The sequence below is a fragment of the Crocodylus siamensis genome, chromosome 3, assembly GCF_052110815.1.
Source record: "Crocodylus siamensis isolate JL-2025a chromosome 3, ASM5211081v1, whole genome shotgun sequence".
NCBI lineage: Eukaryota > Metazoa > Chordata > Crocodylia > Crocodylidae > Crocodylus > Crocodylus siamensis.
In genome coordinates this window covers 254,033,368-254,177,029 of record NC_143397.1, presented here as the reverse complement: position 1 = coordinate 254,177,029, position 143,662 = coordinate 254,033,368, and the positions used below count along the sequence as shown (strand labels likewise).

General features: G+C 46.8%; 1 protein-coding gene across 2 annotated transcripts; it reads left to right on the top strand.

The window, feature by feature from the left end:
- Positions 1 to 44,882: 44,882 nt before the first annotated feature.
- On the top strand, positions 44,883 to 133,296 carry SLC45A4 (solute carrier family 45 member 4). 2 transcript variants are annotated; one of them, XM_090040725.1, is made up of 8 exons: positions 44,883 to 45,014; positions 85,905 to 86,486; positions 116,291 to 116,479; positions 120,421 to 120,600; positions 123,161 to 124,236; positions 124,324 to 124,423; positions 125,630 to 125,841; positions 126,864 to 133,296. In XM_090040725.1, exons 2-8 carry the CDS (start codon positions 86,252 to 86,254, stop codon positions 127,224 to 127,226), a joined length of 2,355 nt encoding a protein of 784 aa, XP_089896851.1. In that variant the 5' UTR covers positions 44,883 to 45,014; positions 85,905 to 86,251; the 3' UTR covers positions 127,227 to 133,296. The 2 variants fall into 2 exon arrangements, with proteins under 2 accessions (XP_089896851.1, XP_089896852.1); XM_090040726.1 differs by lacking the exon at positions 120,421 to 120,600.
- The last annotated feature ends 10,366 nt before the right edge of the window (positions 133,297 to 143,662 follow it).

The following is a 143,662-nucleotide window of genomic DNA, read 5'->3' as shown; positions in this document are numbered from 1 at the left end:
GGATAATCATCACCATGCAAATCAACAGTGCCCTTCTCTTTGCTCCTTCCCCTAGCATCCTGGATGTCTGCGTAAGCTTATTCCCTTCATAAGCAATATACATTACAACACAACTTTCTTACATGCCAGTACACCATGTGCTTTTATTGCAGGCCGTCATGTGTCCAGCACTTACATTCCTTCATCTTTGTGTTTGTAAACCAGGTTCCTTTTTGTCTCGCAGGAGAACAGAGAGATGATGGGAGATTTTTCTCTCCAGATAAGCCAGCTCTGCATTTCTCCTTGCTACAGCTCTTATAGTATCCTGCCTAATTAAGTTGCACACCATTAAATTTAATATTAGCTAACCACAGTAACTATGGTATCTTCCCCCCTCCCGCAGGAGCAGAATCAAATGCTGTGTCAAATGCTGACCCTTTAATGAGACCTACGGGGTATGTCGGTCTCCAGTGACTTTAATGCAGTGTCGAGGTGCCCAAGTAATCTAGCTTAAAGCTTGTGCCAGTCATAGTCCAGCCATGGCAGCATGCAGTTCAACAAAGGCTGGTTTTCCCACTCCAAGTAAAATGGGTTACTCCACTCTATCCCCACCTCCCCCACACCAATTGTGTATACGGAGGGAGAAAATACAGCGGCCAAATGAAGTAAAATGTAAGGCATGTTATAATAAGAAAAATGCATTCAAGCCTGAATCTCAGAAAACTGAACTCAGGATGAGGGCAGACATAAGTTATACCCATTTTCAATGATACTGGTACAAGCTGTTCCTATATAACTATGAGGTTTACCTGCTCCTGTGCCAGTGTAAGTGGAGTGAAAGCAAGATAGCTTTCAGATTGATCATTACAGCAATTCAGCTCATTTATACTGGCATAGCAGCAGACTGATGCAATGGTTAAACCACGGCTGATGTGTTTTCCCAAACCATATTGGGTACTGGGGACGGCCTAATCGGCGACCTAGTGATCGATGGGAAGCTGGGTGACAGCGACCACGAGCTGATCACCTTCACCATCCGCCGTAAAGCTGGCAAGTCAGACAGCAACACCGAAGTCCTTGACTTCAGAAAAGCCGACTTTGACAAGCTCAAGAGGCTAGTCAGTCAGGCCCTCAGGGACCGTGACCCCAGGGAGATGGGAGTTCAAGAAGAGTGGTTGCTTCTCAAGGAAGCGATCCTCAGTGCACAAGCTAAATCTATTCCAACATGGAGGAAAGGCATCAAGAGGGAACAGCAGCCCCCCTGGCTCTCCAGGGACCTAGCAGACCTCCTGCGGCTGAAAAGGAAAGCCTACAAAAGATGGAGGACGGGATTCACCTCCAAGGAGGATTATTCTGTGCTGGTCCGGTCCTGCAGGGAGCAAACCAGGAAAGCCAAGGCTGCAACTGAACTCCAACTAGCTTCAGGCATCAAGGACAACAAAAAGTCCTTTTTCAGATATGTGGGGAGCCAAAGGAAAAGCAAGGGCAACGGTGGACCCCTGCTAAACCAGATGCGGCAACTGACAACTGACGCCCAGGAAAAAGCCAACCTATTAAATGGGTACTTTGCGTCAGTCTTTCATCAGTCACACGGGACGCCCATGCCTGCTATGGGACAGGGAGATCCGGGTGATGGGGATCCCCTACCCTCCATCAATGCTGACCTTGTGAAGGAACACCTTGAGAAGCTGGATACCTTCAAGTCAGCCGGCCCTGACAGTCTCACCCCAGGGCACTCAAGGAGCTGGCGAGCGTCATAGCCCAGCCCCTGGCACGGGTCTTCGAGAGCTCCTAGCGCTCTGGTGTAGTGCCCGAAGACTGGAAGAAGGCCAATGTGGTGCCGATCTTCAAGAAAGGGAGGAGAGTGGATCCAGCTAACTACAGGCCCATTAGCCTGACTTCTATCCTGGGGAAGATCTTAGAAAAGTTTATTAAGGAGGCCATCCTTGATGGACTGGCCCAGGCTAACATCCTAAGGGATAGCCAGCACGGGTTTGTTGCGGGTAGGTCTTGTTTGACCAATCTCATTTCCTTCTATGACCGGGTGACCTATCACCTGGACAAGGGAGAAGAGATTGATGTCATATATCTTGACTTCAAAAAAGCTTTTGATCTGGTATCCCATGATCACCTCTTGGCCAAACTGCCCAGTTGTGGCCTTGGCTCCACCACGATCCGCTGGCTGGGAAATTGGCTTCGTGGTCGGACCCAGAGGGTTGTGATTGATGGCAGTCACTCATCATGGTGCCCTGTGACCAGTGGGGTCCCTCAAGGCTCTGTCCTGGGACCCATCCTGTTCAACATCTTCATTAACGATGTGGACATTGGAGTCAGGAGTGGACTGGCCAAGTTTGCCGATGACACCAAACTTTGGGGCAAAGCATCCACGCCAGAGGACAGGTGGGTGATCCAGGCTGACCTGGACAAGCTCAGCAAATGGGCGGACGAGAACCTGATGGTGTTTAACACCGAAAAATGCAAGGTTCTCCACCTTGGGAGGAAAAACCTGCAGCATCCTTATAGGCTCGGTAGTGCTACATTGGATAGCACTACAGAAGAAAGAGACTTGGGGGTCATCATTGACCACAAGATGAACATGAGCCTGCAGTGTGATGCTGCGGCTAGCAAAGCGACCAAAACACTGGCTTGCATCCATAGATGCTTCCCAAGCAAATCCCGGGACGTCATTCTCCCCTTGTACTCGGCCTCGGTGAGGCCGCAGCTGGAGTACTGCGTCCAGTTTTGGGCTCCACAGTTCAAAAGGGATGTGGAAAAGCTTGAGAGAGTCCAGAGGAGAGCCACGCGCATGATCAGAGGTCAGGAAAACAGATATTACGATGACAGGCTGAGAGCCATGGGACTCTTTAGCCTGGAAAAGTCCAGGCTCAGGTGTGATCTGATGGCCACCTATAAGTTTATCAGGGGTGACCACCAGGATCTGGGGGAACGTTTGTTCACCAGAGCGCCCCAAGGGATGACGAGGTCGAACGGTCACAAACTCCTGCAAGACCGTTTCAGGCTGGACATAAGGAAGAATTTCTTTACTGTCCGAGCCCCCAAGGTCTGGAACAGTCTGCCAGCGGAGGTGGTTCAAGCACCTACATTGAACACCTTCAAGAGTAAATTGGATGCTTATCTTGCTGGGATCCTCTGACCCCAGCTGACTTCCTGCCCCTTGGGCAGGGGGCTGGACTCGATGATCTCCCGAGGTCCCTTCCAGCCCTGGTGTCTATAAAATCTATGAAATATTTCTCCACCTCTACTTTTAGAGTAATTTAAAGGTAAATCTGTCAACAATATTTGGTTGTATGCAAATCCTCAAATAAATGTACCCATAAATGTACACACTTTTAAAAACAATTCTTTACTTGTAGGAAAATTGCACAAGCAAATGGACCCAAGTCATTTAAAGTTTTACAATTCACTCTTTAAAAAGATGGACTGTTCTGCCAGGTAGGCTTTTGCAGCAAGTGAACAACACGGACAGTTGCCGATGGAGCTAATCTGGTCTCGAACCGCTCTCCAGCACTAGATTGTGGAGCAAATATTCTTTATTAGGGATTCCCACCCAGAGTGCCACGAGATCCTTTCAAAGAGGTCTTGGATAACCAGGCAATGTTAGCACTCTTAGGTGTGCAAACATGATTCACAAACTAAACCAGATGACTTCAAATGGAAATCCACAGTGTCAAAACAGTGTGGCCTGTTCTGGTCTTTTGGAGCTCTTTGCAACAAAAGAAATTGCTCTATTTTTTTTATATAGTCAAAAACCAAATGAAAACCTAAGAGCTGAAATCTTCCAAGGGGTTTCTTGAATCTAATGAAGGATACCTTGAGTCTAACAAGATTGAGAATCACTGATCTATAGATTTGATCCACTAGCACTGACTCGATCAAGATGCCTCAAGACAGCCTGCCTTTGACTTACAGCCAAAGCGCTGGACACCAAGGAAGATTTGTCCAACCTGCCACACTGTCCCCACACCTCACACATCTGCTTCCCCTTTGAAACAACTGTGAAGAAATTCCTCTTGCTATTTCAGCAAGAGATAATTCACCTTTCACAACAGCGTGGCATTATCACTTTACCTTGTCTCATGGCAAATCAGGCCTGACCACCCGGATTGACTTCTATGACAAAAATGACTGGCTCAGTGGATGTGGTGTACCTTGACTTTAGCAAGGCTTATGAAACAGTCTCACAAAACATTCTCACAAGCAAGCTAAGGAAGTACAAGCAAGATGAATGGACTGTACGGTGAAGAGAAAACTAGCCAGATCATCAGGCTCAGAGGGTAATAATTAATGGCTCGATGTCTAGTTGGCAGCCGGTATCAAGTGCAGTGCCCCAGGGGTTGGTCTTAGGGCTGGTTTTGTTCAATGTCTGCATCAGTGGCCTGGAAGATGGCAGAGAGTGCACCTTTAGCAAGTCTGCAGATGATACCAAGCTGGGGGGAGCAGTAGATATGCTGGAGGGTCGGGCTGGGATTCAGAGAGACCTAGACAAACTGGAGGTTGGGACCAAAAGAAATCTCATGAAGTTCAGTAAGGACAAGTGCCAAGTCCTACACTTCAGATGAAAAACCCCCTGCACTGATATATGCTGAAGACCACGTGGCTAAGCAGCTGCTCTGCAGAAAAGGACCTGGGGGTGACTGGGGACAATAAGCTTAATATGAGCCAACAGTATGTCCTTATCACCATGAAAGTTAACAGCATACTGGGCTGCATTGGTAGGAGCGCTGTAGCAGGTCAAGGGAAGCGATTCTTCCTTTTATTCAGCCCTGGGGAGGACACATCTGGAGTCCTGTGTCGACTTTTGGGCCCCCCACTCCAGAAAGGATGTGGACAGATTGGAGAGAGTCCAGAGGAGGACAGTGAAAATAGTTAGGGGCCTAGGGCACATGACTTGTGAGGACTTATTTAGTCTGCAGAAGAGAAGACCGAGGGAGGGACTGAATAGCAGCGTCACCTCCCTGCAGGGGGGCTGCAAAGAGGACGGAGCTGGGCTGGTCTCAGTGGGGGCAGATGACAGGACAAGGAGCAATGGGCTCAGGCTGCAGCAAGGGAAGTTTTGGTTAAATATTAGGAAAAGCTTTCTAACAAGCAAGGTTACCCAGAGAGGTGGTGGGATCTCCATCCTTGGAGGTTTCTAAAACCTGGCTGGACGAAGCCTGAGCGTTCCCACCTGCAAGGGGCTGCTTGCAGTCCCCATGCCCCCACACACCCCCTCTCTGCCCCCCACTCACACCCCCCGCCGCCCCGCACACTGGGAGGCTGAGGGCAGGGGGCAGCAGGGAGGGAGGAAGGGCCACTGGGTCGGGACTGGCCGTCGATGCTTACAAAAGGGTCTCGGTACCAAAAACGTTGAGACCCACCGGCCTAGGTGACCTCTGGAGGGTCCCATCCAAGCCTCATTTTCTAGGATCCCTGATTCTGTGCCCCGGGTTAAGGAGGGCGAGGGATTTTACAATGGCAGCACAGTGTTCGGCAGAGTTGGGTTAATTAGCAGGGGAGCCGTTTGCTGGGAAGCGGTTGCTATGGCAGCACGAAGCATGGAAAATTCTCAGCTGATTAGGATTAAGCATTATTGTTCTTCCCAGGGAGGACGTGAGTAAGAGTCGCTCCAGTCCTGCGGAGGCCGAGAGCACCCTGACGACACGGCAGCGGAGGGATGGAGGGCGCAGTCACCCTACGCGACTGGCAGAGTTTGGGGTGAAGCCCATTGCTACTGAGGTCCAATTTGCCCAAAGGTAGAGGAGTTCACCTCGCTGAGCAGTTCGCTGGTGTTTTAAATGTGGCTCAGACAGAGCTCCCGAGTGCTCTCGTTCCAGCAACAGTGCAAACGCCCCAAGACCCTCCGCCTCGAAACACAGCGTTGACACCGAGGAGCGTGTGGCACCTGAATGGCACCTCCCACGAATCACTGCAGGGGCATTTGCAAGCCCACCTTTCTGTTGGGCTTCAGGTCTTGTGTCCGCACAGGGTTTTAATGAGTGGGCTTATACCTGATTTTGACATTAAACTGTGCAGCTCCTGGGGGGGAGACCTGAAGGAAAGGGATTCAGTTCCTTGTAGTGCGATATGAGAAAACTTTACCGTTATTAGACTCCAGCTGCAGAGCAACTTTGCATCTGTGCTGATGCACCAGTTGGCAGCAGGGGTGCTGAGGTCTCATCTTTTTTCAGGGGGGTGTGCAGGTATAACTGAGGACCATCCTGCTCGCTGGTGATGGTAATGAGAGGAAGAAAGAATCCAGTTTGACCCCTGGCTGGGTTGGCAGGGCTGGTAGCATGTGAATCCAAACATACTTGATCCAGAAGATGCTGAATGAACCTAGGATCACAGAAGCTGGCACTTGTGTGGCCCCACGTCAGGGTAGACCTGTGCTTTAAGAGTAGGGGGGAAGCTTTCTGTTGGGCAAGGACCGCTCGTGTGTGTAGGGAAGCAGATGGGTGCCAGGCAGCGTTCTCCCTTCTCGGGCCCTTCGCTGGCTCGGGGCTCGATGGGCACATCCAAGTCAAGTGTTTGCAGAGACGAGTGCTGCTCCCTCATCTTTGGCTTTAAATCTGCCACATGCATATTCAAGCTGGACGCACGGATTCTGTAACCGATGCCTGGCAGCTCCTAGCTCTTAATGGGATGGTCCGCACCGACGTCTCAAGTGATGAGCAGGAACTAAAACCAGCCGCGGGTTCATCGATTCTCACGTTTTAAGGCCAGAGGGGAAAACTGTGATCTTCTACTTCGACTCTCTGCAAAACAGGCCAGAGAAACTTGCCCCATGCCTCTGGCATCCAGCCCGCAATTTTTGGTTGTGCTAGAGTGTGTTTTGCTTTAAGGACCCCAAATAATGAGGAAGGCACTGCCACACTAGACGGTGTCCAGTGGTTCGTTATCTTCACTACTTAAAAAAAAAAAATCACCTTCTTTCTGCTCTGAGTCTCTGTCCAAGTCCAGCTTCAGTCCAGTCATTAGTTCTCATTCTCCCGCTTCTCCTAGATTTGTAGCGCTGTCATTTATCAGCAGAAGCTACAAAAGCAGAGTTGCTGGGATGTCTTCCTACCGGTCCAAAGACATGAGTTCGAGCCTTGCTCTGGGCATGTGTCTAAAATTGCCACCTGCTCACCCAGCTATTAAGGTGTACCTGGCCATTCAGGTTGGGGAGACAAGGGTGACCAGATGTGACGCTAGCTACATCACTCCCGCTGGCTGCAGAAAACGGTGTGCCGTAACCATGCTAACCTAATAATAGGCTGCTTGGCTTGGGGAGACCTTCAACTACTATCAGAAACCTCTTCTGCATATAGATTGAAGAGAAGCCCTCTATCCCCAATTTAGGACGGAGGGGCTTGCTTTGTTGGGCAGGACCCAGGAATGAAAAAACAAGCCCACTTCCCTCTTCTTAAGAGAATCATTTTATTGGAAAGTTAGTGTGGGTTTAGCTTTCAGATCGGGGTTTCTTTGCATTCCCACTGCCCGTCCATCCATCCTTGGAGGTGTGAGTAGGCTGGAGCCCAGGATTTCTGAGCTCTTGTTGGTTGCTCAGTTCCTCGGATCTGTCATTCCCCGATCCTTCCCAGGCTTACAATCAGTAGTGGCATGCCTCTGTCTGCCCTTTCAGTGGGTATATTAACATTTCTTTGCTTCACTGAAACATTTGAAACTAGATAGAGCCAGTTGTCTGGTGGACTTGGTAGGTGCCAGTTAGTTGGGATTTCTGTTTAGGATAGTTACACTTTTGGAAAAAGGATTCCTTATCTCCCTCCTTCACTATGATGGGCTGTTACGTGCCATCAGCTTAACTTATTTATGGTCGTCACTGCTAAGGCTGTTGTGTTTTTATACCTATCTAAGCAACCTAACACACCCACTTCTATTAAAACTAAATCACATCTAATATATTTGGTCACATCAGTTATTCCTACTAAAATGTATAAGCTATGATTCACAGCCTGTTTGGATTATTTAATTTAAGGTCTTCTTTTTGAAATGTCTTGTCTTGGGTCTTGTACTCTATTGACGCTGGTTCAGCTGGATGTGCTAATTGCTTTCTTTCCTTTGCAAGGTGTCGTGTCTGTAGCGGTTCGTGCTGCGGTCACGCAGAAACAGGCCTTCGGGGCCTTCTGCTTCAACCACACTTTTACAGCTTAACCCAGCATTCCTATTATTTAGTTACACATTTACAGCAGCACCGCGTAGCTCCAATCTTTACGTAGTGGGGGATATGTATAAGATGGAGGCACTTATACCAAGGCCTCTGCGTTCCTTGTGTAAACCGCAGTTTGAGCTGGCTCGTAACCACCTGTTGCATTGTCTCATTCGTGTTGTGGAGAGGAGCAACCTTTGTCCTTGTGTTTTGCAGCTCCCGCTGTAGTGGCTGCATCATGACACTGCTTGGTTACAAGGGTGTAACAGCTTTGTGTGCATCTGGAGGGGATCGAGCAATGGGATTCTCCAGAGAAGGGATATCAAAGACTGGAGCAGGTTACTCAGAGGTGGGTGGACTCTCCATCCTTGGAGGGTTTTAAGACCCAGGTAGACAAAGCCTTGGCTGGGATGATGTCGCTGGGGCTGGTCCTGGGGGTTGGACTAGAAGACCTCCTGGGTCCTTTCCAGCCCTCATTTTCTAGTATAGTACTCTCGCTGAGGTCTCAATATTGCTGTGTATAATGGCAGGAATATTTACTTACTGGTAGGGAAAATACTTCACATGCCACAAACATCTTTTTTTTTTTTCCACAGCTGTATCACATCGGTGGCCGAGGCATGCGGGAATTAATATCTACACCCCTGTCTTCCACTTCCTTTGCCAGTTCAGACTGACAAGATCCCAGCGGAAATCAGGAATTCTTCTGATTCAGTTCAGCTCTGAATGCACCACCTCTCAGTCGGTACTGTTACATGTCACCCGTGCCTGTTACTCTAGTCTTCCGGGTTGTACATGTCTTTCTGCACAGGATTCAGGTCCTCTTCCATATTGACAATGCCTCCCAACAGTCATCAGCAAATTGCATTAATGCCTTCCCACTTTTTGCACCAAAGTCACGACAGAAAATGGTAAATTAGATCAATTCTAGCTTCAGCTGTGGAGGCCCTCCACTATAACTTCACTCCAGCCTTATGGTTCCCCTTTCAATGCCACTGCTTGCCTCTCCCTGGCAGCCAGATCCTTGCCCCTCTTACCTTGTACTATACTGCGTGTTTTCCATCTCTGCTGTATCTGATATATTTTGCTAAAGTCCAGATGGATGAAACTCCACCTTTGCATTTCTCTTGTCTAGAAAATCAGTTCTCTTGGCAAAAAAAAAAACCAAACAAAAAAGATCACATGGGTCTATCATAATCTTCCTTTGGGAAACCCATGTTGCATTTTACCCCACTTCCCTCCAGGGTCTTTAATTCTTTCCTTCAATATTTGTTCCAGCCTAGGAAAAAACCTTAACCTTAACCTGTAAGGCTTGATGAGGATGACAAGTACTGGACAATCCAGGAAGAAAACTGACTTTGGGAAGTCAGCTATTACTATTTATTTTCATGCCTGGCTTCCAAGCCTCCTAGGACATAGTCTTGGATGTCTTTGGTGATGGGGAGGAAAGGCGAGAGAGAACTTGGCTAACTAGGGAGGGCATTTCATGCACAGGGGATGGCTTAGATTGAGCGGTTCATTGTCACACGACTTGTGAAAGTGTCATTTGGTGCCTGTGTGCAGATGTAATAAAGCCAAGCCTAAAAAAACACCCTAGGTGTGTCCCCCTCCACCACCCTTCCTGCCCCTTCCCACCCCCGGTTTTAATTAAGCAAGGATTAGAGCAGCATGGCAGTGATATAGGTCCGAGGTGCTTTAAAACCCTGTGCCAGGCCCTGCAGCTGCTGCTGATTCACAGCCTCCCTAGGGAATCTGTTTTGCTGCTTCCCCACTTGCACAGGCAGAAAGTTCATCCTAATCTCCAACCCGAGTCTCTCACGGTGCAATTTAAGCCTGTTATTGCCAACACAGGGCAATGACTTGCCATCCTCTTCATAATGACCCGTTTCATATTTGAAGACTGTTATCAAGTCCTCCTCAAAAAGAAAATTTTTTTTGATTAAGTGTTAACAACATGGGGCCTGAGAAGTAGAGGAGCAATTCCAGCTCCATCAGGTGGGAGGGAGCGTTGCAATAGCGGACATGGCCGCGTCACACACGCACAGTATGCTCCCTGCCTCGAAGAAGTTTAATGCAAAGCCGTGAATGACCGGAGGGCAAGAGGCAGCTGGGCGTAGGGTGGTTAGAAGGGGACAGGCATGGTGACCATCCGGTATAATGACCGCAGGCTTTTAAGCGAGGTTCTGCCTTGCAGCACAGCTCTGCTGCATTAGCCCGATGGGATCCCAGCCTCATGTTAGTGTTCATGTGGTTGCGACTCAGTTTACCAGGGAAGAGCCTGGGTTCCCTCTCCCACCGCTTGCCAACCTTGCAAGCTCAACCTGGGATTTACTTATTAAATAGAGGCGGTGCGTTCACAGCAGGGCACTGTCGCCTCTGAGCCTCTGAAGGCTCTTGCTCCTCTGAACAAGTTGGTCTAGAAGGTGCCACACTGCTCTGCCTTCTTTCCAAATTTAAGATAAATTCTTTCATTAAAGATCTGGCAGCTGAAACCAGTAGCAGCTCAGTCGAGGCCTGCCCCAGTTTGCTATGCCAAGAAATGAGAATGGGAAACTTAATTGAGATACTGTGCTAATGGGTGCAATTCAGCCTTTGGCAAAGCCGGAGGGAGACTCGTGCACTGGTGAGCACCTGGAAATAGGTCGAATTTCCCCCTGAAGTGAACCGCTCCAAGTCTGAGCAAGCCCAGGGAACAGATGGGTTGAATTGGAAAGTGCCATTTCCATGCAGTTGCTTTTCAGAGCAGAGCCAGGCTTCTGGGATCCAGGTGTCCCTGCGCAGAGACTGGGGGGAGCCCGAACAAACCTACACGAGAAACCAGGATTTTCAGTGAGCAGCGGGCCCAGATAGAGCCACCCTGAGAGCTACGGTGGAAGAAGCGTTGTATGGGGGACAGCATGCAAAAGCCGTGACGTGCAAAGTTGCAGAACGTGCACGATTAGCATCCGCTACAAACGAGCAAAGCCTCGAGCCTCATTCAGAAGGATGCCGCAGAATTAACTCGGCGTGTGTGGAGGAGGGAGGCATACTTACACTGCGCCTGGCTGCAGGCGGAGAGGGACTCGCTCTACTCTCTCTGCACAATAAAATGAAGCGTTCAGCTTTTTCAGCCACGCTGCTATCACCTCCCATGAGAAGAACATAACCACTAGGCCCTCAGGTCAAGAGGTGTTATATTTATGATGTTACATGCTAAGATCCGGATCCCAAGCTCAATGCCTGTCAGGAACAATTTCACTGAAGTCAGTGCAGTAACCAGGTTGTAGAAACCCAGGTAAGAGAACTGACTTGTTCCCTCGTCGTCATTAACGGCTTTCTAGTGGAGCCTACAGCCTTCAGTGGTGGATCAGAGCCCCACCGCGCTAAATATCCTACCAGCATGCAATAGACAATCCCTAACCTGAAGAGTTTGCAGTCCGGGGACTGCAAGTACCATGGGGAGAAAAGCAGCAGCCAATGCAGCTGGCCTCAGACACAATGCAAAGAGTTGCCAATTAACAATTCCTTTTCCAAAGAGTTTTTCTTGCTTTCAGGCCCAGCCCCGGCCTCAGATAATCCTCTGAGCAGTACTTGTCAGGGCAGCAGATGCCGTGACACTGGAGTATCCCGGATAAATGCCGCCGGGGCTTTTGACTTACGGGGTGGAAACAGACATCGCCTGACACCCCACTTGTGACACCACAACAAATTTTACAGCAGCACAACTGGTGAGCAAATAGATGTTGCTACCCTTTGTCACGCCGCATGAGAGGAAAAGCAGTGGTGTGAACAAAAGGTAGTAATGGACTCTGCCACTTGATTAGCTCTGCGGTGGGAGAGCAGGGACAGCCTGGGTTGCTCACATTCTCCAGTTAGCCCAGGCAGGTGCTGTGAGGACTGGAGGGTCCCTGAAGGCCCCAGGGCATCTTCCCAGCTTTCTCTGCTTGCAGAAAGGCACCCCAGAAAATCTCAGGATGCATCAACAATATGGGGGGGATGTGCCCCGAGCCCTGGCGCGGCACCCAGCAACATCTGTAGGGGGCTGGAGCACGATCGGGTGTGCTGCACCATCACAGCACAGCTAATCATGCTTTGCAGAAGATGCACGTTGAAACCTGTTTCCTCTCAGCAGTGATCTCACTTCCAGGAAGGAGCCCGGCTGGCTGGGAGATGCTTTCGGAGGGTCCCTCCCTGGTTACTCAGAGTGACTCCAGCTGTCGCTTTAGTCAGGTGTTAAACACTCCTGCACATTTGATGGATCTGAGCTAATGCTGCTGATTCCTGATAAGCCAATCCTCTTTCCCCAAGAAAGCAGAGAGCTGTCTCCCCTTGCAACTCTGCTTTCTCCTCTGTCTACCTGCCAGCACATGGCGGATTCACCCTGGTGCACCTCGAGGCAACCTACCCAGCCTGCCGGCGTGCTAACAGCCACACGACTGAAAAATTACAAATATTAGCGAATTAATCCATACAGCACCCATCTGAGGTAGCTAAGCGTTCGTTCAGTCTTGCAGACTCGTCCAAGGCAGCCCAGTGATATAAAAGGCTGATGTCAGAGTTATAAGGAGACCGGTCTTCCCCTTTGTGAGACCCACTGGACTGTCCCCATTTTGCATGCAGGGCTTGGGTGCTGCCATCCCTCCCACAAGGGCACTGGAGAAGGCCCATGCGAGAGGAAGAGTCTGGTCTGAGCATTGAAGAGGGAGAGGGGTGGCTATATTGTCCTGTATATCTGGGCGGGCCTTAAATAAGGTCCTGATTGCATGGGGTTTTTGGGGTGGAGCAATTGGCCCAGGCTTTATGCGGGGATCGAGGGCGAGGTGAGACTCTGGCTGGTAACTTTTGTGTGATGTTTGGAAGCAGAACCACCGCCCCGTCCTCAGAGGGGCAAGCAATGCCGGGGAAGCTCAGTGAGGGCCTTCCCCACCCAGGGACATCTGCACCAGGGTAGGCTGGGCACTTGCATAACCAGTGGGTGTCTAGGCTGCCCAGCCTGCCTTCATACTACCACCTCTGTGCTGCTACGGGACTGGAGAGCCAGGCCAGCCCTCGGGGACTCGGCTGCATTGCCCTACGTACGGCTGGAGCAGCCTGTTCTCAAAGGACCCCTTTGCCAGCTTCCTGCCTGGGTCTATGGTCCCTTCTCCATATTTATTTCCTCCTCCCACTGGCCGTGCTGCGTGGCCCTTAGCTGTAAACACACAACCTGGGGCTTGGTCATGGATCAAAATCAAGCAGGGCTGGTCCTGGCTAACGGCAGACCCCAAATGCTGTTGGTTATTATGGATGTGCCTCTGCTCTGAGCCGGTACAGACCCAGAGCTCCCTCGGGCATGGGGGGAACGATACCAAGACGGATTCTTCTTCGCGCCTCTTCCTGGAGCCCAAAGGGCATTTTGCTCAATAAAAGCTATCCGGACACTTCAATTCAGGGGTCCCCAGTTTGAAGAGTTGTTGAAGGGACCAGAGTGTGTCTGCTCTTCCAGGCACCTCAACTTGGGCGTCTAAAGCGACTAGTCACTTTGAAGACCTTAGCCCGTGGCCCTGGTTTTTAGGAAGCATCTCAGCCATGACTTGTGGGAACCTGAAGAGTCACCTTGGCCGCCTGGAAGAGCATTTCTGCCTGGGACTCTGCCAAGCTGTGCTGGAGTGGGAGACGCCTCCCATTACTGCCCCTGCCAGCTCCCTGCTCTCTTCAAGTCAGGGAGGAGGGGGTGATGCCGGCAGACAGTGTTCAGGAACCGCTGTGCTGGTGGGAGAAAGCAAAGAGGTATTCTAGCTATTTTTCATGATTTTGTATCGTCCCCTGGGAGCAAATCAAGCTGCTATGCAGCAGGTGCACGTAGATACAGGCACATGGCAAGAGACAAGCCACGTCCCAGAGAGATCGAAGCCTAAACAGGGAAGTGGGGGAGCTGTGCTGGTCTGAAACCAGGCAGAAGGCAGGGCAGGCTGATACCTTAGAGACTGACTGGTTCAGAGCGTGAGCTTTCATAGGCGAGAGCCTGCTTCCTCAGCTGCTAGGAGTGGTGCCACCCTGCCCTACCTTCAGCCTAAGCAAAGAAACTAGACGGGGAGTGGGAGCAGGAAGCAGCAAGTCCATTCACAGCACCTAGGTGACCAAGGTGTTGCCTACAAACACCCATGCCTTTCTGAACAAATTAGTCTCTAAGGTGCTGCCTCATTCTGCCTTCTGCCTTCTGCCCTTATTTTATAGATGAAGAGGTGAGGCAGAGAGAGCCTAAAGGCCGGATCATGCGCTACCACTTAAATGCCTACATGTGACCCTCCACCTCCCTGCTCCAGTCCCTGAACGTGAATATAGAAAATGGCTGCTTTGAGGTGTCTTGGCCTGAAGGCCAAGTATGTTGCAAAAGCAGAAGCATGGATGGATTTCCAGGAATGTAAGAAGGGTTTTTTTGCTCGAGTGTCTAAGGTGGCGGTGCATTTGGACCTAAGTGACTTGCCCGGAGTCAGGGAAGAGGGTGGTGGCAGAATTCAGACTTGATCTAGGATTTCCCAGCTCGGTGCCAGAAGAGCAAAAGGATGGTGGTTAAAGCACAGGCTGGAGACGCGGGAGATCAGGGTTTGTTTCCCAGCTCCAGTGTGTGGCCCTGAGCAAGTCACTTGGTCAGATCTTCGTCCTCCTCCTGGGGAAAACTGTGAATGCATGCACCTCTACAAGGTGCCATCTTTGCCTTAATGCTCTCACAAAAAGCAGCAAGGAGAAAGAGTGGGGGGAGGCACCACCTGTTTGCATTGGCACTCTTTTTAGGGACCAGAGCAGGGTGGAATAAGCTCCCACTTAGGCATGCAGACCGTGAAATTGGGCCTGGCCCTTAATTTCTCTGTGCCTCGATTTAAAGGGGTTAATGTCTATCAAGTCCTAAATGGGATGAGCCTTATAAGCCCCCGACATACCTTGCATAATAGGAAATGAAGCATCAAATTCTTGTTTGCAGGCACCCTGCACTAGACAGAGGACCCAAGCCTATGCAGACCCTCTGTTCCCAGCATCAGTATGGTTTGACCACTCGGATATGGTCATTAAAGAGGTAGAAGGCAGGAAAGACTTTCACCTAAACTAACTAACTAATTCAACTATATATATAGCATGAGCTTTTGTGAGCATCAGATCACTTAATTAGATGCATTAGAGACAGTTGAGGGCCTGAGGAAGATCCTCTAGTTCTCCCTCTACCTGCCTGTCACCCAGTGGTCAGTCCTCCGACAGGCCCCTGCCACCCCTGAGTGAAGTCGGGTTACATACTCCCAGCACCCCGCAATGGGGGAGGGGGGACATTTCCATCACCCCTTATGGTGCCCTTCATGTGTCCTTCACCCTACAGACAGAGCTTCTGCTTCGCTTGGGACTTTGCCATTCACTCTGTTGTTTAACATGCACCTACGGACACCAAAGAGAGCCAAGGGAGATGGGCAGTGCCCCCTCTTGGGAACCTGCATTAATGAATGCCCTCGGTGATGCAGGGGAACTGTTGTTTCACTACGTTGCCTCTGGGTCGCAAACTGGCACATGCATTAGCAGGCAATTTTTATCCTAATATGTGCTGATCTCATTCATGCTGGGGGAAGCACGGGGGGAGCGTCCTCCTCTTTGCATCTACCTGGCAAGCTGCATCCAGCGTGACGGCAGGAGAGAACTTGTGTGCGGGCTCTGCAGCGGCTGCTGCCTGCTTGCCTGGTTTCTTTCCCAGGGAAGAGACTGGCTTTTTTTTTCCACCTGGCATTCTTGAGAGAGATGACGGGTAAGTCAGCAAATCAGCTTCATGCCTCGTAAACATGCTCCACTATCGGCCATGAGCAGAATTCGCTCCGTCCTGGATGTGCTTTTTTTAGCTGAGATGCCAATGTCTATAGGAAGGGGTTGGGGGGTTGTTTTGTGTTTTCATTTCCAGCGAGGGGGGTGGGGGGAAATGTGTAAAAGCAGAAAGATGCTTTTAACACGTTCGCAAGTCGGGTTACAGGAAATCCAGCTCTTCTGCCCTGTATTTGCTCGGCGTGCACTGCTAGGGAAATCAGCAGAGAACATTCTTGATGATATTTTATAGCATTTACAGAAAAAGGCAGGCTAGCAACAATGAAATGAATCAGACTAGGCTGCATGTGATTTTTTTTTTTTTCCCCCCTGCATAAAAAACATACAGAAATGAGAGAGGCATCATCGCTTGCACGCGTAGCAGAGATCTCACAGGCAGCATGATGAGCTGTTTTCCCTGATGTATGGGGTTTGTTTGCTTTTTTTTTTTTTTTTTTTTTTTAATCCTTACTAACTTAGTAAATACAATGGAGCTTGACTTTGACCTGTCAGCTGGCCGGCTGTCCTGTGGATTTCAGCTATACGGTAAAATATTTCCAATCCTTTTGCAAGGGGTTAACAAACAACTGGAGTGAAGCTATTCGCAGGGGGCCGGGCTGCTGCCAGTGGGAGCGGTGTGCTCCAGGTAACGCTGGCGCAAGCTGCACGCGTGGCTCCATGCGAGCTGTGCAGCTGACGGAAAGCAGCCCCTGGCCTGCCAGGCTTATCTGCAATGTCCTGCGCTGCTTGCGTGGCTGGGAATGCAAACAAGGCGCTTTGTGGTTTTGCTGCGTACAGCGCGTGCCGCTAACGTCTGCACGTTGACCACTCTCAAGGCTCCAGATATCGCTGGATTTCCCGGCCGAAGCAGGAACGCAGTACGGTCGGGGCACTGCAGAAAATGCCTGCCGACGGCATTCGGTGATGCGGACCCCGTTGCATCTCGGTTTGGCCAGGTCAGATAAGGGCTGGGCTGTTTGCTGTTGAAACCGAAGCAAGACAAGGTAAGGTTCAGAAAGCCAGATCGGGCTCTGCAGGGCCCTCTAACTTCTCCCAGTGTAGGGGGGGATAAGCCAGCATGACTGACACTTCGTTATCGTGCTCGGATGAAGGGAGACCTCCTCTCAGAGGCAAGCTCATGTAGCTAAATAAAGAGTTACGGCGAGAAACCTGCCCGTGAAATGCCTCCGTGCACAGGGGTGTTTATGGATCCGGCCCTGCATTACCTGTGCAGCACGCACAGATGGACGGCCTGCCCATGCATGTGTCTGCTCTTGGAGAAAAATGTTTGCAGGCTGGAGTTTCGTTGCTGGGAGGGAGGGTGCATGTGCGACTGGGGTAGGCTGAAGCGCTCTCTGGACAGAGACGGAGCCTGAAATTGCAGCCAACCTGACCAAGCCTGTTTTGTGATGCATGCAGTAAAGACCACCCTTTCAAAGGACAGCCCTGTGTGGTTTGAATTGATGCCTACCCTCGATTGTTCTGGCACTCGGTGTCATAGGCCTGTCATTGGTCCATTTCCTAAAGAGATTATAAATGTAGTCTGATTCTGCTAGGTTTCTGCATAGATGTGCCCAGGAGGTGGAGGGATCCATCTTAACCCATGGATGGGATGGAGGAGATCACCGAGGAGAGTGGTTGCTCCTTCCAAGGAGAGTGGTCGCTCCTTAAGGAGGCAATCCTCCAAGCCCAAAGAAAGGTAATCCCAACGAGGATCAAAGGGAGCAGGAGAGCACACAAGCCTCCATGGCCCACCAAAAGCATCCGGGAATGTCTCCTTGCTAAAACGGAGGCGCACACCCAATGGAAAGAAGGGGTCATCACCAGGGAGGGCTATTCTGTAGTTGCTCGGGGATGTAGGGGGGCAGTCAGGAAGGCCAAGGCAGAGATGGGACTGGGACTAGCTTCCCAGATTAAGGACAATAAGAAGTCCTTCTTTAAATACGTAGGGGGTAAAAAGAAGGTCCCAGGTAATGTGGGGCCCCTGCAGGATGCGATGGGAAACTTGGTCGTCACACCAGACGACAAAGCTAACATGTTTAATGATTCCTTTGCCTCCGTCTTCCTAAGTAGGGACCAGAACAGCCACCTCCCTGCTGGGCCCCCTCGGGCCCCGGGGGAGGCACACCTGGGCCACGGGTTAGCGAGGATTTAGTTAGGGAGCTTCTGGAGGGGCTGGACGTGTTCAAGTCAGCCGGTCCGGACGATCTCCACCCTAGAGTTCTAAAGGAACTGGCCGAGGTCATTGCAAGTCCCCTGGCATGGCTGTACGAGCACTCGTGGTGCTCTGGTGAGGTACCGGAGGACTGGAAGAGGGCCAACTATAGGCCGGTTAGTCTTACCTCGATCCTAGGCAAGCTGTTCAAGAAAATTATGCTGGCACACATCCAGGAGGGGCCAGCAGGGGACTGCATGCTTAGGGGCAAGCAGCACGGGTTCATAGGTGGCAGGTCCTGTCAGACCAACCTGGTGGCCTTTTACAATCAGATCACCAGATCACCAGATCATTAGACGCAGGGGGAGCAGTGGGTATAGTCTTCCTGGACTTCCGGAAGGCTTTTGACACTGTCTCTCACCCCGTTCTCATTAAGAAACTGGGGGGCTGTGGTGTAGACACCCACACAGTCAATTGGGTCGCCAACTGGCTGGAGGGCCGCACCCAGAGGGTGGTGGTGGATGGGTCCTTCTCAGCCTGGAGGGACGTGGGCAGTGGGGTCCCCCAGGGCTCGGTCCTCGGGCCCGCACTGTTCAACATCTTCCTCAGTGTTTTGGACGAGGGGGTAAAAAGCACCCTGTTCAAATCTGCTGATGACACTAAGATGTGGGGGGACGTGGGCACACTGGAAGGATGCAACAGGCTACAATCGGACCTAGACAGGTTACAAGGGTGGGCGGACGAGAATAGGATGGATTTCAACACAGACAAGTGCAAGGTGCTGCACCTGGGGAGGAACAACCGGCACCAGACCTACAGGCTGGGGAACTCCCCTCTTGTCAGCACAGAGGCGGAAAAGGATCTGGGGGTCATCATTGATGCCAAGATGGACATGGGCCGGCAGTGCGGGGACGCAGTCAAGAAGGCCAACCGCACCTTGGCATGCTTCCACAGATGCATCTCGAGCAGGCCCAGGGAAGTGATCCTCCCCCCCTATGCGGCACTGGTCAGGCCGCAGCTGGAGTACTGCGTCCAGTTCTGGGCGCCGCACTTGGAGAGGGACGTGGACAGCATGGAGAGGGTCCTGAGGAGGCCACTCACATGATCAGGAGCAGCAGGACAGGCCCTACGAGGACAGGCTGCGGGACCTGAACCTGTTCAGCCTCCACAAGAGAAGGCTGAGGGGGGATCTTGTGGCCTATTATAAACTAGTCAGGGGGGACCAGCAGGCATTGGGGGAGTCCCTGTTCCCCCGAGCACTGCCAGGAGTGACCAGAAATAACGGTCACAAGCTGGCAGAGGGCAGGTTTAGGTTAGATATCAGGAGGCGTGACTTCACAGTCAGGGCGGCTAGGGTCTGGGACCAACTTCCAAGAGAAGTGGTGCAGGCTCCTACCCTCGGGGTGTTTAAGAGGAGGTTAGATGAACATCTTGCTGGGGTCGTTTGACCCCAGTACTCTTTCCTGCCATGGCAGGGGGTCGGACTAGATGATCTGCTCAGGTCCCTTCCAACCCTAGAAACTATGAAACTATGAAACTATGAAACTACTTACCCCAAAGGGGGAAGTCAAGGCATGATGCAGGTTATGGATATCTAAGCACACTGCTTGTGCACATATGTCATGAAGGTCTGTTCTGTTTCCTGGCATGCAAACACAAGCACATTCGGTAAGTGAGGCTACATGAGTGAGTTTTCAGGTTCAACATGAAAGGGTCAAGGGTGCGAGCTGGCTGCCTAGGCGCTGGAGACTCATTCCAGACAGAGAAAGACACAGCAATGTCCAGGAGAGTAGGAGGCAAAAGGGATCTTGTGATGGTGTTGAAAACAGTACAGGAGGATGTAAAGTGAGGGCAGAGCGGAGATGGAGGCAACAGGGACATGCCCGCAGAACAAGTTTGAACTCGGTGCACTATGCAACAGGGAGCCAGAGCAGTCACTCGGACTGAGTTGACATGGTGGACGTGACAAGGACGATGATTTGGTAGTCGTGCTTTGGACGAACAGGAGCCGGGGATGGAAGATGAGCATCAGTGAAAGCCCATAAGGGGCTTGCAGCAAGGGAAATTGAGGCTGCCTGTTAGGAAGAACTTTATTACACGTTGGATATTAAGAAGAATTTCATCACAGACTCCTGAGAGAGGTTGTGGGATCTCCATCCTTGGAAACTTTTTAAAGCAAGTTCAATAAACACTTGGCTGGGGTAGTTTAGACAGGGAGGATCCTGTCTTGAGCAGGGGGTTGGACCAGGTGACATCCTGAGGTCTCTTCCAGCCATAGTTTTCTATGACTCTATAAGCAAAGGTGATTAGAGAGCACATTTTATTTGGCTGTTGGGCTGGGAGGGAAGAGAGGGGACTTTGTGTTGTGCTGTGTAGGACATAGCATCAGAATTTCACCTCCTCTTAAATGTTGGGAGTGCAAAGCTACCTCTACATACAAATAGATGCATGCCACTAATGAGAATTTGCTCTCCTAACTGTATTACCCATTTGTGCCTGGACATGCAAAGCAAATGTTTGCAAATGAGTGGAAGTACTAATTTTAAATGTTTGGGAAAAAACCCATCCTCACTTAATTCCCCTTTCACTACTAACATCCAAAGCACGAGGACTGCTTTATACCTCCTGCCTACCTTCTGTGGGGAAAAATAAATGATAGAGACCTTGCTAGAGTAGGAGAAGGAGCATTTTAAAACAAATTGTCCTTGGTTGGCTCTTTTAAGTAATTTTAATAGTTTCATAGTTTCATAGTAGCTAGAGTCGGAAGGGACCTAGGTAGATCATCTAGTCCGACCCCCTGCCTTAGCAGGAAAGAGCACCGGGGTCAGATGACCCCGGCAAGGTGCTCATCTAACTTCCTTTTAAAAATCCCCAGGCTAGGAGCCTGCACCACTTCCCCTGGAAGCTGGTTCCAGGCCCTAGCCGCCCTGACTGTGAAGTAGCGCCTCCTAATATCTAATCTAAACTTACCCTCCGCCAGTTTGTGACCGTTATTCCTGGTCACTCCTGGCAGCGCACGGGGGAACAGGGACTCCCCCAATACCTGCTGATCCCCCCTGACCAGTTTGTAGCAGGCCACAAGGTCCCCCCTTAGCCTTCTCTTGTGGAGGCTAAACAGGTTCAGGTCCCGTAGCCTATCCTCATAAGGCCTGCCCTGCTGACCCCTGATCATACGAGTGGCCCTCCTCTGAGCTCTTTCCATATTGTCCACGTCCCTCTTGAAGTGCGGCGCCCAGAACTGGACGCAGTGCTCCAGCTGCGGCCTGACCAGTGCCGCATAGAGGGGGAGGATCACCTCCCTGGACCTGCTCGAGATGCATCTGTGGATGCATGACAGGGTACGATTGGCCTTCTTGACTGCCTCCCCACACTGCCGGCCCATGTTCATCGTGGAGTCAATGACGACTCCAAGATCCTTTTCCGTCTCCGTGCTGGCAAGAGGGGAGTTCCCCAACCTGTAAGTGTGGTGCCGGTTCTTCCTCCCCATGTGCAACACCTTGGTAAATGCCTGGTGACTACGTAGTAAACAATGGTAACATAAAATATTTGTAATGATCTCATTGCATCCCCACTGAATAGTAGCGCTATGCCTCTGTATTGCTACTTAGATCCTTGCCTAGATTTCCTAGGAAATTTATGGGCTGGACTATTTTTATTACTGCGCAGGACAAAGGATCCTTAGTACTCACCAACTATTTGAAATGTATGTAGTAAACCTAGTGCTACAAAACTAGGAGAATAGCTCCTGCAGGTTTTGGTAGCAGTGAATCCTGTTGTTTCTAGTCTTCAAGAGTATGGGAGCACTGCGTAGAGCAAGGCCATTATTGTCCAAAGCTTTGGCGGTTGGGGGGTAGGAGGACAGGATCGGTTTGTGCAAGAAACTCCCATGTGCAAAGAAGATGCACTTGCCGCTGACTTGTTCTGGGGGGCTGTTCTGTTGTCTCTTATCCTCAACCTTTGCTTGAAAAGGACGGGGGCACTTCAGAAATAGTCATCGGGACTTGCAGTTTAGGAAGAATCCACTCCTAGGTAGCAGAATCCCACTTCACCAACCATGGAGCCAAAAGACACGACAGCGTTTCTGTTCCTGCTTAGTATTGCCCCTTACTGGGGTGCTGGGGGAAAGCAAATTATCTCTGCCTCCTGGCAACACATATATACTCAGAGCAAGGAGATGAGCAACCATCATTTTGTAACCAAATTTTGAAAAATTTGGAAAGGTCTGTGGTGTTACCAAGAGTTAAGTTAAATGGGATCACCTACCTTCTTGGTCTTGGTAAGCAGCAAGCTTGATGGAAGCCTCTTGCATTCCCGCAGGGTATTTCTGATGCTATTCCTCAAGGACATATCTGATTAATGAACTGGATAGACAGGAGCCGCTTCACCGTCCACTGAAATGTAGCCACTTCTGGGGACCAAGGAACTGCTGCACAGGATGCTGCGTGACCTTGAGGCTGGTGTGGCATTTAAGGCCTGAACACCAAGACCATTTCCCCAGTCACAATCATTGTTGATTAGAAGCAGCAGCATCTGGAGGCCCGTTGTCTTGTACCAACGCACCGCGGGTAACAGCCCTGTCCTGAAGAGTTTTGCTCTCTAAAGAGGTAAGGGTGTAACGTGGGAAACGTCACTGTCCCAGGGAGAAGAGCTGAGAGCCTAAGCTAGCATGGGGTCATGCAAGGAGTCTAGGATCAAGATGAGACTATAACCCAAATCTCTGGGTATCAGCACATTTTACCCCCAAAACATCCTTTCTCTACCTGACCATGGGCTGACACCAGAATTTGCTCCTTGGGTTTTCTGAGTGTCCAGGCCTCGACAATATAGCACCTTGACTGCAAAGGCACCTCGATGATATGACTCACCTAACTATGAGCAGGACACTCCCCAGGCGTAGCTTACATTGAAGAGCTGGTGCAATGCAGGACTGAGATGGGGTAGGGCGTGCTAGCTTGGAAGGGGACAGGGAAGGATCATATCCATTCCAGGACATCACAGTAGCTTGGGGCACCCGCTGCATATGAAACAAACAACTTCCCACCAGTTGTATGTGCACCATCGAACCCCGCAACAGCTAATGTATGAAAACACTGACCTGAACGGCAGCCAGATCCTATCTGATGAGAAGGAACTGTTCCTGAGCAATTTTTTCCAGTGAATCCCACGCAAGCAAGTTGTTCTCGAACATGGCACCAGAAGTGCTTGCCATCTTGTGCCAGCTTTTTGTATTAGGGCTTTTCAGGGGGAGGTGAGCTGAGTCGCATTTTACTGCTCAGGGGTATGTCTACTGTGTATGCCACAATGCAGTGTAGATGCACCAGCCCCAGCATGGGCGCTGCGAGCAGTGCTGCTGCAATAGCCTAGCAAGAGTAAATTCTCCCTGCTGAGAATCAGGACAATTTAGTCTGCATTAAACTCTGTTTTACCATGGCTAGACTCTCTGATACATCCCCTTCCCACCACTGCCGCTGTCTCCAGTTGCTTTGGGAGCTCCAGAGCTGCTCTGGCCCTGCTCTAGCTGGACTGCATGGGGAGCCAGGATTAGCTGGGGGCAACAGCGGCGGTGGCTGGTGTGTCCTAGGCACAACCTAGCGCCAGAGTGATGTGTGCTGCAACTCCTTGATTCTGGCCATGTTTAACCCGAGTAACCGAAGTGAAATCAGGAGAGATCCCACTGGTCTACTGAAATCAGTCTCTGAATGTGTTCCTCCATCTAATGATATGTTCTTTCTTTGTAGCAGCTGTACGAGCCACATCTGTCTGGTGGGGCATCGCAGCTGCTCCTCTGTCCTGTTCTAGCAGCTTGTATTGCACTATTTAGTCACCGTAAGGAGGCATCTTCCAGACCAGTGCCAGCTGTGAGAGGGCAGCAAAATCGCAGCGTGAAGCGAAGAACTTGGCAGTGAGGCAGAGACTGCCTGCAAGCTGCGTGTGTAGCCTCCATCCCTGTGAGCAGGGTGTGTATGTGCCAACTGAGGGCAACCCATGGGTATAGGGTTTCTCCAGGGAAAAAAAAGGTGCATGTCGGTTCCTGCCAGTTCAGTTTTCCCATCTGTAAGTTGTGGCTGTTTGCCAGCTTCACAGGGCTGTCATAAGGACAGAGGTATAACACTCTGAAGAACAGGGCTAATTCCTTACTGTAAGAGCGAGGTCAGCCCCGCAACGCTGAACGTCTAAGGATGTGTCACTTACTGTTTTCAAGGCTATCAGTCATGCGAACAAACTTACATTCACCTGATGCCTTCTAATTCGCTCTCCGTGATGGATGTGCCTCCGTTAGGGCTCATTCAGTAAATGCGGTAGTGTAACTCTTCCTCTTCCGTGAAATGCAAGAAGAAAACACGAACTGGGTGCAGGGCTGTAGGTTGTAGCCGTGTTGTTCTAAGGACATCGGCAGACAAGGTTTCTTTGGGTGAATCCGATATCTTTTCTTAGACCAACTCAAATAGTTGGAAAAATTCTTCTTTGCAAGTTTTCAGGTGCAAGCACGCTTCATCAGGCTGAGGGAGCATCTGCAGTTGGTGTGTGCTCTTCCTGGATGGAATAGATTACAAGCCAGAGGCCAGCGTGCGTGCGAGAAAGCCAGCCAGCGAACATGTCAACTGAGGCAGTCAATGGGTGAGAGACAGGTTGGGTGCGGGGAGGGGAAGGAAGGGGAATATAATCTCCAACAGCATCTCACTGCTTCTCCAGAGCCACTTCTCCTTGAGCAGAATTTGAGATCACTGGGATCCCTCTGCTCCCCTCTGCTCCCCTTTATTCCCAGCATGGGCAGATGGTTCTGAATTGCAGCACAGAGGACAGATATTTTTGGTGATTTATTTACAGAAGAACACAAGCTAGCTCCCCTTGAGTTGCCTCACTTGCCAGAAACCTAGCGATCTAATTAGCCTAGGATCTAATTCAATTGCACTGAACGTTCCCTTCATTTCAAACCGGGCAAAGAGGCTGTGCGTTGCTGTATTTGAAGCTGTAGCAGGGCACTAAGGTGCCTGCTACTGATAATGGTAATATGGGCTTGGCTGCCACGCAATAGGGCAGCACAGGTGTGAGTTGCTAAAGCAACTGATGGTGTCAGCTGGCCGGAAGGGGGCAGGGCCTGGCCTTTATAAACAGGATGCTGAGGCCAGAGTCCAGTGCCCCTCTGGCAGCCTAAGGAGCAAGAGCTCTGCTAGAGCGAGCAGGGCGGTGTCGTGCGTTAGCGTGCGGATACAGGGTGGAGAGGACCCTGACAGGGATGAGAGAAGGTTAGCCAGGTCGGCTTAATATTTACGTTGTAGCCGAGGGGCTTTGAGTTTGTTTTGGGTTGGTAGTGGTAATTACGAACCGGAGGACCGGGCGAGGCTGTCGGGGTGGAGAAGGCCTCAAGGGAGCTCCCCGGTAGAGGGGGACTTCCTAGCACCACAGAAAGTGCCGCGTTGTGGGGGTGTCCCGACCCCAGCCCAGTGTGGGCAGCTTCGGGAAGAGCTCGGTGTAGGCAGAAGCCCAGTGGGGCGTAGGCCCAGGAAGGTGGGCCTGAGCTACTGGGGTATCCCGACCCCAGCCCAGCGGGGGCAATATTGGGACGAGCCCCAATTGGGAACCCCAATTGGGAAGAGCCCCAGTGGGGCATAGACCTGAGAAGGCGGGTCTGGGGGGCCAAGTGAAGCTGAGGCCACCTGAGCCCCAATTCAGGGAAGCCCGAGTCAGACATAGAGGGCCCCAGTGTGGGTGGAGAGCGCGAGAGGCACAAGCAAGGGCCCCAGTGCGAGGGAGGGCCCTGGTGGGGGCGGAGAGCACAAACGCAGGCCCGAGTACAGGCAGGAGAGCGCGATCATAGGCCCCTGTGTGGGCGGGCGCGCGAGAAGCGCAAGCATAGAAGGCCCGGGTGCGGGCAGGGGAGTGCGTGAGGCCCGAGGATCTTGGAGCAGGCCCTGGGAGAGGGCGTGTATATTGGACATTGGGCAGGCCCAGTGGGGCACTGCCAATGAGGGGGAAGCCCCGGAAGGGGGCAAGCCCAGTGGAAGGCCCCGGAGAGAAGGGCGAGTCTACTGGGAAGCCTGAAGAGAGAGAGCGGGCTACTTAAACAGTCACAGGGACAGGCCGGGGAGGGCCGACACAGGGAGCAGCCGTGGAATCATGGTATAGCAAGACCGGCCCCGTGCCAAGCGGGGCAAGAAGGCAGCCTCCCATCGATAATATAAGATCAAAGACGTGGCAGGCGAGACAGAGGGTGCGTTCAAGGACCCAGACTTGGCACGGTAGGCAAGGGCGCTAGGGGAGGTCACGGCACCCCTAGAAGTCATCCTGCCACAGAAGCTTACCGCGCCTGGGACCCTTTTGCTATCTGTGTTAGATCTTTGGCTTGTTTGGCTGCCGCCATGTCTCTGCCTGTAAATTAATTGAGAATTAGCCCCCAAAACTGTGTGAGCAGGTATTAAAGATATCTGTGGGGATTTAATTTTAGTTAAAAGCATATCATATTAGGTATCGAAGGAATACAGGGTGGGAGTTTTGAGATGGTCCAAAAGGAAAACCTGAGCCCATGTTTAGGGTTATGTTGGAAGTACGACCTTCTGTTGAACACACTGTTGTAATGGGATGAATAGAAGCCACTCCTTGTGGGTCCTGCAGAGACGGGACAATATTGTCCCTGTACAATAGCATGGAAAACTAGTAAATTAAACAGTAAAGGATGAGGCATTGTAACACGTCTGGTTCTCTTATTTTGGCCCATACCAACAAAGCTAATAAGCAGTGACATAACATTAATCAATGGGACTGAGGCCTAAGGTGTTAGGGGACCTCTTGGGCAGTGACATAAACCTTATTTTACTATTGCTGCCTGGGCAGTTTTCAGAGGTGTCTAATTTCTCTGGGACTCGATGGTTTTTGTCTTTGCCAGAGAAGTTTTGTTCCTTGCAGGGCACTTCTAGCATTATCTGGTTTTGTTCGAATTGTTCTTAGCCAATGAGTTGCTGTCCTCTGCCTTGGAGAGACTCATTTGGCTGCAGAATAAGCTCCGATCAGGAAGCTCTGGCAGGAACTCTCGAGTCGCAGGCCGTTGGTGGCATCTCCGTGATAAGTTTATTGTGCCATGCCTCCCTTTTGGCTGTTGTGCTCCAGCCATGCTGCATGCCTCTGCTGAGAGCAGTGTCTTCATTTGGGGCCACGCACTGGAGAAGGGGAGCTCCCAGAGGTCTTCCCCAGCCTGTGTGGCTGCTTTGGTCCTCGTTACAAGACAGTTGTGAGACCAACGAGCTATGAAGGACAAGGTGGCAGGGTCAGAGGGTGACAAAACTGCCACAGGGGCGTAGATTGTAGCCGTGTTGGTGCCACACAAATTGATGCAATGTCTTGATCGCGCTGGCCAACAGAAAGTATATACAGACAAATCCACCTGACCTAGTACTGCCTAGATTAAGGTGCCTGCATTTTGTTTTCCAGTTCACTGGTCAAAAGCTGCCTTGATTAGGCCTTGCTAGCGAGGCAGCTACTCTCCCATAATTATGCTGGTACCTGGCATGCACTTGGCGCCTGGTCCTGGGTGCACTCTGCAGTGGGTTGGTATGCAGAAGCCAAGCCTGCATCCCTAGCCATTTGCAAAAAGCTCTTGATTATGGAGGTGTTGCAAGTTCAAGTCCTGATAGGGATTCTACCTTGTGGTGTTTGTTTTTTGCGTGCAGTAGAGTATGTCCCACTCCTTGGCACTGGGAAAAAACCAGCATGGTAGTCCTGGGTAGTAGCTGGACTGGAGCAGAGAAAGATGCAGTGCTCTGTATTTGCTGAAGAGGGGAGAAGGCACTGTTTACCCATATCAAGGACAGAAGAGTAGGGGCTCCCCTCTGCTTTCACAGAAGAAAAGTAGCTATATTCCTGCCCTTACCTCTTACTCTAACCCATGGTCTTGGACATCCAGGGAAGGGCAAGGTATAGAGGTGTAACTAGTTATTTTTGTCCAGAGCAGGGCAGGTTGGGGGCAGGATCTAGTGCCAACCTACCAGACAGCATGGGTTTAGGGGTGTAGGAGAATGGCTTCAAGAGAGCTGCTACATCTAAAGCCAGTCCCTGAATACACACGGATACTGTGACAGATTCTTGCCACATCATTTAGGAACTGTTCCTGCAGCTCTACCCTGGTGACAAATACGGGATGCTGCTGTCTTTGAGTAACTGCACAACACAAAGCCTCTTCTTTCTTGACTGTGTAGTTAAGACCAGCTTCTAGCTCATACAACTCCCACCCTTGCTCTAAAGTCACTTCTCAAATACTTGTTCTGAAACATAAAAGGGGAACACCTGGGGTTATAACTGCCCAGCAGCCTCTTCCTTGGGATTTGAAGCCAGCTGGGTATTTCAAAAAGGCCCTTTGCTGGTATGCTGGAGAGGGGAGGGTAACCTAAAGCGCTGGATCTGCCTAAGAGCAGTGTCCTTCTGCAGCAAGCCCAGCACTGCCTGTCTCAGCTGAGAGGCGAGTAACTTGATGCGCCTTGTTTCTACAAACTAATCGATGGAAACAAATCAATGGAGGATTCTGCATGCGGATAAGTTTCTGCCTCCTCGGCTCAAGGCAGGGTCCGTGCCAGCCGGCAGATCTCAGAAAAGCCGTAGTTCTTGTGGACGCTTTCTGTACCGTGAACAAGTCTGTAGAGTCTGTTATGTTGGTGAATATGCAAGGTCTCTGGCATAGCTTGGCTTTTAAAAATAAGTGGAAAATCCACTGCAAATGCTTTTAATTATAAAAAACACTTTTTCTAGAGCATCCCATCTGTCCATATCTAATCACCACTAGCTATCATGGGTTGTATTTCCTTGGATGCGAAGACTGGGGTAGACCAAACATGGTATAGCTGAAAAGAAAATCAAAGCATGCATTTTTTGACCCTGCCTGGTATCTTGGGCCTCTGCTACATGTTACATATATGATGCAATTAAAGGTTAATTGTGCAATAAATTTAGACGGGCCACATATGCAAAGTAATTATCACATCGTAAAAGTGACCCTTCAGTTATAAAAAGAGCCAACCAGCTCTAAAGTTAGTGCTTGAAAATGCGTAACCACTTGACAGCTGGTTTCTACCCAGCTTGAATTTGAACATGTAGCAGGGTCCTTAATCAAATCTGTATCTTTTTAGATACTTAGAAACAGTGACAGATTTAGGCGTAAGCTACTTAAGCTACAGCGTAGGACCTCACAATATGAGGGGCCACTCGATAGGAAAAAAAACTGGACATTTTCATTTTAATAAGACAAAAATGTACATATATCTGGTTCCACAGTTATTATTTCTATTGAGTTCATAAATTTGTGCCGGAAAAACAATAATTCATCGTAAAATTTCATGAAAATCCATTTTCATGGATTTCGTGGATTATTTTTATCATATGGGGCCTCTTAAAATGGACATAGTAAAGGGCCTCAGCATGTCATAATCTGGCACTGCTTAGAAATGCAAAGGGCAATCCTTCTGTTTCATGCGTGGCAGCAGGGTCTGGGTCCGAATAGCACATGGGTAAATTGACAGGTGCCTTTGCCATGATACCTGTAGACAACTTGACAGCCATTAGGTTGCTGTTGACTGTGACAACCACCTGGCTGCTACTGTCTCATTGTTATCATGTCTGTCAATGCACATCTCTCTCCTCTCTCTCTTCTTTCTGATCTTCTACTTAGAATAGAGGGACTCTTGATTCATTTATTTATTTTTAGTGCTATTTTCTGTGGAGCACATAACGATCTTGCATGTTGAGATCTTTTAGGGGCAAGGTTAACAGAAATAATAGAGGGGCAGTGAGGGGGTCACTTGAGCTGCCACCACCAGCCCTGCCTAGATTCAAAGTTATCGGTCGAATCTTCTCTTTGGAGAATTTCCCGTCTAACAGGTGTTGTGCTCCAGCAGGCAGAGGCTGGACAGGGCTTTCCCTGAGATTAGCGGCGATGGGCCGGCATGGCACGGGGAATCAAGGGGCTCTTTCCCCTGGGGTTTCGGTGCCCGCGCTGCGTGGAGATTGCAACCGAAACAGAATGCCGACGGGTTCTAGGACGCTGGCAGAGGGAACGGGCAAGACCAGCCGTTGCGAACGGGACGAGGAGCATGGGGGGGAGAGACTGGACGTGGCCTTGCAGGTAGAAGAGGGAGACAAGGACTGGCTGAGCCAAAAAGCCAATTTGGGGGAAAAGGGGTTGGAGGCATGGGGAGGGAAAGAATGAAAGGACAAGGAGTAGGAGAGAAGGACAATAGTACCATGGGACAGAGAGAGGCAGAGAAGAGGGTCTGGACATTTGGGTCTTGGCTAGACCACTTGGCTTTTCTCAAACTTTACCTTCAAGAGCAAATTGGGATCCTATGACGCCAGCTGACTTCCTGCCCTTTGGACAGGGGGCTGGACTCGATGATCTCCCGAGGTCCCTTCCAAGAGATCATAGCAGCCCTCTTGAGATTAAAAACTGCTGGAAAGTCTTCCCTGCGGGTGCTTCTAGGCTACAAGTCACACTTGGGGAAGCTCAGTAGACAAGATCTCGGCGGAGCTCAGGCCCTTTTACCAACAGCTCTGAGGCCCTGACCCCATAAACCTTGAGTGCACCCCACTCCTCCTCCTAAGAATTAAAAAAAAAAGGCTGTTTCTAAATATATTTGATCAAAAATGACTAAGCGGCTGCCCATCAAGAAAGATTAATTTGCCCTTTTCAGCAGAATGACATGTACAGGCATCTCGTGATGTAAATGTGTGAAATTTCTACACGTATTGCAAGATTCAAATGTTGCCATGGTAACTGGCTTATGGAGCGGTTACATAAGGGTGAGAAAATCTATATAACCTCCCAGCTAGTGGGACTGAGTTGCCGAGGGACAGAATTCATTGGTTGACCGTCCAGCGATTCACCGCGCTCAAAATGCTTCTACTTCCATTTTTGTGCAAAGGAAGATGTTGTATTTCTGCATTAGTCATCTCCCTTTGGGCTGGGCAACAACAGGGCTGAATCATCCATTTGAGACTTGTATTTAGCTTAGATTTGTAATGACAAGAGCCTGTATGATAGGCAGGGCTGTGTTTGGAAGAGCTAGGGCTGCCATCCACCTGTGGACTTTGCCTTTCAGGAAGGACATGGCATCCCTTGGTAGAGTTAAGGCTGGTGGAGGAATTTGCCAGTGGAAAGGTAAGATTGGGGGGTGAATATGCCGAGAGTCCATTTTCTAGAAGATGGGAACCTGTCTAGAGACACATTGTGCAAGTCTACCCTGAAGAGATCCACTGCCCACAAGTAATTGTTCATGTTCAATTTTCTCTTTTTTTTTTAATCCATGCCTAAATGCATATGAAGATCCATAGGTTTTTAAAACCAGAAGAGATCCTTGGGATCATCTACCTTGAGCTCAGGTATAACACAAGTCCCAATGCTTCGCACAGTAATTCCTGCTTTGAGCCAAATCATGTGTAGTCAACCAGCTTTGCTCTTCAAGAGCCATCCATTTGTGGCTGAAAGGTTTCAAGCGATGGCTTCCCTTGATAAGCTGTGCCAATGGTTAGCTACCCCTAGGCCCTTATTTTCAGTATGAACTTCTCAGGCTTCAACTTTCATCCACTACATCTCATTGTGTTTTACCTGCAAGGTTAAAAATGGTCCCCAGGAACAAGTATCGCTACCCAGTGCATCAAGAGGGGAGGCAATGATCAAGTCCCATCTGCACTAAACCTAGCAGGTTCATGAAATCTTTCATGATTAGCTGTGTGTTTCAGACCTGCATCTTTCTTGTAGCTCTTTCTGAAAATTGTCCAGCTTGTCAGGATCTATGAAGTGCAGACACAAGAACTGGACACTGGCCAGCAACGTGTGCATGTGTGATAGACCAACTCCCTTCTGTGTCATCACATGAGTCATGTGACTGCTCTGCCTGACTTTCTCCACCTGGAACATAACTGGCTTCTATAGTGGAGCTGTTTGCATTTTGTGGCTGAAACATTTTTTGAATGAAAAACACCTCCGTGACAACCAAAAAATGTCACAAAACTTCTGCTCCGACCAACACAGTCCAAGTTTTTGCTGAAACCAAAAACCTAACTTTTTTCAATCAAAGAAGGCATTCCGATTTTTCTTGTCCAGAAACTGAAAGTTTCACTAGAAAACAAGAAGAAACTTTATATTTTCAGCAATAATTCATATTCTTACAGTCTGACTCTGTGCTTGTAGATGTGCTCCCATACACACACAAATGGACTTTGCAAAGCTGTTTGAAATAAAAGAGAAGTTGTGTGCCATATTTGACTCAGGCAGACACGGTTCTTTGGGTGAATCTGATATCTTTTATTAGACCAACTTAAATAGTTGGAAAACAATTATTAAGGAAGCTTTCGGGTTCAAAAACCCTCCGTCAGGCTGAGGAAGTCTCTGCAGTCGGTGTGGCTCTTCCTGGATGGGCTGAAAAGTAAAGAAGCCAGAGGCTGGGCTGGGCTGCACACAAGACTGGCAGTCAGTGAAAATGTAGACTGAGGAGTCAATGGGTGAAAGACAGGCTGGGGCGGGGGGGCGGGGAAGAGAGAGAAGGCAGATGAATAGAGGAGAGATACTTAGGGAGTCAGATATAGGTTATAATGTGTCATAAATCCAATGTCTATATTTAGTCCATGATTTGCAGTGTCCAGGAGGTTGATGAAGTGGAGTTCATAGGCTCATCTCTGGGAAGTGTTTTGTAAGATTTCTTTGAGGATCAGGACTGAGAGATTGGAGACAGAGTGGTTTTCTAGTGAGAAACGTGCCCCCACAGGTAACTGGGTATTCCTGTCTTTGATGGGTTTCTGGTGTGCGTTCATTTTGGTGCGCAGTTGTTGTTTGGTCTCTCCTACGAACTTTCCGTCAGGGCATTTGGTGCATTGGATGAGATGTGTTACATTTCTGGAGGTGCAGCTGTAAGATGCAGAGGTGCTGATGGCTCTGTTGTGGGTGTAGTAATTGTGGGGGTGGTGGAGATGTGTTGGCAGGTTTCGCATTTCTTATCATGGCATGGTGTGGATCTGTTTGGTTTGTTCTGGGCTTGAGGAAGTTTGCTTCTGGTGATGAGGTTAGCGAGGTTTGAAGGCCAGCGAGGTTTGACACCCAGCCTCTCTCTCACCCATTGACTCCTCAATCTACATTTTCACTGACTGCCTGTCTTGTACGCAGCCCAGCCTCTGGCTTCTTTACTTTCCATTCCATCCAGGAAGAGCCACACCGACTGCAGAGACTTCCTCAGCCTGACGGAGGGTTTTTGAATCCGAAAACTTGCTTAATAATTGTTTTCCAACTATTTAAGTTGGTCTAATAAAAGATATCAGATTCACCCAAAGAACCTTGTCTGCCTGTGTCCTTAGACCAACACGGCTACAACCTACACCCCTGTATATTTGACTCAGCAAAGTCAACACACTCGGGCAGAGAAACTATTCAGCATTGCTAAAGGAAAACTGAGATCAGTGGGGAGGTTGCAGAAGACAAAGTTCACATGGATCTTCTAGTTCTCTTCACTACATTGTTCCTCTGATTTCTGTAACTGGAGAAGTACTGAGCACGAATGGCGATGACCGGGTTTGGAACAGCCTGAACTCCATTTTTCTGGGTATCCCAATACTGGAAGGGTGGAATACAGAAACGCTAACACCCGTACCCCTGTGCACCCACCCACACCCACACCCACACACTTGCAACAGTTCCAAGTAGGCAAGAAAGTGCCCTTACCTAATGGAATAGGATGTATTAAATGCTGCATATTAAATGTTGTAAAACCTGCCTAGATACTGTGATGCTTGATGCCGCTGTGAATATGGGCAAAAATGTTAGGTACTAATTAATAGTTCTGAAAAAGCTTTCTTTTTTTTTGCTATCTTGAATGCCTTCTGCAGCGTGACCCGCAGAGTCTGAGTGTAATCCAGGCACTGAAAGGAAGGAGGTGGGATGGAAAACAACATTGTTTGTAAGCAGGTTCAGTATCAGTTTTCTTAGCCTGTATTTAGCTGAGCAATTATGTAATTTTATATCTATGATTATTTCTGGCAAAGTGTCATTCATCTCATGAGAGGCTTTGTGCATGTTGGGGACTTTTCTAAAGGGTGTCACACAGAGACTCGGGAACCTTCCCAAAATGTTGTTTTCTTTTTTTCCTGTGCTGCATAACTGATTATTTGCCTTTTGCCTTTGTGTCCCACGTTGCTATCCTGTATATTTTTTAAGCCCAGAGACAGCCATTTTTCATGTCACGATAATACTTTTGGTGAGGTCACAAAGGAAGAAGATTCATTGCCTGTGTTGTATCCAGAGGTTCTGTCCCTGCTGGTGCTTTGATGGCGATGGAGAATGGTTAAAATGTGCCAAAAAAAAAATCCCTTAATTTTTCTGTGATTTATTTGGCCAAATCTGGAAGAATTTTCACAAAAACAACAAAAGCTACTACCATAACCCCTGTTCTATCTATCTCCTTATCAAGCGTCTTGTTTTTGTTTCGAACGGCTGAAGTGCAAACGTTCAAACATTATTAGAAAAACATTATCTTGACCAAAATGCCTCTTTTATTTTCAGTCTCCTTCTGTAAAATGGATGCACCTTTTTTTTTTTTTTTTTTTTGGCTGCAACTTTCCTGGAAAAAAAAGACTATTCAACTTGAGGCAGAGAGCAATTATGAAAAATTTCAGCCTGAATGGCTGAAGTACAGCCAAGCTGTAACATAACCCAAAACATAACAACACAAAAGAAAGTGTGATGCAACTTTGACATAATGCTTTGGGATTAAAGGTACTATATAAATGTAAGATTATTTGTATTAGAAGCTCCGTTCTTTCTTCAGCCTCAGTTATATTTCATGTTATCCCTTGACAATTCAGTAGGTGTTTTTTTTTCTCCATTGTAGGCAGCTGAATGCACATAATACATCAGGGTACACCCTAGAATTTTGTATGGAAAGGAAATGTCCTGCTTCCTGTATCATCCTTCTGGGGATCTTGAAAAAGTTTGCAAAAGCCACTTAAGTGGACTTTTTTGTTGGATAGCGGAAGGAAAGGAAACTGTGAACAAGCAAACACTCAATTCCAAGAGACAAGAGAGAGGCGCATAGGTCATTAAAGAGTAGGCAGAGCCAATGAATGCAACACCAGGGGAGAAAAACTGACCTCATTCTCCTTGTCCAAAAATAATGCATCCCCCTACAATTATGCATCATTGCACATTGCCTTTAATCCCAGGATCTCCTCACCTTCTGTAAAGGTTTAATCCTATAATGTCTCAGTCGGACTGGCTCAGGCAGACCTTTAGTTTCCCCAATTGCCCAGCAGGCTGATGTGATTTAAGCCACTCATTTTGATAGCCGGTGGTGTACAAGGAAGTGATGTGGCCAGCATTGTATCCAGACACTGTTGACTCCCCAGCCTGGATGGCCAGGTACCCAAGGCATTTTTCTGTGACAGCAAAAGAGAAAAATCTCATAAGTGTCAACACAGTCATTTGCACCCTCGGTAGGAATCTTAGCAGAAAGGCCAAGGCATAGAGAACGGTGGGGATTGTCCTCTCCAGTTCAGCTCTGAATCGTGATGGAAGACCTTCAGAAAAGCATCAAGAAAGGGAGGAAAGTGGATCTGGCAAACTACAGGCCCATCAGCCTGACCTCTATCCCCGGGGAAGATCTTAGAAAAGATTATCAAAGAGGCCATTCTTAATAGACTGGCCGATGGCAACATCCTGAGGGATAGCCAGCAGGGGTTTGTTGCAGGTAGGTCTTGTTTGACCACTCTTATTTCCTTCTAGGACCAGGTGACCTATCACCCGGACGAGGGAGAAGAGATTGTTGTCATATATCTTGACTTTAAAAAAGCCTTTAATCTGGTATCCCATGATCACCCCTTAGCAAAACTGGCCAACTGCAGCCTCACCACGATCCACTGGCTGGGGAATTGTCTCCGTGGTCGGACCCAGAGGGTAGTAATTGATGGCAGTCACTCATTGTGATGCCCTGTGACCAGTGGGATCCCCCAAGGCTCTGTCCGTGGACCCATATTGTTCAACATCTTCAGTAATGATGTGGACATTGGAGTCAGAAGTGGACTGGCCAAGTTCACCGATGATACCAGACTCTGGGGTAAAGCATCCACACCTGAGGACAGGAGGACGATCCAGGCTGACCTGAACAGACTCAGCAAATGGGCGGACAAGAACCTGATGGCGTTTAACACTGAAAAATGCAGGGTTCTCCACCTCGGGAAGCAAAATCTGCATCATCCTTATAGGCTCGGCAGTGCTACGCTGGCTAGCGCTACGGAAGAAAGAGACTTGGGGGTCATCATTGACCACAAGATGAACATGAGCCTGCAATGCAATGCCAAAACACTGGCTTGCATCCATAGATGCTTCTCAAGCAAATCCCAGGACGTTATTCTCCCCTTGTACTCGGCCTTGGTGAGGCCGCAGCTGAAGTACTGCGTCCAGGTTTGGGCTCCACAATTCAAAAAGGATGCGGAAAAGCTTGAGAGCATCCAGAGAAAAGGCACGCACATGATCAGAGGTCAGGAAAACAGACCTTACGACAACAGGCTGAGAGCCATGGGGCTCTTTAGCCTGGAAAAGTCCAGGCTCAGGGGTGATCTGGTGGCCACATATACGTTTATCAGGGGTGACCACCAGGATCTGGGGGAACGTCTGTTCACCAGAGCGCCCCGAGGGATGACGAGGTCGAACGGTCATAAACTACTGCGAGACCGATTCAGGCTGAACATAAGGAAGAATTTCTTTACTGTCCGAGCCCCCAGGTTTTGGAATAGACTGCCACTGGAGGTGGTTCAAGCACCTACATTGAACACCTTCAAGAGACATTTGGTTGCTTACCTTGCTGGGATCCTATGACCCCAGCTGACTTCCTGCCCCTGGGGCAGGGGGCTGGACTTGAAGATCTTCTGAGATCCCTTCCAGCCCTAATGTCTATGAAATCTATGAAATCCAGTGGTGTTATCAAGACTGCACCTGTTATGATCTTCCAGGGGAGGTTCCTGTCTCTGAGGGTGTCAGCTGGAAAGTTTTCAAGAGCATTCAAGGGTGTATGCACTGGAAAAGCAGCTTTTCTGACAGATTTTGGTACCTGCACTTCTGATCTCCCCCAAACCAATTGCTAGAAGAAAAAAAAAAAGAGAACAAGGAAAAAGAATACATTTTCTATAACCGCGAGTAAACATTTTAGTTTGAACTGTGAAGGAACCCTCAGGTCAGTCCTTGTTTAACTGGAATGGGCGCTGTACCCCTGCAACATGCTGCAGGATTGGCAGGGAGAAGCCGTCTCAACTTGTTTTAAAAGCTCCTCCAAGCTGTTCCTGGATCTCTGCTAAAGCAGCGCCTCCAACGCCTCCCTCGGGAGCTTATTAACTTCCCAAATAATCTCATTGTTAAGAACTTTCTCTTGCCTATATTAGAGCCATTGCTGTTTTAGCAGCTTCTGAGACAGAGAATGCATAATTCCCTCCCTCCACTTAAATTGTTCCCTTCAAATTTTCTGTGCCTCCAGCATCATTACTCCACAATTTTTATTTTTATTTATTTTTTTGAGCTATGAACACACTGTCAGCTGAGCACATGGAAAGTTTTTACTGCAGGGGCGGGCAAATATTTTGGGCAAAGGGCCGCCTACTGAGTTTTGGCAAGCCATTGAGGGCTGCATGACAGGCAGCCAGGGACAGATAAATATTAATTATCTATTTTTTAGGGGCCCTGCGGGCTGGATAAAATGGCCTGGCAGGCCATTGCATTCGGCCCGTGGGCCGCATTTTGCCCACCCTATTTTACTATCTGCTCTGCGGCTCAGGCTAATGTTAGAATTGCCTTGTCTTCATGAGCATAAGCTGCACCCAAAAGAAATAATATGAAAAGCTCTAAAACAATGCCCTAAAATCTAACCAAGGGGGAAAAGGCTTTAACCAAATTATGACACAGCCCCTAAATGCTTTGGCTTGTAATTCATTAATTATGGGAAATAAAATCAAAGATACAAAGACTCTTGGTATTATGGATATTGGGTTATGCAAAGTTTCATGCGTGGGATGACAGCTACTATACATGCAGAATGCATATTTTAATCAGGTAATTAGCTTGATTATACATAGATGGTAGTCCCTGATGTGTGTCCTGTTACAAAAACTGCAGGCGTAGATGTGTTGAAGGACCGTTGCCATTTAATTGTACATTCATGATATGTTTGCACTAGAGAACTGCACCATAGTCAGTTGTACTAGCAAAACATCAGAGGTTTTAGCAGCAGCAGTGAAAAGTATCTTATTTAGTCACAGTGGAGCACTTCAGAATTATTCCTGTTTCAACCCAGCACATTTTTGATAGTTTGGGCCTATCACTATAACGCCATGGGTCACTGCTGCACCTTCATTTTTCAGAGCACCTCCAGCATACAGCCACATGCTAAGTCCTCCCCATGCTGCTTATGACGCAGCTCTGTGAAGCAATAGTTTATAAGAGATTTGGAAGGGAGTCATTGGAGAAAGCCAGGAAGGGACGATGAGCCTCCCACCTCGTCGGAAAGGTTACGAGGCTTCTGCTTAGAGAGGAAATAATCTGTTTTGAGGTTCTAAAAGCTGCTTAAGACACCTCCAAAAAGCAGCAGTGTCCCAGCAATATCCCTAGAAAGCCAGAGACTAAGTCTGGTAGCGTACAGGGTTCAGAGTGTCTTCAGAAAGTGGTGCTATCTATCCCAGTCATGTAAAAAACCTGAAAAATGTGACCTGTTCTAGAACAAGGCTAAATTTGTTGCCCGCAAGATCTTTCCAATGAAAAGGTGAGGATTTGGCTGTGGCAAACTGAATTGGTGTCTATTTTGGCCAAAAATGTTCTTTTGGAAAACCTAAGACACGCCAAACACAATCTAAGTTTTGACTTATTTGTCAGTTTACAAGTAATTTTTTCCCTTAGAGTTTACTTTTATTTTTAATTAAAGATATTAATAAAACATGTCATTTAAGTGTTGAGCTATTTTCAACCAAGAATGAATCTTTTGTGCCTCTTTTTTTTTTTTTAAATATGGCACTTGCTAGTGAACCAAAACATCAATTATTCACCCATATCTACTTGGTCTGTGGTCACAACCACATTCAACTGGAATAGAATTTTCCTTTAAAATTCTTTTTAATTTAATTTTTTTTTATTTAAAAATATTAATAGTAACTTAAAATTGAAATTTAAATGTTTGGGGTTTTTTAAAAAAAAACAGGAGGAATCGTTTATGCCTTTTGTTAATATAACACTTGCTAGTGAACCAAAAATCAATTATTCACCCATGTCTACTTGGTTCTGTGGTTACAACCACATACTGGCAGGGCAGAGACTTGAGTTGCTAAAGTTGTAAAACATATTTGTTTCAGACATGAGATCTGAGCCAATGGTTTCACAATTGGAAGCTCCAGGCTGCAAAACTTGGCTATGCCTATGACTCCAACACACTATTACTTTTATTATCTTAATCATGGGTTTCTTTATATAATGATTTATTTTTTCCATTCCATTGCCAATAAATGTCAACCCAACTCGCTATTCAGTCATTCAGATGTACTAGGGAGTATTTCAAATACTTGAAACTTGTCAATAGGACATCTTCCACCATTGCAGCTGCTGGGGAAGCTGTGCTGGCTATGAATTGTAACTGCCAGCATCCCTTGTTTGCATGAAGCCTCACACTGTCCACAAAGTTTTTAAGGATGCATTTGAACTAGAGAATATTGTTCCTGTTTGTTAAGTTCCTAGCACTTAAAAGTCTTGAGTGCTCACAAAGTTTCTGACACTGATGCAACTATGCTTTCTTTAGAAAAGTGGTAAAACATTTTCTAAGGTAGATTCTGCTATCATTAATTAGACTGGGCATGGTTTAGGCAGGGCGAACAAATCCGATAACTCATGAAACAGTATTTGGCACAGCGAAGAATAAAGTCCTTCCTTGAAGAATGATCAGGGAGTAATCAAAGTCTCATATAAGTGATCAAGATAACGTCTAAGTGTTGTTTGACTTTTATCACGGTTGATCAAGATAACAAGCTAGGGTGAACAGGGCCAAACATTACTCATACCTACATGGAAACCATGGTTTAGCTTCTAATGTGATGGGCTAAGCCTTTTTTGTTTTAATTGGGTAATATGTTAACAGCAATATATATAATGCATGCGGGGCTAGCCAAACCTGCTGTGATCTCTGGAAGTGTTTAATCCATGCTTATGCAAAATTGTTTTGTTCTGATAATCAAGAAGGGGTTATCAAGGAGAGCTTTCCAATGAGGGGTCAGGAATTTATGAAAGCTTTGCCTTTTCGGCGTGCCATGCTGCAGCTCTGATGGGACCAGAACTATTATTTTGAGTTCGAGGGCTGGATTCCCTTCTCACTCTCTCTAGGATGATCCTGGAGTAACTTGAATAAAATCACACCAGTATAAAACAAGTGTGAATGCTCTGCTTTAGCAGCCGGCTAGTGCCTTAGCTTTAATTTAAGTTTTCAGCCTTTTCCAAACCAAATGTGAAGACAATGTTTCTGGTTAGATCTGGCTTTCAATACACTATAAAGACCAGAGTTTAAATACACTGGGGCAGCACTGGCAACCAGGACCAAAGGCATGAGCTAACGTGATGATCAGGAATTGAACTGGACTAATCTAATTCCATTGTTCATGCGGGAGAAAAGTACAGATCAACAGAGGGAAAGTGAATTTTTAGAAACCCAGGTCTCTCCTGACAACATCTCTTTAAGGAAAGACAGAGTGTCTTGAACATATATGAAAAGTAAGGCCTCTTTTTTTTATTTGTTCAGTGATATCTTTTATTAGACCAACTGTATCGTTGGGATAAAGTTAGACAAAGCACTCTTCAAGTCTATGAAAAAATATCACCCAAAAAGATCCTTGCCTGTCAGATAATTTTAGGACCATCTTGGCTACAACATCACTCTAACAGTACTTTTAACATCTACTACAGTTTTTATAGCGCGGTCGTTAGTCTGGGTTTTTTGAACTGCCTTTAGTACATAAACATCAACCAAAAACCACATAATTTCCTGGCTGGTCAAGCCAAACCTTGTCAAGAGTAAAGTGCATATTAGCTCAATTCTTTGCAGGTCTATAATGAAGCTAATTATATGGTGTGGCTGCAATTTGAAGGGGCAGGATCATCTCCCGGTAGCTTAGTTTCTTTTCTTTTCAGCCATGCAAACCAAGAAAATGGTGATGGGCAAATCTCGTTCTTCAAGGCCTAAACTAATTTACGGATTTCACTTCTGGCAAAAGCAGTTGATGCCACTACTCTTCCTGCTGCTCTGCATTAGTGGTTGGCAGAGCAGCTAGAGAATCAGCCACTGGCTTTCTTGCAACAAGGGAGACAGCCTTTGAACGGTTCCTTCTCCATGGTCTGGCTCCTAAGTTAGCGACGAGACAGCCCCTCATCCATACTCACACACACATGCCAGTCTTAAGAGCCCTTCCTCCTTTATGCGAGACCTTCCTATGTCTTGTCTGTGTCCAAGCAAATCTCTTTCCCCTGAAATTGTGTCCCTTGCCCCATACCAGAACTCAGAACCATTACAAAATGCTTTCAGGAAAAGGCATGTAATCTTATGGCCATGGATCTTCTTACACTGAGAGCCATTTGTAATGCCAGATGCTTTGCAGACTTCCATCCCAGCTTGAGAAACTTGAGTTGAAGTTGGAGATACTCAGCACTACATCCAGTCAAACCTGGGTGTCTTGGAAACAGGCACTCAGCCTTTTCTGTTGATGGATTGCCTTCCTAAAAGCTGCATTTTAAGGATCTGAGCAACGGAGACATAACAGGATTAAGATGACCTTGGCATGCTAGTATCTTATGCAAGCAATTCATGTCAGCTGTGAAATTTGGCAAGTCCAATGAAATCCATTATCTCATAAAAATATTATAACATTTCCCTAGTTTCTAACCATTGGACCATTCTAACCATTTCCCTTACCCCTTTCGTTATACAAACAGCTCTTTAACCATAAGGAGGCAAGGATCATATGCAGCCTTGCAAAAGGCTTTTACTTGTCTAGAATCTGCTCTTCTTCCTTAGGAGCTGGGGTCCCCCGCCCAGTAATCACTGAACAGGGCAGGGTAGGAGACAGTGTGTGCCAGCTTGTGAAATGCCATGACAATTCTGCAAGCATGAGTTCCTGTGAAGAAGGCACCTGTGCAGCAGAGCCTGGCAGCTGATGGCTGCTTGTGGGCAAATCTATATTCAGATTAATTAATGCATCCCCAGAAGGAACAGACTGCATTTCCATTTTGTATGCACAGAGCAGTAATTCTCAACCAGCACTGCCATATCCCGGGGTACTGTGAGATCCTTTTAAAGGTGCCATGGGGTACTGCTCAAGATTACTACTGTTAGATGTTCAAACACCTACATGTGATCCATGAGATAAACCCAGAGGTTTCCAATAGGAATCCACAGGGTCAAAAATATTCTGCCCTGTTGTAGGCTTTCCGAGTTCTTTCCAACAGCAGAATTGAACTATTATTTTTCTGTAGTCAAAAAAACAAGTGAAAGCTAAGAGCTGGCCAAGGGGTGCCAGGAACCTAACCAGAGGTGTCTTGACTCTGAAAAGATTGAGAGCCATTGCTGTAGATAGAGAACATCATGGAGACGTCTGACAATCCTCTGGACCAGGTTGGACCATGTCTCCTGGTTTCAGACATGCAGATGAACTTTGCCGCTTTCCCTGTGTAAGCCATGAAATGCACAAAAGGGGGGTAAAAGCTAGATTGCAAAAAGAGCGAAAACATTGTAAAACAGGTATTTACAAAAATACCTTCCTCAGTCCCCTTGCAGGCTGTTGCCTGTGCCTGTTTCTGTAGCCATGCAGATCAACCCCATGATATCACAGCTGCCATGGGACCCACCCCAATTAGTGCATTGCTCAGGGCTCTGCTATCCTTGGGTGACCTAGGCAGAACTTCAGGGAGGCTCCCGCCTCCCATCAGGATTCATAGCCCTCAAACTTCACCTGGCCTTAGGCACCATCAGAGCGGCAGAGGCTACTCCCGTCACAAGCCCGCTTCCCGGCTGAGACCTGGTCGCCAACAGTTACTAGGGGTAGCAATTAGGAGGTGGAAGGGAACGTCGCTGTCAAAGCATGGATTTGTTGGTTGTGGCTTTGCCTTATGTACAGCATAATTTTTCTCATTAAAAAATAGAAACGCAGGTGACCAAATTATATTATAGGCATAGCTACCATCAGACCCATTAGAACAGATGTTGGGACTCTTGATTGAAACAGATCTGATCTTGATTGTGCATGAATTTATGACGGAGCATGCCATGTAAAGCCTGTCTGTGAATTCATTTAAGGTATTCAGTGTTTTACTTCCAGTTGTGGGAGAAAACCATGTGACAAACCATCTGGCCAGCTTAGATTTTGTGACTATTGAATTATTGTGCATGCATGGACTTAGGCTTTTTGGATGCTGGTCCTTGAGAATATGGAAGCAGTGTTTACTTGTGTGGTTTTTTCAGTGTTTAAAAAAAAACCCAATACTATGCCCAATAGCTTGTCTATTCTGGAGTTACCTTCAGTAAGCTTCCCTGTAGCTGAAAGACTGCTTTGGGCTGGATACATAACAGCATGCATAATAGGAGAAAAATAACAACTGCCATGCAATAGAGCATAAAGCAGGTGAATAACACAGCCGGGACGTTTTGTGCATCCCCAGTTTAACCGATAAAGGAAACGTAAATACTTATGGTCAGCTGTCCAGTGCTGCAGGCACACGCTTGGGATCCCAGCTATGTGGCAAACCGTGAGTAAAAACCATGTCTGTGCTAAAAAGGGCGGCTGCCACGACAATATTTCTCTAGCGATAGGTATCCCCTTTACAGCAGGGAGTCTGGACTTGGCACGCGTGGCCCGTATTTGCAGAGCAGCAGGGTGGGAGAGGCACCACCTGCTCCGGCCACCTCGGGGTATAGGCAGAATTTATTATGTATAAAATGATCATCCAGCAGCAAGGTTTTGGGGGGGGACAGTGGCTGTCGTGGTCCCCCCGCTTCACCCACGGCAGGTTAGGGTGCTACCAGTCCTGTCCCGTCAGGGTTGATGGTCGTCTTAGTCAAGCCAAGATGGTGGGGTGTATGGGACAGTTTGGATGGGGTGAAACGGCCTCGGGCAGGGGGCAGGGGGCCGGGCTAGACGGGAGCTCCTAGGACTCCGTGGCCCATCTTCGGTGAATCAGAAGCCGTAAACGCGAGGCCGAGTGCTGGGGGACGCCAGGAGTCACGGAGGGCAACGACAACGGTCCGAGGGAAGTGGGCGCGCCGAGCCTGCAGGAGAGAAGACCGAGGGGCATTGAACACGCAGCCCGCCCCGCCCCGCTGGGAGGATGGCGCCGGGCTGCTCTCAGCGGGGGCAGACGACAGGACCAGGAGCAATGGGCGCAAGCTGCAGCCAGGCAAGCTGAGGTCAGACACTAGGAAGCACTTTCTGGCGACGGGTGGCGCTGCAATTTCCACCCGTGGAGGTCTGCAAGGCCCAGGCGGACAGAGCCCTGGTCCTGCTGGGAGCAGGCGGTCGGCCTCGGGGATCTAGTCAATCCCCCCGGAGCCCGCCACCCCGCAACCGGCCGCGCGGCGGTCCCGCATTGGCGCCGCACGGCAGAAGGGGGCGCCCCGCCGCGGCAGCCAATGGGCGCTCGCCTCCCTTGGGGCGCACCGTACCCCCCCCCCCACACTCACTCACCCCCATTGGCTGCGCGCCCGCCCCCCTCGGCCCCGCCCCTGCTGCATATTCATGAGGCGGGCGGGGCGGGGGCGGAAGCGGAAGCGTTGCAAGGAGACGGTTTCCGAGGAGCCCGGTATAAAGCGGCCGCTCGTCCCGGCCCGGCCCGGCTCGTCCTGCCTCGCCGCGCCGCCCATCGCCCGCCCCGAGGGAGCCCGGCCCGGGCACGCGGGGAGCCCCGCGCAGGTAGGGGGGCGGCTGCGTGGGTGATGGGGCTGGGGCAGGTGTGCGGGGTCGGGGGCTGAGGTACATGCGGGAGCAATGGGGCAGGTGTGTGGGGGTGGGGTAGGTATGGGGGCTGGGGCAAGCGTAGATGGGATGGGGAGGATGCAGGAGCAGTGGATTAGGCGAGGGCCAAGTGGGGTGGGGCTGGGATGGGGCAGATGCAGGGGAGGTGTAGGTGGGTAATGGGGCAGGTGTTAGGGAGGCTGGGGCCAGGTCTGCAAAGGGGCTGTGGGGTGGGCAAGGGGAGCTTTCATATGAGCTGGGGCAGGCAGCTTGGGGTGAGTGGCAGGGGTAGCTGTAGGTGGCCGGAGGTAAGCGAGGAGAGGAGCTGTGGGGCAGGTGAGCAGGGGATGACATGGGCTGGGGGCAGTTGTTGCGGGGGGCAGGTGAGGGGAGCCTGGGGCTGGGGCAGGATGGGAGCTGTCAGTTGGGGGAACCAGCTGCACAGGGGGACTTGGAAGAGGCTGGTAATTGGGGGGAGGGTGAAAGGACCGTGGGGGAGACCTGGGAGGGGGTCAGAAGCGGGGGTTGTGGCAGGGGGTGCCTGACGAGGGAGGGCGGTGCTCTGTGAGGGGCTAGGTGAGGAGTGGGGGGATGCTGGGGTGGGATGAGGCTCGGTAGCAGCAGCCAGAGGGGGCATGAAAAGCGGGCACGTGAGCTGGGCGTTCAAGAGGTCTGTGTGCTTGGCGGGGGGGAAGGCTGGGTGCTGAAGTGCTCTGTGAGGCTTGCGGGATGCCAGCCTGGAAACTGAAGGGACTGCTAGAGTCTGGCATTTTGTAGCTAAACGTTGTACGTGTAATTGGATTTCATATCTTTGTCAAAGCAGGTCCCCATAAATCTGTTCCCACCTAGTACTGGATGGGGGTGAGGAGTGTTGGTGGGAAAGGAAGGTGCTAGCTGAGTTCAGAAACAGGTTATCGTAATACAACATTTCCCTTTGCTTTCAGAGTCTGACCTCTGGCAAGCTGGAAGAGGAGCAGGATTCTTATTTTTATTTTTTAAATTATTGAACAGATGTAAAGAAATGCACACAAGATGTATTTGTTTAAAAGATTCAGTCTGTCTAAAGGTGGCTCCCTTATTGCTGGGTGTGGGTCTGGAAACATTTCTGCATGGTAGCAGGTGGAAAATACTCTGCTGACCTTGAGACTGCCCCTGAGAGCTGGGATTGGTCTGCTGTCTTTGTGGCGCTCAAGGAGCGGTGTGACAAGTCCTGTAACTGTTTTCTTGTGGGGAGACTGCCTTGCCTTTAATTAGCCAAGTCGCACTGAGTATTTGGCTGCCAATCGAAGGTGGAGGCAGTAAGAGGGGAAAGCAGTGTTGCTGCAACTCAGCCCAACTGCTTGTTCCTACTGGGGGAGGGGCAGAAAAGAAGCTTAAAGATATTTCATGTTGTGCTAGGTTGATTTTAAATACCGGGCTGGCTTGTTCCTCTCCCTCCCCCACAGATGCACGTATAGCAGATGTGTGCACCACAAAGTGGACCAGAAATGAAAGGGATTGTAAAGAGTGCCTACCAGCGGTAGCAGTGGCTACAGAAATGCATGCTGTTGTTAGTGCACATAGTCGTAACAACTTGCATAACATGCTGTTCTCATATAGGGCTCTCAAATGCTGATCTGCATCATGTTCCACTGTCTGGATCGTGCTGTGCTGCTAAAATATTTAAGGGAGTGCTGCTGGAGCTGGCAGTCGCTGTTAGTTTTAAAGTGATAGTTGGTGGTTATTCCCTCTTTGGCCTGCTCACTGAGACAATTTTTATTCAAGAACTCTAGATGTAGGGGGGAGGGTCATCTCTCCAAGCTGAATGTAAGTTTTGTAGCATCTGCAGCGTGCAAATGCAGGAGCTGCACTGTGTGGCATGTCCTCTCCCCTTCAAGCACTGCAGGAGGCTGAGCACGAGCACTGATGAACACACTGCTTTCAGTCTCCCTACAGTGTTTCTTGGAGTCGGAACAGGAGTCTGCCAGAAGACAAGTAAGGGAATTGATATGCCAGCTATTATGAAAGTAGTGGCAGCTGCTTTCTTTTCAAATAATAGCTGACCCCCTCAAATTAATCACTTTGGGACTCATTCAGGTACTCAAGGAGGATTTCCTGACCGAGCGATTGTATGATCTAATCGGCACATTAGCAGGGCTACTGATATTTCCTAGCTAGCCACTTGAAATGTTAGAGGCAGATCTGCATTCAAATAATGTTTCCTTATTCAAATCGGAGCATGCATCTGCAGTCTCTGTGTTGATGTACTGCTTGCCACACATTCATACTTTACCAAGGGAACTGTTACCACTTTATCTTATGCCTTTGTCCTTCGCCTTTCCTGGGGTATATGAAATGTGGTGCCTTCTGTAGACTCCTAATGGACAGTATTCTGTCTGCAATCCACTAGGCTCAAAGATGCTGAAATCTTGTGATGCAAGGTATTTTCAGTTGCCAGACCACCTAATTAAAATATTATTAATGGCTTTATCTTCCAAGCTGAATTTTTTCTTAGTACTGGCTGATTCAATTATAACTATTCAGTGCATATCAACATAACCACTTGGAACCCGTAGTGTTCTTAAAACACGCAGCCTCTGCCAGAGTAAATTTGCCTTCCTGTCTCCATTAAACTGGATGGATAATACTTGTAAAAGCTAAACAAAAGGTGTGATGAGTGTCAGCTTCCATGCACCGAATTTTTCATGTTGGTGAACAGCTGTATCTGCAACTTCTCAAAAGCTTTGCTCCTTTGGAGGAGGTAAGGAGTCTTGCTGGTCACCAACTGAGCAGCTTTGGCATCCTTTTCTTAAGAGCATTTTATATTAAGCTTTGCTAGGCATAGTTTCATACCTTCTAGGGTCGGAAGGGACCTGAGCAGATCATCTAGTCTGACCCACTGCCATGGCAGGAAAGAGTACTGGGGTCAAATGACCCCAGCAAGATGTTCATCTAACCTCCTCTTACCCACCCCCAAGGTAGGGGCCAGCACCACTTCTCTTGGGAGTTGGTTCCAGACCCTAGCTGCCCTGACCATGAAGTCGCGCCTCCTGATATCCAACCTAAACCTGCCCTCTGCCAGCTTGTGACTGTTATTCCTGGTCACTCCTGGCAGTGCTCAGGGGAACAGTGACTCCCCCAATCTGCAAGTGCCTAGATAAATTCACTTGCTAGCTCTTGGATGATGAATGAGGCTGCCCAGTAATGTCCTTGCTGTATCACTAGCAGCCTTTCTGAGGGAGGCAAAAACAATTGACACTTTCTTCTTTATTCCATGGTTATATGACTTTATATTAATAGCCACTTCCTTGAACTTTTGACTTTTTGTTACAGCTCTTTATTTTGGATGGATATGGGTCATCCGAAGTCCTTTCTTGCTTTCCAGCCCCTTACATTGTGGTCAGGGAAAACTGTGTATCTGGCTTTAAAGCCTGTTTCTGCCAGGCAGTGAGTAGATTGCATTTGGAGCACTGCTATCTTAAAAATAAGTCTGGAGCCTGAGCTTCAGTTCTCACTGTATCAGTACTTCCCGTGGGCATTGTGCCCTCCGTTGGCTTCTGTCATGGTTCTTCAATGTCAAGGATACAATTCCGAATCTCACTGCTCTTTGCCTCCCTTGATGTTCATCAAGTCACAAATTGCACATCCATGTGTTGCCTTCACCTTTTGAGATTTCCAAATCTTCATCAACTAACATAATTCTGTATAGATATTCCTCCTGCCCTATGCTAGTTAAGTTCCTGGTCTGTTCTTTAACCACTGTGTTGGTCGGATCACAATAAACTACAGGCTACTTGGGCTTTGAGTTGCTCTACTTGTGCTTTAGTAGAAAATCACAACTGTGTCTTGATGCCCACTAATGCAGAAGCAACCAGACATCCTTCCCTCTTGTTGTCCAACCCTGTCCCCACTTCCCTTAGCATCATCCTGGTAAGTTATTGTGGTTTGCAGGCACTAACAGTTGTAATGACCAAGGTGACTTTTTAACTCTTCCCCTCCTTACTTGAACACCCACCAAATCCAGGCCAGGAAAATTTTATTCCAAGCCATAGGCAGTTTGATTCATCCAGGCTATTTCTCCCTTAATTGCAGCCTAGTATACTTTGCTGCCTAACACTGTCAAATTTCAGAAAGGATATGAACTGACTCTATGTTCCTTTGGAAGGCTTCATTGTTCCCTGTACAGCATAGTCTGCAAGCCCTTATCTTGCAACCAGCTGTCCATGAAATGTGCAACTAGAAAACCAGGTGGTTTACTGGTGATTTACTGCAATTTATGTGGTGGCTGGTGTCTCTGTTTAATGTCTGAAAGATGCCATTTGCAACACACCCCATGTGCAAGGCTGAATTAAGTTTTGTTTAGATCTTGTCCAAACTTCAAATAAGAAACGACATGCTTGCCAAACTTCCAGTTTCTAGCACACTGAAGCAGCAAAGTAGGGTGGCATAGTGGTGGTGTAGAGCAGATCTGTATGTGTACAAAAAGTCTGAGCAGCCATGATTCATTTGTACCAATGGCAAATGTGCCAAATTTTGAGCTTGTGGGCTCAAATGGGGGTTACTCTTAGGGCTGCAAAAGCACTTTTTAACTGAAAGTACTGTGCCGTCTTTGATCCATGTACTTCTATGTAAGCTGTGGAGCTGTGCTACTCTGATCTACAGCAACTTAAAAAAAAGACTTTAAGTCACCTGTTCCTTTTTATTTTTGAGCTTGTCATTCTCATTCTTCCAGAATTTGGGCTATAAGAACAGTGCTTTCACTGACTTCCCACAGATGTCAGCTGATGAAGAATGGAGCGTCTCATTTCCTGGATAAAACTGAGTTTTAGAAAGATTTATTCTGAAGTCCTTCTGTATGTTCATATGCTACCTTCCCCTTTTAGGGGGAGCATGCCCTTATGCAAGGCAGTATTCCACCTCTGAGCTAAGTATGGACAGTCAAAAAGCCTGAGGCTGAATTGATTCATTCTTTGTGGGTTGGTCTAAGCTGCGTAAATTGAACTGATAAACAAGTAAACAGACACTTGCTTTTGTTTCCAGAAATGCAGCCACAGGCCTGCAGTGGCCCAAGCCAGAAACTGGGGAGTGCTAGAGCACACCTCCCTGCTTGGCAGGAGTGGAAGGCTTGAGTCAAAGCTAACTTGCCCACCCTGCAGGGGAGGTGCAACACTTGCTGGGGGACTGAGTTGACTTGAATCTGGAGGGGATCTGGGACAGAAGTTCAATAAACCAATTCAACCGAAACCAGTTTGATACTACATCCATCCAGGTTAATCTTAAATTACTTTCAAAGCATCCAAGACCAGTTTATGTGCACTGAACTTCTGGACCAAGTACAGAGTGAAAAAGCCTGAGGCTGAATTGATTTTTAATCTAAACTGCAAAGATTAAACTGATAAACAACTGGACATACATTTACCTTTGATTCAGGAAATGCAGCCATATACCTGCAGTGGCTCAGGCTAGAAGCTGGGGGGGGGGGGGGGGCTAGAGCATGGCTGCCTGGCACTTCTTGTTTCTGCTCTCGCTGAAGTCTCTGGGATTTGCAGTCCAGCATCATAAAAGCAGGACTCTGCAGGGTTGCACATCACTTCCTCTTCCTACTTCCAGGTGCCTCTGGGATTTGTAGTCTACGGTGGCAGCCAGCAGTAGCTTTCGATAAGTTTTTACTAGGGCAGGGCAGTTCTGTACTGGGGTGGGGGTGAGGGCTTTAACCCTGCTCCCTGGCCCCAGACTCATGCCAGGATTTGCTGGGGAGCAGTCCCTGCCTCTTCCCTTCCCCCAACCCTTCTCTGCTGGAGCAAACAACCCAGCTCAGGGCTAGAAAGCATGATAGGATGCTGGGGGACTGTGACTTAATTTGACCCTGGAAGGGTTTTGGGACAGAATTTTTATGAACCAGTTTGACCCAAATCAGTTGAGTCTGATTCTGCATTCAACCAGGTTTATCTTAAACCAGTTTCAGCCATTTTGAAACTGGTTTAAGTGTACTGAGCTTCTGTTTTGTTAAGGCTTAAACCAGTTTCTGATTACTCAAGCCAGTTTATGTGTAACTTCTGTCCCTAGCCTTGTTGTGTTACAGCTTTGAACTGGTCTCTGATAACTTATACTGTTTTATGTGCAACTTCTGTCCCTAGAGTGAAATTTTCCTCACTCTGCACAAAGGGTACACACAGGCATTTAGCCTAGAGGAGGTAGTGCACTATAAATCCACACAGTAGCTCCCTGTATAGAAACTTTTCTTGCAGCCAAGATATCAGTATCCAGTTCTAGTTCTTAAATCGCTTAGCTCTGTTTCCGGGGGTTTGAGTTGCTAAAAGCATCAGTTGATCCTCTAATCGGTCCCAAACTCCTTTCTTTAATTCTTTGCAAGACGAGGATTTTTGTGGACAATATATTTCTTATTAGACTAGCTATGTAGTTGGGAGGGACACAGGCAAGCTTCCCAGTACCATTATCCCCTTCCTCTGGTTTACATCTTTTTTCCTGCGGTGTAACAGTCCTGGGACCAGCAGCAGGGACTTCTCCTCCGCAACATTATTCTTTTTGGTATGTCCCTAGATGTTGGCAAGCTTCAGGACAACATAAGGCTCATCTTGGCTTAGTAATGAGTTGATTTGGTTTAGTGTGAAGCTCTAATTTGTTCTGGTTTTGGTTCACTGGTTTGGCTTTATATGACATGTGGTCTGCTAGGGCACGGTGCTCCCAATCACAGTAGCAGTGGTCTTGGTTGTCCCAGCTTGTTCTCGGTGACATTATTGAAATGCAGCTTTTAAACTGCCTGTGATCAATGATGGCAGATGCTATAACATCTTAATTTTCTTTTCTTTTTAAGAAAACAACCCCCCACAAACCACAGAGATGTCTAGAATAATGTTCCCAGCCCTTATCTTATTGTCAGGTGGGTGCTGTCTGCTAAATGCTGTAGCAAGCTGCTTTGTAAAGCTAGGTCATAAAGAGCAAATTTTGATATTGCTAGATAGCATTACCCACTGCTTGCCCGTGGTCTAGAAGCCAATCTGAACTTGGCCTGAGGTGTTTGTGTAGCACTAAGCACATTGAATGAGATTCCTGCCCCAAAGTTTGCCGTCTACAAGACCTAGTAATGGACTAAATGATGTGGGCTTGGGTGAGACAGGAAGGGGGAGTTCAATGCACTTTGCAGCTCTTGCAGGCCAAGAGCAGAATGAGAAATTCTGGTGTCATCAAAGACCTGCCTTGGTGGCAAAGAGGGTTGTCGGCTGGTTTTAGTTCGTTTTTCTTTATATAAAAAAAAAAAAGAAAAAAAAGAGGGCAGACGTACAGGAAAGCCTATAGTTCTGAACCGGTTTGATAAACTGGACCTTGAGTGCTTCTGTCACTGTTACAGGGAGATTAAGGTCCCCAGTCTTAGCTGGGCTTTCTCCGTTTAACTCCGTTTCCTCCTCTTGTTTTAAAAGGGAGCTCCAATGTTTTTGTAACTGAATATGAAAGCAGTGTTTTGCTGACCCTGCATATTTTCCTCTCCTTAGCTGGCCAGCCTGGGTTACTTCTGCTTGCAGTATTTTTCACTTTAATGGGCTTGTTTTTTAAGTCTCAAGATGTCACCTCATGTGCCAAATAAGTGACCTAACTGGGGTCTGAACCCACTTGATTGGTGTGTGTTTTGCTTTACTGAAGCATAAGTGCTGTGCTCACACTTGGCAGTCGTACCTCCCCACACACCTTTCTTTGTCCTTGAATATATGATCAGTCTCTGGACCACATCCAGAAAGCAGCAGTTTAGTCGCTTGCTGCCTTACTCCAGACCAGTTAAACAGATTGCTGTGCCACTTAATTTCCTATTTCTCATAATGCACCCAGATTTTGGTAGAAACCCTTCAGAGAATCTTTAAGACACTTGTGTGCTTGGAGCCTGTGCTCTGTTGTCCTGCTCTTCCCTGGTGACTTGCAGCATGAACTAAACTAGCCTCAAAGTTTGAAGGGTTGAATCTTCACTCCCAGAGCACGAACATGAGGCAGCTTTATAAAAATACACAGCATGGAAGCGATATTGCTTCCTGTCCGGAGGGAGGCATGCAGGCGGTGGCTTGAGGTGGTCCCAGAGGGGTGGTTTGGCAGTCCAAGCTGTTGTTTCTTAGCCACTGGCCAACAGCAGCAATAAACTCCCGAGAGTTCAAAACAAAGCCTCCTGATTCGTTTGAACCCAAGCATGCTTTCTAGTGCACGTGCCGCATCCAGTTGTGGATGAAACACTATCTCTCTCTCATCTCGGAGGGGAAAATGCAGAGGTGGGGGTGGTGAATGCAGTACTGCTTGCTTAATTGGCGCATGCTGTGACCCTTCCTCAGAGGCTTGTTTTAGAGCAATCAACTGCTTCTGCTGCTCTTGACCCAGCTGATTTAGGCTTATTAATAACATCCTGGCACTCAACATAATGCAACAACATGGGAGTATTTAGTAATATTGCTATATTAGTAGCATTGCAGACATCTTATCTGCCTATATAGTATTTGAAGGGTGGGGTGGGGAGCAGTAAGTAAGAGACAGTCAAGCTAGGGAAGGATAACTCTCGCTTCCAGCAGCCTAAAGTGCCCTGGGGGTGGCATTGCTTCTGGCCTGTACCTGGGGAAGGGTCTCTGGTATGGCAGTGCTATTTGGCTTTCAAGCCTCGGTGTACAAAGCCCAGACAAGTCCCTCTTTTGTAACCCTCCTTTCTCGAGCTTGAGCCTGACTGCTTCCATCTAAAAGGCTCCTTCATTAAAATGTACAATGGTGCAAAATGCAATATTGGAGAGAAGAGGGAACTGAACAGCTGTCTCGTGGTGGGAGGGGGAAGGGTGAGACTAATGCAGCAGCGCTAACCTATCTGCTAGAGACCCCTTCCTAGCCAAGAGAACCGGTCGCACACGAACGGAGCACCACTTGGGATGAGCTCTCAAGAGGCCCTTTTGCTGTGGAAGTGGTGTTTCAGGGGGAGGTGTTTGCTTAGCAGAGTCCTTGCAGCAAACTAGCTAAGAACCTGTGTTCAGTGTGAACAACGTGCCTTTCTGCTCTTGCTCAAATTACTTCTTGACAGGAGGGTGGAGGACGGCAAACCAGGAAAGCTGAATAAGCTGCAGCTGGGTTTATCATAATGTATGTAGATCTAGTGTTCTTATTCCCTCTTCTAAGCACCTGGGTACGCATTTTCACCCAGAGTCCCACAACCCACAGAGAAGCAACTCTTGTCTTCTGGTATCCCCAAAACAAGTTAATCCAGTCTATCTTTACTTATTTTAATAGTGAATGATTACTGCGGTGTCCAACTTTTTGTCTGCAAACCTGCATTCACACAGGGTTGGGGGGAGGGGGTCTGGCTGCCATTCTTAAAGTAACAGCTATGAGGCTACACTTATCTTTGTTGCTCAAAATAATACCTGGCAGTGAGACTGAGCTTCTTTCTCATAGCCAAAGCTGACTCTTTGTAAGACCTATAAAATCAGCTGGTCCCATAGGTAGAAGCTGCTATTAAGTGATAGTATCCAATTTTCGTCTTAAGCCACCAAACTACTTGCTCATGTTTTGTATTCTGATTGAAAGTTTATGGGCTAATGTTATCCAAAGTAAAATTTTATCCATAGCAAGTTGATTAAGGAATCTGAGGTGCATGGCATGGAGGAAAGCACAAAGGCAGTAGATAATTCCACACCAATTACTACAGATGGATAAACCTGTGGTGTTATCTGGTTGGAGTTTCTTTAACAAGTATCCCAAAGCACACTTGACCTGGTCAGTGGGCATGCCTTGAATACACTGAGAAATGCAGGGTTTCTGTTACTTGGGAGGCCTAGTTTAGAAGAGCCACTGCAATGTCTACCTAACCCACTTTGCTTGCCATGTCATGGTGCTTTGCAGCTGCTTAACTTTCCAGCTCCATGGCTTTATGCAGGCAGCAGTTGGTGAAAGGTTGTTGACCTATGGTCATGAGCCATGTTCTTTACGCGCACCCATGTGACCTTCTTTTTTTGGGACCTGCTAGCCCTGAGTTCATCCTGGAGCATATATGGAGTCTTTACCCTGATCTCTCCCTTCTGTGGTTTCATTTGTAGCACTGAAAACAGGAACTTGACAGCTCAAATGGGGCTGAGGCTGTTACCAAGACTGTTATCCTAGCTTCCTACTTCCACCCCAAAAGACTGTGGCAGGGAGGGGGGGTATCAGGGATCCATCACTCTGCTGAATTGACTGTCCTGGGTCTCAATTCATGCTTTCTTGTCTAGGTCCCCTAGTTATTCCAAGTCCCATGCTTCCTATGCTGGGCCTGTATTTATATTGTGGTAGAACCGAGAAACCAGAACTGAACATCCAGATGTTGCTGTGCTAGGCAAGTAAGAAAAAGCAGCCTTTCTCTTTCAGTCAAGGGATTGGTAGAAGGAATAATGAAAAAATGTTTGCAGTTGCAAGATGTTCACTGCAGGTTTCCACAACAGCAGAACTGGGAAGGGAAAGGTTAGAGATGTCCAGCTAGATGCCTTCTAGGTACAGAAGTCATGGCAGCTGCAGTTTTGCATACCTGAATGCAAAAAAGGCTGAATAACTTTTTGATTCCAACAAAGACTAACATAGTCTTGACTGTCCACATGGTAAGTCAAACAAAATAAACCCATCTTGTAAAACATTATGCAATAAATTTCATTACTTCAGTTATGTTTAACTTTCTTTAAACTGGACACATGTTGGACTGCTGTTTATTTTTAAAGTATAGTATCATAAGAGGCTACATTTAAAATGCCTTGAATAAGCATGCATCATTTTCATTATGCTTACTGAACCTGAATAGTGTACGTAGAGCTGGAAACCTGCACAGGATCACCTACATGAATGCAGTTAACTTGAATACATACTAGGTCTTAGTATGACTAGTTTCTTACTTTTTGCTGGTTTGTGCTATAAAAATGAATTGCTCAGAGTGGGTTGCCTCAAAGATGAAATGTGCCTTTGAATTGTTGTTATTTAAACCACAACACTGCTTTTTCCATTTCCAAGGATTAAAAATACTGGCTGCCCTGAGGCTGAAGGCAGGGTACACATGCACCTTGTAGACTAATAGGATATAGCACAGGCTTTCACGAACTCAAGTTCACTTCATCAGAAGTGCCCCAAGGCTAGACACAGTTAATTTGGTCCTAATCAGTTACTTGAAATATGTGGGACTTAACCTGGCATAGCTGTAGCATGCGATGCATAGGGATACCACTTTAAAAGATAATGTGTGTTTTTAAATCTCTATCCTTTGGGGATACCTGCAGAGTAAATCAGCTGTGAGGGTCAAGTTTTTTCTGTTTGTAGATGTGAGCATCTCATTTGCAGGCTGCTTTGATCGAGTAGTTGCTTCCCTGTCATCAAAAAGAACGGAACTGTTCAAAATATAAGGCTTTCAAATCCCTGGTGGCCTTGCCCAAAGTGTACTCTGCCTTCATGGCCTAAGTGACCAAATAGATCTTCCTCACTGACTGCACTGGTCTTCTGTGTGTGCACTAGTGCAATCTTGAGGAAAGCTCACTTTGGCACAGCATCCAACTCCCACCCAAGAACCAGTATAATGAAAATCCTTTCTGGAAGGCAGATGCATTCTACCTGAGCCACCAGAACAGGAGGCAGAAAATCCCATGGCAGTCCTTGGCAGCATTAAGTTCTGCTTGGAACTTATCTTGGTGCCAATGTTTTGCACAGGTTAGTGGCTTGAGCATTCCCCTAAGAAATGGGAAACTTAGGTGTGTCCCCCTTGTCCTGTGTAAGTTTGTACTGTCATCTCCAGCCCATAGCTTGGCTGCTTCTTGAGTGTGAGGACCCTTGACCCTTCCTGTTGATACTTGGACATTGGGCAGTTGAAGGCTGTGGGGTCAGAAGAAAAGTATGGAAGGGGGTATGATATAGTAGCTTAATGCTTTCAATAGAGCATTTTGGAGGGGAAAGGGAACAGGGCAGTAGCAGGAGACCCTGGCTTCTCCCAACCATATGTGCACGGTGTTGCATGGCAGGGTGGGGGGAGAGGTTCCCAACCAGTTGAGCATCTGGGTTCCCCCTTACACAAGTCTTGTGATCCCTGGGTAGCAATGCCATCACTTTCTCCTCTGTGCTATTATGCCAGGTGAGACTGTGTCCCCCAAGTCACGTGCCTTCAGAAGCCCTTCACTTGGCTGTCCCTCAGGTAGGACTGGGCAGGATGACTAGGTATCTATGCAGGTATCCATGTCCCTGAAGAGGGGTGGATGTTTGGACAGGACTGTCCACTGGCTACTGCTGGACCTTCTGAACTGCCCTTGAGCACTTGGTACTCCCACATTCCCTGCATGGATTTCCTGGGCACCTCTTTCCTCTGACTGTATAGGGAGCCTAGGTAGTCTTGAATTGCCTTCCTGGGGTAGGTGCTCAAAAGTTAGGCAGTGCAGTATCTAAACTGGTTGTTCTCGACCTTTTTTGGACTTGAAGCACCCCACCATTTATTTGTGAATTGAGCAACTCCCCCCCTTTTCAAAAAGAAACTTATAAATTGGAGTGCTTACCTCCCTGGCGGAGGGGCCTGGCAGTGGGAAGTGGGGTTTGATAGTCCAGGCAAGGACAAGCCTGAACCTTACCTAGTTAGTTTAGCTGCTCATCTCGTACCTCGTGGCACCTTCAAAAGATCTGGCAGCACCCTGGGATGCCCTGGCACTTTGGCTGAGAATCACTAGCCTAAATGAAGGCACATACTGAGTCTCGGTATGTATCCTGGCCTCAGTGTGAAGGGAATCTCAGCCTGTTATAGACCCAGCATGGTCAATAGTTACTCTACACTTGCATGCTTATGTCTCAAGAATAAGGTAGTAAGGTCATCCTTCTAGACAGGCTAGTGATTCAGTAAAATCTGTGTAGGATAACCCTGCTGTAGCTCCCTGTATAGATGCAAGGTAGCTTACTCCATTTTCTGGGCACCAAGCATGTGCTGTGAACTGTCACCCTAGACTTGATTGCACATATGTCCCCATATACATAAGCCCTAAACTTCAGAGAAAGGTATGGTGGCTGGAATGAGCTATAGATCAATTTTTGACTCTTATTTTCAATAGAGCAGTTGATCTTCTGTAGCAGGATTGGGTTTGGAAATGAGGACATGGCATGAGAAATCTTCATAAAGACTTGGCAGTGGGTATTATGGCCTGGGACAGGGAAAGTAAATTACTTAATGGGGTTATGCAGCAAGTTGGTATGAATAAGTGCAAATAAGGCTTCTGGGCTCTGACTGGCTTGCTTTTGCTCTTCCAAATCTCACTGGAGGAAGTGTTTGAGGGCACATGACATAATTGTCTGTCGTGAAATGCAATGAAGGTTTCTAAGGCTATTTAGGATGTTGCCACATCCTTAAATGAGTTGAGGCCTTCAAAGCTATTGTACTTCTAAATTCGCATCCTATTACTGAAGTCCTACAATAACTCCAGACTCTATCAGGGGCATGGAACAAATTGCTGAAGGCCAGATCCAGCCTGCACTGCTGTCCCTGAGTGATTAGACTTGCTGTGGTGCAGAGCTGGCTCACAAGCTGGATCCAACCAATGCTTCCCCATCCCCCAGCACACCTGATCTGGTAGCCACTCCTGCTGGTCTGAGACCTGTGCAGCATGGGTTCTTATGCATCCAGAATAGACGCTGCATGTAGCACAGTGAGGCCCACAGCACAAGGCAGCCACCCTGGCTGGACTGTGCCCCACCAGGCACTTGCTTCGGCCAATCTGGGGCCCGCGCTGCACACTGCATTTGCAGGTACTGCATGCAATGTGGATCCCAGACTGGCTGGAGCAGGCACCACTTGCGTTGTAGTCCTGGAGCTGTTGAGGTGGGCACCGTGTGCAGCGTGGCTGCTGCTTTGGATGGACTTCAGCACCTGTGCCAGCTACTCTGGGACCCAGACCCTCCATGGCACAGGACCCAGTGCAGCTGGAGCAGCCATGGGATCAGGTACACTGGGGGAGTAAGTCCACAGGCCCAGTGGACTGACTGCCACTCATCCAGCCTATGGAGCCAGATGAATTTGACACTCCTGCATAGAGAAGACACAGATATTGGTGGGGTCTCTGTGTGTGGACGCTGAAAGCTAAACTCATCAGCTCAAGACCCCAAGTCAGAAAAGAAGCATGGTCTTGGAGAGGTTAACTAGAGGCAAATCTTAACTTGTAATATAAAAGGGCTTGGGTTTGTCCTTCAGCTTGGCAGGCCATGGTTCCTTGGATCTCTTGTGACACGTTCCAGTCCACTAGTAGTGAAAACCCTCCTCTGAGGCCTACGAAATCAAAACATTGCTGTGCATCAGTGGCCAAACCACCACCTTCAGTGCTACACTGATTTTTAAAGCAGAATCTTTTTAATCCCTCTTCTTTTTTTTTCTCCCCAAATCTTGAAGGAATAACATGGCAAAATGCATATAGTTTTGCAGGAGTGGGTCTAGTAGATAAATCCTTTTTACATGTTATAGTCTCAACCTAGCTCTGCTGCACTGGGGGCTGAATTTCTGTCCTCAAACTGTTTTCGCATGCAGTCCAGTCCTGTACATCATGCTGCTTTTGTAATGTGCTATACCAGGAGAAAAAGCTAGAGTGCCACAGCAAAAATTACAGTAACTTTTAGCTTTGTTGGAAAAGTCTGGAATATTCCAGGTTATTGCATCTGCCCAGTTCAAAGTTGTTGTTTTTTTTCCCCCCACTTTAAACCACATTTTTTTTAGCAACCTTTACTTCCTGATTAAATACCTTACCAAACTAATTTTTATCCTGCAAAATATCCTAAGTCCCAGTTTGGCTTAATGCACAACAACTTATCAATACAGCAATGAAAGTTATTCAAAAAATAAATAAACTGAGGCATTAATAACAATAATAGCTGCTTTGTGCCCTGAACTCCCAGCTTCCCTTTCAGAAGCTTTTTGTTAACAGATCAATTGTTCAGGTCATTCCTGTAAAGACCCTCTCTATCCATGCAGGCATTTCTAAATGTTGTGTTGTTGGCAAGACCTTGCATTGGAGTAATAGTAAGTGGGGGATGGTGACCGGGCAGATAATGCACAAGCTTGTTTCAGTATCTGAAGTACAGCATACTTGGTTGGCAAACGCATCACCATGTATGTGCTGGAAAGTACTTGGACATTCAAAAGGCCAAGCAGTCGAGTCTCCTCTTTCTTCATTATGGCTAGGGGCCTACCTAAATAGCAGCTTCATGGGTCTTGCAGAAACCACGAAATATGGTATTCTCCACAGTCACCGGGAAATCTGGCATTGGGCACAATTTCCTGGGAAATCAACCCAAAAAAAGTGGTAGTGATGCAGGCTAAGTAAAGGTGCCCTCTGCCAGTTGGTGTTGAGGGGCAGGGCTACTGGGGCCCCTCTGCTATTCGGCAGTGAGAGGTGGGGCTACCACAAAATGCCTGTGAAATTGGCTCTGTGCACTGTTATTGAGCCACAAAAAACCTCGCCATCTTGCCATGACTCGAGTCCCCAGTGTTTCTTTGTTTTTTGTTATGATGCTGACCGCCCCCCCCCCCCTTCACTGCCTTCAGTCACCAGAGACCATTAAAAACCCTCCCTCTTTAGCCAAGAGAGGGTGGTGAGTGACGTTGGCTCCCTGGGTGCTGGAGCTGTGGGGATTAGCACTGCTGCCGCAGGGGCTCTAACAGCTGTGATGAGCCCTGTGAGCCAAATCCAGCCTGCAGTGGTGGGCCATCCAGTCCAGGGGCAGCCTTGTGGGCCATATATTGAATATGTCTGAGTTGCATGCTCAGTTGTCTAGGACAGTTTAGGTGAGGGCAGTCCTACTTTTGAGCAGGGGGCTGGACTAGATTGAGGTGGCCAACCTGTAGCATGCTTGCCACAAGTGGCATGGGCAGCCTGCGTATATGGCATGTTGCAGAGTTGGGGAGGGTTCGGGGAGTAGAGCGCAGAGCAGTGGGTTTGGCAGAGCAGCAGATCAGGCATGGGAAAGGGATCAGTGGCATGCAGGGAAGACATGGGCCTAACTTGTGCAATGCATGATGAAAAGGTGGATCTCTACTGGACTAGATGACCCCCTGCAGTCCCTGCCAGCCTTGCTTTCTCTATGATGACCAGAGTATATTTGTTTAATAGAAAGATCAGATGAGCCAACTAGATTAATATTTAAATACCACAAATGGCAATGTTATGAGTATCCAAGTATGATTAACTTGGAAATATTAATGTGAAGACAGGTGCAAACATGTTCCAGATTTTTAATTTACCCCTGTGCGCACAACCCACAGGAACAAACCTTCTCCTGGCATTTCCTTGCTGCTATACTCCTCTTTTTATACTAATTTGTCTCCCTTTCATCTCATCTTGTAGAAATACTATGTCTTGCTTCTCTTCCAGGTTATTAATGATAACCCTTGGACTTGGTCTTCAAAAACCTCATGCTTCCTGTGTCCGTCTAACACTGTCTTTATCCAGCCTCTTTAAGGGTGACGGGTGAAAAATTGTGTTGTACAAGTTGAAGTCTTAGACATCAATTAGGATGCCACAACAAGTAACTTGTAATACTGCTTCTGCGGGCAGTGCTTAAAGGAGCACTGTACAAGTGATATCTCCCCCTGGTTTTTCTTAGTACCATTGCTAGATAACCAACATTTTTCAAAAGCTGTCACTAAAACATTTTATGCCCTAAAGCCTGTTAAATTGTAAGGAGAGCTACACATTGGATATATTTAGTCGCTCTTTTACTAGTGGTTTTGGAGGCTTGTGGTATCAACGGGTTGAGCTGGCAGAGCCATGCCTAGCTGGGAGAAGTTGCTGCGTAGTAAACAACTGCAGACTGATAAATCTGTACTGCAAGCTTATGGCACTAGACGCCCTTCAGAGGTCTTAAGAGCAAGATGTGTGCATTTTAAGTCTTTTTGAGATTTGGTGTGTGGTGAAAAGAGATTTAACTTCTGACGCAAAATTTTTTTATGGCTCGTTTGGTAAATTAATAGGTCAGAAGAACAGAGCCACCTTAACCACAGATAGACAAGCATGTCCTCTGAGAACTGCTTGCTCTAAGAGGAAATCCTAAAACATTATGGATTCCCAGATAGGCTTCCAATTTTTAATTCTGTTTTTGTTCAAAGTACAGTTTAAATAGTCTGGCTTTCAACATCCAGCCAACATGGGTGTTAAGTGGTGGTCTTTTGCTCTTTGCAGCTTGGCTTGTTCGTTTGGGTTTCAATAGAGTCCAGTCAGGGCTCGTTCTACTCCAAGTTCAGTCACTTTAAGTCTGCTAAACAATAAGTTAAATTCTGTTGTCTGAAATTGTACTGCAGTCTCCCATTGGCAGTGGTTCTCAATCTTTTTAGACTCTAGGCTACCTTTTGGAAAATGCTAGCTCTTAGTTTTCACCAACTTTTTTGACTGGAAGAAATAAGAGCAGGTTTTCTATTGCAGAAGACTACAGCAGGTCAGAATGCATTAAACACTTAATCTCTGGGTTCATCTTGTGAACTATGTTTGCGCATCTAATAGTACGAACACTGCATGGTACCCCGGGGCACACTTGAAAGGGTCTCGAGGGACCGTAAGGTGCCGCAGCACCGTGGCTTAGAATTGCTGCCCTGTGGCCAATTTAAAATTGTTACCCTTGACTAGTGAAAGTCTTTAGCAGCAAAGTGAGTTCACTTAAATGTCTAATTCATAATGTAGACTTCTTTTTGTGAAAGATTTAGTTCTGCAGGAGCCAGCTTTGTTTCTTATCTTCTCACTTCTGACACTTCAGCAGAACAAGTGTCAACAGAACATAATCTAAATTGGTTGCACACTAAAATTGAATTTTGGATTTCTGAAGCTCCATGAGAAGCAAACTGAGACCTCTTTGCTAAAATGGGGCTTAGCTGAGTGTCAGACCTCCTACACTTGGGTAGGTAACAGCCTAGTGAAGTGAAGGATACAAAGGGAAAGCTCGCAAGGAAGGAGAATGAATTGTGGTCTAGGACTAGTCAAGTGTAGGGCTGTCTTCTTATCACAAGACTACAGAAGAGGACTGAGGATGTTGAAAGCTTACATGTGAGAAAAGAGGGGGTTGCTGGAAATTCAGGCAGGAGCTGATAAGTTCACAGCTGAAGGTATTGGAACATCTGCGTTAATTGTCATAAGGGTGCACTTCCTTTTTAAGTGGGGCAATACTATGTGTATCCTTCAGGCTTGAGATAACAAGCCTGGATTCATTAAGCAGCTGACCAAGGGTGCAGTTACTTTCATTGGAGGGTCACTTTCCTTACAACTCGGTGATAAGGGCGGTATCTCTTGGCCCTTCCAGTAAAAAGGAGTTGGCAGTCGGAGCTTAATGCTCTTAGCACAGTTTCTTCTCTTTTGCAGATGCTGTGCTTGCCCCAGTGAAGCTATGGTGGCCCCAGGATAGCAAATGCACAAACAAGCTTGCTTCACTCTCTGCTCTTTGCTTTGTAGGGGTGTGTGGAGCAAACACAACTGTTTGCCCACCTTCACAATGTTTTCATCTCCTGGGTTAGCGGCTGATTGCCTTCGTGGCTTTGCTTAGGCCAAACAAAGTGCCCCCCCCCCCCCCCCGCAAAAGGACAAATCCTCCATTGTTGGCCACAAAGGTGCCTTCTCCTTGGACTGGAGCTTCCTGGTTCTAACAATTACTTGATGAGTTCTCGGCAAGCTGAAACAGGTCCTGGATACCCCATACCATGTAAAATAAATGGAAACATTGTTTGGTGGCCAGGGAGATTCCAGGCGTGTGCTTGGAGTACCTCTTGTGTTCATGGACCAGAATGCACTGGGCCAGGCTTCCACAGCGCTCGTCTCTGAACTCTGGAGCCGGGGCATGGAGCTGGGTGGGCTTAGCTAGCTTCTTGCTAAGGGTGAGGCACAACTTCAGCACAGACTCCTTTGCCCATAAAATTGGTATCAACATGTTTTGAACTTAAATTTTCCAGGCATGGTATTGCTATGTTAAGCCACACCTTCTCCATGGGCTTTGAACTTTGACAGTTGTCTTTGGATACTTATGCTGAGCTGAGTCACTGCCATCCAGGCAAAGCTTTTCAGTCTGAAAACTGATGGAGGATGACTGATAACTTGCAGCGAGCACCACAGCATTGGGAAGGCTGCACCTGTAGCAGGCTTATGTCTCCACACTTCCACGCGTTATCTTGTACTGGGCACTAACGGAGTAAACAGTGGCTTTTGTTTTAATTTACAATTGAAAAAGTCACTAAGCCATCACTGTTGGCTGAAATAGTATAGGACTTGCAGTCGGTCCAAAGAACAGAGCTCTTTTGTCTGTTTCCATTCTTCCAACAACAACAACAACAAAAAGCTGAATTTTAAATCAATAAAATGCCCAGCCTTTAAGTTTGTTGGTGTTTCTATGACTGCCTTCATTCTGACACTATCATGCTGACTGGTATATATTTTTTAACTTATTGAAGCTCTGTTTGTCTACTGGATACAAATCAAGTCTTGTATTGATTGCCAGAAATTAGTTAAATAATGTTTTGAGAGACGCACAGCTACGGTACCTGAAGTTACTTGTATTATCCTGAGTGCAAAATGGTCTAATGAAGACTTGGGCGGGAGGTTTCCTGATTTTTCTTTTCTCCAAAAGTCAAATTGATGCTTGGTCTGTCCTACTCTACCTTCCATGGGGTAAACATGTAACAAGTGGGTCATTACCAACAAATAGCTTTCCTGCCCCCATCAGATGTTTCCTTCCACGAATGACTAGGTCAAAATTAATCAGCCAACCTAATTTTAAAGTAGTACTCAAGAAATGTTTCATCCACCAGGGGTATTCCATAACTTACAGCTTCTTGGTTTTCATATACGTAAAGCAGCAATGTATAATGGGTTAGAAGTGGGAGAAATTTCTAATGTGACTTATTCAGCTTTTTGCTTCAGACTGCACTCATGGAAGATGAACAAATTGCTTGTTCTTCCTAGTTCAGACTTTTTTGGAAAAAGTAATAGCAACTGAAAAACAACCAAAGCATTGTTTACACATATAACTCCAGTGTGTATCTATAGCTTAAATTGGCTTTTTGCATAACTAACCATTTATTGCATCTAAGCGACAATCATAATACACCATTGAGGTTTGATTAAACATGTGCTTGCTATAAGCTGATGGATGAGTTTACCACAGGGAAATGCCACTGTTGTTGAAAGGAACATTAAGATGACTGAAAAGAACATTATCCTTGAACAGGGCTTGCCAAAATAGATCAGGCTGGTCAACATTTTTCATATTCAAAAAAAAAAAAATTAGCTTTTCAACATCTATAAAACATGAATAGGGTAAACACTTCTTGTTCCTCCTGACTAGATGACCCAACTAAGCAGAAACTTACTGCAGCTGAATATTTAATACATATACTTCCTTTACTAATACTAATACTAATACTAATAATTTTTTTTGCAAGTGAGTAGTGAAAAGGTTTAATTTTGGTGGTAGTACTATATACAGTAGTGGACGGACTAAAAATTCCTAGAGGCCTAAACACTGTATCCGCAGTAACATTTCTATGAGTGGGGTAAGAAATAAAGCTATCACTTTTTTTGCTTTAAGTACGTGGAACATCTGTGGTAGAAGGCGGCATAACTTTGCAAGCCTGTCCCCGGGAGCTCACATGTGAAGTGTGGAAAGAGCTGCCTTAGTCTTCTGCCTGGAGCCCTTCAGAGGGGTAGGGGGATGGCTCTCCAGTACTAATTGCATGTTGTCCCCTGTGCATGGAGGGGGACAAGGGTAAGATGTTGCCTATAGCTAAGGCTGGGAACTTCAACCAGGGTGTGCTGCTGCTCCTGCCAGGAGCGCAGCTGGAGGTTGCTGGCTCGAGGGTCTTGCCCCTCCACTCGGGGTCAGGCTGTTGGCCGTATGTGGAATGAGAATAGTATGGATTGGGGGAGGGCTTGCCTTCCTCTGTAGTACAGGATGTGGCCTCTGCCCAGGACCTCTTGAGCATATATTGACCATGTTTTATAAAAGTGGGACACTGGCTGCTGTGACTCCCCAGCTTTACATGTGGCAGGTTAGGGTGTTACATCTATGATCGGTCAGGGTAGGATTTTTTGATATAGAGTTTTTTTTAAATTATGGGTGGCGTGGTTTGATAGAGATGATCCTGCCTCAGACGGGGTTGCACTAGGTGACCTTCCAGCTTTACTTCTCTATGACTCTCCCGTCCTTGCGATGGATGAGTGAAGGCTCAAAGACTCTTGCGGTGCAGAGGACCAGGATGACTGGAAACTTGTTTTCTCTTCACTTGCAGGATCCCACCTACCTGAAAAGTTATGCCTTGTACTTGGCAGACTTTGTTCATTTCCTCTAAACCCTTTGATCTATGTGTCTTCTCTCTGTACCCTGGGACTAGGACAAGTCCTTATTTGTTGAACTACCAAAATCCTGACCACCTCCCAAAGTACATTTGGTAGAGAAACTGATTACATCTTTCCAGGGCAGCTTAGCAAGCCTCTTACTACTTTTAACGTGATTGAGATCACAGCACCTTTTGGTGACTGTGTGTCCAAGGTCTCCCAGTACCTGCTTCCAGCTTCCTCATTGGTAGTGTCTGTAGGTGAATGTCGCTTGCAGTTCCTGTGACACATGACCTTTTTTTTTTTTTTTCACTAGGCGAGTATATTCCCCTTCCTAGAGGCCAAAGTCAAATCAGACTGACTATATAAATCAAAGATGGGGACCTGCCCAGCTCATTAAAATAGATCTTGGAGAAGGAACTGTTCTTTAGCTGGTACACAACTGGCTGCTTCTTGTTAAACAGCAAATGAGGACTTTTTCTTTATATTTGCATATGCTAAACTCTCCCATCTCTTACTAGATGCCCACTTGTCAACTTTTTAAGTTGCTTCCAGTGACTTAACAGGTATAACAGGTGCATCAACTAGTTTGGTCTTTGGTAGTCCTGCCACTTTGCAGAAGTGAATAGCATTAAAGAGACGCTGCATTTTTTTTAAGTGTTTATTTGTTGTTCACTGCTATGTCACATTGAAGGTACAATGGGGTTAATATTTTGTTCCAAGTGAGATGCTTTTTACCCTAACAAGGGCAGGAGCCTTGGCACGTTTATGGCTTGTGTAGGGGGTGCGGTCAGCTTGCTCAAGGCTGTATGTCTGACCAGTATTGGTTTGTAACAAACTAAACTTGATGCTTCTGTCAACATTCACTTCAGCGGGCAACATTGTATGTCAGAAGATTAAAAGGCTAACTGCTAAATATAAGCTAGGAATGATAAACCTTGAGCTTCAAGCCAGTTATGTGCAGTCCTGACTTGTGACAGGCTAGTTTCCCTGACCAGACAGCTACACCCCAGTTGACAAAAACCTAGCTCTCTTCATGCTTTCCACATCTGGATAAACCCACCCAACTTTTTCGGATTGTCAAGAAACTGATGTGTACACATCTGTTTCATTTGGCTGGGGTAGGGGTGAAAAGTATTGATACTGTATATAAGCTGACATAGAAATTTGAAATATTTTGGCTTCAACCTTCACTTTATACACCATGAAATACAGTAACTTCTATCCAAATCTTAAAGTTGAAAGGGACCTGAGGTCAGCTAATCTGACCCCCAGCATAGCAGTCTGATTTGCTGTTCCTCAACCACCCCAGACCTGCCAGAAACTTCACAGGAGATGGAAAATTCCCTTGTTTATGGGTTGTTTTGGGGCTCTTTTAATCCAGGCTCCGGATACAGACACCCAGTAGGGCTGTGCAAAGTTTCGGTAGCTGATTTCAATATGGAGGAGATCCAGCAGCCAAATGTCTGAATGGAATCGGGAGACCCATTAATCTCTCCAAATCTATTAGGAGATTCGGCCACAGTCTGTACAGGCAAGCGCTAGGCAGTGCCAGCGGGAGCAGCTGGTGAGCCCCGGCTTGAGCCGGGAGAAGCTGTCTGGCTGCTCCCTCGCCTTGGTGGGGGGCGGGAGGCAGTGCTGGCGACCCCCAGAGAAGCTGTGGGGAATGATCGGGATCTGGGGAATCAAGCTGGGGGGTAGCCCCTGCTCACTTTCCACCCCCCCAGCCCCCATGGCTTCTCGCAGGGCTGCCAGCACTGCCTGCCTTGCCCTGGCAGGGGAGGGAGCAAGCAGATGAGCTACAGCTTCTCCCAGGGCTGCCAGCTCAAGCTGGGGCTCGTCCAGCTGGTCCCACCAGCACTGCCTTCCTGTATAGTCTATGGCCAAAAAAGCTTCAGTGTCAAATATATCTTCAGATTCGCATTCAACCAAATCAAATTGCGGTGCCTCTAAATCTGCCGAATCCAAATCCAGAGCTAATACTTTTCACTTCGTGCAGGCCTAACGTCCAGGACTTGCTCAGTTTCTTCAGAATCAAAAGCAATGAGCAGCAGGAAGCAAACTTTTTAAATAGCAAATGCTTAGTGATGGTACTGCAGCAATCAGTTCTCCGTGGCACACTGGTAAACTATATTAACAGGTTACACAACCAGTAAAATAACACAGTACTCGCAAGGTTCAGCTGTGGGCTAAAAATTGACACTCACCTAAATTTATACTTCCGCATGCCCACCTAGCTTTCTGTGGGACTGCTCCTAAATAAATTCCTGCAGTGTTGCTTAACTTTAAGTGAAAAAGTTAAAATCCATGTAATTTGCCCTTCATTTTGAGACAAATGGGTGAAATATGCCATGACCCAAAATAGTGTCCACAGGCAAATTTTGTTTTGTGCCTTTTAAAATACTGGCTCTCTTTATTGAGCACTTTTGTAAAAGATTATTTCATTTCCCAAGCTTCACATGTGGTCTGAATTGATTATCACCACTTTTTCTTCACTGAAGTTTCCTTTGGATAGTAAAGAACTTAACTGCTGCTAGCACAGTCTTCTACATGAGGAATATTCAGTACATGTTGTATCTAAATGGGGGTTTAAATACAGAAGAACATGCATGACCCCTGCAAGGAAAAAATAATCAAGAGTTGCTGAGTTGCTAAATCAATGGTATCTGAATATTCATCGTTTGCTGTAACAAATCCTAAGAGAGGTCCCTTTGTTCAGTTTCTCTGGTATCTAAGGAAACATATAAGACCTGCTCCGCAGTTTATGGTGATGGCTATTATGAATTCTTTCTCTTAATGGCAAGTCTTGGCTTTTGGGAAGATAAACTTTTTTTTTTTAATGGTTTATGTAAGATTTTATTTTTTTTCTACTACATTGCTGCTACTCTGGGGTCTACAGTGTGCTGAAATACTGAATACTGTTCACTAAATCCACTGCAGTGGGATTTCTTTCCAGTTTGCTTTGGGAGTGGGGGGGGTGTGGTGCATTGAGTTGAGAGCAAGAGCATTCCCCACACAACTGGGCCTTAATTCTGTTTGGGGTGTCTCCCCACATCTGGATTGGGGAAATAGTGGCCTCCACCCCTGTAGCTGAGGAAAGAGAGCAGCTTTTATTTGGGATCTGTATAGTAACTTAAAAATGGAGGATGGGGTGGGGGAGATTTAATATGCCCTCATTTGTCAGTGAAAACATCTTGGATACCTCTGTTACAAAAATACTTATTTTTTCTTTCTTTCTAACTTGCTTCCCACCATTACTATATTGTCCTCTCATTTGAGGTGGCTTTCACTAAAGGAAGCAAAAGGAAGGCTTCCTATGGAGTAACCTGAGGGTGGAGGGGAAGGCTGGTATCATAAAATTTCTGTAGACTGGAGATGGTGCCTTCATGTGAGAAGGTGGGATGCAGTGGAAGTGAGAAATGTAAGCTAGGAGTATACAGTAGGTATATCTACACATGCATTAATGCGCTTTTCCTAATGTGCAATTAAATTTAGTACCTCCAATGTGGGGTACTAAATAAATATCATTAGGCTGCCATAATGTGCAGTACTGAAAGTATGTATTTAAGTGGCACTTGTGCTAAAGTGCAGTAAAATAGGCTGCTGCTCATTAAAGTGCGCGTGTAGCATCTTTTTGTAGCTTTGCTCAGCTTTGAGACTTGTGGACTATGAGATGTTAAAGGGGTGTTGTTTAAATTGAACTCTTATTTTCTTGCCACTTGGCAAGTCACTAAACCATTGTTAAAAAGATGGGTCAGGTATGTAAGGCTGCTGAATCTGATACTTGAGTGGTCGGTGAGATGGTTAGTGATATCCTTGAGTGGTTAGTACTGGGGGGGAGGGGTGCGAAACGGGCCATATTCAATTTGGATTTGGCCCAAATCGGTGACAGTGATTTGATTCAGATCCCTGTCCCTGACTTTTAGATTCAGCCGAATCTGAAGATTTGATGCTTATTCAGAGAATCAGTGATTTTGGCCATAAGCACAGCTTTAAATTTTTTTTTCTACATACCTCAAGGTACTAAGCACAGTTTGTGAATGCTGAGATGGTGGGGCAAATGGAGAGTCCCACAGGAGTGCGGCGGGGGAGGGCCCCCTGCATGCTCAGTGGCAGACCCAGAAGCGGAGTAGAAGTACTTCCAGTCCACTTCTGGGTCTGCCGGGGAGCATGCAGTGGGACCCCTCTCCCAGCTCAGCGATTGGCCACAGAGGGACCCCAGGTCCCTCCTCCAGACCCAAGAGGCACCAGTTGCTGGGTGGAGGGGGAAGGGGAAGCCCCCCATGCACTTCCCCCGGCAGGTCTGCTGCCAGATGTGCTGGAGATGTAACCCTCTTCCCCATGGCTGTGGGATGCTCCATCTGCCCCAGCATCTCAGCATTCACAAAGCCTGGTACTTTGAGGTATTTAGAAAACGCATTTAAAGCCTTGTCTATGTCTGAATCATCGAATCAATTTGGAGAAATTAAAAGGTCTCCTGATTCAATTTGGATTCAGAGATTCGGCTGCCAAATCGCTACTGAATTGAATTGGTGACCAAAGCTTTGTACAGCCCTAGTTAGTATATCTTGCTCTCCTTAAAGTGAGATCCACCATTGGTCTTAATTTATCCACTTTATTTTGTGTATAAGCAGTTTCAGCCCCGTAAGACTTTTAAAGGACCAGCTTTCTGAAGAGATGCCTTTATCAAATCTTCAGAACCATGGAGAATTGGAGTCTTTTCTCCTGCCTAAATAAAACTCATTTCTTCTGAGGAACTAGACCATCTTACTAAGAATCATAGAAGTAGGGTTGGAAGGGACCTTGTAGATCTTCAAGTCTGACCCCCTGCCTGGGCGGGAGGAAAAAAAACTGGACTGAAATGACTCCAGCCAGACAGGCAGGCATCCATCCAGCCTCCTCTTGAAGACCCCCAGGGTAGGAGCCAGCACCTACCTTGGAAGTTGGTTCCAGCTCCTAGCTGCCCTGACTGTGAAGTAGTTCTTGCAGATGTTTAATCTAAACCTCCTCTCCAATAACTTGTGTCCATTGTTCCTTGTCATGCCAGGGGGTGCTTGGGGAAACAGTGTCTTTCCCCCAAACCCTTCTGGTCCCCCCTGGTGAGTTCATAGACGGTCACCAGGTCCCCCCTCAACCTTCTCTTGTGAAGGCTGAACAGGTTCAGGTCCCGCAGTCTTTGTGTAGGGTCTGCTCTGTTGTCCCCAGATCATGCAGGTGGCCTCCTGGACCCTCTCCATGCTGTCCACATCCCTCCTGAAGTGGGGCGCACAGAACTGGATGCCCAGTACTCCAGCTGCGGCCTGACCAGTGTCGCGCAGAGGGGAAGGATCACCTCCCTGGCTCTACCTGAGATGCACCTGTGGATGCACAACAAGGTCCGGTTAGCCCTGCAAAACTGTGGGCCGATAATTTGAGGTCGTGTTCATCTTGGAGTCAGCAATGACTCCAAGATCCCTTTCTGCCTCTGTGCTCTCAAGAAAGGAGTTTCCCATCTTACAAGTGTGCTGCTGGTTACTACTGCCCACGTGCAGTACCCTGCACTTGTCAGTGTTGAAACGCATCCTGTTTGTTAGCCCACCCCTGCAACCTATCCAGGTCTTGCTGCAATCTTTCCCCCCCTACTAGTGTGCTTGCCTCACCCCAAATTTTGGCATCATCAGTGAATTTAAACAGGTTGTATTTCACCCCGTTATCCAAACTGCTGATGAAGAAATTGAACAGCGCAGGCCCAAGGACCGAGCCCTGGGGGACTCCGCTGCCCACTTTCCCCCAGGTTGAATATGACCCGTCTGTCACCACCCTCTGAGTACAACCCTTGAGCCAATCTGCAATCCATCTGACTGTGTAGGCATCAATGCCACAGTTGCCTAATTTTTTTTTTTAATGAGGATGGGGTGGGAGACGGTGTCAAAGGCCTTGCTGAAGTCCAGAAAGACTACGTCCACGGCGACACCTGCATCCATTGCCTTTGTGACCTGATCATAAAAGGCAATCAGGTTGGTCTGACATGACCTGCCCCTAATGAAACCGTGCTGGTTGCCCTTGAGCATCATCCCTGAAGCCGGCCCATCACAGATGTGCTCCTTGAGGATCTTCGAGAAGTTGCATGCTAAAATCTAATCCAGTTAATATTGGAAAACCTTCAGTGATTTTTCTGTAATAAGCTAGAAATTGGCTTAAAAAAAAGAATTTTCATTTTCCATACAATCTGCTAGATCTCTCTACAAGAACAGCATACAGTTTGTTTAAAGAGAAGTCTTTCAAATTCTTTAAACAAGAATTTCTTTGTCTGGATTTTAGACGGCTGGAAATATACACTGGCAATTGATTTTTAAGTCTGTGTGGTAAGAGTTTGAATAGTACTTGGTAAAAAAGGTCTTTTGTTAAATACTGGTAAGTAGATCCAAAACTCTAACGTATATTTTAGAGAGTCACAGTTGCATGTTATGAACCATCATAACTGTCCCTAGTGAAAGTGGCATGTGCACGTTCACTAGGGGCAGTTACGGTTGTTCATAACATGCAACTGCAGATCTCTAAAATGATCAAAACAATGGCTACGTAGTTAATACAAAAAGTAGCAAAATTCCCTAATGCTACTAAATGCTTGCAAGAAAGCAGTCAGTAAATGACTGCACTCTTTGTATATTTGCACCCTCATGTACAAGATTTGCACTCAAATCCAACTTTGGACAGCTTGGAAGAAACTGAATATAGTTTAGGGTCTTGTTGCATGGGACACTCAGCACGTGTTTTATTTAGATCACCATAAACATTACCATGTCATGGCAAAAGTTACTGTTCCAAGCAGTCGCTCAGTAATGCTTGCTGTGATCTTGGTCCACTCTCTGCACAGGGCTGGAGCTGACTGTGCCCCTACTGTTCCCAGCACCGGGCACTGTAGCTTGCATGTCTGCCTGTGAGGACATGCAGCCCTCATGCCCAGGGCATGAACTCTCCCTGCCACATGTGCAGCCCAGGAGTACCTGCATCCCGTACTCCAGAGAAAGCCAGGTGTCTGCTTCTGGCAGTGTGGGGAGGAAGGCACAGGGGGCCAAGCCTAGGGATTGCTGCCGCTTCTGGATCCTGGGTCTCTGCTGCCAGCAGTCTGGAACCAGCGTCGGTGCTGGGGCTGGGACCGACAGTCAGCTGATTCTTGGTCGCAGCATCCCACCACAATCTTTACCTTGCATTATCTCCATGGAGCAGCCCCACTATAACTGAACACACATTAAGTAATGTGATCTGGAGATGGGGCTTTCCATGGGAGGACTAACTTTGCTGCGATAGCTGCACCTAACACATTTTGCTGCTTGAATATGGCGCCACTAACATCTTGGGATGTGTTTTTAACTACACACGCATCACGGACCTTAGCAAGCTACAGATCCGCTTTGAGAGTGGTAGCCAAAACACGGGCTCCTACGGATTGGCATAGTTAAGCAACCAGACAACTTTCTCCGTGGCTTGCATTCAAGAATTTTTGAGCTTGTTATGGACTACCAGAGTGCTAGTTGGGTTCTTCTGGCTTTAATAAACAGGCTCGGGTAGAAAGTTATTTCTGTTACTTAGTAATGAACCTAGAATGAGTTAAATCAGGTAATGCCTTTCCCAGGTTTAAAAAAAAAAAGGAAGTGGAGGCTGGGATTTGTTTAACTGCAGCAGTGATTTGACCATGTAATCAGATCTAATATTAGTAACAGTCTGAGCCTTTGGGGAGCTGCATCGTATCTAATGCGTACAGTCTCTCATATTTAAACTGTTTTAAGGTGGCCTCCCACGAGCCCTTTCTAAAGGCTGATCAAGGACCCTAGCTCCCTGCCTTTCACCAGCCTTGATCCATGTTGCAGAGGGGGAATGAGGCAGGTCCCCAAATGTGCAGAGAAGAGGAAATCTGTTTCGTCTAAACCAAGGCAGTCCAGCTGGTGGCCCAGGGGTCATATCCAGCCCATGTGGTGTTTTAACGTGCTCCCACCCTGTCACTGCCCCCTTGCTCCAACTTTTTGTGGCAGGCAAAAGCCAAAGTGTCTGGAGCAAGACAGCGCAGGTGAAGGTCTGATGAGCTTGCTGCCTGCCCTGCAGCCCTAGCCGGGGAGCTTGGGGTGTTTGCATGGCAGCAACGGCAGGGAGGGAGGGGTGGATTGCCTGCGTGGTGGTAGTGGCTGGGGAGGAGGTGACGGTAGCAAGGGAAGTGGGGCTTGTGCAGCAGAGGGATGCATATTTTGGGGGTTGGGGAGCCTGTGTGGATAGAAAGCACTCTTTGCATTAAAGTGGATAAAGAATTCAAGACAAAGATTAGTCATGCAAGCGGAGGCAGGTCTTGTGCATGTCAGTTAGTAGAAAATTCATAAATCATCCTGGCTTAAAGTGCTGCTCCTTTGTGGCGATGGACTTCATTCAGAGACTAAAATGGCTTCTGAATCCATTGTCAAAATGGCTTATCTTGCTTTTCTAGACCCTATTCCTGTGGTCTTATTAGCACTTGCACGCTACAACAACTGCTGTTTTGAAAACTGGGTCACAAATGTGGCAGTGCAGAACTGCTACTTGCTGCCATTCTCAGTGAAATCACCGTGATGCCAGAGCACCCTTACTTTTCTTTGACTGCAGATTTGAAAAGGGGGTATGGAAGTGGACCTAGAGAGCCTTTCTATCAAATCCAGGATTTCCCCCCTCTTGATCTCTGTGTGAAAACAAGCCCGTTTGTGTTCCCTTGTGACTATGACCACCTGGGTGACAGGCCTTGGTGATTTAGTAAATAGCTTCACTTAAATGGCAACGTATCAAATCCGTTTCTTACTGCACCCTGTTGTCAAATGACTACTTCAAACATTTCTGTTACAAGCCACCAAGAGCCTTGTGGCCTGGATGGGCAGATACAGCACAAGTGAATGTATTTGTCCGTTTTCAAAAACTGCAGCAGGCTGACTTTTCTGTTCCCTTTTTTCTTTATCTCTTCAGACTTGCAGAGCTCAGATGTGGGACTCCTGCTAAGAGATGTCAGAACTAAATGACCTTGGATTTTTAATAAAGCAAACTAGGAACAAAGCTTTTTCTCTCCCCCACACTGCTTCATACCTGGTGGGAGGATAATAGTTGTTCCTTTCAGAGCAGCAGAAGCAAACTAAAATGATTACTTTGCTGGGGCTGTTATCTTGGTGATCATGATTCTCTTTTAAAGGACCATTTAAGTTGTTCCGGAGCTGAAAGCTTCATGGCAATTTGGTGAACCCAATTCCTCCTTGAGCTTTTAAAAGGAAGGTAGGGCTTGTGTAAAGAGATGACAAACACAGCTTTGTTTTCTAACTCCCAAAATCGGATGCCATCAGAAGGAGCATCTTGTGCCTGAGATGTAGATTGTACTGAAGTCAGCAAATCTGAACAGTATTTTTAGCAAGCTTCATATTGTGGATTCTGGAGAAAAAAAAAAAAAAAGGAAAAAAAAATACAGGTTTTGTATGTCCCTTAACCTGTTAAGATGAGTTATAGTGATGAGGTGCAAACCTGCAAGTATCTACATCGGGATACTATAGAGAACTTAAGTTTTATCTTCCTGGAGGAAGCAGAAGAGCAGGTGTAACAGGGTGGGAGTAGAGTCCAAAGTGGTCTTGTTCTCCCTCTGCACTTCAGCAATAGCTATCTCTCCTATGTGTGCAGGAGGAGGGAAGCAATACATGGCTGATTTATACCAGGAATAAATAAAACTAACTGTGGGCTGTTTACTGCCTGGATGGAGCCTTGTCCATCTGGTAATGCATAATAGTGCTACTTCTATGCGCCTAACCAACATAGCCCAGATGGCTCAAGGACTGGCTTCCTGCTGCAGTGTGGGCATCGACCAGAAATGCAGCTTTCTAAGATTGGTTCTATTGGGAGTAACTTTTTTCTTTTACAAGATGGCAAGCGTGCATGGGACTAATGGGACACGGGTCTTCCCCCACCCTGCAAAAAACAGCCAATTCAAGTCTCATTCCAGTTATGGGAAGAAATGGAAATACTCACTGAATACAAGAAAGCTTTGCAAGTGGATGCATGTGGGTGGGGTACGTGGCCTTGAAGGTGAAATGCTACAGAATGTGTTGCAGCAGTTCACTGAAACACATTCATCTGGTACTCCTAACATGAGTTTAACTGGAAGATAGTCAATGAAAGACCATGTTCCAAAGGAGAGGTGGAGAACAGATACTAAAAGTTACCTAGTGAAATGTCTGATGGATTCCTACTACTGGAAGAGGTTGTAAGTGGAGAAACCAGTGTTGACTAAATGTTTTGGAGCTTACCTTTTAGCAACTCCTGTAGATTGTCCTAACCACACTTTCCGCCTAATTTTATATCATTTAATGGAATCCATTGGAGTGAGATCTCTATATCACTGGAGAACGCACAAACATTCATGCTATGCAGCATGGTTCAAGGGAATCATTCTGAAACTATTGGTATGCAGCACCATCCTTTGCTTATGAAAACTGATCCAAGCATCCTAATGTAGTCCTAGAAAGGAATGGGTAGGGAGAGCCTCAGATAAACTTGAATGAGCAAAGACTTTGAGTGTGCTAGAAGTAAATGACATGTATTCTGTCAATGGTATAGAAGAAAGGGGCAAACCTGATTTTTTTATTTTTTTATTTTTTTTTTTTTTTGTGATGCAAGGACCTGGGGATATTTCATAGGCACTGAAAAGCAACCAAATGAAAGGTGGCAAAAGCTACTACCAGTTTACTTGCTGAATAACCAACCTGCAGGAATCTTTGCCACAGGATACCAGTGAGGCCAGCAGGTATCTAACCTGGTTTGCATGGGGCTGCTGCAGTGATGAAGCTCATGCCTCAAGTCCAAAGCTTACCACAGCTTGTGAAGGATTAGAAGGGAACTTCTCTATATAGTCCTGTGTTGCTATAAATAATGTGCTTTTGAACCAATGGCCTTTTTTGTGTAAAGAATCCAGGTTTTAAATAATGTAATTTAATGTAAGTTCCTTCACTGCATTTCAGCTGGAATGTAGTAGCTACCATGTCTCGCAATAACTGCCATATTTAAAACCTATAATATGTTGGCTAAAATTCAGTCTTCCTTCCTGAAACCTGGAATGGATACAAAGGAGTAAATGGGTCCAGCTGACCGCTGTCATTGCATTCTTGTCTTGAAAGAGTCAGACACTTAGTTCTCTCGAGGGTTTTTTTTAATCACCTGAGGGTGGAGGTTAGAAATGGTTCAAAAACGGAGTGCAAAAATGTCTCTGGCTTCAAAAATTAACTTTTAGCACCCACTGAAACAAGGACCAAAGTATGTTGGTCAGATTAGTACGCAAAGGAACCCTTTTAGGAAGCTGCTGTTCAATGCCACTTCACAACATGAATAAACTACATACAATCAGCTTCTGCGGACTCTTGGGACGTCGCGCTAGTTAAATAGACTGACCTCTCTTCCTATTTTTCCTTGTGTTATACGGAATTAAATATGCAGAGTCACAATAGTGACCTTCCTTGTGACCGAAGATAAGAGCAAAGTTGCATTAAGCCTGACATGGCTACTTTGAATTTCCTACCAATGACATGCAGTGCACATCTCTTTCCAGCCCTACTGTTTTGTTTTGTTTTTTCCCCCGAATGCTGTGGCCTTGCTCTGTATTACCTGGTATAGGATCAAAGAGCTGAAAATTGCTTACTAAAGAACTGTCTTCATAGTCTCTACTTAAATAGCTGCCCTATCCCCAGAGTGTGAATCAACAGCCTTCTCTAAAGTCATCTTTTCATCTTTTAGGAAAGAAAAGGGGAAAAAACCTGCTATGTAGTCGTCATGCACATTTATGGTATCACTCTGTATAAAATGATCAGAGCTCAAAGGTGCATCATGGGTCTCAGACCTATATTTGGCCATGTAGGTTATTTGTATCAGTCTAATCCATGCTGAGTTGCAGTCCAGCAGAGGACAGAAAAAGCCTTTTGGTCCTAATCACCTGTGACTTGTAGCCAAGGTGAATGCGATGTAGCATTAAACTGCTTCGTGGGAATGGTGCTGGATGGAAATTAGACCATTGGCTGTGCTGCAAAGACTGTGGGTCTGAGGCTGCTGGTCTCTGTCGCTCTAATAGTGATGATGGGGTGTGAATTGTGATCTAGGTGCTTAGGAGAGTCCCAAGGAGGGAACAGGAAAGGAGCCCTCTTCTCAAGTTCGCATTGGTCACTTGGAATTGGAAACGCTGATTCTTAACATGGCTATTCTTTAGCAGCAGGACTGAGAGATTTGCAGCTAAACGTAAGTTTTCCTACATTTCAACGTGTTTGGATTTCTTTGACAAGTATGCCTAGTTCTAGGTTTAACTTGTGGTTTTAGAATAGCTTGTCAAATGCTGTGTATATACTAGTAATCTTCATCTTACCCTGCTCTAATGCCATTTTAATGTGGTTTTGTCCTGGCATCTGAACTGCGCAGCAGGGGGCTTGAGAGGCTTGGAGAGGAGCCAGTCCTTCAAGTGTTTTCAGTGCTTGGTAGAGTGGAACTCCCAGAAACCCCTCCATAAAACAGGGCTTGAAGTTTTTGGAAGGGGGCTTTGATTTAAAATAGTACTCTGCGCTGTGGTTCATTTGATGCATGAGTTCCTGTGGCTCTGCGGGGTTCATGTGCACTGACTCCTAAGCCTCGGGGACAATACGGGAGGCAATACGTGCACCTCTGCATCCTGACTAGGAAAGAAGTAGATGAATGTTGTTGATCTTCAGAACCACAGAACATCTCCAGCCTGCGGATCACTTAATGATGCTGCTTTCCCTGCAGCGTGGAAACATGGGGTTTTCTCCATTTGGTACTGCAACACAGGCGCCATGAAGTTAGCCTTGTAGCTTGATTGGTGTGCTTCTGAGATGCCCTGTCTGAAAGGGGTGCGGGTGTTGAGGAATCGGTGACATGCAGTTGGTGATAAAGTTGGCCCAGGAGGCTTTATTTTGATTTCGGTTTGATCACCAATATTATGCAATGCTGAGGTTTAGCCCTTCTAGTGCATTTAAAAATCTGTAACTCATGGCTATGTATGACTGGCTGAAATGCATGCTTCCCTTCCCCCCCCCCCCCCCCCAAGAAATAACTCTTGGGCAGGGAAAAAAGCCTTAATTGCTCTTTCCCTCCCCCCCCCCCCCCCGCCCCATGGGCGCAGGATAGGGGCAGATCTGATGAGATGACTGTAGACTTGCATAGTATGGAGGATTTGACCCCAGAAAGAGAATCGGCTACTGAAGACAAGCCAGTTCTCCACCAGAACTAATACATCTTTAGGAAAGAAAAAAATCATGTGCTGCCTAATCTGACCTGTAGCATAGCACACCCTTTTGGTGTCTTGTGCATAACCAATGCTTTACGCAAAGTTTTTAATAAGGTTCCTTGGAGGAAAACATGCTCCTCCTTTTAGGCTTCATCTTCATGAAACTCACTTAAACATATGGTAGTCAAGCTTAGCAACTGAAGAACCGCTTTAGTCATCTGTTGTGGGTAGACATGAGAGTTCAACCATGTTAGACAACCAAGAAAAGGGCTGTCCCCATTTTACACATGGGAAGATATTGAACTCTTATCGAGGGCTTTGAAATGTTCAGGTGAAAAGCAAACTGAGAGCTGGGTATTGCTTATCTTAACGTTGAGGTCAAGCAGCCTTTTTGGGGCACAGGCTGTGGGTCCGAAGTAAGCCTGTGCTAGGACCCAGCCACTGCTGGTGGCTTTCCCTGCTGTTCAGGGGATGAAGCCTTCCCCAACTGCCTGAACAGCACTGAAAACTTTAAGTGATTTCAAATCAAGAGCCTACTGAACCTCCCTCTTTATCTAACTTGGCTAACAAATACATCAGTTTCAATCTTGCAGAATAATGTGATGATGCCTGGATTATAAACCGTTCAAGGAGATATTGTAGTTCAGTGGGGAAAAAGCTTCAAAACCCCAGTGGGGAAGGTGGGGGGATTTTACTTTCTTAAATTTAAAGACAAAATCTTTTTGACCTTTTCCAGTAGCTAACTGCACAAAGCAGCCACCAAGAAAGTATCTGAACTGCAGGTAGAGATGTGGAGCTTCAAGCTGGCCTTGCAGACTCCATTTACTTAACGCTGCAGTTTCCTAAAGTCGGAGCCTGAACTCTGTGCCTCACCTCTTGGGATAATTGTTAATGTTTTGAGACTTTGACAGCTCTGAAGGTTTGTAAAACAGTGCATTATTGCTTCCCATCATCCTGCATTTAGAAGCCACGGGTGTCTTTTAAAATAACTTCTGTGTTGTATACGTCGAGGAAAATATCGTACTTTTTTCCCCATTTTGGGTCTCATGAGTTGCACTCTCAACAAGTAGCATTACTGTGAACCAGCGTGTCTGGTAACCTATAGCTAAGCTCTAGAAAAAAGTGTAAGCATTTGGTTAAACGAGAGAATTCATAAGTAACTGCCTGAGGAGTGCTGTTACTGCCTAATGTTGCATTCGAAACATCTCTGACATTTTCATGTTCCTTGTTGGGAAAAAAGACATGGGGGTTGGATAAACTGGGAGTTAGGTCCTAGGGAACTAATTTTCTCTGCCACCTCTTTTTGGCTTCTATTTACTTTTTCTTACTACCAGATGATTGAGGAGGTGGTTTATTCTTTTATCTTCCTTTCCACCCTCATGTCTTTGGCATCAAAGGACTGTCCAAGAAGTGCCACAGCGAAGCACTACTGCATTACTACAACTCTGCCAAAGTTGGCTAAACTGTCTGCCAGTGGCTGGATGTGGGAAGTGTGCTAGTTTTTGTGAGACTTTTGTGTTGTCTTCAGTTGGTGTAATATGTTTCCTCCTTTACACTTTAAGATGCTAGGTAGCTTGTGATGGCTAACGCTGTCGTAGGCAGTGAAGCTACCCGTGCAAACTCTCCATTTGCACTGCCTGAAGAAGGGAAGCCAGCTGTGTTAATGCCTAGACTCCTTGAATGACAGGTAAAATGTAAGCCAGACTCATCACTTCTTAAAAAAAAAAAAAAAATGTAACTGTGAAATAAATATTTTAGAATGAGCAATTCGAAAGCCAAAACAATGTGGTGTTACTTCTCAGTATAAAAATGGTGACTCAACTGCTTTGTTGGATAGAATTTGCATGAAATGAGATCTGATGAAACCAGTAAGCTGATTTCACTATGGTGTAAAATTGGTGTGAGCCTCAATTAAAGTTGTTGTCATGGTGTAATTTTAAAATCAACTAAGTCTTCAGCTTTCCTACTTTTTTTGATGTTAGCTAGAGCAGTAATTCTCAACCTTGTTAGATTCGCGGTACCACAGTGTGCCAGCTCTTAGTTTCCACTTGCTTTTTTGACTACAGGGAAATAGTAGGGCAGTACTTCTGTTGCAAAGAACTTGGACCACAATGGGTCAGAATATTTTTAGCATTATGAATTCCTATTTGAAATAACTGTTTTTAGCTTTTTGAATCACATTTGCAAGGCCCAGCAGTGCTAATATTGTGAGGCACACTGCAGCACTCTTGAGGATTTCAGGTCCCCCCAGGGTGCAGCACCATGGTTGAGAATCATTGAACCAGCAACTTTAATTCCACAGGCAATTTATTTGGTATAGCCTTCAGTAAGGGGGTATCCCACTGTTCATATTGCCCTGTCTCTTCTCCAAACTTAAAGGGTGGAGAGAAGAGTTGACCCTAAGCAGTAGTAACACGGTTCGTTTTATGAGATGACAGTGAAGATGTGACGGTTCATTCACAGGAGTAGTGTCCTGGGTACTAGATGTGCACAAGGAATCAGTTTGGGCCTTGAGGAAAGGCCATCAGGCTGGCATTGCTGCTTGCCATACTTTCTGCAGCACTCAAAAGCCTGTCTCTTCCCCGTCGCTACTTGTCCTGATTAGTGTAATTGCTTTCTCCTGCCTGCACTGCCTCTGCTCTCTCCCAGTCGTATAACATACAGCTTGTAGCATATTTAACTATCGCAACATGACTCATTCTTGTTTCTGTTTGTTTTGTTTTGTTTTTTTTCATTTCAAACTACAGCGTCTCGGCAGCATCTTCTGGGCCTTACTTAGATGCATCTTGCCTTCTCCCCTTATCTTTCTCTGAGTGATACAGAAACACCACCTTGGATTAGGTGGGCCTTAGAAATATATGAATTAGAAAAAAATCCTGATTTTTGAGCTAAGCATTCAGTCTTCCCTCCATTCCAGTATCTGGTATCTCCTGAACATTTATTAATTCACAGGCACTCGAGCACTTGCCTAACTCGGATACCTCTCAACCCAATTATAGCAAGGAAGCAAAGTCAAACTTGTCCATACATTTCTTTGGAATATAATGAACACTGCTAGGTCTGTATCTCTGTGACTGCAATCCCCTTGGAGCAGAGAAAGGGTTGTTTTGGGGGTTGGGTTTTTATATGCTTTTCTTAAGCAATTTCTGAATACCTTTACTGGCAATTCTCAATACCAATTTTCAAAACATCAGCTGTTTACTAGATGATGCTAGTTGATACTTGGCCATATTTAAATTTGGCTGCCTTTCTCTAGCCTCTGAGTCCTCGGCTACTAAGGCTTTTAAATACGTGAAAACTGGAGGTTCTAGGTAACTCTCCGTAATATTTTAATGCACCACAAATGAAAGTACAAACTTAACCCATTCCATAGTCAGCAGGTCCACATCTTGGAGACTAAAAACCAGGTGATAAAATGTCTGCTTTTGCCATCGGCATGCTGCTTTTATAGCTCCCAAAGGAGAAGGTGGACTTTGCAACATACGTACAAGCTGAATAAATTCAAGCTGTAGGAGATCAAAAGGAGGAAGAAAACCCAACAAATTCCTCAATAGAGAGAGCTTCATAACTTTCTCGCCAGCAGCTGCTGTCAGTGCCTTTAAAACTGAAGCCCCAAGCTGAGCCTCCGAACTACAGTAGTGCTGGGAGGACAGCAATGATTTCTTGGGCAGCATAGTCCCAGATCTTTTAGGATTGATTGTTTTAATCTAACATCTAAAACTCACAAAGCATTTGTTCCCAGCACAAGCCAGCTGCTGTATCTTTGCATTGGCTTACCTTTTCACTCGATCTCCAGATTTACTTGCGTATGGAGCATATTACGGTTTGTTACCAAAAGATCCAAGACCTCCATAATTTGAGGACGAGAAGTAATAACTTTCTGGGTTTTATAGTGGAGCTGCTGAACACTGGGATGTAAAATATTCAGCTGTATTGGCTTTGAAACCAGATTAAATTAGGTTACCTCTCTGCTGTGAAAAATACCTGCTAGGAAGGTTCAGTCTGCAAGTATTTTAAATAAATAATATTATCTCTTTAGAGTTCTTAATCTTTTTGAAGCAGTAACACTGTCAGAAGAGCAGGGCTAAAAGCAAACTAATAAAACATTAATGTGACCGAAGAAAAGGCAGAAAACTCCCTGAGGTTGCGGTGGATGGAGAGCCATCCTCTGGGCCTTTTGCCAGGGTGAAAAATCGGCCATGGTGCATATGTGCTTTAAAGCCCCAGACGCATGTGCACAGCCTCGGTCCTGAATTTGGAGTTGTGTGTTCAGCTTTGTTTTTAAGTCTAGGGCCTTCTTGAACTGAATCCCTTCCCAGCATTATGCTTTGGGAGGCCGACTTGTTTCCTAACTGAGCGCGCACAAAATAGATTGTCCACAGGACAGGATTTGGGGGCCGATTTAAACACAAAGGGAATGTGACTCTGGTTTTGGGGCAGGAGCCTGTTCACACCGTTTTCAAAGAACTTAGTGTATGGGTAACTTGCAAAATAACATTGTGATGGACAATGACAGGAAACCTGCAGAATAGAAAGCTTTAGAAGACCATAATTCATTCTTTATTCACCAAAAATTGAGGAATAATTTCAATTGAAAATTAAGTTAAAGAAAGCTAATTTCCTCCTTGGCTCGCTTAACTTCATAGCCAAATAAGGAGTAACTTAGGACTGTTAACTGTAGTAGACTTTAAATATTCAGTAGCATCAGATGTACTTTTATGGTCTAGTTCAGTGGTTCTCAGCCTTTTTAGACTTGAGGCACCCCCTCGTTGGACTTGAGGCACTCCTCCATAACTCATGATTTTGAGCCAGCACCCCATTTCAAAAACTTTATAACTGATTTATTACTGTGCTTACCTACTTCAGTGGGGCTGGGACAAGCCCGAGCCTCTGCTTATCTGCTCCCACCTCATGGCACCTGTCAAAAGCGTGCAGCACCCTGTTTTCAGCTTCAGGAGGTAAATCCTGAAAGCCTTGCTGAAATTAGCATAACTGGTAGAATAAAACTCAAGAAACCTGACTTGGTGATAGAAATAATGCTTTTTTTCCATAAAGCTTATCCAGCTGTTGAAACTAGACACAGCTTTAGACTACTTTGTTTCCTGTGGGCCCTTGTCTTAAATCTTGGGCAGAACATGATCTAAGGATATTATTTATCTTTAGTGTGAAGGAAGAGATGCACTAGGCAGCTGGTGAGTCCAAAATCAAGACCATCGGAGGACAAATATTTGAGCATTAACCTTCAAAAGCTGCTTCCTAATGGGCAACTCTTCTGTTCAAAGTTGTTGCAGGAAAAGCATAATGCCCCTCTTTAATCGTTCTTGAAAAAACCTGTATACACAAGGGTCAAAAGAGCAAAGCCTTAAAACTGACTTCTAATGCAGCAATTTCCTAATCTCTCTCAATTTGGGGCCACAGCCCCAGTTTGACTCGTGGCCCTATGCAGCCATGCTGCAATTCAGAGCCTGTTCTGGGTAATAGAAGGCCAGACCAGTCCAATTTGAGGTTACAGCCCTGTTGCTTGAGAGCTGCTGCTCGAGTGACTTGTCTGACAGATTGTACATTCAGAGTATGGTGCAGCCTTGTTCTAATGAACCTCCATGGGATCAGGTGCAAAGTTAATTAAAAGAGGCTGTTTACTATAACAGGGTTAGTCAATTTGCTGATTCACAATATTGAAATAGCTTGTTTGTCATGGTTTATTGTAAACGGGGGTTATTATAATGAGGTTGTGTTGCCTTGTGTTAACATCAGAAGAACTGTGGAATCGTGGGTAACGTTGACTAATGCCAATGATGCCTTAGTTCAACATATCTAAGGGGCGCTGCTATCATGCATGGAGACCTCCTGAGTGTCTGGGTGGTGAGTTGGGTGAGACTGTTTCACACGTCATCGAACAATCTGGTTGATGTGGTAGTTGGGATATGTGGTGCTGTGTCTGGAGTGGGCTCTAGAGCTCAGTCAGGTTCACTAAAGAATCCAAAGTTTAGGTCTTCGAGTCTCACATCTGCATTTCTGGCAGATCTAGGGATGAAGTAAAGGCCTAGGAGAAAATTAAACTTTTTTTTTGGGGGGGGGGGGGGGGGGGGGGGGGTCAGTGCAGCTGAGCAGGATCTGCATGTTAATAGCAGAGAGAAGTGGTGTAATCCTGTTACTTGCCGGTAAAGCAGTGGGATAAAAAGCTATATTGGGCAGGAGATGGTGATAATGAAGGAAAATGATAAGCTTGTTAGTGAATGCGGCCAGAAGGGGGAGGCAACTTGAAATATAATGCTTGAGTATTTAATGGCTTGCTCTTTGTTGCAGATTAATCAGCCACTCGATGGGGATTAACAGTGGAGTACCTCTTTGTGTCGCCTTTCCACCTCTGTGCAACAAGAAAAACTTCAGCACCTCTTCAATAATAATTATGAAACTCGTATTAACTGAATGGCAATTATGGATTTTTAACTCTAATTCACAGTAAACCGGCAAGCCATATGTTGAAATTCCTACCAAATAGCTTTGTCTCCTACCTACATGAGAAGTTGTGAAATACCTGTTTGTACAAGAGGAATATAAGCATTACTTGGGTGAGAAGCAGAAGCTGACAGAAGAAATCTTAAGTTGCCCTTGGAGATATGATAGTATTATTTATATAGAGATATATTTTTATGGTGATGAGAATGGCTCCTCAGAATGCTGACTCGGAATCTATGCAAGTTCAAGAGCTGCCTGTGGCCCAGGATGAGAAACCAGAGAACGAGAGCCGAGAGGAGACCATCAGTGAGGGCTCCATCGACCGGATACCGATACGCCTGTGGGTGATGCACGGCGCAGTCATGTTTGGCAGGGAATTCTGTTACGCCATGGAAACGGCATTGGTCACTCCAGTATTGCTGCAAATTGGTAAGTCAGTTCTCTGTTTTTTAAGCCATTGCGTTTAAATCGAGACTCATGACTTGGTTTTTCAATGTGATCAGAGAATAGTGTTTGTCATTGGAAGGAGTGTTGCCTTGTCATTAAAATGTAAGCTGGAATTAGGGACTTCTTGTCTTCTGATCTTGGCTCCTGATACCGATTCCTTGTGACCTTGTTTAAAACCTTGCTCTGTTCATACTTGCCTCCCCAGCTCTTCAGGCTGGGAGGCTTTATCTTCTGGAATAGATCTCTTGGAGGAAGAAAGCTTGAAGTGCAAAGTATTATTCTATTTTAAAGCGGTCAGTTCAAATCTATGAAACCTGATCAGATAAGATCAAATGTATGAAACTCCTAAAATATTAGAGTCTAGGAACGGGCAAGAATATGCATATTCAAATATACTAACATATTGGACAGGTATTGAAAACCACTCTTTTCATGGGCAGATCAGTTCCAGCAGTCTTGAGAGACCTGACCTTGGAAACCAGATTACCATTCCCAAGAAAATAGCATTGCTGGATCAACTCTGACCTCTTCTAGATTAAAGGACTGGAACTATTGCATATGCTGTTTTAAGAAATGAATAACCTTTACCTTACCTCTGAGCAATTCAATGAAACTGTCTCCTTTTACCTATAAAAACTATAAAATGAGATAAGATGCATACTGTACCAAGGACTTGCCTATATTTATGAAATAGTCAGATGGAGCATGGGAGAGTGGGGAAAGTGAGTTGCACATCACCTGACCAAGTTCCTGCAGATAATGCCAAATGATAAAATAACTTCATCTTGTGCATTTCAGAACCTGATAGGTTTTTTTTTTTTTAAAGCAGGATAGATCCATTGCTGAACCTGAAATTGTGAAAAGCATGTGAAATAGCTCCTGGCTATCGTAGATTCAGAAGCTTTTGTGTTCCGTTTCATTAAAGCCACTTTTTTTAAATTTACTGTCGTGCTTCAAACTAGCTTGCAACCTAGATGTCAATAACTTTTTATCCTTTTAATTGGTCACTTGTCAAATCATTATTAATGGTTTAGCTCCTTGTCCAAACTTTGATTATGCTCATGTACAACCTGTCTCTCCTACTTTCAAATGGCACAATACAGCTAGCTTCTGGTGAATTAGTTCTGTTGTTGTAAGGTACAAATACATTATCCAGATTCTTATAAACACAGGAAAGAAATATTAAAACTTCCTCCTTTGCCTCCCTTTTCTCTCTTACCAACCTCATCAGTACTATAGCTATGCCATGTGACAGTATAAAAATAAGTTGGTTTCCAATATTAACCTCCTAAATGAAGATTTAAATACTCCAAAGAGCATGCGGGGCACTTCAGGAAAAGAACTGATTTTAGGCAAGATGGTGAAGGTGCAATGAATGATGTTCTAAGGCAAGCACCTTCCCCCTGGACCAGGAGACACTGGGGAAAGAAGGAGCAATGGGGTGACTCCTCAAGGCACTATCTATCCTCTGTCACATCCCTCACACTTTTTGGTATAGATATTTGTTACTTCTCCTTGGCAAGTGAGAGGCCATATTCTTACTACTCACAACAATGTGCCTGATTTAATCACCTGTGTCAGGAATCCCCAGTGGTGTGACCATGCTCTCCGAAGTAACCTGGCTGTTGTTCTGCATTGGGGGGGGCGAGGAAAGCTGGGAGCTGAAATGCTGTAGCCGCCGTGTACAGGCTCTGCAGTAAAGGCTTCATGGCATATTCGGGGAGCTGCTGGAAAAAGTACTGCTGCCTGCATAAAACATGACAGATGTTGCTGTTTACTTGAGCCTAGCCTGACGGGCTAGAGTCAGTGCTTTCTTGCACATGAGGCCAGGAAATGATTTTGCGCTGAGGTTGGCTCTCTGTCTGTAGGACTGGTTTGGTGGGGAAAGTGGCCTAGTGTAACAGTGAAATGTTGAGTCTTGCATGTTGCTTATTGACTGTTCCTTAAACATATCAAGAGTGTGTTGGACCTTTAGCTCCTCGCACTAGAAAAACTGTGGTTGTATTCTGCCCCATATCCATGACGCACTGGACAGATTTTGAGACTCTCTGAATACAGCCATGTCTAAAAACCCATATCTGTCTAACTCTGCTCTTGTATCGGCAGCTTTTAGTGGTGCCTTTCATCACAGCACCAAGACTCCATACAGGTATCAGTAATTTTGTCTCTTCACCCCTGGGCAGTAGGCTGTTTTTACAAGCAGGTTAAGAACCTCTGAAATTTCCCACAGCCTTTACATTAGCTAACTCTACAGTAAAAAATTAAACTTGGAGGGTTAAGTGTTTATGGATCACTTGGTCAACAGGCTGGTAATCGGTTGTTATATAGCTGTGTTTTTATTTTCAGCCTCTGCTTGAGCTCCTACTGTATTTTTTTTTGTCTTCCTAAGGCTGGCTGTGATTCCCAGCTGTCCTGGTTGGTAGGCAGAATTCAGAAACAAAGCGCTGCAAGCAACTATAAAATCAGATCATGGGGGTGGACCGCTAGAGGATTTTTAATGTTGGTGTGCTATGCACATGTCCTGTCCCAAGGAAACCACAGTGAAGTCATTTTGACCACCTGTACTAGATGACCAGGTAGAAACAATTCCTATATTCAGGGGAACATCATTAAGTTAGAGTTGTTTAACTATCAATGTATTAGGGAAGTACCAGACTTTCTTGTATACAATATGCATCTTTTTTTTTCCAAAAGCGGTCCTGATGTGGTACATATTAAGCAGGGCAGTAGGTTTTTTTTCCACTGGAAAAGAAACCCACCTGGAGACATGGTGCATGGCAAGCAGCTGCTAAGATGGCTGGCACTTATCTGGCTCAGCCAGCTAAAGGGGCAGAGTCCTGTGCTCACCTGGGAGAGGGTTTAGCTACTGGCTGAGCACTGCGTCTCATGTCCGAAGCAGCATGAACGCTGCTGGTAGTATCTTGATGAGGCTTGTACTATAGAAACAATGCTTTACTTAAAGGAGTCATAATAAGGAACCACTTGCAATAAAGAACTAACACCTTGTTACTGCCTTTGCAAGGGTGTAGGGCCTAGCCTTATGTCAGTCTGGGAGGAGTGTGGCATCCCAGGGGGCAGTCTGGGTGAGGCGGCAGGAGGCTTCTGATGTGGCATTGTGACACTTCCCAGGAAGACTTGCTTCTCAGAGTTGTGGCTGACCGTGGGATCTGAATCATTTTTCTATATTCTGCCTTCCAAAAACAAGTTGCATGTTGTATTTTTGAAGGCTTGTTGTATGCGAGACATTACAGTTGTACCCCTTCCCTCTGCTAGCAAACTTGGGAACAAGGACTAAAGACTCGGTGCCCTACTAAAGTTCCCAAAAGTTTGAAACTCTCTCTTGAATTGACACCTTTTTTGTGTCTTTTTTTGTTCTTTGGATTAAGTTGGTTTCAAAGCAGAAAGATATGAAAATTGGTAGAACTTGAGACCTATTGGAACCAGTTCTTTACTACAACTTTAATCTGTTCCCGTATTGCCATGCTCAAGTGACCTAACATTACCTTTTTAAAAATGCAGTCTCCAAGTAGGCACCTTGAAGACCTTTTGTAATCGTAACTGGGCTTTAGTAGCTTGGCAACAGTGAGGTAAGCTGTATTTATTACACTTGCTTTGAATTGCTACCTACTTTTTTCTGCAACCAAAGTTCCAAAATAAGTAGCTAACTTCTTTTATTTTCTGTTTAGAATATCTTGGCTACTTCAAACCTGCCAACTATGGAAATTTACAAAGGTGACTCCAGCTAAAATAGTACTGGCTGATTTGCTTAAATGTTTTCAAATCAAGAATTATACATTTAACCATTGTGACCTTCAGTCACCTTCTCAACCAGGGTAGAAATTTCACAGAAGAAAGGCTGTTAGCTTCTACACTACATAATCATTAACACTAAGTCTCATTAAATTGTGTGTGCCTACCAGTTAAGTATTCCATAGAGTTTTATATGCCCAAAGGCGCTGCAAAATCTGAACATTGCCTGTTCAGAAACTTCTCTCCCACCCCAAACCCCTCCTCTTACTTATAGCATACCTAATACTGCTGGCTCTATGAGACTAGTGCCACCAGTCCTTCTGAAGAGCAGCTGCTGAGATGGGCTATCTTGGGTCTTATTTAGTCACCAGCTGAGACCCTAAGGCAGTATCACAGTCCTACAAGTAGTAACCTCATAGAGTAGGGATGAACAAAATGTGGCCTGGGGGCTGGATCCAGCTTGTGGGGCCCCTAAAAATTTTAGAAAATTAATATTTATCTGCCCCTGACTGCCTGTCATGTGGCCCTCGATGGCTTGCCAAAACTCAGTAAGCAGCCTTCTGCCCAAAACAACTGCCCACCCCATCATAGAGCATCTCTAACTTCAGTGAAGGGCTTCTTATATGCTCCAAGGGCGAACAGATCTATAGTTTCATAAGAACTGTAGGTCTGGTCTTATGGGTAGGCATTAATATAGATACAAGTCATTTTCTTAGAAGCATCTGTCTAGTTCAGTGGCTTTCAACCTTTTTTTCATTTGCAGACCCCTTTGGAAATTTTGAATGGAGGTGCAGACCACTTTTAACTTGAAAGTCTGAATAGTCACATTTTTGTTCATAGTCATCTTTAGTGGACTCCTTAAACATGGTCTGCAGACCCCCGTGGGGTCTACAGATGACAGACTGATAAACAGCAACAGGGAGTGTACTCAATGCATTATTCTTCTTTCACCAACGCAGAACAGATCGAGCAGTTGTTTGCAATCTGTTCCTCAGTGACTGGGCAGTTGAATCTGGCACCCAACTTTTCAGCTTTCTCTTATAATCAACCTGTGTGTGTATGCACACGCTGGGTGGAGAGCTGCTCTGTAGCTGTGGACCAGGATCTTGCACCAGTGATGGCATGGTCTGGAGCCAGGGCAGAGCTGCTGCCTGCATGCCCCTGCCCGCCACTTAGCTGTGTTAGTTTGAAGCAGGATGGGCAAACTGTGCCGTTGAACATGGATTTCTGACACGTTGGGCAGAGCCGCACTCCTCTCTCAATTAGTCATCACACTTGCACTCTGACGGGGCTTGCCCTAGAAACCTTTTGATACTGGTGGGACTCTGGCAGGAGTATGCCCCTGCAGGGAATCTCTTCACTTTGTTTTTTGTTTGCACGCTAATCATTATTGATTACTTACTTGTAATGCAGCAGTAAGTGAAAGGTGTGCCACCCCAGTGGCTTAACACTGTTTACCTCGACTTCCACCCCAGCTGTGGTGCCAGATAGTCTTCCTTTTCTGCCCACTTGCCTCTTCTAGGGTGCTCAACTTGAACTGTCTTATTTCCAGAGCCCCCTTATCTCTTCAGGCTTGTTAGAAAAGAGTTGTTACATGTACTGTTAGCCAAGGGCTTTGGGGTAGTAAACAGATGTGCACCTACTGTGAGTCCTCTAGTGCAGATGGTACTGTAGTGTCCAGATGTGTGCATCTGGGGGTGGGAAGGGACAAATGTTACTTTTGAAGGTAGACTGAGCAAAATGAGTTTTGCCAAAAGAGACTTCTGAGGTCACTTGGCTCTGAGCCTGGTAGTTCCTGCTAGCCCCCTTATGGCACTATAGGAGCCCCTTTACCCAGGTGACTGCCACCTTCACTTTTCTACCTACTAATTATTACCCCAGTGTAGTTTACAAAGCTGATTCAAATGGCATTAACCCACAACTTTGGTAGGGAGGTAAAAATCCCCTAGTCAGGTGCTAGAAGGGCATTTATTTTGGACCAGTGAATTACCTGGCTGTTATGCATGGCAAAGAAATATCCTTTTGCCTCCCAGCAGTGGCCTGGATCACGTCCTGTAGTGTCAGCAGGTACACTTCCCCTCTCTCCTGCTTTTTGCCTTTTAACACTTCAGACTTCCATTATACCAGGATCATGTCTTCCAGTTGCAACCATGGGTAGACTTTCCTCTTGCAGATGGTGTTTTCCCTCTTGGAATCTGATTCTTCAGATCAGATCAGGCATGAATGGGTTTGACCATATCCATTTCCCCTAAGCACAGCTAATACGAACAGCCCCCGCTCCAAGGCGTATGTGAATTAGACATGTGCCTTCCCTTCCCAGTCCCAAACTGTTTTTTTCCTCAACAGGTAATCTGACAAGTGCTCAGTGTTTGCACAGAAATAGTAAGATGATTCATCCTAATCAAATGTTTCTCCATCTGTATTTATTTAAGATTTCATATATTTAAACACTACTTAAAAACCTAATTGAGATAGTGACATGTGTACATGCTGAAACCAGGTAACTCTAATCACATTGCCACCCTCCTTTCCTGTACCTACCTTTTCTAGTGCTTGCTTCCCTCTGCCTTGGTGTGGGAGGTCTTGGAAGCATAAGCTGTTCTTGCAGTCAGATGTGAAGCATCTAGTCGTTGCACCTGTGAGGAGACTTTAGGCACTCTACCTGGGACTGCTGACAGTGCCTCGGTTATTAACTTCTTGGCTTCCAAGATGTAACTGCATTTGCCTTTTTTGGCTGAAACGATTTCATACCTCCATTTTAAAATTGCAGTGAGCAGAGGTGAGAGCCAAATGAGGGTTATCTCCTTCTAAGGCCGCTTTGCATAACTAAGTACTTCATATCTGGTGCTATGACCTTTAGAGACCAACCCTACTTTCTTAGCAAATGAGTACATAATTATATTAGTAAAAACACATCTCAAACAGGTGGAGATGGTTTTTGAAGGTTAGTGCAAGTAAATCTACCCACTGTTCTCTTGAAAAACAAAACCTGTGCAGACACTGGAGAGTGAAAAGAGGCTGTGCTCTTACCTGGAGCATGCCCTTACCCAAACTTGTTGTAAGTAATGTCTGTCTTTAAATACAGATATATTTCTCAGCCTGGCCATCAGTGCTGTGGGGTGAGCAGCCTCAATACTAACTCCCTTTTATCTTCTTTTTAAAAAGTATTTTTTTTTGAGGCTGCAGCTGCTGATTTGGGGCTACTATTAGAAGCCTTGGAGAAAACTGAGATGCTCTCTGTTTTACGGTTGCCAGCTCCGTGGCTTCTAATAGCAGCCCTTTTGACAGCGGCTTCCCTTCACCATGACTGGCACCAATTATGATGCATTTAGAAAGAGTTGCAGTCGCATTAGAAAATGGGACTGAAAGATGCTATGCACTTACATGATGTATGCACTTAACCAGTGTTTGCTGTAATGTAAGTAATGTGCAGCAAGTTGGGACTGGCCTCGTGCTGTGCAGTTGGGTAAACTGCCTGCCTGTCTGGAGAGTGTGCATCTCCATTTTAAACTGGAAAAAATTGAGGAGCTTCACCAAAGAAGGGAATGTATGACTTGCAGCCCTTGCTACATGACACTTGCCATGGAAAAAACTCCGCAATGCTGCAGTGAGTAATAGTGCTGCAGCTAAAGACCAGTTTCTTTTATTTTTTTTCATAGTAAAGGCTCCACTGAATCTTATTGTTGTTTCAAAGGCTTTTCCCCAAGCTATTGAGTAATTCCTATGAATAGTTAATAAGCACAGAACTGATTGTCCACAGCAAAAAGGTTCCTCGCTTCCTTTTTTTTTTTTTTAAAGGTGCATGAATTATTAAATACTCTGCGCTCATGGTTTTTAAAGGAAGTGTTCTCACTTTGCATCAAACAGATGCAATGAATTTTAATGGTCATATTGGGTTGTTGCATGCTTTAGCAATGTAAAGCTACTTCTATATCAAGCATCATTCCTCCTTTTAGTCTGGCTATGAATTTTCTGCTATTCAGGGTACTGTTTCTCACATCGATACATTACATTACATTTCTTATACAAGAGCCTAACCAGTCGCATCCCACTAATGGAGTGGGGACTTAATGGGCATTTATGCGCTGTCTGACGTTCTTAATATTGAAGCTAGTTGTTTTAGACTCAATTCTGAACATAATGTTCTCATCAGACAGTGACACTAAGCAGTAGTAGCACTGAAGCATTCAGTTTCCTGAGATAATTAATAGGCTCTAATAAAGAGACGGGCTGAGCCAAGTTGAGCAGAATACAATAGGTTACTTTTGTCTGAAAAGACTTCTCATTATATATTCTAGGACTGAGAAAGCACCGCCTTGCGCATGGAGAACTAGGGTTTGTCTTCTGGTTTTGTCTTTTTTGTCAGCCTCTTATTTACTGTGTCTGGGCTCAAATAGATGTGGAGCTCTTCACAAACCAAAGGTTCTGCAGTCGCATTCAAAGGAACATACAATAGAGTTCAGGCACAGGTGAAATGGATGCATTACCCAGGCATACCGGCTAATGGTTGCCAAGAAATCTGGCAGTAATTGCTGCAAGGAAAGGCACTTCTGTGATGCATTTATTATGATAATGGTATATGACCATTTCCTAGGCCTCTCTTGTATTGGCACTTGCCTGATGCTAGGAAGTTTAAGTCCATAAGACATTACGAAGGTGGTGGAGAAAGATGAGCGAGAGAGGTTTAAAAGCCAGCAGCGTGCTTCCAGTCTACAGCAAAGATGGTCATTCTTAGCTCAGTCCAAGCTAGAATGGGATCTTCTTTCTAAGGCTAAGCCTGTGATCAAAGGAGATCCTAGGAAAGAAGGGGCTGCCCAAGAGCTTTCTGATGAAAAGAGTTGGGCTGAATGATTTCTGCAGCTCTGCAAAGACCTCTGCTGTAAGCAGTGCGGGTGCTGCCAACTCCATGATGAGCATCTAGATCCACTCAAACCGAGGGGGAAGAGAGGGCTGGTGCCATGCACTTGGCCCATGAGGACAAATTTATAAAATGCCACCCCCAGCAGGGGAAGAGGCTGGGGGCAGATGCACCATGCTGACACGCTGTCCCCATGAGCGACATGGCATAGCCCACCCAGCTACCAAATAAGAATCAAAGCAGTCACTTGAGTGACAGCCCCCACTAGGTATCTTGTACTGTGCGACTTGGTAAGAGACTTGCTGACTGCAGACATGAGCGTGCGAGCTGCAAGGGGTGTGTGCTCCGGCCTGTCCGTCAGCTCGGTGTGGTAACCTGGGCTGCTCTTAACTTCATTTTGCAAACTAAAACAGTGCATTTTGTCCACTTGCCAGAAAGCTGGAGACTGTGGGAGAACTTTTTCCAATCCACCTCAATTTTTTTTAAATGAATTTTACAAGTCTGTTTTAAACAGCTAACTTAACATCCCTATCCTTAGCACAAGATTTAATAGGCCGTGTGTTTTTGTTTTTTGGGGTTTTTTTGTTTTTTTTTAATACAGGTCTCTGATGATTGAATGCATAATGCTGCAAATGCTGCACCTGGGGCAAATGATAATAGCCCATAAAACATCCCCACCCATTACTTTTTAATTACTGACTAATTCATGCTGCTGGAGTCGCATGAGGTGGCGGCTGCTACTGCTGTACTTGCTGCTGAAGAACAAAGGAGTCACATTTTCTTTATGTGATTCCCAGTTCTGTAGTTAATAACTGTTGATGTAATTTTAACAGCAAGGACATCAGACTACCTCTTTCCCACCCACCCCCAAGGCGGATTGGTTTAGAATCCATGCAGTATTCCTGGGTGAAGGATGCTGTACAAGCAATTCATCAAGATTTTTGTATCCTGTGCCCAATGGAAGATGTATTTTTTACCTTCATACCAAGGCAGAGTGCCACACACTTTGGCAATTGTGCAACAATCATGCCGCTTGGAAAAATACCTTTTAGGAGCCTAATCTGCTGCTTTTTCCTCTTTGCTAGCTTTGAGCCTGGGCTTCGGAGATGCTCTTGATAACGAATGGGCAGGCTTTCTGCCAAAGATAAAATGAGGGTTCAACGCTGGCTCCACGTTCCTGGCGTCTCTGTGTAATTTGGATTAATGCTAATCATCTTAGAAAGGGAAGTTGAATGTCAAGCAGTTCAAGGGTTGTAGAAATGTTCTCTTTTGATACAAAAAAGAGGTCTCAAGTCCCTGGACTGGCTTGAATATTTCTACCAAAATATTGAGTAAGGGATTTTTTTTTCTGTCCCTTCCTGGGTGTCCAGGGTATAATTAAGATCCACCTAGGAAGAAGCGATTCTAAAGCAGTGAAATAGAGTATTCCTTCACTTTTTCTCTACTTAAAGCTTTCTTCCCTTTTTTGTAAACTCTTTGACCCCAAGTCAAGGGCCTGATTTCTTAAGATTTCTGGACTAGAGAATTGAACCCAAAAAATCAGTCCAGTTTTTCCTTAGCATGACTAATAGCTGTAATTGCACATGAGAATATGCTAGTTTTCTATAAGTGCTCTTCAGCTCGTTCATTAGGTAGTCTCATGCTCAGAGTCTCTTGTGAGAGAGCCACCAGGTCCCGCACCAGAAACCTTGCCTGAGATCTGGTGTGTGCAAACAAATGACTTCACGTGCAGGACGTTAAGAGCACGCTGTCTAATCCATGCACATTTCTATGCCAAATGCAATTTAATTTATGAAGTCCGCTTCTGAAGAAATAGGTCAAAAACATTTGCTCTTCCAACCATCTGATTCCTCCTCTTATTTGCAAGTGAAGCTTGAGCTTCATTTCTTTTATTCTGCTGGAGTCCACACCTGTGAAGAAATGGGTGATGCTCTGCAGGCTCTTAGAAAGAACTTGAGGCATCTTTTTAAAAAAAAACTAAATAAACTCCAGTCTTGGCCCTGCTGTCTGAGAAGCCCAGGCAGTGTTGCTGTGCTGCAGACCCACCTTGACACCAAAGCTTTCCTGCTCGGCATGTCTTCCTCCAGTGAGTAGCTGCAGCTTTGCTTCAGAGGCTTGCATCTTCCCTGTCTCTGTTTTGCTACTTCAGGAGTGCAGAGCTACATAACCAGGGACTCATTAGCAGTAGCTGGCTAATGAATCTTAAGTTTGTAATGTGAATGCATCACTACACAAGCAGAGAGACGCTTCAGAGCTGGAACTCGAATCCCATGTCAGAGCTCTTCTGGGCTGCCGCTTGCCTGGGCGCACACTGCTCCATCAGCCCACTACTGATCTGCTTTCCACTTTCTGCCAAGCCCTGCGGAGACTGGCTGGATCCTTCTTGTGATCCTCCCCAAGGTTAGGGGCGCCCACCCTGTTGCCACCCTTGAGTCTCCATCTGTGGATGATGAGGATTGCTTTCAGCCTCTCTTGTTTGTTGCCTTACACAATCTATGCTTTTTTAACGGTGTGAATCTCTGGGTGTGAACTCTCCAAAGGGGTGGGGAATGCATCTTATAAACAGTTAATTTCTTAAAACCCCTGTTTTTCTTTTGGGATTTTTTTGAAAAATGTTACTGTCTAAAATTTCATCCCCTGAAAAACAAATACAGGCATGAGACCAGTTCCCTTTGGTGATGCTGTCTGACTCCAGTGGAAACAGCATTCATTTTGCTGTCCTGGAGCAGAGTAGTAGGGCTCCTACTCCTGGATTGTTGTGCAAGTATTTAAACTTAAAAAAAAAAAAAGTCCTCACGCAGGTAGGCTTGGTCAAGGTGGACATGACTTCTTGAATGTAGTTTTAGCCCTGCTGTATTCCTGGCTGGGAGACTTCAAGTTAAGGTAACACCCCAGACAGACTATACCAGATTGTTAACTTGGTCCAAGATGTTGCTTGTAACATTCATAACCATAAGTGTTTTCTTACCAGGCTATCTTATGCCCCCAAAGGGAACCCTGAAGATGTTTTACACTGAACAAATGAGACCTAATTTCCCCAAAATAGCACTAGTCAACAGTCATTAACTTTCCTGAAAGCTTATGGCTTTGGACTAACTGCTTGTGTGAGGCTGCTGTAAAATGCTTGGTTTCTTCCCTCCACTCTCTGGCCTTGTAAAATGTTGCAAGAAACTTGCAGGCAGCAATGGGGAGTCTCGTTAGTGGAAGATCCTGGGGCAGTTTTCAGCCATCATTTGTATAACCTGTGTTCAGGGACACGACACTTCGTAGAATTTTTCCATTTGCTGTGGAGCTGCCTTGTCATTTTGGGAGATTTTGTGCTGTCCTTTCTGGGAGCTGCTGTGCAAAGATACAGGGGGGGAGAGAGAGAAGAGCTGCTGCCTAGCAACTAGGCAAGGGCTCCTTAAGGAGGAAAGTCCCATATGCAGGGAGGCCTGGCATGGTCAGATGCAGTCCCCGTCCCCCCCCAGGCATTCCCAGGGCTGCACTGGGGAGGTAGGACCAGTGCTTCATCTGAAAGGGTCCCAGGGAAGCCATACCTGGAGGGTGCACAGCAAGGAGCCCAGACCCAGCTAACTGGAACTGCGATGGCTCTACTTGAAGGAGGGGGTCCAGTTATCTTAATGACCCCATTTGGGGTCACAACCCACAGTTTGGGAACTGTGATGCATGTCTGAGGAAGATGTTAGCTGACTGGCTGGTTAGACTAATATATTGCCCAACCACTTCCTTTGCTTCTCTTGACTTGCCTTTTACATCCGTGCCTATGTGCAGTCCTTGTAGACCGTCCTTGTTTCCACTTCCTTTTCTATGCCCCAAAAAGCATCAGCGCTGGGTTTATATGCTGGCCTGCATGCTCACTAGAGGCATTTTGCACTGAACTTGTTTGCTTGCTCATCGCTGCAGTTCAAGCCCCTTCATCCCATACTGAGCTGCCTGGTCACTCAGGAGAAATTGGACTGTCCCAGAGTTGGGAGCCTTGGTGCTGCTTCGGGGTGGTACAGAAAGCACTTTCTTGTAGAAATGCACAGTGCTACCCAAAGCCTGTGCTTGGACCAGGGAATACTCTGGTGAGGCACAAAGCTACTGAAGCTTGATGAAAGTGCAAGACTTGGAATTTGAATCCTTTTTGTATGAAAGATTTTTGAGCTAGAAAAGTGAAGCAAGACCCTCGCCTGCAGATCACAGGACACTTGTTCCTGTCATAGTGAAAGAAACATGAGATGCAGTCCAACGTAAAGCTACAAGCCTTTTCCTCTTCCCTAAGAGAGGCTGTCACAGGAGAAGCCTTGCTCACGTGTGCTCTTTAAACAAGCAAAAACAAGAACAAAACACTGCAATTCTGGCACTCCTTCCCCCCCCCCCTTCCTGTGCTGTTGCCACTGCACCCCTCTGGTACCAGATCACTAAATATTTTTCAAAGCTTGTGTAAGGATGACTGTTGGAACTAATGTCGCCTGCACCTGTTATGTATTCCCATTAGAAAAGCCCCATTCATAGCTCACCTTCTGGTCATGTCTACATGTGCACTTTAATGTACATTAGCCTATTTTAATGCTTATTAAAGCACCACGGAAACCCGTGCTCTTTAACTAATGTGCATTAAAATCAGTACATTTTTTTTTTTCTAGTGCTTCATAACAGAGGTACTAGATTTAATGTGCATTACCTAAAGTGCGTTAATGAACCTGTAGACGCACCCTCTGAGATTTGCTTTTAATTGCACTTTTTTTCTGACCTGACAACATGAATGTGAGCAGGGCAAGCCTAAGCTGTGTAACCTGCAGGTCATTCTGCCAGAAATTCTCTGAATCGTTCTGAGCTGTTGATTTTGTCTTTTCATAAAGACGCAACGTGAGCAGAGAGACCCATGTTGAATCAAAAGATGCACATGAGACCTGCTGGTCCTCCAGTCTGAAAAATAAGGCTGACTACTTCCACTAGCCTCAGCTAAGGTGAATAAAGGCAAATGTTTCATGGTCCCAGAAATTCTGTTCTCTGGCCCTCTCATTGAGAGCCTTCAAGAGACATGTCCCCTCTCTGTCCTAGTATCCCTCACCCCATGTGCTTTACCATTTAGTGTGGTTTCCACTGTGCAGGAGATGGTAGTGTTACATAGCAACTTGCCACCAGGCCAGGAATGGATGCCTTGGATGCATGAAACCAGACCCCAGTCTCATGGTGTGTCTCTAACCTGTTCTTGGTAGATGTCAAAGGGGGCCGTCATTCTTGATGGTCCTTGTCAAGCTATTCGAGCCGTATGCCGTTCATATTTTGATTGCTAGTTCATTGTTGTTCTGCCTGAAAGGGTCAGTTCCCTCTATGCCTTCCTTGCGTGTTGGCTTTCTGAAGATGTAGAAATTAGAGGTGCACCAGTATATCGGTCCACGTCCAATTGGGACCGATAAAAGGAAAATTGACATTATTGGCAATAGGCTTTTTTGGGTCAATGTAGTTAATGTCACTAAATACTATATGCATGGGCCAGGAATGCAGGTTGGAGAGCAGCATCAGGCCAGTAAAACTGTGGGAAAAGAGGCATATGGAAGAGCTGTGGGGGGGGGGGGCAGATTGTGGCCCCCACAGTGAAGGAGGGAGTGGGGAAGGTGCAGGCGTTGTCCAGCTGGGGTAGGGAGGAAATGAAGCGAAGCTGTGGGCAGCTTGTCTGAGGAGCATGGGGAAGGAGAGCTCCCCACCACTGCATACCCCTGGGGTGGGGGGGCACATGCCCCCCTGATTTGTGTGTGGGGCAAGGGTGGGCTGCAAGTTGTGCCAGGGGTCATGCTGGCATCTTCCAGGGGGTGGGGCTGGACTGGGGCTGTGCTTGGGGTGGGTGGCACTAGGAGAGGGGGCTACAGCTACCCTAAAATTTACCATAGCCCCTTCTTCCTAGCACCACTGCCTCCCACCCTGAGTGCAGCCCAGGCCCAGCCCCCTACCAGGAAGAGGCCAGCACAGCCTGCCTCTACCCCATGCATAAATCCAGGGGGTACATTTCCCTCATGCCTCCCCTGGGGAAGGGTATAGCAGTAGGGAGCCCTCCCCTTCCACCCCCTCCTTCACTGAGGGGTCTTCTGTCTGCACCCCCCCCCCCAAGCTCCTTTCCTCCCCACAGACTTATCAGCCTGATGCTGCTCTCCAAGCTGCCGGGCTGCATATCGGTTATCAAATCCATGTTGCCCAATATGGCTGGTTAATCGGCCATTGGTATCAACCACAAAGGTCTTTACTGGTGCACCCTTAGTAGAAAGTATCCCTTTGCTGATACCCCTTGTGTCTGAAATATGGTCTGCCAGTGATTAGGTCTTGCTGGTGCAGAGCTCAAGGGGGTGGATGGATGTTTTCAGGCATCTGACTTGAATGCGTTGTCTGGGATGGTGCTTTTGATTTCTTTGGAAGTACCATGACTGCACTTTGGGACATAAAAGCACTTCTTGAAGCAAATGGAGATTGATTTCAGCTTCTCAAGAATTCATATAAATGGTCCAAAAAAGAGCAACCCTTGTAGTAAAATCAGCTCCTTCCAGTTTTTATCCCTTTCTGAGCCAGTAAAATATAAATTGTTCCTCCTTTATAAATGGAGATGCAGAAACCAGTGGTTTCCCACTTCTAAGAAGTGCAATTAGGACTCTAAATTAATAGCAGCTTGGGCTTTAAGGTAAACAGTACAAAATGCCTTTTTTATGCAGAAATCTGACTGTTTATGATGGGTATAGTCAGTGGCAGTGGGTACTGTTGGGCCACAAACTCTGGTTTTTGTTTCCTGATTTGGAAAGTGGGGCACAGGAGCTTAACAGTCCAGACATTTTTTGGCAAGGAAGCATCATAACAGACATACCTGCTGTATCTTGCATGAGTTATATTGTGCGACTTGAAATTAATTTTGTTATGCTGATGCAGATTAGACAGGCTTAAGAGAACTCCAAGCATTTCAGAGGAACTTTTGCCCTTCTGCATTGCACTAATCTTAAAGCAAATGGTTTACAGAGTTGTATCTGATTCATCAGTCCCCTTTTGCTGTCCTCTTATTTCTGCAGTATTTGTTTTTCTTGGTATCCTTTCAATAGCACTATGGCAGAGTCATTTTTGGTCATAATTGCATTGTCAGTTTGCCATCTCTAGGGCTGTCCATTCCGTGTCTCAATCTGCGTTTTAGAAAGCAAGCTGCTTCAAAGTGTTCTGCAATGCCATTGTTAGAGCAAAGAATAGATGGCCTGATGCCAAGGTCCTTACAGCCTAAATTTATGCAGCTTGCTTGACTTCACGGTGATTTTTTTTTTTTTTTTTAAAACACTCCCCTGGGAGCAAAGGGTAACTCTGCCATCCATTTGAAATGTGAGAGGTTTGCTGCTCTTCTGCTTTTCAGTATAAAACAATGCAAACCTTGTATTTTCTGTTGAACAAGAAATTCGGCTGTCCTGAATTTCACAAACTTGTACTGATTTAATGTCCTAGAGATAATCGGCCTCAGCTTGTGTTCAAATCTGTAATTAAGAGATCCTCCTTGTAGTGGTCTCTGTTCTCTGACTAGAGAAACTGCGAGAGGGATTACAGGAGGTTGGGCAGTTTGGGGGGGGAGGAGAGAAGTGATGGTGAGCATGTAAAGAGCTCCTCTCTGCTTTTCCTTCGCATAGGAAAGCAATACTCTAGCAGGCTCACTCCCTTTTCTTTGGTCTCAGCTCCCCCTTCCTGTTTCAGTTTTTCACCACTAGTGATGGTGGATTATGCATGTTCTGCCAGATGTTCTCCAAAGCCTAAGTACAGACAGTTAAAAAGCCTGAGGCCAAATTGATTCAGTCTTTGCAGTCTAAACTGCAGAGATTGAACCAATAAGCAAATGAACACACATTCACTTTTGATTCTGGAAATGCAGTAATATGCCTGCAGTTGGCTCAAGCCAGAAGTGGGGCGGGGGGGTGCTAGAGCACAGTTCTCTGGCACATAGCCAGCATGGACTGTGTATTTGCTTCCTTTTCCTGCTGCCAAGGTCTCTGGGATTTGTACTCCTGCTCACAGCATCAGGACTCTGCAGGGTTGCTCATCACTTCCTCTTCCTGCTTCCACATGCCTTCAGGATTTTTGTAGTCCAGTCACAGCCAGCACTAAGCCAGTAGGGCAGGGCAAGGCAGCTCTGTATTTGGGGGGGGGGGGAAGGGGGGAAGGAAGTTTAACCCTCTTCCTTAGCCCCCAACCCCAGCCAGCATTTGCCTGGGGGAACAGTGAGCCAGCTCCACTGCTCCAGCTAGGGAGCAAAGGGGCAGGGCCAGCCCTGCTCTCTGGACCAGATGGCACAGCCCAGCCCAGGGGTGCAAGGGATGCTGGGAAACTTTAACTTGAACCAAGAAAGAGTCTGGGCCAGAAGATTCATTAACTGGTTTGCCCCTGATCAGTTGCATCTGATACTGCATTCAACCAGGTTTATCTTTAAACCAGTTTCAGCCATTTTGAAACAGGTTTGTGTGCACTGAGCTTCTATTCTGTTACAGGTTTAAACCAGTTTCTGATCACTTAAACTGGTTTATATGCAACTTCTGTCTCTTGCCCAAAAGTAGATAGTTGTCAAACAGCCTAAGATGGCAAGGCTTTACAGGGGGAAAATGAAAAGACAAAGGTTGTATCTTCTGTATTGCAGATGTCTCTACATGATGTAACATAGCCTGTTCCACTTGAGAAACTCCCAAATGGTTTAAAGTTGTAACGCTCGTTTTTTCAGATGCCAGTTGTCTCTTAGGATTTGAAGATGTGTTTTAAAATCTCCATAATTCAACAAGCTCTTGGTATTCACATTGGAAAAGGGAGAGCAGCAAAAATCATTAGGGATCTAGGAAAACATCGCATGAGGAAAGATGGGAAGAACTGGGATTAATTAGTCTGAATAAGATCTTACCAAGAGTGAAGTTGCTAAGTCTTCAAATAAAGAGAAGTTATTACATAGAGGATGATAGTTGTTCTCTTTTGTTCACAGGGAACAGGAAAGAAAGTAATGGGTTTAAATAGCAGCAAGGGAAACTTATGTTGGATATTAATTATGGGGGTGGTTTAGCTTTGGAACAGATTATCTAGAAATGTTATGGAGTCTGCGTCACTGGAAGGGGTTTTCTTTTTTTTTTTTTTAAGAGCAGGTTAGACTAACACTTGTCTGGGACTGTTTAGGCAGGGATGGTCCTGCCTTGAGCACAAGGTTGATTCCCTGGGTTCCTTCCCGTCATGCATGTATGGTTATTGTGTTGTCACTTATTTCAAGACTCGATATGTTTTGCAAAGTATCTTCTGCTCCCTTAACTACAAGCAAATCTACTTCTTAAACTGCAATACAAATAAAAGATCCCACTTCAGATGGTCATCTGCTTTTGTATTGCTATTGAATCTAGTTCTCATCGCTTGGTTTGCAAATAAGAAGAGACTTCTTTGCATTAGGTTGGCTGGGTAGCCCTTCTAAATTGAGGGAGATGGTCTAATGGCAATATTCTGATATCACTACCCTTGAAAGCACCTTGGGGCACTCCAGGGTGTCCTGGCCTTCTTGCTAAGAATCATGGCCTTACATGAACAGGCTTGTGAGCTACTGAATAGCACATGTGAGTGAAAATTATTAAGATTGCGGTTGTGTGCGCTCAAAAAGGATCACTTCAATGTGGCTGTCATTATAGTCATAGAAGACATTTAATAATTAACAAGATGGCTTAATATTTTATGGCAATCAGAAAAACAGGTTGATTAGACACTGTTATACTTGTGAAATATTTTTGCAACTTATGTCTGCTGAACTTGAAGGTCCTTGAAAATGCTGGAGCTACAACCCCCCCCAAACGCCAGCATAAAACCAGATAGGCCATTTAAACTTTTTTTAGGAAAGTGCTTAGAATATACTTAAACTAGCTTACTGTTGATCTCAACTTGGTGTCAACCTCCTTCAGACCTTCCAAAGTACACCATCTTGCAGCACCTTCAGTTTTTGGCTTGAACATTGTCTCTTTAATAACCTTCTTGATATTTTTTTTCCTTTTTTTTTTTTTTAATGGTTATACACCTAATATGCATAGACTACAGACAAGCAAGGACAGCTGATGGACTTCTACTGAATATACTCCACAGTTTTAAAAAGAAAAGTGTTTGCAAAAAGATGAACCAGAACAAAAGCTATTTATCAGTTGATTTTAAATGCTACATGATAACCCTTTTTACCAGTGTGAGTGCATATAGCAGCCCATTCATACAGCATTTCAATTAACAACTGCTGTATTGTTGTGCTTTCCTGGAACGATTGTCTGTCTAAATAGTAAACCATACATCCAAACTAAAACCCCACAGTTCATTCATCTAAGCTAATTGCTAAAGCCCTAATAGGATTTGTGCTCCCCTTGATGTATTTTTTTTTTTTTTTGTGGTTAACGCCTCATATGACAACGATATAGAAAGATGTACTTTCCTTTTAGGAGCTTAGCAAATGTTATTTTTGAACATTCTCTTTTGTGCATCCATGGTGAATAATGGGCTCAAGGGATTGTTGTTTTTATCAGAATGTCTAAATCAGCAGACTCTTTAAATTAACATAGTTTACTGAGAGAGAGTGTGTGTGGTTTGCTTTTGTGCCTCCATTAATACTGCATCCCGGTAACACGACTAGACGCGCAATGTGCCTGGGCCAATGGGAACATGTTTGTCCCGATTTTTTTCAAAACCAGCCGCTAGTCCTAAAGCCTTTAGAGAGGACAGAGGGCTGATTCTGTAGCGTGTTAGCAATGGACAACAAAATACTTGTGCACAATAGTGCTGCAAAGCCTTTTCAGTATCTGCACTATTTAAAAACAACAGAAGCAAAAGTCTTTCAATGTCGAATGCCTGGAGCGGTCTGGGATTTCTTAGGGTGGTGATACCTTTTTATTGGGCCAACTGTGTAGCTGGGATAAGGGTAGACAAGCTTCCAAAGGCAAGACCTCCTTCCTTGGGTCTACACACTTAGTTTTCGGCTCAGCTGTCATCCCCCTGATGTCACTCTTTAAAGTGCATACATGAGAAATTAGTTGAACTGAATCCCCCAAGTGCTATTTTTTTTTTTTTTTTTTTTTTTTATGGGAAGGGAGCATGCACTATCTTCTGGATCCTGTAGCTTTTGCTCTGCAGCTCTTCAGGCAGTGGCATAACTAAGGTAGGGTGACTAGGGCAGCCAGTGGGAATCATGTTGGCAGTGTGGTGGCAAACAAGTCACCACTGCCCCAGGTGCCCAGCCACATATGTGGCCCCTCTACTCTTGGGATAACTCCAGAAGGGGTCATTTGCCCTATTTGCTGCTTCTTAGGAAGACGGACAAATGTCATCCTTGGTGCAGTTTGCAAAGGCTAGGTGGCATCTCGTGGACGTGGGGTTCCCAGCTTGTAACCTCAGGAGCCCTTTCACAGGAAAGGACCTTGGAGTTGATGAAAAGCATGATGGGAAGAGATGACCCCCACCCCTCAGTTTGGAGTTTGAGTTGCCCTCTAGTTCTCTCAACTGGTGCTTCATCCCTGCAACCCCACTGGTCCCGACTCCCAGCTCCAGCTGCTAGGACTGCCCCCCTCGTGAACCATGACGTTATAGGCAAGACGGATCTGCAGACTGTTTCTTAATAAAACCTCCCTTGATCTGTTCTTGTTGTAGGGATTAAGCCACGCTTGTTTTCAAAGGCTGGACTGAGTCACTTGGGGGTGCAGTTCATGCAGGAAAGGCTTTGCAAGTTGCCAAGCTCGGTCAGGCCTCTAGATGGGATCTCATGATGACTCTGGATGGGGCTGTTGCCAAAACCTGGTCTGAGGTTGGGGACACCTGAGGAGGCTTCCCCAGAAGTAGAGGAGGGAAGAAGTGTAATGTGCTGCGGGGGTAGCTAATGATAAGGTGCTGCAAAGCTCTTACTACAGACATTATTGGGAGTTGCCCATGTGTCACCAATTGACATTTGGCAAACAAATCCACCCAAAAAGAAAGAATGGCCAGTGCCCATCCTCTTAGCCATGTGGGTGTCTAGTACATACGGGACTAAGCATGAGAAGGGAGGAGGTACTAATTAGGAAGGTGGTACTGGGCAGCCAGTCTCCAGTCAGGATTCCCGATTAAGGCATTAGTCCAATGTTTTCTGCGTCTACATGCTTGCATATCATGACTTTAGGAACAGGACACCAATGGGATCTGGCATTTGTGCGTCCTGGAGTTGTTCTGACCCATGCATACATGCACATGCATGCGCACACTCAAAATAAAAACTAGCTAGTGTTACCAAGACCAAGATCACACCCTTCGCTTGCTTAACAAGACTGTAAATAGCTGCATGTCATGCCCAGACTGGAGTTTTGTTTGTCCTGGATCTCACCAAGCAGTAGGATTTGTCGTAGCTTTGTGTGCAAGTTGGTCAGAAGAGATATTAAAACACTAAATCCAAAGAGCCCTGCAGTGCGAGAAGCCTCATGAGATGAGCATCCAAAATAGTGCTTATACCCTACGTCTCCCTTACGTCCCTGTTTTTGTGAGATGAGCCTGTCCTCTATTCCCAAGCAGACTGCTCTAGCAGTGTACCTTTGGGGTTTACAAAGGCATGGAGACCCTTGAGGAAGGAAGGTACCAGAGAATTTTTTTTTTTTAAACATTTATTTTCTATAACCAAACAATATACATCTTGGGTTGCTTCTAAAACAACTTGGGTGTTACCAATAACTGCTCAGAACATACCTGGGGACATTTGGGCAGACCTAAAAGCTACATACAATGTAGGCCTCTGTAGTCTTCACTAGTTTCCTCCACTTTCCAACCTGCTGAGAGCAGTCATTGGCATCCATTCATCACTTTGACCTTTCAACTAAATTATTACCTCTGGCTTTATGTGGCTGAAACTCTTTTTAAGTGGAAAGGGTAGCTAATTGGCAGAAATCTACTTTTCCTTAATGTTTTTAAAATCCCTTTTTCCAATAAAAATTTATATAGCTCTTGTTACAGATATTAGCAAGATCAGTCGGTGGAACCATACAAGGTTAATAGTGTATATTGAGATTTAATCAAATCAATACTGAATGCTTTTTGCATTAAATCAGGTTCTTCTAGCATATTAAAGTGCATCCTCAAATACTGTTTCTTCTAAGTTTGACTAATATTCTTGAAACTGGCAGAGCAACATGGGAGCTTTGGGTAGGCGGGGTTGCTGCATATCTGCAGGCAACACATGTCACTGTATTGCCTGCAGATATGGGAGGAAAAAAAAAGAAAAATCAAACTTGTTTTTCAAGTCCCTAGAAGCTATTTTTTCCCTTTAAAAATGCATTTCTTGATGGCGTCCAACTTCTACAGACACTGAGCCCTGATCACTTCCCAGCACCTCAAAAGCGGGTACTGTATACGGAAGAGAAGTATACTTTCTTCTTTGTGTTTCTCAAATTTCAAACAGGCTTGTAGCCTTATCTGTGTTATACATGTAAATGATAACATCAAAAAAGCTGTGGGTGTCTGTCAAACTGGGTGTGGGGTGGAAAGGGTTTCTGCCTTGGCATACTTTGGGCGCTGGCATAATGTGTATATACGTGCTGGCCTGGGAGAGACCAAATCCGAGAAAAGCCACATCATTGTGCACCCAGCGGTGTTGTCTTGAATGCTCAGACCTCATGCATCATAAAAGTGCAAACAAAGAAAAACCATAGAGTAAATGCTACTAGTGTGAAGTTGTGCCTGGCAGCACAATAAATTGAAGTGCTATAAAAAATACGCTGACGAAGACGCTCCCCTTTGTCCACTCTTTAAGAGGAAAGTGCTCAACTGGAAGTGCGAGAATTGTAGAAAGCCAGTAGCTGTGTGTGCAGTGCTCATCGCCATGATGTCTGTGCAGGTTTCCAGCTGTCATGGTAAAAGCTCTGGAGATGGAGAGAACTACTTCTAGGTGCTGCTTGAAGGTTAGAGTCTGCTTTCTAGGTCAAGAAGGCGAGATTTTAATCTTCTGTGACCCCCCAGAGATCTAAGGTTGTAGCCTCCCAATGGGCAGATGGTACAAGAACACATGGCCGTCAGGACAAGGCTTGGCCAGAGGTCTCGAAGAGTGGCAGTGAGATCTGGCATCATGGCATTTGCACATCGTACTGGAGCTCCAGGTTTTAATCTTCCAACCTGCTACGTGCAGTGTGAGGGTAATGTGACCACAATTGCTCAAGCCGATGCATAGGCCTCTTTCCTCACTCTGAATGCGTTGGGAGTGAGGGAGCCGTGTTGTACGAGAGAGCTCCAGTTGCCCAGCTGTACGAGCATCGGAGCACGTGTCCCCTGTGGGATTGCTAGAAGGTGAAGGGACGCAGCCTAAGCAAGCTGTGCAGGTGAAGCACTCTTGTACCAGTACCAGCGAATAGCCCTCTGGGGAAAGGCTTGATCAGCGGACAGCAAGCATGACAATTTGCTCGGCTCCTTTGAGCATCCTCAGAACATGCTTCTGTCCACAGGCTAAGTCTCATGTTCAGGACACGAGGGCATGCACTGGGTTCCTGTGAAGGCTGAGTCGGTAGCTCTGGCAGGAGCATCCTGTTCATTTTTCTCTTCCTCCATCTAGCCAGCAGCATTCCTTGAGCAAGTGATCTGAGTAGTCTGGCGAAGTGATAAATGGGGAAGTGCAGAACTCTTCCCAACTCCAAATCAACCCACGGTCTTGAAATGGTCTGGAGCGGGCTTTCTGTCCAGAGTTCTCCAAGCCCGGGTAACGAGACAGTCGGCAAATGCAGTGCCCGGCTCAGCTGGTCCTGCCATGGCTTTCCTTGTCATCGTTCTGGGTTGGACAGGAATGATCGAGGCATGGCACTACCTCTCGATGGAGAGAGGTTGGTTGTGGGACACGGGAGCGAAGGAATAAAGAATGGATTGCATGGTTCTCTAAATATCAGGATGGGTGGAGACTAAGTGAGGGAACAGCTTCAAAAGGGAACGGCAAGGATTGCTTGTGTGTAGGGTAGGCATTTCTGGGCGAGCAGCAGGGCCTCCTGAGTTGTCAGCAGATGCAAAAATGCATGTGCCACTGTCCCCAGAGCGCATCAGAAGCAGCCCACAACGTGACACCTAATGCAAATGACAGGAACCTGCTGGAGAAATGGTTGGCAAACTTTTTCGGCTGCAGGCTGGAATGACCCACCTTGGGGACCTGACCACCACTTTTTCTTCCTAACGGCATAGAGAGCGAGCCTGCCACTGCAGCCCCACATCCACAGGCCGGATCAAGTGGCTCCCTCGGCCATGGGTCACTACAGGATGGACGTGGCGTCTCTGGGGGAGTATATTGTTGAGGCTCTCCCACCTCTGACTTTGAGAGATTTAGAAGAGCATTTATTTTGGGGAGCAGAGTGGTGTCATCACTTCAATGTTCCTGACAGCAATTCACGCTGAAAGCAACAGTTCCCAGGACAGGCATGCCCCTTGCACCAGTTTCACTGGAGGGTAAAAAAATTGTGGCAACTTTTTTTATATTGGGTAACATTATAAAAATATTCAGTATGTTTGCAAGGGCAGGAAGTACAGGCTGTGTAGTACTAGCAAAGCATCATAACGGTTGATAACAGTGGACATACGCTTGTGAGATGACTGTCTCTTGGTTATAAATTTTGCGGTATGTTAAACTGCAAACACATCTCTAGGTGATAATTCCTGATCACTGAAAATAGAAGCTGGATACCCATTCCCATGTCAGATCTTTTCTTAAACTTTAAGGAACTATTCCCCCCTCCCCCTGAGCTTTATCAAAAAGAGGATTTGAATAGAAGCTGCTGCATGTGACTTGCTCTTTCTTCCGTGTAACTTGTGACCTCACATGGCCCTCGGACCAGTGGTGACACAGTGAGCATTTCCTGTGAACCGTGAGCGGTGCTGGTCCCACTATTGTTGGGGACTTTTTTCTTTCCTTGGGATAGAAAACAAAAACTTATTTACTAGAAGCCAGTGTCCTGTTTGTTTGCAGCTTGCTGGGAAATGCCACGTTGCTGGAGTCTCAGTGGCCCCGGAGGCTGTAGACAGAAGCTGGCGTTTTGTTTTTTTTCATTGATCTGAGTAGGGCTTTGGAGTTTCTGACTTCTAACCTGAGCCACAAAGTCAGTTCATGGGACAAATGCTAGCACTTGTTTATCTGCAGTGTGTTTTCCTCCTCAGTATTTCCTCAGATTTGGGAGGGGGGGCGGGTTACAGACAGCTAAATAATAGTCCTTGCGTTTCTATTTTTTCCCAAGATGCCAACAGAAAAATAAATAATAAAAAAAAAACCTGTTGTGAATCTTGCCCAACTCAGTGCGACTGTTCACATTTACAGAGCATATTCAGTTGGGGTTTGCTATTACCTGACCAACAGAATAATGGAAAATTGCATTTATAACAAAGGAACAGCATCATAGGGGCAATGGGAAACTTCTGCTGTGACCCTTCAACTTCCCCAGTTCAGTTCAGGTCTCTTCCTAATCAATATTGCTCACTGCCTGATAGCCACTTTAGCCCTTGCAAGATGAGATCAGTCATAACCATCCAGTTTCCAGCTAAATGTAGCACATGACACGAGGCTCAGCTGAAAAGACCACTACCTGAATGGTCACAAATGGAAATAACCTATTACTACATGGTACTCCCTTGGGTTAAGAACAGACAATGGGTTTAAGCCAGGGCTGATTAGTCTGAGATTTGACTCCCATTGAAACGGCCGCAGAAGAGTCATTTACACACAAGGTTTAACTGGCAATTGACTCAAATTAGCTGCAATTTTATTCTGAGGCAGTGCATTTAATTTGGATGCATCCAAGGTAATGAATATGGGACAATATGGGCTTGTCCATCTGTGAGGATGTGTCTTGCAACAAGCCCAGAACTCAAACCTGAATCAAGCCGGTTGTCTCTTAGCCTCGAAGGCTAGTCGCAAACCTCTGGTGATGCTGCGTTCAGGAGCCGAGTCTGATCTGTGCCATCCGACCATGCTGCTGTTGCTGCCTGTCTCTTGCCACTAGCGGGTGGCGAGAAGTCTTTTCCCACCACGCAAGTCGGGGGTTTCTCAGGGCCAAGAGTTTCCCCTCATCCCATCACTTTTGCCTGTCCCTTAAGCTTGTTTGAAATTTTACTGCCCTCCCACCAGTTGGAAAACAGATGGGACATTCAAATAAAAGTAAGGGGTATGCAAGAATGTGGCACTGTCACTCCTCTCCTTCTCTCACTACTCCTGCTTGTGGAAACTTGCTTGCTTGCTCCATCATACCTGCGGACGCGGTTCTTTGAGACCAGGGGGTGGGGGGGAGGCTATGGCCCATGCTTGCCTTCAGGAGTTATTTGGGTCTCTTTGAAAGTCTATTCACCTTTTAACCCTTTTCTTCTTCTTTCTCCACCCCCCCCCCCCCCGATGTCATACAAATATATGCATACCGCAATATATTCGTGCATCCAAGTGACTAACATCAAACCAGACGCCTGCCAGGAATCGTTTCTCAGAGTGATTACATCAAAATGCCTAGCAATGACATGCACTTTTGATTCTGGAAATGCAGCTGCTTGCCTGCCGTGGCCCAGACCAGAAGCCGGAGGGTGCCAGAGCACACCTCCCTGCTGGGTTGGAGCAGATGTCTTGGGCCAAGGCTAGCCTGCCCACCCACCCTACGAGGGCAGGGGGGATGCAGGGGCGGTGCAAAGCAGCCTGAGATGCCGGGGGACTGAGTTAGCCTGTCCCAGATGCCCTCCAGATTCAAGTTAAATCAGTTGAGTCTGATGCTACATCAATCCAGGTGTATTTTTAAACCGGTTTTGGCCGTCTTGAAAGCAGTTTATGTGCACTGAACTTCTATTGTATTACAGAGTTGAACTGGTTTCCAGTTACTTATAGTGGTTTGTGTAACTTTTGTCCCTAGCCACAGTGTCACTTCTCAGGCCTGTCATGTTGGAGCACTCTTGGGGTGCTAGTCGGCATCCAGATGGGTCGCCTGTGAATTTCTTTCTACCAAGAATTTTTTGGGAAGATTTGGCAAACTTCTGATTTGGCTGCACAACATATAACTGAAGAGTGCATTTCTTGACATAACGAATGTTGTTAGAGAATTGGTTAAATAATTCAAAGGGGGTGGTGGGGGCAGCTCCTTTCTTTCTGCCACTATACTACTGACAAGGTTCAGATCATGGTTAGTGTGTAAAAGTTATCTCCTTCCCAGTTCAAGTTTTAGAGGTATTGCCCACTCTGCTGAAAACCGTGAAGGATTCTTCTTGTAGAGTCTTTCTCTTGCTAGTGGCCTCAAGGCTTGTGTAAGTCTCTAATTTTGCCTTTCAGCCCCACTTAGCTATAGGGTAGGCCAATCAGATCTTGCTTCTCCATTTGTTCCAGTCACTGCCAAAGTGTCTCCAACCACCTTTTTTTGGCTAAGGAGAAATATTCAGGCTGCTAAAAGAGCTAGCAGATTTTCAATACTTGCCTGAAGTTGGGCAAAACCATGTTTGCTCTATAGGTATACGTGTCCTGATGCCTTCTCCCACCACGCTGCAGTACCAAGCTTGCCGGCCTCTTTGAAAAATCTGAGTTGCTCTCAGTTCCTGCAGGACATGGATTTGGGAGGCCAGACATAAACCTGACCACAGCGTAGGCCTCTGCCAGACTTCTGACTGTTGCACACATTAACTATATCATGCAAATATGAGATGACCTTGCAGGGATTAAACAAAAAAAAGATAATGGTGTCATAAAATTCATCTTTAAAACTAAAAGGGTTTTGTGCAACAGTTCGTTAACTTGCTTCATGAATAAAGTTCCTCGTATTTGGAGTTCAGACAAATGCAAATTAAGTTTTTATATCTGGGCGATTTTGTTTTAAATCGGAGTAGTGTACAAGCCGATAGCATACCTTCCTTTTCCTCTGTTCACCTAGCCAGTAAATAAGGCGCATTTTGCAGTGTGCCCAGGCATGGTATGAAAGGAGTACAGATGCCGTGATGCAGGGTTTTGTTCAAGCTCATCAGCGACCACAGATGGGCATCTCAGTTGCATATTGCCCAATGTTGCAGCTAAAAGAGCAAGCACCTTCTCCTGGCATTGAAGACCGGTGGTGTTAGCTATGTTCCAGGTCTTAGTGGCCTGTGCAGCAGGCCAGTTATGTTCATTGAGCTTGTGGCTTCTGTATGTCTCCGATTTAGTATTTGCTATTAAAACAAACAAACAAAAAAACCCAACCTCATTGCCTTCTGAGAGGCTCATGCCATGCCACGCTCAACCTCATCCTGAGGAGCTGTGGTCTCGGAGTAGAGCCAGTTTCTAATTCCTTCCGAAGTGTTGGAGGTGGACCCCAAGTGCACCATAAGATCTTGATACGTGCTCTTCTGTTACAGCTCAACATAGATCCTGTCTTGGGGCACGGGCTTTACTGGTCAGAAAGGCTGGTGTGGCAATCTGAACTGCTCTATACACATTAGGTCTTGCAACCACTGCTGCGCCCAAGTCTCATGACACTTCTCTGTATGCGGTCTGTTCCAGAGACCATTCCTAACTATCTGGCCTAGCCTGAAAAGAGCATATGTATGTGCTGATTTGAGCCTTAACAAGCAAGTGGCTGTTTTCTCTGGTAGAGACTAGATTCCCCCGGGTAGTTGTGACACGAGTTGGATCTGTAAAGTCCCACAGTTGTTTCCCAGGGTTACTTTTTCCCTTCCCTTGAAAAGGAAGCCTTAGTATCTGGCTTCCCAGGGGTAGGCCCGGTCTCCGCAAAGTTCACAAGTCCGATGTTCCTAATGCTTGTCCAGCCCTTCGGGTGAGGACTTTGTGGCCTGCTCGAGGCTGATTCCATCACGCAAGGCATGGCAGCGTTTGGCCTCGGACATAATCCAAGGAATTGGCTATCTTATGGTAACTTGTGTGCAAGACTTCAAATTCTCCATGTGCAGCATCTTTACCAGCGTTTTACAGTAAGTTTTGGGAGAACCCAATTCACTGGCACATGCATTAAGTCACTGTAAGAACATAAGTCACCATGCAGGTCCCAGATGTGATGGTAGTTTTAAATGCCAGTGAGACTAAATTTTCTTGACCACCTGCATGAGTTATTCTGAACAATTAATGCCACCTGATACCTGAATACAGAATGAAGCAGTAAAGGTTGCTCGCTGCTTTTGATGCTGTGGGTATGACTAATAGCCCCCTTTTCCTCTACTGAGTGAGAGAGCTGGTCCTTTTTTTTAGCCCCCGTGCTAGCTAGACAACAAGCAGCAGACCATTTTGTATGTCTGCCTTTGAAAAGATGTACGAAATAGTGCTGGTGCATTGAAAAGGAAAAAAAAATGTTTCAGATGTGGAGTGAGACACTCTGCCATCTACAGGCTGATGGCTGGTAGTATTCCCGATAACTGGGTGCTGGAAGCTTTTCCTTTTGCTGCCCTTTTCATCCTTCCATGCACTTTTTCTTTCCCTAGACATGATTTATCACTAGCAATAGCTATCTTCTCACCCCAAGTAATTTTATAGGATAAATCTATTTCCCTTCTGCTGTTCCTACCCACTGCTTTTAGAAACTGGCCCTTTGGGTAACAGAGGTGAGCAATCTGTGTCTGCTGTCACAGTTCAAAGAATAATTGGTTTGGGTATTGGCCATTGTTCACTTTACTTGCTCTACAATTTTGTTCCAGACAAGGAGCAGGGTGCTGGTGTCCTCTACCACTGTAGTTGTAAATATACCCTGCCATACCTTGCAAGCTTAGTTTCTAGAAACTGGTGGCACAGGGTTGTATGCTGGCAAAAAAATTCATCACACAATGGTAAAACTCTGTCCCCAGTTATCAAGGTGTTAAAGCTTTGAGATGCTGGCTTTTCAGACTTGCAAAGCCATTGTAACATCCACTTTACGCAACAGGCCATGAGGCAGAGATCAGTGCAGACTGGTGACTCTGAATGTCTGTCTGATCCCCTCACTTTCCTAACCTTTATTCCAGTAGTTATGCAGGTGATGAACTCCTTGCTATTCATTAAGTTCTCTCTTCCCTATGAAACATGTGTAAATGTTTTATTGCCTGTTAGAGAATGGCACAAAATTATGGTGACCTAATCTAGGTGTGCCCTCAAGTGAGGGGTTGCAACAGATTAATGTGCTGCTGTTCTTTTATTATACTCCTTTCATAAAAATGTAAATCCTGCATTTATATCTTAATGTACCCTGTACAGCATATAACTGATGGCCCTTTTTTCTTTGGTTTTTAGGTCTTCCTGAGCAGTACTACAGCCTCACTTGGTTCCTTAGCCCTATCCTGGGCTTGATCTTCACTCCACTCATAGGTTCGGCCAGTGACCGCTGCACCCTGAGCTGGGGCCGCCGAAGGCCTTTTATTCTCGCTCTCTCCATCGGTGTCCTCTTTGGAGTTGCACTTTTCCTTAATGGCTCTGTTATAGGTAAGTAACTGGGAAATCCCCTCCCTATTTTTCTTGCTATAGCCTTTGATATAAAGTGTCTTATCTCAGATATGCATGATATACAGTTGATTAACTTACAAGCTGCTTAGTGTAATATTAACATGTTGTATTGGGTAACTAAGATGTGAACTATCCCAAACTTCAACAGGGAAGGAAAAATTAAAGTCACAGTACTGTGCTAAATATTAGCCCTGTAAGAATAACTATAACCATTGATACTGAGTCATTAATACAACAGTTGCCAGCATAATATTTGTAGGCTCCAAGATGAATTCGGCCAGTTCTTGACATGGGAAAAGTGTAGCAACCTGTTCACAGGGAAACATTTCCTGTTGTGATCCATTTTCCCTTTAATGCATATCTGGCGACACATCCTGTTTCCAGCATTATTTCAAAAATTATCTTTTCACTTTTTCTTGTTCTTTTCTTAGACCTGGTATTGAAAAAGTCCAGAGCACAGTTAATATTAGTTTATCAACATCTCTATGTGGGAAAATAAATTTTCCTGAGCCCCCATCAAATCTGTTAAAAATAAGTTGTTTCCCTAGAACATAGTTGACAAGGGAACTTAATCTAAGAATCTCTGTGAATTTAGTGCTGCAGCAAGTACGTTTTAAGGAAACATTTACACCACCTTTGGGCTGATGCAATGGAAAGGAGTCTTGTACCTATGACTCTTTGTTCTCATGTTTGTGAGATGAGGATTTGTTTTAACAATTCATGGAATGAACCAGGCATTTAACCTTGGGTCAGTATTTTGCCTTCCCAAAGCCCCAGATGCTCCATGGGATTGTTTTTACTACCCTACAGATTGCAAAGGATAAGCTGTTCTTAACAAACAAACAACTTGTTGGAGACATTGGGTGCATCCTGCTGCAATGCTGTACTAGGTTCCTTATAAATAAAAACTAATGCTTGGGGATAATTAATATGCAACCTAGCTGATGCTTAGGCCTCTGCCACATGTTTAGTGGTGTGATGTGGTCCATGTGGCATGGCAGAAGGCATGATTGTTGGGATCAGGGATCAGATCTCAGAAGTGCCGTTACGACGTGGCAGTGCAAGGGATCCTGAGATCAAAAACTTGGCCCCTAGCACCAGGAAGTTGAAAGAGGAATTCCCACAGGTCCAGCTTGGCTGAGAATCAGCTGATTGTCAGCTCTGAGACCACGCCAAACTGGCACCAGCGAGGTCTGGGGCTGAAGCTGACAATCAGCTGATTGATTTGTCAGTCTCGGACCCAGCCCCAGCCTCAACAAGGCAGGTTTGAGTCCCCCAGCATGGTGAGCTGATAGTCAGTCGGCTGATTGCTGCCCCATCCTGGGTCCAGTTAGAGACTAGGGCTGTCCAGGCCAGACTGGCAATGCTGATGATCAAAACCTTGTGCCCAGCAGCTCTGCCCTGGCCACCAGGCATGAGAGATCAGAGCCTCTGGGAAGCAAAGTAAGCCAAAGGGCTTCCCCCACTGGGGACTTTAACCCCGTGGAAGCCCATGATTGTCCATGTCCTAGCAGCCACCCCAGAGCTGCCAGGTGTGGTGTTCAAAGTCCCCAGTGGGGAAGCTGCCTGGGCATGCTCCTTAAAGCTTCCTGGGTGCCAGGAGCCAGAGACTGGGGAGCCTCTCCCTGCTGTCTAGGTCCAGGTGCCCAAGGAGTTTTAAAAAGCAGGGCTGCAGCCCAGCTCCACTCCAGGGCTGTAGATGTGGTCTTCAAAGCTCCCTGTGCCCTGGGGCCCAATGGTATAGGGAGCTGGGAGCTCCCAGTTGCCATTTCCACAGGCACCCTGGAAACTTAAAGCAAAAGGACAGCTGTTTTGCCTTTCAGAGGTCTGGGATGCAGCAAGCCTGAGACCAGAGAAATGCCCCTTGATGTCAGGCTCACGGTATACCCCCCTCTCCCCATCTGCTGCCAGAGAGAGCCTGTTCTGACTTAAGGGACCACCCATGTTAATTTAAGCCAGCTTTTATTGACCTTGGCAAGCCGCAGAGATAGAGGAAAGCTAACGTTTTATATGGCAGTATTTTGTCATCTTCTAGTGAATGTGCACTAAAGGAATGGGGTCTTTTCTCAAACTCGGAGTGCTTTTTCGGCACTCTTGGAGCCACTGCAATAGTTTTGCAACTAGGCTGTCTCAGTAGCCTAATGTCAACTGTGCTCCAAAAGACCCTATTTTTTTTTTTTCCCCAAAACATAGAAGGAGAAGCTGTCCATGGAGAAGCCAGGGAAGTGCTAACCATAGACTTTCTTCTTGCCAGCAGTGCAGTGTGGGTAGGTGGTCCGTCTGTGAATGCTCTCTCCCTTCTCCCAGTATGGCTTCAAGTGTGCTCCTCAATTGAAAGCTGTTTCACCACTTGCCCTGACATAGCCCCATGTTGGAAATCTTTAGACATTAGCCTTTACAATCTGGCAAATAGCGTTACAGTTTCTCTGTACCCCTTTGCCTGGTCCCACTGCAGAAAGAAGAGGTACGGCTTGCCAAGGTCCCAAGAGGGGGCAATACAAAATGACAGCGCTCACGTGTGCCTTGCAACCCTTGAAGGTGGACTCGGCACATCTGTGCTCCCTGCCTGCCTTCACCCCCTCCCCCCCACTGCTTTCACCCTGCAGCTGCGGGGAATGGTGCCACCTCGCCTGTCGGAGCTCGGCTGTCTGAGTGGCTGGAGCTGTGCGAGGGGCAGGGAGCACAGGAGAGCCGCCCAGGCTGTAAAGCTGGAAGATTGCATCAGTGCATTGCCAGCACCTCCCTAGCGTAGGGAGCACGCACAGGTCCTCTCAGCTCTGGGCATTGCCTAAATTGTTATTGCCCTGTCTATTATCTGCATAGTTCAGCTATTCAAAGCAAGAATAGCACTGATGTTAGCAGTGCATCTCACCTGCCAGGTTCAAACCAGTGGCATTTGTTTAATGTACAGGACACTCTTGCTTGGCTTTCAGATTTCTCCTTGCATCCAGGAATCAATACTCTTGAGCACTGGAAAACCTCTCCTGCATTATCTAGTCCAGCTCCCCACAGGATTGTTTTCCACTGCAGCGTTTTAAGGGCTGCGTCACAATCCGGCACCTCTAATTCCTGCATCTCACTGATGGTTTTCAGTCATCAAGGTTTTTATGAACACTGTTGTTTGAATGTTCCCCAGTGAGAAGTTAATGTTTTATAAAGGAATTGTTCTTCAGTGTCTCCTCTTCGGGAGGACCTCTTGCAACGACAGCAGAAGCTGATTGGTCCTACTGTAATGATCTGTACATATATCAACATAAAAATTATTGGAAGACGCTTTTATTATACAGCAATGACAGTGCCAAATTCGTTTGCTGCTTTGTGTCTGGAACTTCACAATTTTTAAAAAAAATGAATGTTTAACGAAAATGAATATCAATATGAGCAACTGATGGTTTTGGGGTTTTTTCCCATTTTATGGTGTCCTCTTGTGCCCAACTATTAGTATATGTCCCATGGGACACCATGTGAAGTTCAGGGTGCAGTCTGCAAAACTGAATGCAAGAAATGCAGTTGCTATAGCTGCACTTAACCAGGGTTTTTGATGCATGTAGTTTTTATTTTGAGGATCCAAATTTTTCTTATCCTAGCTGCCTTTCACAAAAAAGTACCTTCCACGTTTTGGAGGATGTTTGAAACATGGCAGGGGTAGACACATAACCACTACTTTGAGAAGTGTGCAGGGGAGGCTTCAAACAGATGGACATTTTAAGAAATAAATGTCAATCTTATCAACATAAAGAACTGTATCTTCTGTCCCACACCTTTTCAGAAGCTGTGCCAAAGAATTGAAATTGCCATTTTATTCCGTAAAGGAATGTTTCCAGTAAGTGCATTGACTTGCCTTTCTCTTAAGGAGTTAACCTGCTTCTTAGTAGTTATCCATCTTTGGATGAAATGCCTACAGGTGCCTTTGTTCACAGGTCTAGCCATTGGAGACGTCCCAGACAAGCAGCCAATTGGCATAGTTCTCACAGTGCTGGGGGTGGTGGTGTTGGATTTTTGTGCTGATGCAACAGAAGGGCCGATTCGAGCCTATTTACTTGATGTGGTGGATAGCGAGGAACAGGACATGGCGCTCAACATCCATGCCTTCTCAGCTGGTACGTAACTCATTTGTGTGTGTCATGCAAGCCTTACATCTTCTGACGTTGACTCGTTACTTGGTTCTCTCTCATAGTTGCAGATGTTCTCTGAACTCGGTATGGTGCAATTGTCATAAGCACATAAATGTCTCATTGGGTCAGACCATAGGTCCAGATATCTCAGTGTCCTGTCTCTCTGTGGCAGAGTGGCTCTAATCTGAAGGCTGAGGGTGTGCTATATGGGAGAGAGGTCTGTGAATATCAGGCCACGGCAAAGCAAAAGTAAATTGCAGGCAGCGCAAAGATTGTTTACGGAGATCTAATTCTGAATGGATCCATATCATCGTGACCCATGCGAATGCACACTGAGGCAGTCTCCAGTCTGAAGGTTTTAGAGTGCAAGTTAGAAAGACCGACAAGCCAATGAGCCAAGGCCGGGTTGTGCCGTAAGGCTGTGTTAAGCCTGGAGATGGTAGTTGACATCAGTGGAGTTAGTCCGGGTTGCCCCCAGTGCGACTGAAAGGAGAACTGGTTTTAATGCACCTCTGAGGAGATGTTGAATAAACTGCATCAGAACTGAAGTCCCATAGTTGAAAGCCGAGCAAGTCTTTAGAGATCTGTTCATTTGGGACAAAATACCGATGCAGTTGGCCAGAGCATTGGTTCTGAACCTGGTCACTGGTCCAGGTCACATGTGCAGCCCTCCAGACATCACACGGCCTGCACCTTTCACCACAACCATTCCATGGTCTACTTGCCAATCATGTACTGTTAATAGCCAGTGTGTCTGCAGGCACAGGTTCTCCACCCCTCGCAGGCCAAGCTCTCCCTAGCCCAGCCCTCATTTGCCACTCGGAACTGTTCTCAGCTTCTCCATCTTTGTTTAGCCAGCACCCAGACGCAATAGATTGTATATCCATGAAGCAGCAGCAGCATAAGCTCTTATTGGTTGATCCTCCCCGCTTCTTTTGGCTGACCGAGCTACCGCACTCCATTTTCCCATGGCGAGGGAAGAGCACGGGTTCAACTCTGCCGGTCTGTCCCTCTTCACAGGGTGTGGAGTCCTGGCTCCCATAGCACAAGCAGACACAGTGGTGCAGGAAGCTGGATGGCCTCCTGCCCCTTCCCCATAGGCAGTGAGTGGGGCTGAGACACTCTCACACTCTCCTGTGGCCATGCCCCCAAGAACCATGGTGAGCAGACCCATGGGGCCGAGCGTGGCTTCACAGCCGGAGGCATGATACCAAGAGACCTGGACACTGATGTCTTCATCAGTGACTTGGACGAGGGCATAGAGAGCGCCCTGTCAAAGTTTGCAGATGATACCAAATGATGGGGCAAAACTAACCCACCAGAGGGTAGGGAATGGATCCAGGCAGATCTGGGCAAGTTGGAAAAACGAAATAGGATGCAGTTCAACAAAGACAAGTGCAAAGTGCTGCCCCTGGGCAACAAGACCCACCAACACACTTCCAGGCTGGGGGATGACCACAGGAGCAGAAAGGGATCTTGGAGTCATTGTTGACTCCAAGATGAACATGAGCTGTCATTGCGACAAAGCAGTCAGCAAGACTAACCGCAGTTTATCATGCGTTAGCAGGTGCATGACAACAAGTCCAGGGAGGTGATGCTTCCCCTCTGTGGCACTGGTCAGACCACAGTTGGAGTATTGTGTCCAGTTCTGGGTGCTGCACTTCAAGAGGGATGTGGCTAACCTTGAGAGGGTTCAGAGGAGGCCACTCATATGATTGGGGGCCTGCAGGCAGAGCCCTACAAGGAGAGACTGAGGGACCTGGGTCTCTTCAGCCTCTGTAAGAGAAGGCTGAGAGGGGATCTTGTGGCTGCCTATAAATTCATCAGGGGAAGGCAGCAGGGAATTTAGGATATGCTCTATTTACTAGGGCATCCCCTGGAGTAACTAGGAACAATGGCCGCAGTGACGGAGAGCAAATTTAGGTTGCACATTAGAAAGAACTTCACAGTCGGGGTTGCCAGAACCTGGAATGGGTTTCCAAGGGAGGTGGGGCTCTCCCCTACCCTGGGGGTCTTTGAAAGGAGACTGGATGAGCACCTGGCTGGGGTCGTCTGACCCCAGCGCTCTTTCCTGCCCAGGGCAGGGGGTCAGACTCAGTGACCCACTGAGGTCCCTTCTGACCCGCACATCTATGAATCTACAAACCCAGCAGGTGGCATGGGCTCATCCAAATTTGTCATCTAAAAAGGGATTTTAAATCAATTTTGAAAAGATTTGCCTAGTAGAAGGGGCATTAGTTTTCATTTCTTTAACCTCTTGCCCAAACCTGGCTAAGAACAGCCTCCAGCCTGGCATTGGATTTCCAGACTTTAGATTCAAACACGGACCACTTGCTAAATGGTCAGCCTGAAATCAAAGGGTCATATAGCCTTCAAAATAAGTGGAACCTTGTCTACTTAAATTCCTCATATTTCTACATCTCCATCACAGGCTTCACGTGGTGCTTGAAGGGAGGCTGTGGTTTGATGTCAGACTAAGTCAATCCCTGTTTCCATTTGATAACATTTTACACCTTTTTCTTTCTCCCCGCCCTCTCTTCCTCAGGTCTTGGAGGAGCAATCGGCTATATGCTGGGAGGGCTTGACTGGACACAGACCTTTTTGGGCAATCTCTTCAAATCTCAAGAACAAGTACTTTTCTTCTTTGCAGCCATTATTTTCTCTGTCTCCGTAGCTCTTCATCTTTTTAGCATTGAAGAAGAGCAGTATAACCCTCAACAGGATAGAACTGATGAAGAAGGAGACACGCTGTCTAGTGTCAAGTACAGTGGCAGTCTCCCACCCCTCAGTCATTTGAATGCAATTAGTGAGGAAGATCCATATGGAGCTTCTCTGTTCCCTGACAATGGTCATTCAGAGGCAGACCTCGACCTTGATTTCCTCGAGGTGAATATCGTAAGGAGCAAGAGCGACTCTATCCTGCACATGCCTGATGCTACTATAGAAATCGAACCAGAGCTGCTTTTTCTACAAGACATTGAGCCTTCCATTTTTCAGGATGCCTCCTACCCAAACACACCCCACACCACCAGCCAGGAACTTATGAAGTCCAAATTCAACCGTTTGTCTGCTTTCCTCAGGGAAAATGAAAAAGAGGAGGAGATGTTGCTTGATAATCACTTGAATGTAGGCAAAGTCCCAAATGCAAATGGCTCCCTACCAAAAGAGCTCCTGAATGGACATGCTAGAATTGGCATGAAGCCATCGAGTACTTCCAACTCCATGCGCAGACGGAGACACATGTTCTACCGTCAGCCTTCTTACACCTTCTCGTACTATGGCAAAATAGGTTCTCGCCGCTATCGTTTCCGACGGGCCAATGCCATTGTCTTGATAAAGTCCTCCCGCAGCATGAATGATATCTATGACATGCAAAAGAGGCAACGGCAGAGATACCGGCACAGGAATCAGAGTGGTGCAACTAATTCTAGTGGAGACACAGAGAGCGAGGAAGGGGAAACTGAAACCACTGTCAGACTTCTGTGGTTGTCCATGCTAAAGATGCCAAAAGAGCTACTGAGACTTTGCCTCTGTCACCTCTTAACCTGGTTTTCAATCATTGCTGAAGCTGTGTTTTATACAGATTTCATGGGACAGGTCATTTTTAAAGGTGATCCCAAGGTGAGCAATTAGTGTGTGTTGCCTAAGGCAGACTGGTTTCTGCTTTGCATCTGTTTTGTGATTCCCTAATAAATCTCTCTCTTGCAGGGCCCTTCTAATTCTACTGAGCTTCATGCCTATAATGCTGGAGTTCAGATGGGCTGCTGGGGATTGGTCATTTATGCTGCTACTGCTGCTGTTTGTTCAGGTAAGTCTGTCAACAGGCAAATCCAGCCAGTTCCAGAGACGGTAGCTTAAATACTAGTGTAGACTAGTGTTCGCCTTCCAGTTAAAAATTTCCTCCAATCTCAAGATTTACATGCATTTCAAATGTTTATAACAGACATCTTAAGTGAGGCTGAATCGGTGTGGAGACATTCCTTAAGAGTAGAAGTGACAGTGTAAAAAGATCCTGTGTAGAGTGAAATACAGAATTGCACTGAGGACACTTTCTGATGGCTAAGGGCCATTAAACTGAGACTGCCTGCTAAAAATTAAAGCTCATAACGAGGGTATCTTTTTAAATGGCAGCATTTTGCAATGCAAAATGATGAATGTGCACTTAGGAGATGGGAAGCTTCAAGGACTAGGTTTCTCTAATAGCAGAGAAACCACTTGTAAGCCTTAGAGCTACCATTCAGACTCGGAGTATGTGCAGTAATACAGCATTTTGTACATGCTGCAATTTTTTGTACATGCTGCAATTCTGCTTTTGTGTCACATCTGTGGGCGTATTTACAGACGTGAATGGCAGGTGGATAAAAATCCTGGAGACCTGCCTCTTTATCGAGGCATGTCAAATATATAAATCCAGCCAGGCCTCCCATCCTAAAATGCAAAAGGACACGTGTTGTCCACAATGAAACCGTATCTAACTGGTTTAATTTAGCAGAGGATTTCTTATGAGAACAGAGTCGGATCTGTGCTCAAGGAATACATGCTGAACCGCTGTGCTTCAGTCAACTGTGCGTTACTGCACATGGTTTCTGCAGTACAGTTTCTTCCCTTCCTTTTAATGGTCTGTGAAGAGGGGTTTTGGATCAGGAATTCTCTTCCTGTCTGAGATCTTGTGGGGGGGGAAAAATACCTTTCACAAGTCCCTTTATATTGGCCAAGTGTTTTACAATGCAGTGTCTAGCTGAAGACAGGGAAATTTCAACCTCTTTGAAAGATGGGGAGGCACGCACACGTCTGTGACATCTACACAATCCTGTAGTGATCTCAGTGATTTAAACAACTGTAAATTTAATGTTGAATGAAATGGGGCTAGAGTTGCAAGGGTTTTGCTGCTACAAGAGCATGCAGATGTTGCATGCACTACATTTTCATGACTGGACTGAGACTGTGATTGAGGAAAGACTGTCAGTGTTGTACAGTTTCCCTGTATAGGCTAATAACTTGTTCTTCTCTGCAGCCTTATTGCAAAAATATCTGGACAACTACGACCTTAGTATAAGGGTGATCTACATTCTGGGCACACTGGGCTTTTCTATTGGTACTGCAGTAATGGCGATGTTCCCCAACGTGTACGTCTCTATGATCATGATCAGCACCATGGGCATCGTGTCTATGAGTATATCGTACTGCCCCTACGCGCTTTTAGGACAATACCATGATATCAGAGAGGTAGGTGAAATTTATTTCTTCACAACAGAGCGTTCTCACTGCTCTGCAGATTTTGCTTCTGTCGCTTAGCTTTAAATCCATTCATTTGGGGTATCAGTGTTACAGGACTTGTACAGAGCAGTGTAGCCTTTGACCGCCAAGACTGGTACTTAATCTGGACAGAACTGGAGAAAACGTTGTTGAGTTCAGGACTAGTTTGTATTCCACATGTATTTAGCTTCTTTAAATGCACCACTTCACTTAGGCAGAGTGAATCCCTCTTATGAAATAGTGGTCACAGGATACAGTGGCAGTGGATAAAACCTTGTACGATACGCACATTCATTACTTCAGTGTTGGCAAACCCTTTTGTTCAGTGCACCTGCCTGCCGAGGTTTCCCATTTTGTGAAATGTGTTAGGTGCTCTAGTAAGGGTTTGGAGCTACAACCGCAGGTACAGGGTATTGGAAAGCTTAAAAAGGTTCTGCTGGAAGTCAGCCAGGACAGTGCTACTCTCGTCTTAGTATTGTCGTGCATGGGTTTGAGAGCCTGAAGGGAACAACTGGTTTTCATACATCTGTTTGTGTAGAAGTTTTGTTTAAAATCCTGCTAATATTCCTGTGGCCATTCATTTTTGCTTTTCCAAAAAAGGAAAAAAGCTACATTGGTGAGACCTGAAGTAAGTGCCATATTGAAGCTGGCCATACCCCAGTAAACTAGAGTGACTAAATGTCTGTCCGGTGAGAAGCGAGTAGGAACGGTGGCTGCCGATGGAAGCATTCCCACTTCTTACTCGGCACTGCCTGGGTAGTGTTGATCCCATTGCCACGTGACCTTCAAGCAAAAGTGACTGACTTTAGTTATTCAGCATGAGGCACCAAAGTTTGCAGTCTTTTGGTCCTTGCACTTGGGTTCCCTGTTCGTTCACCTCCTGTGCAGACAAGACAGGGTTAAGAAATCCTGGGAGGATTATTCATTGCTCTAAGTATTTTGCTGTCACCTTTTTTCTTTCCTAATGGGTCTTCCTTCCTTCCCTTTTTCAGTATATTCACCACAGCCCTGGAAACTCAAAGCGAGGATTTGGCATAGACTGTGCCATTCTGTCATGTCAGGTTTATATCTCCCAAATCCTTGTGGCCTCGGCACTTGGTGGAGTGGTGGATGCTGTTGGCACAGTCCGGGTTATTCCGATGGTGGCATCCGTGGGGTCCTTCCTAGGCTTTTTGACCGCTACCTTCTTGGTGATTTACCCAGACGTCACTGAGGATCCCAAAGAAGAGCAGAAGGGACTGGGCCCTCCAGAGACGACTGACAAAAACGGCGTGAACGCGGAGAAACCAACAGTTATAAAGCTCACGCGGAAAGGGACGGCTTCAACGGAAGTGCAAAGCGAGTCTGTTGTGTAAAGGGGCCACCTCTCATCCATGCACATTCCAAGTGGTTCGAGCGCTTGAGGGAGGACGTTGTTAAGGGAAGAGAGATACGAACCTTCAACGAGTGTTGCTTGAAACGGCAGCAAAAAAAAGGCTATTTCATGGAAAAATGTAGACGAAATTCCATAGTCCTGAAATAGGTTTAAACAGGTAGCAATAGTGCTAATCGCTTTCTCAACAACCTAGAAAATGTCATTTCTGAACACTACTTTTTTTTAATTCAGAACACATACTTTAAATTTCAGCTAACTTCTACAAAGTTGCAGGTGCATCGTTTGTGCATGGTTTTTAAAATTGTTATGACAGGTTCACAGTGTATACACTTAGCAGTTTTAGCAATTTTTAGACTGTAATGGGAAAAAGACAAAACAAACATTACTCTGGCCGTATTCTTTGCAGTTTTTTGCCTAACATTTCAGATCTTGCTAGTGTCGTAAGCGAATGCATAGGCATCTTGATTGGTGGGGAGGTTCCCTCCTCAAACGCAATATCAGTCTACTGTGTTTTAATTTTACTTTGGATTTCATTGTATTTTTGTTGGTGCAATAATTACTTAGTGTTTTTTTTCTTTGTAACTACTGCAGTTTCCAAGAGCTGCTGTGAAATCTTTATTTGACAGGTCTATTCCCAAATCTGCTGTTTGCAAGGAACTGATGGAGGTTGGTGCATGGTTGAAACAGCTGAAAAGGTGGTTGGCACTCGCAGGGAGTGCTGAATTTAAGCATCGTGGGAACACACCGGAACAGTTTTCAGCAGGGAGCTTTTGCGTGCTGGTGGACTCCCTGGGGTTGGGTTTCTCTCTTGGCGTTTTAAAGCTGATCATCTCCTTTTTGATGGAGCTGCTGTGGAGAGGGGAATCTGTTCAGGTCAGCTTCATGGATGGGTATTTGGAGTCCCATTAGTGGGCAAAGAAGTTGTTAATTTATTTGCACTTTTTATGATCCTTTAGCATCCTGGCTGGGAATGACAGTGGCAGAGTTGAAGGCACAGCATCAGTGCAACGAGTTGAACCAGAGACCTGCCTATAATAACTGGGCATAGTCTGGTGATGTGGAAATCTGAGAGACAGCTTTGGGCCTTAACCAGCCCACTGGCATTTACTGCTGTTCTGCCTGTAGATGGGGGTTGTTGTCCCTTAGCCCCTTAGAGCCTCCGAATGTTAATCCTGAAGCATGACCTCTTTTTATTCCCTTCCTTCTGGATTTAGGACACAGCTGCAGTGCAAAGAGATTTTCTGTGAAGAGTGCTACTAGTTTAATTTGAAATGACTATTTGAATAGTTAGCAGTGCCCAGATACTTGGGTTAGACATAACTCAGAGGTGCACCTGCCTTTTTAAAGCTCTTTTAGAAATACAGGCAAGAAACTTCCAGTCCTTATGAGAAATATTTGTGACTCTACTTCCATGTGGAGTAGAAGAGGCTGAAGCTATTTCACATGTTTAAAATGACAAATCAAGCTGCTTGTTGTAATATTTCTGCTGCCTCAGACTCCTTATGACAGTCCTTTTAAAATGCATGTGTGAATCATGCTGCAATATATACCTTCAGAAATTATAGATGCATATAGATATATATTTCAGAATGAAAAGCAGTTTTTTTAGTAAATTACTTGAATTGTCAATGTATTTAAGAGAATATGTATGTTTTGGTATATCTGAAGCTAACATGCAGTCTTGCCAACGTCATTGCTAGGTTACTAATGGCATCTGGGTTCGTTTCTGAGCGGAAGGACTTCAGTCAGTACTCGCGTCAAACTCCCTCAGGAGCGGATAAGCTGTCTTTAGGCTGGTAGACTATCTTAGCACTGAAGCATAGAATTGCACAGGATTTTAAGTGTTTCACAGTTTTTGATTTTTTTCCTTACTTTTCTCGTGACAGCTGTTTTTTTTTAGAATGCTTTTAGTGAATTTTGCTTTCAGGCAAGAAAATAATACTACTGAAACTTTTTTAGGACCTTGAAATCAGTTATGACAAATATATTAACTGAACTGTAGGAGTGAATCATCTCAGTTAAGTTTTAATGCATCCTGGTAGCACTCGCATATAACAAATGCAGTGCTGTGCTTCACCATGGGAGCTGGCTTTCTTGTAAAATATAAACCTAATTAGACATTTTAAAAAGGCTTTAATTTCTTTTTAAATGCTCTTTCTAAAGCTCTGCTTTGTGTTAAGTGGACGCAGTTGAGTAGTTCTTAACTTAGGCATATAAACAAGTTTTACAGTCTCCATTAGTGTTAAAATTGCAGTTTGAAAACATTCATCATATTCTTAATGCCAGTCTTGCCCTTTTTCTCCTTGACAGATGCGTTTCATTGGTTTGAATGTAGTTTTAAATCTGCATTACTTCATGCAACAAACACCCTCTTGAGTCAAAATATTGGGCATTGGCCTAGTTGGCTGATGAGACAGGCTGGGGGAAGAGGGGGTTTAGCTACCTCTTGCTGTACTGCCAGAGCAAACATCACCTCCTCTTGCTTCACGGGGGCTATTCTGGAAAGGTGGGAGAACTCCCATTGCAAATCCACAGGATCCCAGTCCATAGGTCTGGGCAGGTTGAATTTGGTGCTGGCTAAACCTCTTGTTCTTAAGAATTGAACGTTGGAATACTCTCTTACTTTGGGCTTTTAAAGAGTTGGTTTAGCGAGTTGCTGTAGCACATCAATGAGTGCGTTGTTTTGTAGTGGTGGAGTTTTATTCCAGCGCAGCACAGATTTGTAACCAAAGGAGTTCACTCTGTACTTTAGCCAACTTAAGAAAGGTGGCGTCCCATGCCAGTGTCACTTCTGAAAATTTCCTTCTTCGATTTTTACTTTCCTTTTTTTGAAGGAGTATCCCTGTCAGACAGTCACTTCCTTGCTCTAACCCGGACCCCTTATCTGCAAATGCAAAAATGATTTCCATCAGGTTGCACTACTCGCACCCACCAGTGTGGCTGGAGGAACATGCTGAGAGCTGCTTGTAGTCGCTCTGAACACCACTTAGGTTTGCTGATCTGACCACAGAGTCTCTTTTATTCTGTGTACTCCACCATCTAAGATGCACGCTGCAGCAGGCTTAGGCTTTGAGGGTTTAATTCTTCCTCCGCTTCTCCAGACTGCAGCACTTGACTCGGATAAAAGTCTTCATTTCTGAACGCCATTTAGACGCCTCCAAGTCAGGATCAGATTTTTGTACTATTAAAAAGCGTTTCTTGGTACGAGTTACCAGCTTGTTAGGCTGTGCCGTTAGCAGGGTAGTGTGTTCATGTACCCATTTTGGAAATTAAAATTGAATTTGCTCCATTGATATTTTTTTTTTTTACCAGAGTCCCACCAGCGCTGAGCTGTGCTGTATGCTAAGGATGTTTTCAAAAGACGGACGCCGTCTTTTTTCTGCAGAACGTTCCCATCCCTGTAGAGTCGGAGGTGATTCCTTGAGATCTCTTGCTGACACTAGGCTTTTACTAATAATCTGATTTTATCCTAGGCCAGATCAGACAGCTCTGACCGTCACTACGGAAAGACGCGCGTCTTTCTTCGCCAAAGTTGCAAAGTTGTCAGAGGGAAATGACAGTGAATCCAGTAGAAATTGGGACTCTTTGAAACTCCTTGCAGCCTTTGCATCCTCTCATGCTTGTGCTGTTTCGACAAGATGGCACGTTTCCAAGCTAAGAGGACTTGCTGAGAACGAAACGACTTGTAGCCTCCTGATCTGATGCGAGGAATCGAATTTCCTCAATCAGCTGCTCCTGAGTAACCTGCAGGGTGGAAACTCTTCCTTGGGCCTGATGGCTAAAGCAGGCTGCCTGGAGTGCATTTCTTGTGGGGCATGTATTGTTTCAAAGGGCAGGGATGTTAGAGCGGAGGGATTCTCCATCTCGTCTCCTTCAGTTTGAATTGCTGCTGTCCCAGATCACTTAATACTGTGGCAGGGGTAGCAATACTGCCAGGCCTGTAGTTGGAGACCAAATGGTACCAGCTTATTCCTAATGTTAGGTCTTGGTAAACCAATGTCTTGCCCCAAAAGCCTTTGTGGCCAGCAGGACTTTTTTTGTTTTATTCATTACAGTGGGTTTTAGTTCAGGTCCTTAATACAACTTTGCAACTCTCTGGATTAATAGTAATTTCCAAATAGGAGGAGGAAGTCAAATGGTCATACTCCAGATTTGTGCCTGGCTCTGCCCAGAGGAGGGGAATGGGTGGAACAGCACAGCACAGCTGACGATTTCTCTCCTCAAGACTCACTTGGCTGTGAAAAGCATTTGTTCAACATTTCACATCTTACCTCATAGCAGTTTCACGTGGGCAGGGGGTTGGTGGCTTGACGCCAGCGGGTCAACGTCTAGCTCTACCGGGAGTGCAGTTAACTCTTTGTGGTCTACCGGGCAAGAGTTTCACTTGCGTTCTTCCAGCTTCCCCCCATCTTAGTCCAGTGCACAAGCTGAGCTATAAATATTTAGCTTATTTAAATAAAAAACCTTGCATGATACTCTGAGGATATGTAGCAGCTTTTTGCATCTGAAGTATCTTGTGCATGAGCAGTTCTTATTTGCAGCTGTCTTATCACTTGTTTTCTGTTAATAGGCCAAATAAATGCAACAAACACCAAATGCTGCACAGGAATGGTATTTGACTGTGAGAGACACCAAATTGTATTGTTCCCCGATAGTAACTTCTGTGTACAGATGGGCCCGGAGCTGTTCTTCCTTCAACCACAAAACTCAAACGTCCATTGCCTTGAAAGAGGAGCTCCCCAAAGTCTTGTATTTCTCATGTTGCATCCAAAAATCATGCAGAGGCATCTTCTGTTAGCTGCAGTATTAAACTAGATTTTACGTTATGGGATTTTCAGTACAGCCAGCTAAGGAGACCATCCTAGAGCACAATGAAAGGACTGGATTGTCTTTTCATAATGGGTCACTAACTAACACATGGCTTCTATCAGCCAGGGGAAAAAAAAATACCAGTCGATCACTAAGGTGCTCAGTTTTGCCTCCGATATAAATTAAGACAATTCCCCGTAAGACTGTGTGTGTGTTATCCTTATTGATTTCTAGACCAAAACAGCCCTCCACCCCGTCTTGTTTTCACCTTGCCTTTCCAATCTGCAAACTGCTGGCAAGAACGGAGTTGCTGCGACACCCGGGAGCCTGAAAACCTGGGGCATCACACGGCATCCTGGTTAACCCCGAAGCAAAGGAATTGGCAGCAGCAAGCACACGCTTGCGCTGGTGCAACTGTTTGTCCACCAAAAAAAAAAAGCAATTGCAAACTGTCACTGAGCTATGGGTTGTTTTTTTTTCCTCAAAAAACATTCAAGGAAATCCATTACCTGGATTCAATTTGATCAACTCAGGCTCTTTTTACTGTTAAAATCTCCCAGCTGGAGCTTGAAGAATGTAGCCCTGCTACATGGAGCGGTAGCTTTGAATCTGCACCCACCAGCACTAGTTTACATCAGGACTGTAGTTAGTTAAGCCTGCAATTCACTCTGAACAAATCTCTCCTTCTGATGTAACATAGTCACTACAACCTTTTGGTAGCCAAATGACCAGCTTACTTTAAATGCCTCATATTAATAGAAAGCTGCATATAGGCATCTCATAATGAAAAAAAGAAATATTTAGTTCCATTGTGAACTGGCCATATATGACAACTACTTTTTTATCAACTTATTAAGTTGGGGCACTATAATAGCTCTTGCTGAGTTTAGCGATGTTTTATAAGCATGTGTTAAACACATAACAAGTTTTATGAGGAAAAAGGGATACAGAAAAGTAACGTCACAGATGAATGTGTTTGAGTGAGTAGACAGCATAATGTATGTGTTTGGTTTTTTTATTTCTACACTGAGCTTATTTTCTGATTTATGGTAAAGATTTGTTGCATGAGAAACTGTTTTATTGTGTTCTGCACTTTCTGTTCTTTTTGTATAATCTTGATTTTTCTTTTACGCGTAGAAGAAAGAAATCAATTTAGAAATTGGTCTACTTCACATTGCCTTGTGTTCCAAGCCCTTGTTCTAAAGTTCAATATTAATAAACATTTCGGAGTTTGTGTGGCATGTTGCTGTGTTGGTCATGGTGAAAGGGCCAGTATTCTGAAAACATGCGTGTTATCCCGTGCTTATGGCTAGGACAACACATGACTTGCTTGTCTTGGGGATGCGATGTGTCTTAGAACATTAACTCATTCTGCTTCCCCTCTTCGTGCCCCTCAACTGCCCATTGGGAATGAAATAGTCAACCTCTCCAGATTCATGAAGTTCAATCCAATGTTGATAAAACACCGCCTTCGAAGAATTACATAGGAGTGTACACTGCTGACAGTAAGCCATCATGGAGTGGGAGTTTAGAAGAGGCCGTGTCCCAAGCACCAAAAGCAGCCTGCACTTGTGGCAAGCTTAACTGCAGAATGCAGTCTCCACCCTTTCCTGAATGTTTCATAGTTTATAGGGGTGGAAGGGACCTGAGCAGATCATCGTGGCAGGAAAAAGTAATGGGGTCAAATGACCCCAGTAATGTAACGAGCAGCTCTCACCTGCTGAGTCAACAAGAGCTCAACTCCACCCTGTGATTGCTAAAGATGACTCCAGCCTTGCATGAGGACAAACGTCTGGGTTTAGAGCGGTGATTCTCACCCAGGGTGCCACAAGATCCTTCTCAGGGTGTCGTGGGGCACTACATGATATTAGCACTATTGGGTGTGCAAACACCTCCATGTGCTTCACAAGATTAAACCCACAGAATTCAAATAGGAGCCCATCGCGTTGAGACATTTCTAAGACCAGTGGGTCCTTGGCAGCTGCAGAATTGCTCTAGCACTTTTCCGTACTCAAAGTGAGTGAAAGCAAAGAGCTGCCATCTTCCGAGGGGGACCTTGAGCCTAAAAAGTTTAAGAACCGCTGGCTTCAACCCTTCCAGCTACTCGAGATGAGCTTTTGTAATCCACAGTAGAAGAAAAATCCTAGGAGGGACCTTGTAACTTAGACCTAGAGCTTATGGGCTTTAGGCTCTAGAAACAGCCTCTGAGGGGTGCCTAAAGTGATAGTTGTGACAGCCAATTTGTTACAACGGCAGTACCCTGTGCTCCAGCCTCCATCGTCACTGCCATTTCTCACCTACTTGGGTTTTGCTCATGCGTGGTTCTCAGCATGGTGGAATGCCAGAGGTGCTTGACTCAGGACTTAGTTGTCATAAATACCTGTGGAAAACCACTCAACTATAAAACTTTCCTCTTACGTTTGTCTGGAGGAAATTGAGACTAGCTGGGTCTTAAAACCCACTTCTAGGTTGCCCTGTGCCTACAGAAGCCATTTCAAGTTGACTAACCATTTGGGTTTTATTGGAAAGATGGCACAGCTGAAGTCCGAGGCACTTCATAGTTTCACAGTTGGTCGGGTCAGAAGGGACCTGAGCAGATCATGGAGTCCGACCCCCTGCCATGGCAGGAAAGAGTACTGGGGAAGTACTGCCTACCCACCTTAAATACAGTGGCAAATCCAAGGTGGTAGCAGCCTCCATAATACACACTTAGGCTACATACAGGCATTACACATTGCTATCAGGAGAATCACAGCTTTCCTGGTAGACCCACAAGTGTACAAGAATTCACACCGTTTCTCACAGAACAAAAATGGGGGTTCTAGGAGAAAAATAACCCATCCCTAACCAAGTGTAGTTTGATCCTGGGAGACTATCTCCCAGGAGAATAAGCACCTGTATACTTCCCCACTGCTTAATTGGGGACCAGAAGGAATGGAGAACTTGGGGAAATGCTCCCTAACGCCTTCCTGGGACCAGGTTCAGCCTGGTCTGGTAAAGGTTGGGGGAGCAGCTTCTCCCAGTCCAGGAGGAGCTGAACAGCAGGGAAAGGCTCCCATGCCTTCTCCAGATTGAGGTCACCCAGGTATTGTCCAAATGTCTTAGGCCATTCATCCAGTTTTGGGAAAGATGTTAAACCACTGAAGTTAGGTAATATGTTAAAAAAATGCAATTCTACTTTGGAAGGCTTTGTCTGATGCATCCATGTTGGGTTAGAGCCCCACCTTGGGTTTGCATATTTGCATCATCAGGTTTTCTCCTGTTAATCTCTATCCCTGCTTACCTGATTTATTCTGCAACTTCTTCCTCCTTTGAGACAAGTTGAGAACAGATATAAGCAGGTGCAGTTCTCTGGAAGTTGGTGCTGTCAATGCTACACAATGCTAACCCAGATCACGATTAGTCTTGCTAGAGGTCAGATCCGTCTCTGCCTCATCCCTCTTTAATCTGTCTCCTCAGGTTAGGTTAGAATTTCATAGACATTAGGGCCCCGAAATTATCCTACCGCTAAAGCCTTTGCTGTTCAGTTGCCAGTAAACTATTTTCCTCCTTGTGAGAATTGGCTTTCACTAGGCCTGAAGTGTTGGCCTTCTAAACATTTATAAAAACCCAACAGATCTGGCCTTAGGCTTGCTGTGGAGAGTTTGGCCAAGTTGTAAGCAAAAGAAAAATCTTTACCTGGCTAGACTAAGCCCCTGCCAATCTCTATGCCAGAAATTAGCTAGTATAAATACCTGTAAACCCCTCTTTTTAATCCTCCTTTAGGCTCGCAAGCATTAGACACCTGGGTGTGGTGCTGCAGCCTGCACATGAGGGGTTGTGTCTGCTGTTTGCAGCTGGCACTTGTTCCAGGGTAGAAGTCCAATTGCTCGGGAACACAGCAGTCTGCTGTGCTTGGCTTGGGAAATGCCTACACGCACTAGTTCAGCCCCATGTTTCGTGGCAGAAGGGGAACCTGTTCCCATCTCATAAGATTTTACTTTATCTGGGCTGAGCCCAGCATGCTTAAACTTGAACAGGGGTGGGCGATAAGTACAGCTAGTCAAAAAAGCCCATGGCTGAATCGATTCGGTCTTTGCAGGTTAGTCTAAGCTGCAGAGATTAAACCAAGAAGTGAGTGAGCAGACATTCACTTTTGATTCAGGAGATGCAGCCACACGCCTGCAGTGGCTCAGACTGGAAGCCGGGGAGGTGCTAGAGCATGTCTGCCAGCCACTGCCAAGGGGAAAGGACTGAAGTGCCAAGGCTTTCCCCTGCCTCCCTGCTCTAGTGGAAGGGGCACGGCCAGGCCTCAGCCCAGGTGGGGGTTTAAATCCCCTCCCTGGCTCACATAGGAGCCCCAGCCAAGGTCTGCCTGGGTGGGGAGGGGCAATACCTGCCAGGTCTCTGTCCCCACCCCTACTCAAGGTGGGGGGGAGAGTAGCTGCTGCCAGGCTGAGGAAGGGGTGGATGGGGGGGAAAATAAAGGTAGTGGCATTGACTTCATAAAAGCTTAAACAAGAATAGTCTTTTCTCTGAAGCGAGCGTGTATTGAACACAACACTTTGCAGCCTCAAATACACAACAAAGAACAACCAAAAATCTTGGCCTACGCTACGATACAGCCCAGTAAAACACAGTGCGAGCTCACACAGCTTAGACTAACTTAAAAGGGAAATGGGATGCAGTAAACCAAAAAGACAAGAGGAGAGGCCTTGTATAATTCTCACGTAATCCTGAGGGCAGCGTGTCTCCTTTCAGCCAGGTATTCAGAAAGCCCTTCTTGGGGAACCAGCGGGTGGTCTTCGGTGTGGGAGTGGAGATCCCACAGGCCTCATCTCTACCTGGGTTTTTACAGACGTGCTTGCACCCTCTTGTCCCCCTTGGGTGCCTCGACAGTACACTTGTCACCTCTGGCAGGACTCTCGCGCATTCAGTGTCTTAGGGGTTCCCGTCTCCCGCCTTGCACAGGTTCTGCCTTATAACGTAAGCGTGGTTCTCCGACGATCGGGCCAGGTCTTTGCCAGCACTGCCGCCCTCTCCATCTGGTCCTGCAAGGCTTGGCCCTCTGCTCACAGGTGGCAGGGGGCCAGTGCATGCAGCCCTGGTTCCCCAGCCTTTTTCTTCCTCCCCCACGGTCTGGGGGACCTGTGGGGAATTATGCCCCCTCCCCTTACCAACTGCTTGCCTCAGGCTCTGCCAGAGGTGGGGGGGTGGAGTTCGCTGTTCTCCTGCCGGCCCCCAGTCCCTCTCAGGCTGTTCCCCGCCTGAGCCCCCGCCACCCCAAGCCCCTGCTCCAGGGTCGCGTGGGGCATAGCCTGACAGGGGCTGCCCCCCCCGACAGACCCAGCTGCAGTCCCCAGCCAGGTTTCCCACCCCCTCGTCAGCCAGCCCTCATTGCTCCAGCTAGAGAGCAGAGGGGCATGGCCTGCAAAGCATCCTGGGATACTGGGGGACACTGCCTCAACTTGGCCCAGGAAGGGATCTGGGACAGAAGTTTCATAAACCAGTTTGACCTAAACCAGTTAAGTGTGAGACTACATTCAGCCAGGTTTATCTTAAACCAGTTTTGGTGATTTTGAAACTGGGTCCCGTGCACTGAACATCTGTTCTGTTACAGGTGTAAACCAATTTTGGATCACTTAAACTGGTTGATGTGTAACATGTCCCTAGCCTCAAGGACAGCCGAGAAACTGAATTATCTGAGTCAGGACAACAGGAACAAGGGAAAACCAAGCACAGTGTGCATTTAGTAGCCATTGCAGGAAGGAAAAATTGCAAGACTGACTTGTTTCACCAGGTACTTCTTTTAGGTGTTTCCGGGTCCCGGGTTGCATGGGCCACCCTGCGTCTCAGCCCAGCTGCAGCCAGCCCAAAGCACCCGTGCCGTTGTGTCACTACCGTGTGGCTTCTGCCGTCAGGGCAGACAGGTGCAGCCGGTTACTAAGATGCTCGTTTTTGCCTCTGATTAATTTAAGATGATTCTTAATGAGAATGTGCCCATGGGATGAGGCCCTCAGCTGGCGTAAAACGTTATGCCTCTGTTTACCTCTGGCCCATAACGGCACGTATTCTGAGGAGGGACCTTGTGGTGCCAGGGCGCGCTAACAAACTCCGGCTTTGCCTGCTCCCCATTGAGCCGGTCTTCTCCGGCCACATCGCAGCCATCCCACTGAGCACAGCCTCCCTGGTCTGCCTTTGTGCTGAAGCGTCAAAATTGGATGAACCGTGTCCTCGGAGGAAAAGAAGGGGCTGAGCTGGGGAGACGCGGCTTCATGGCATTTGTTTTGCGTGGGAGACACGAGGCAGCTCAGCTGGGGGAAGGGGAGCTTGGCCGACTCCTCTGCGTCCGAGCAGACCGCGAGCACAGCCCGACGTGGAACAACCTGATCGACAAGAACCACGAGCCACGGTGTTCCCTTGCTGTATCGGGCCTGCTGCGGCGGGAAGAGAAAAATGCCCGTTGTATAGCTCGGGAGAAACGACTAGCCACCTGGCTCACTGACCTGTCAGGCTCCACCCCACGTGCTGCGTGCTGTGATCTCCCCGCAGAGCAGTGCCCCCGTGAACCAGCCCCACTGCCCTGGAGCTCACTGTCGCTGTGCAGAAGAACTGCGATCACGGCCTGATCTTGAGCGCCGTGACGTGGGCCGAGGGGAAGGAGGGGGCTTTGGCATCGATGGGAAAGCACCGCTGACGTTGCGAAGGGACGCCGCTCACCGAAGCCATTGTCTGCGCTCAGTGCACGTGCCCCTCCGCCCACCCCGCAGAATAAAGCTTCCCAGGCCGAGCGCTAGGCAGGCAGCGCCGCCAGTGCCAAGCTTGCAGCCCTTTCCCTTTGTGCAGCCGGTGCAGCTACTGCTCCCTCCAGCCCCAAGCGACTGAGCGCTCCTTGTTTCCTGCGCCTGCCGGCCTCATTTTCCACCTCATCGCGCCCCCCGCAAAGCCGATGGAAATGCGCCGTTCACAGTTCTCCAGCCAGGGGAACCTAAACCAGGCCTGGCGATCCGCTGTGCCGGGAAGCGATGGTACAACTTTGTCCTGGTAGCAAGCACAAGGAGCTCTTATAATCCAACAGCTTGAGCCTATGTGCAGGGCTAAGTCGGTGGCTCTCAGCCCCCTGGTTAGACTTGAGGCCGCCCCTTGTTAGACTCCAGCCCCCCTCAGAAAATGCCAGCTCTGAGCTTCTGCTCATTTTCTATGAAAAAATACCAGAGCAATTTTTTTCCCTTGCAAAGGACTCGGCGAGACCAGAGCAGGGCAGCCTGGTCGCGATGCTGTGAATTCCTACTTGAAACCTCTGGCAGCGGTTTGCACCCCTCGCCACGCTACTGTCGAGCAATGCTCCACAGCGGCCTGACAAGGATCTTGCAGGCCCCGGCGGGGAGTCCACGATGCTGCTCAGCCGCTGCCTGGCCCCATGCGTCCCGCCGCTGCGTAGCTGGTACCTGAGCGCCGGCTCAGCCCTGAGCAGCGTCCCCCCGCCCGTCGGGGGCATGCTGCGGGCTCGGGGGGCAGCCACGCCAGACTTGCAGGCCGTAGTTAGGGCCCTTCCCTGGGAGGGGGCACTCAGGTGGGACTCCCTTCTCTGGCTGATGAGGAGAGAGGGCATGAACCCAGGTCTGGCCGAGCCCTCTGGGAGCTGCTCTACCTCGTCTTAAGGACTTGTTCTTCGGCCTGCCGAGGAACAGCGCGATCAAGGCACTCACGGGGCGGCGAGCTCCCTGCGAGGACGTTACTTCTCATTCTGCTTCGAGCAGTTGTGGACGGGCATGGGCCGCTACGGCTGGCGCTTAAGGAATAAACCCGTCACTTCGACGTGGCGGCGGGGTCGGAGGAGGCCAGCGCACGCGGAGCTGAATGCAGCAGCAGAGCGGGAGGCTTCAGCGAGGGCATTTTTTCCTGAGCCATCCCAAGCAGAGGCCTGTCCTGGAAACTTGAACACAGTGGAACCACTGCCTGGGGACACTGGGACATTAGAGTAAAGTTTTTCCTGAGACTTGATCCAAACCTGCGTCGTTGCAATTTAAAACCGCTGGCGCATGGCCTGCTCCCTGGGGGAAGGGGGAACAGCTCCTTCTCTCTTGCTTTTACGGCAGCCTTCAAGTATTTGAAAGTTACTCTCTGTTTCCCTTGAATCTTGTTCTTTCCAAGCTAAACATACCCGGCGCCTTCAACTTCTCCTGCTGGGACCAGGCCGCCCCCTTCCCGGGGAAGGCATTTCCTACCCCCATGCAAACGCTTGTGGCATTTCCCTGGGGGCAGGGACCTGCCTGGTACCTTCTGCTCACCCTCCCCGGCTGTAGTGCCCCTTCTCCCCCACCACCAGCACCTGCCTCTCGCTTTCCCTCATCCTCAGCAGCCGAGTCCCCCCCTGCCAAGCCCAGCGCCCGCACCGACTGCCCCACGCCTGTGACCGGCCCCTCCCGGTCTGTGCTGCACTTGTCCCAGCAGCATCCCCGTGACGTGGGGTGGGCCACTGACCCCACGTCGCCACGGATGACCTGGCTTTGCCCAGATGGGCAGCGCAGGGAGACGCGTGCAGGCACTAGGCCCACGGCCGAGGCAGGGGGTGCGTCTCACTCGCACAGAGCCACAACCACGCCAAGCGGCAACGCAGGCCACGGGCTGGAGGTGCCATGGGGAGGGTCACCACCTCCTGGCTGGGGTTCAGGGTTAACTGTTGCCCTTGGCTGCTTGTTTAACCCCCGCCCGCTCAATGCAGGGACTTACTCCTGCAGCGATGGCCACTGAAACGGGAAGGCGGAGGGGCGGCCACACCCTTGCACCCCCACCCACTGTGCCCCAGGCTCCGTGCGTGTGGCAGGTCCATCGGGGGAGGACACGGGTGGCCCCGCGCAGCGGTCTCCGTAGCAGAGCCCTCGGTGCCGTAAAGCTGGGGTGTGAGCCGAGGCCGGGCTGGGAGCACAGGGCCATTGCAGCACCAGCACTCGCTGCAAACGGGGGAGGACCCGCAGCAGGTCCCCCGCTGACGCGCTCGGTGGGCTCCCACCACAGCCGTTTGCTTGGCTGCAGGAGACGGTGCAGCCGTGCGGCTCTCGGCGAGGGCCCGTTCTCTTGCTGCCTTCCCTCCCGGGGAAGGAGGCATGAGGGCACAGCTGAGCACGAACGTGCCTGCCCTGCTGGGAAAGCGGGCCGGCCACCCCACTGCCCCACGTAGAGATGGAGGCGCAGGGGCTGACGCTGGGGGGCTGCGGGGAGGTCGGGGGGTCACAAGCAAGGCTGCAGGGAGAGGAGGACCTCTGATGAAGGCAGCGCAAGGGCCCAGCCCTGGGGCTTGGTGACGCGGCCAGGAAGAGGCAGTGCCCGGGGGCCCAGGAGGAAGACTGGCCCCCGAATCAAGCTGGCGGCAGTCCCTGAAATGCCCTCCCCAGGAGGGCGCCGCTGAGCTCGCAGCTCCGAGGGAACCGCAGCTCACGCGGGCCCAGAGGAAACGGCAGGTCGAGTGGCACCTTCGGGCCGTCAGGGACATGCGGGGGGCCAGGGTGGGGGCAGAGCGGACGCGTTTTGGGGAGATTGTTTCGGAAGGAAAGCCCCCACGAAGTCAGAAGCAAGAGGAGGCGGGGGTGGGGGCCACGCTCTGCCCAGGCGGGAAAGCCGTTTGCTCCGAAAAACATTTTCTGTTGTGCCGCCCTGCAGCCGCATGAGCAGAGACATAATCCAGGTGGCTTTCCCTTGGCCGTGAAGGGCACTTAAAGCCAGTGGCCCAGCCTCAGGGCCCACTGGCAGCGCTCGCGCTGGCTCCCACGCTGCCTTTGCAGGGGTGGGAGGCGGTACGGCCAGCAGACGTGCTGGGCTCGCCGGTTAAAGGAAAAGGAGCTGCTGCAGGCAGGGGCAAGAGCTGCCCGATTCCTTGGTGGTTTTCCAGCAAGGCCCAGGAGCTTCTAAGACCTGCTTGGCTTGTTCCTGGGCTGAGCCCCTCCAGTCCTGGGACGCTGCAGTCCCTCAAGAGCTACACGAGCATCCTTTTGTGCAGCACACGTCCCCGTAACGGCAGGGTTCCCGTGAGCGCCGTCATCCTCTGGCCGCATCCCCAGCCAGGGACAGCTTCTGCTGGCTCCTACCACTTTCCTGCATTGAATCCTCCGAAAAAGTGATGGTGAAGGGGACGCATTGGCTCACGGAGAACGGCTGCCTGCCCCCAAGCAGCGATCTAGGCCCCCAGGCCCTGGAGCCCGCTGCACGCGGAGGGCTGCTCTGTCACACCTGCTTGGGTGGGCACAAAGGCCCGACGCGTTCTGCCACGGGCCCACGTGCTAAGAAGAGAAGTGGGGGCAAATCTGGTCCCAGCTGTTCCCCCGAAGGGCTCGAACCCGTGTGACCACGTCCCCCCGTGGAGCCGGTGCTGAGCGCTCTGCCTTGCAAGAGGAGCCGAGCTTTCCCTCGCCACTAACCCAGCAGCACCCTCTGCTGCCAGCCCGAGGAAAGGCGCTTTCAAGGACACCGAAAAGACGGGAGCACAATGAAGCAGGGAGGTTGTTTTCTCCGTCTGGTGCCATCTCCTGATGCGATGCGGGCCGAGCGGCCACAGGCCTTTCTAGGGCTCGCACGTCTGCACACGGGCCAGAACCGCTCGAGACAGGGACGCCCAACGAGAGCAAATCAAGGCCGTTCCCAGCACGTTGTGCTCCTGCAGCAGGGACCGCCTGTGCCGCAGCCGGGGCCTACTGGTGGTGCCTGGAAGGGGATGGCCAGAGCGAGGAGCACGAGCTGCTGCAGTCTGGACTGAGGGCCTGGAGCTCTGCTGGGTTTCACCTGTCTCAGCCCTGAGCACACCCTGCAGCCTGTGCCTACAGCCGTGCGAGTCCCAGACGGGCGCCAGCTGCCATCTCGTGCTCTGGGCACTTGGGAAGGGAAGAAGCACGTTTTCGGTCACTGCAGAAACACAGGTGCCAGCAGCGCTGCCTCCTTGGAGCAAGGCTCAGGGCCACAGAAACCGACTGTACAGTGAGGTGCAGTCTCATAAAGCGAGCAAAGCAGTTAGGCCAGGCAAGGGGATTTTCTGGAGCCTTCCAGGTCAGGTTTCCTTCCCGTCTGCTCTAGAGCTTTTAATGCATTTATCATCTTGTAGGCTGCACGGGGTCACGTCAGACCATGCTTCAGGCCTTCTGTGGTCACCTCCAGGGCTCAGGAAGGAGTGTTTGACTGCATTTCTCGATTTCAAAGGGTTTGGGTTTTTCCTCTTACCTGTGCTTCTTCCTGAGGCATGGAAGTAAGATGGGCACTCTGACTGGTACTGCACACTTCTCTGATATGGGGTGGGAGGATCCTGTTCACAGCTCGGGCTTAAGACATTTGTGAGAGCTAGGTATCCAGGCTGTAGGCATATTGGTTTAGAGGCAAAAGGAATCAGGACACGTGGTAGAGGCGATAGCTTTTATTAGACCAACTCAATGTTTGCAAATCAATTTTTTTTGCAAACGTCTAGTTGATGTAATAAAAGATAGCACCTGTACCACGAGTCCTGCCTCCTTGCGAGAGCTAGGGATTTCAGCCCACGGCAGTGGCAAGGGTCATGTGTGGGGGGTGGAGGAAGAGGCGCTCTCTGCGTACGGGACACGGTCCCCTTCTTAGGATCACCCGAGTCAGTTTTCCCTGACAGCAGAG

Excerpts from the sequence above, each read along its gene's own strand:
- SLC45A4 (XM_090040725.1), top strand. The coding sequence starts at position 86,252 with ATGGTGATGAGAATGGCTCCTCAGAATGCTGACTCGGAATCTATGCAA. Across the intron at positions 116,480-120,420 it reads CCTTAATGGCTCTGTTATAG|GTCTAGCCATTGGAGACGTC; the intron begins GTAAGTAACTGG and ends CTTTGTTCACAG. Across the intron at positions 124,237-124,323 it reads TTTTTAAAGGTGATCCCAAG|GGCCCTTCTAATTCTACTGA; the intron begins GTGAGCAATTAG and ends TCTCTCTTGCAG.